This window comes from Hippocampus bargibanti, linkage group LG07 (genome assembly GCF_051943395.1).
Source record: "Hippocampus bargibanti isolate YZ-2025 linkage group LG07, ASM5194339v1, whole genome shotgun sequence".
Classification (NCBI taxonomy): Eukaryota; Metazoa; Chordata; class Actinopteri; order Syngnathiformes; family Syngnathidae; genus Hippocampus; species Hippocampus bargibanti.
The window spans coordinates 10,269,598-10,384,149 of NC_142740.1; the positions used below are offsets into that span (position 1 = coordinate 10,269,598).

Consider the following 114,552-nt stretch of genomic DNA (forward strand, 5'->3'; position numbering starts at 1 on the left):
GCTTTCTCGGTCAAAGGCCTTCCCTCTGTGACATGACGTTGGGTATCGTCATCAACTCGAAAACATGATTTCCTGAATATTCAAGCGCGAGTCTTAAAATGTAAAATATAGCTACATGCTGTGGAATCTTGTAAAATGCGGTCAGTCGAAGTCATTTGAAGTGATTTTACAAATTATGGACACAACTTGTCCGGAGGTGTTGGTTGTCCTTTAAAGGAAATTTGTGGGGGAGAAAAGCACAAACAATGAACTGGTTACCAGTTGGTTGTAGGGTAAATGTAGAGGCGTACAGTCGTTCACATCATTTTCACTCCGTCACTGAGTTGAAACAGACCCCATGGTGTCCACGCACATGTCAGACGACTATGCATAATAGATTCAATGAACATTCTTTATTGTCTTTAGGTGTAAAATCATGAATAAATTGTTGTTTAAGACTTTGCAGTCCAACACATGTAGAAACGTAAAGGAGGTGAAATATGTTTGTGTGTTAAAGATGCATTTAGAGTGCACTTCTGACGACTGAGCCTTTTTTTCCGTTGTGCCTAAAAATACCAGTGAATTACTAGACGGCTTTGGATAGTTGAGTCAAATCATTGGCTCCACAAAAAGTATTTTCACCTTCCCAATGACCACATAAATCAGAGTTTGAGTCTTAACAAGAAATTATGCTGCTTTTTTATACTCTGTTTAAAATATGACAGTAATGTATGTCAGCTGCCATTGTGATTGTTCCAGGATTCTCCTTTTTTTTCTGCACTTTGAATGTATCCATGATTATCATAACAGTTTTTTTTGTGTGTGTGAATGAATGTGATTTTTGCAATCATGTTTTTTTTATCCCCGCGTTCTTATTTAATTGTATGATAAAAATTGAAGTCATATTTCTTGGTTATCATAATGGTTGTAGTGGCAATGATCCATGGCTGTCAAGACAAAAGCTCTTGAATCAAATGTAAATGGAAATAAATAAATAAACATAAGCATACAGAACTACCAACAAAATAAAAACAATAAACATGTGAAATAGGTTATCCATTCAAGGGGATATAATCACAAAAAGCATGAGTGGGATGGTGGAGTGGCTGCCCACCAGTGAAATTCCACAACCAAATAAATTTTGTGAGCTGCCTTTTTCCAAAAATGTGTCTCTGAGTAATCAACTCTGAATTTTGCTCGACTGTGAAGTAACAAAGCTAATTTACATCAACAGTATCAGATTTATTGGCCAACTATGCAAAAAAAATAATCACAAAGATGTTTATATTTACATGAGGGAGACAGAATGAAAAGTCGGGTGCATCACTGTAAAGTCAAAGGCCAAAAGGTCAAAGTCAGCTTTATTGTCAAATATGCTAAAATGCATGACATACAGCACATATGAAATTACTGTCCTCTTGGACCAAGCGTGCAGGGCACTTATAATGACTTTGACAAACATAATAAACACGAAAATGGCAATTTGCCAGGAGAGAGCGGAGCCGCTGCGCGTTCACTCACCGCCATCTTGGGAAAAAAACAAAATATAGTAAAGTCTCGTTATATCGATATCGGATATATCGATAGTCCCGGTTATATCGATACTATTTCTATGCACGCACAGAGAAAATTACATGCAAACAGGGTCGGATATATCGATAGTCCTGGTTATATCGATATTTTTTCGGACTCCCTTGAATATCGATATAACGAGACTTTACTGTAACAAATATGAAAACACACAAGAGCGGCCCGGTAGTCGAGTGGTTAGCACACCGGCTTCACAGTGCAGAGGTCGCCGGTTTGCGTCCCGGTCCGGCCAAACTGCGAGGCAGCTTGCATTTTTCTATCCATTAAATTGTTGTGCACTCCAAAGCCTCTTTTATTGTCATGCTCTCGTAACTTGTCACCATCCCTATCAGGAGCCAGATATAACCAACTTTTCATTGTGACATCAGTTTCCTGGTCTGTGGCCCAAGACCAGTTTGATATCCTAACTTGAGTTAAAAGGGTGGGTTGAGCCATGCTTTTGGGTCATCATAGCTCAGTTGTAGACTGGCCGTTTCCCAACCAAGAGGTTGGTGTTCCATGGCCATTGGAATGCGTCTGTGTAAATCAAAAAAGTACAGATGACGGCTGAAGAAACCTTCTCATCGATGGCCATTGGAACCATGTTGAAATATCCTTGCTCCTTATGATGTGACATCAATTGGTGAAGTGCTTTGAGCGTCAGTGATAGAAAACCACGATAAGCTTGTTAAGTGCTTCTTGTTCGCATTTAATCTGCATACTGTAGAAGTCTATATAGTTTGAAACATTTTTCTTAGTATAAAACTATTTTGTAAGTAGAACCCTATTTTAAAACAATATTTGAAACCTTAACCCATGTTCAAAACCCCATTTAGAAACCGTAAGCAGAGTTTAAAAAACATATTTCGGAATGCTATTTCTAGTTTAAGTGTTTAACTGGAAACACTGTAGGTATGGCGGATTGGCATTTTCCCAAGTTGATGCCGCCTGCTCACATCTACAATTAGGGGGATGTCGTGTGACCGGCCTGCCACCTATACTTGTCATCCGAGTGATAATGGTTTTAATAAAGACAATAAGACAGACATATGCAAAACCGTGTCCACTGCAGTGCCAGTGTTTTTGTCATTGGCACTGAAATTGCAGTTTTAGGACAACATAAACATTGGATTGGATTGGATTGGATTTGCCTTTATTAGTCTCGCAGTGGAGAAATTTACATTTTACAGCAGCAAAGTTATGAAAGAAATGAAAGTAGAAAAGCAAAACATAGGAGCTGCTGGAAAGGCAGCCACTCTCGGGGCGCCGTCTTGAAGTCAAAAGAACAAAAAAAACTAAATAACAAATACCATGACAACACAAAGACACAGAGAGACATTCATTCTTAAGCACTTTCTGTACCCTCTTTGTTACATGAAGCAGTTCTAGATGAAAGAGGAGAGGATCAAAGCGTCTCTTCACCAGTGGATCAGGGACATCATGGTGGAATGTGCACGTCGACTACAAGCTAAATGTTGAAAGCAAACCCGCAGCTGTAGCATCCATTGACGAAAAGAGATCGTCTCACATCTCCTGATTCACATTCAATGCAGTTTTAGAAACCTTCGACTCGCTTCCTTCTTTTTTTGCGATCATGCTAGCTATCTAGTTAGCTATCTAGGTATTTAGCTGACTACCGAGCTACAACTTTATTTGCTATCTATTTACTATCTATTAGCTATCTAGCTGGCTCATTAGCTATCAAGCTAGCTATTTATTAGCTATATAGCTAGCTATCTATTAGCTGTGAAGCTGGAGAAATAGCTATTAGCAAGATATTAGCCAGCTATCTAGATTTCTATCTATTGGCTGGCTATCTATCAGCTGTCGGGCTGCCTAGCTGGCTATCTAGCAGCTATCTATTGGCTGTCTAGCTGGCTATCTAGCTATCCAGCTGGCAATCTATTGGCTGTCTATTTGCTATCTAGCTGGCTAGATGGCTATCTATTGGCTAACTATTAGCTATCTACCTAGATATCTTTTAGCTATCTACCTATCTAGCTGGCTATCTATTAGCTAGCTAGATATATTTCTGTCGATTTAAGTTACTTCCCGGTTGTGTGACCGCTGGATCGCGTGGCTGCCGCTGCTCACCCACGAAAATAACTTGTCCTGTGACTGTAAAGTGACCTTGAGAGTTTTGAAAGGCACTTATAAATGAAATGGATTATTATTATTAATTATTATTATTATTATTATTATCATTATTATTATTATTATTTCCAGCAGCTCATGTATTTTGCTTTTCTACTTTCATTCCTTTCATCACTTTGCTGCTGTGAAATGTAAATTTCTCCACTGCGAGACTAATCAAGGCGAATCCAATCCATTTATAATAACATCATATAAATTATAATAATTAAATTGCTACAACTCGAGTATTATATCCCATTAGATTGTGCAGGTGTACTTCAAGTCGTTGTTTGAGTGCCCGCCAATAGCTTTTGAAGGCATCCTTCATATTTCGGCACAATGTAGTGTGAGTATTTGTGTGAGTCAAGCCTTTATCAGTCAATGGGTATGCTTCTGAAACACAAAATGAGTCACACAGTGAGCTATTGTTATGGAAAGAAAAGTGGTCCAGAGCACAAGGCTCTGCAAGGACTGGCACAGGTTGGCAGCACGCTCCTTATTAGATGCACGCGCGCGCACGCACGCACGTACACGCGCACGCATACACGCACACACACACACACACACCGCAAATATTTATTTTAAATTTGGTACCACTTTTGTATGTATGGGTTAAATGAGTGTTGATGTTGAGTGGGATGTGATCAACTCAATTGCATTCAATGCAAATTCATTCAACATTTATTTAACTTTTGACCAATTGTACATGCAAAATGCCACCTGAATTGTAGCACACACACACACACACACACACACACACACACACACACACACACACACACACACACACACACACACACACACACACACACACACACACACACACACACACACACACACACACACACACACACACACACACACGGTAGTATTGTCAGAAGTTCTTCTTTGGTGGATAAATCATCAAACACCATCCGGATGAAGACCATCAGCTGCGCCGTACTGCTACTGTCCACCGACTCGTCACACTGGATGCTAAACCACCTGCATCTCGCCAGATCCCGGTCGAGCTGGTCTGCCAAGTTCCCAGACATCGCCGAAACTCTTCTTACCATTGTAGTTGCGCCGAGTTGAACATCGGAGAGAGTGGAGAGTACATCGGTTCCATACTTCTCGTCTTTAAGTATAGTTTTAGCAATTAACATCATTGCTTCCTTGACAACCTCCCCGTCTGAAAAAGCTTTTTTTCTTTATCAAGAATTCCGTAGCTCTAAACGAGGCTTCTGTTGCTTTTTGGGAGTATTTAACCGGTCTCGTGAAAAAAGACTGCTGTTTGCGCAACGCTGCTTTTAACTCAAGGGATTTTTCCGCTCGTAGTGCGCTGCCCGGTGGGTAGTTAGCATGGTAGCTTTTGTGACACGTTGTGAAATGTCTCTCCACATTGTGCCGCTTTGCCGTAGCCACAGTTGCCCCGCAAATAATACACACGCAGGATCCTTTCACAGTGGTAAAAAAAAAACTCTACCTCCCAGTCATCGTGAAAATGATACGTTTTCTTTCTTTTTTCAGCCATTTTTGGGGTTAACTCCTCTTGTTCTCGCTGCCCCCGCTAGCTCTCCACAAACTCCGCGGTTTACGCATGCCCACATTACTGACCTTTCAACTATACTAGGTCAAAGTTGATTTATATTAAACACTTTTCAAGGCGTTTTTTTATATTGTTGCCTGTCGGTAGTCAAAGCGCGAAAGCGTATGGTTGGAGGAAAAAAAAAACAAAAAAACATGGTGTATTATTTATTACCGGTGTTCAGTGGCATTATTTGAGCTATTTTTAGAACAGGCCTGCGGGCGACTCATGTGGTCCTTAGGGGCGACCTGGTGCCCGCGGGCACCGCATTGGTGACCCCTGTGATAGAGGGTCATTATCAGTGTCTGAAATTTATGACAAAAAGTTACCGGACACCAGGGCAGACAACTCTAAAAAGATGCCTGCCCAGCCATAACGTTGCCTGCTCCATTTTTCACAACTTGAAACACAATAAGCAGACTAATCGAAAAAAAAAAAAATAATAACATTGTTGCAAAGTATTAAGGATTGATAATCAGAATATATAATAGAACAACACTTTAAAATTAAGTAATTGATGTACCTGCCACAAATGCTCCCTTGCTTAATTTATCGTAAATATCCCTTGCTGATGATTTTGCTTCAGTTGTCGTTTGTCCATACACTGTTCAGCATGTTGCACAATGCAATGTTTGCATTACGTCGCCTGCTACAAGCTACATGAACTCCTCTTTGCACGATGCTTTTCACGTCATAAATTTTGTTAGCTTCTTTTGAATCTTCCTTCTGGGGCTGAGGTTTTGGATTGATTCCTAACCACTTATCCATTTTCCTTGGGTTTTCTCTGTGTGTCTACTTTGGAAAATGATATGAAAATGCACCCGGAAGCAAGTTATTCGATACAGGCTTCTGATTGGCTGGCGAGTATGCCAATTGCTAAACGAACCGAAGTTCCGAAAATTTCCAAACTGAAATGTTTGATTTGAAAAATCGTTTGATTTTTTTTCCTTGAAAAAGTTGTACGCCCCAAGCGTCCGGACAAACGTTATTTCAGACACTGTCATTATTGGTTGATATGTTAGCCAAGTGTATGATAAATGAATGGATAGATGGGATGGTTGGACGTCAAGTTGTTCGATGATAGCCAAGTGAGTGATGAATAAATGACAACCAATAACATAAATAATAAGTTTGGAAGACGTTTGGATTCGGTTGAGTGATTCCCCGATTCTTTCATGCATCCTGTAAGGCCAAGTGTCAAAGTGAAGGCCCCGGGGCCAAACCAGGCCACACAAAATCATTTTATTCGGCCCGCGAAAGCAAATCAAGCATGTTATGTTCCGTGATGCTTGCTGAAGTTCGAACCAAAATTGCAATTTGTCATATGTAAACCATAATAACAATCATCATTCTTGACTTCAGGTTTGAAAACTACTTATTCATTAATTTGTTGTGCGTTCTGTATGTAATATGTGAAGGTGATGAAATATTCTAATGGCTTCCCCAAATTCAACATGGTCCTCAAGAGGAAACTGTAACTACAATATGGCCTGGGGCAACAAATGAGATTGACACCCCTGCTGTAAAGTGATAACATGATAATTTGCCCACTGGGTTAAACAGGTACAGATTCAATCGTAATCTCACTCAGCTATTGAACTCATGGTCAAGGGGTCCAAAGTGAAAGTACCACCACAGCAATGTACTCCGAAACATTTTAAAAGGAAAATGTTATACAGTGATACCTCGGCTTACGAACGACTTGGCTAACAAACTTTTCGGTTTACAAATGTTAAATTCACGATAATTTAATCTTGGCATACGAACTATTTTTCGGGATGCACACAGAGCGCCACAATGACTGATGTGTCGTTCGCGAACAAGCCCGTTCTCCTAACAAGCAAATGGTAGCCGACTTTTTTTGGTCCTCTATTCCGCGGCCCCAGTCTTTGGTTAAAGCCGCACGTGATTGGTCAAGAACGCAGCAGTGATGGGATGGGGGGTGTTACAGAAACACAGAGCTGCAAATAAAATAGATAGGCAGACGATACAGAGAGTGAGAAAATGGATAGAAAACAGTGAAATTTGAACTAGTTTAAACTTTATTGATAGTTCAAAGACAGAGTTACACTGCAAGGTTAAAATATCCCATCAATCTGGCTCCACAAATAACCCACATAAGCCATCTGTACACTTGATGTACAAAGCTATCAACCCAGCTAAACAGAACATATTTGATGAGGAACTAGGTTAAATTATCGCAGAGCAAGCATGGCAACTTCACTCGGATATCGTCAAGGGGCAACCTGGAAGTTGGTCATCCGTTGATGATTTCAAGGCGAGCCACGGATGGTTCGAGAACTTTAAGCGTCATACAGGGATTCACAGTGTCATCCGTCATGGTGAGGCAGCCAGTTCTGACGATAAAGCTGCCAAAACTTACAAGGAATCATTCCTCAAGATGGTGGAAGAAGAAGGGTACATTTCTCATGAAGTGTTTAATGCTGATCAAACCGGCTACTCCATTCCATCAAGCCATCAACAACCATCACAAAGGTAAATACAACTACTTTATTATACAGAACATTTTATTTCTTTAAATACAATACATTTATTATACATAAAATAAGGTATATTTTGTGTAGTTTTAAGGCTTAGAAAATTAGAAAATTATGTTTTATGGGGACTTGGGGATTATAATCATTTTAAAGGTTTCCTACGGGAAATTAATGTTTGGGATACACACTTTTCGCCTTCCACATTCTGTCTGGGAACCAATTAAGTTCGTAAAAGGTATCACTGTAATAATAATAATACTGTGGCGGGCACTAGGACCAGGCATCTCACCCAGCAGGTGCAGAGGAGGGGGCGGTTCATGTTACATATATTACACTGCTTTTGCTGTTCAGTTCAGATCCACTTGTTAGCCGTTGGAATAAACACGTCTCCACATTTAGTTGTGTGTGCTCATTCCTCAACGGCTACACTGGTGACCCCGACGATGGAAATGTTCATGGCAACGGACGAAGATGTATCTTCTACGGCCATGTCGCCACGACCGGCGCCCAAACTCGCAGCTGCCGCCTACGCCGCGAAGTTGCCCGAGTTCTGGCACAGCGACCCGGCTTCGTGGTTCCAGCATGTGGAAGCACTTTTCCACCTACGAGGCGTCACGACAGATGACTTCAAGATGGCGCCCCCCTGTGTGGCTGCCTCCACAGCAGCTCTTTCCCTTTCTTGTCTACTTTTTCACTTCTTTACTTTTCCGTTTTTGTTTTGCCTAATCTCGTTCCATAAACCTACGGAGAGGAGATGGGCATCTTTTCTTTTGCTCATCGCCGTTATTTTTTACTTTTTCATCGCTCCTGTGAACGGGGAATCCACGCGCACGCGGAATCCCATTGTTTACAGTCGAGACCAGCTACTAGCGTGGCGGGCTAATAGCGGACTAGCGGCCGCCGCACCAGACATCCCCGATGAATTGAAGAGGAGGAAACGAGGATGTCGGGCCGGGAAAGATCGCCGCAAAAGAACGAGGAAATACCGACACGTTCTCCCGTCCGTCATCATGGGGAACGTGAGATCGCTCCCAAATAAAATGGACGAGCTGGCGGCGCTAACGCGACATCAGAGGGAGTACCGGGAAGCCAGCTTGCTACTCGTCACGGAGACATGGCTTTCGGCAATCACTCCGGACGCCCACGCAGAGTTGGAGGGCTTCCAACTCGTACGAGCGGACAGAAATGAAGGCAGCGGTAAGCAGAAAGGAGGGGGGATTGCTGTATTTGTGAATGACAAATGGTGCAATCCTGGGCACATCACGGTGAAGGAAAAACTTTGCACTCGGGACATCGAGCTGCTAGCCGTTAGCCTCCGGCCGCATTACCTGCCACGGGAATTCTCACACGTCATAGCCGTGACGACGTACATTCCCCCTACGGCAAATGGCGGCGCTGCCTCCGATGCCCTCATATCTGTTGTAAACAAGCTGCAAACCCAGTCCCCCAACGCCTTGTTTATCATCTCAGGGGACTTCAATCACATTTCCCTGAAATTCTCCCTCCCAACATTCACACAGTATGTAACTTGTGCCACCAAAGACAATAACATATTGGACCTATTTTATTCAAACGCCAAGGATGCATACAAACCCTCCCCCCTCCCGGAAGAGCAGACCACAATATGGTTTATCTCCAGCCTGTGTACAAACCCTTTGTCCAGAGGCAACCAGCTGTGACCCGCACGATCAAAAGATGGTCCACAGAAGCTGAAGAAGCTCTGCGGGACTGTTTTGATTCAACCAGGTGGGAGCTCTTTACTGAGATTCATGGGGAAGACATTGACTCACTCACCAACACCATCACAGACTACATTAACTTTTGTGAACAAAACACCGTACCCACCAGGACTGTGCGGTGTTTTGCCAACAACAAACCATGGATTAATCCCGACATAAAAGTCCTCCTGAAGGAGAAGAAAAGGGCTTTTGTGTCGGGCAACAGAGAGGAACTGAAGGCCGTGCAGATCCAACTGAGGAGGAAGATCAGAGAGGGGAAGAAGGCCTACAGGATGAAAATGGAGGAGCAGCTGCAAGCCAGCAATGTCGCTGGTGTCTGGAAGGGCCTGAAAAACATCTCAGGCCACAAAAGCCCAGTGACATTGAACGAAAAAGACAAGGACTGGGCAGATGAACTCAACCGCTTTTTCAATCGGTTTGACAAGACGCCAGCCGCCCCCGGCCCACCGTCAACTTCACCTGTAGCTGCACCTGCACCAACTCTCACTGTGGCCTTACCCTCCCTGCCCCCTCTCACGACCAGCTTTCCACAACCAACATCTGCCCTCCCAACCGTTGCCACACCCTCAGCCGCCACTCTGCCTCCTGGTTCCTGCCTGTCTGTCACAACTGCGCAGGTGAGGAACCAACTGAGGAGGATGCAGGTGAGGAAGGCAGCAGGTCCGGATGACATCAGTTCCCGACTCCTCAAGACCTGCTCCGACCAGCTGTGTGACATTGTCCAGCACTTGTTCAACCTGAGCCTGAAGCTGGGCAGAGTTCCACAGCTGTGGAAAACGTCATGCCTGGTCCCAGTGCCCAAGATTGCCAACCCCAAAGAGCTCAACAGCTACAGACCGGTGGCGCTGACGTCTCACCTGATGAAGACGCTGGAGAGACTCGTCCTCGCCCACCTGCGACCGCTGGCAAGCTCATCGCTGGACCCGCTGCAGTTTGCCTACCAGCCCAGCATCGGTGTGGAGGATGCCATCATCTACCTCCTCCATACGGCGTTGCTGCACCTGGAGAATGCTGGGAGCACGGTGAGGATCACATTCTTCGATTTCTCCAGTGCCTTCAACACCATCCAGCCAAGTCTACTGGGGGACAAGCTGCAGCATGCCGGAGTCGACCATCACCTCACATCCTGGATTACAGACTACCTCACAAACAGGCCACAGTACGTGAGGGTAAAGAACTGTGAGTCGGACAGGCTTCTCTGCAGCACCGGAGCGCCGCAGGGAACAGTCCTGGCTCCATTCCTCTTCACCCTCTACACCTCGGACTTCAACGACAACACCCCAACCTGCCACCTTCAGAAGTTCTCTGACGACTCAGCTATTGTCGGCCTCATTACAGAGGGAGACGATAGGGAGTACAGGGGACTGACAAAGGACTTTGTGGACTGGTGCCAGCAGAATCACCTCCAGATCAACACCGGCAAAACCAAGGAGCTGGTGGTGGATTTCTGCAGGAAACAATCGTCACCTGCACCATTGAACATCCAGGGTTAGGACATTGAGAGGGTGACCTCCTACAAGTACCTGGGTGTTACTCTCAACAATAAACTGGACTGGACAACAAACACGGATGCCCTAATCAAAAAGGGACAGAGTCGCCTCTTCCTCCTCAGGAAACTGAGGTCTTTTGGAGTTCAGGGGTCACTCCTAAAGACTTTCTATGACTCGGTGGTGGCATCAGCCATCCACTATGGCATTGTCTGCTGGTCAGGCAGCATCACCACCCGGGACAGAAAAAGACTGGAGCGCTTTGTCAAGCGGGCCAGTTCTGTCGTGGGCTGCTCGCTGGACTCTCTAGAGGAGGTGGGCAACAGACGGACGCTAGCTAAACTAAAAGCTATGACGGACAGCCCCTCCCACCCCCTCCTGCCCATCCTGACAGCTCTGGGTAGCTCCTTTAGCCAGAGACTATTACACCCGCGCTGCAAGAAGGAGAGGTACCACCGCTCGTTCCTACCGACTGCTGTCAGGCTTCACAATTCCCAATGATCACATGTGAAAAAAAAACAAAAAAACTGGACACTTGTAAATATGGGTTGTTGCAATATATCTAAATGCATTTCTTGATTCTGCACTATGTACAGTCTTGTTTATAGAACGGTTTTTGCACATCTACATTTGCACAGTATACAGTTGACATTTTTATTTTGTTATGCTTAGAATATCTTGTTTTCTATCCTTTCACTCCCACCCCAACCCCATCCCTCTTCAATTGCTGCTGTGGACTGCAAATTTCCCCATTGCGGGACGAATAAAGGTATTCTGATTCTGATTCTGACCCAAAATATTACATGGTCGTGGCGTCCCTCGACCAACCGACAACGCATCGCATGTTGCAACTTCTGCGCGCGCCTCCACGATGCGGGAAGTACGACGCGCTCAAACAACTGCTGCTCCGGCGGTTCACGCTATCGGCCTCCGAGAGAGCAGACAGACTTCTTTCGCTTGCCGGACTCAGCGACGGAACAGCAGTGGATCTAATGGACAAAATGCTGTCGCTGTTAAATTAGGATGATGGCGGATTCCTTTTCCCCCACATTTTCCTTCGCCAGCTACCACCCGAAGTGCGCGCCGTGCTCGCTAACTCGACGTGCCTAGCCACCGGCGACTATCGTGGCTTGGCGGAAGAAGCAGTTCGAGCGCTTCTGGCGATACGGCGGTTAGCCGTGCAAATCGATCCGACCGTCGTGGCCGCAGTGGGATCGCAGAAGCGTCGCGGGAAAGCCACCTGCTATTTCCATCAGCGGTTTGGCGCCAAGGCTCGACGCTGCGCACCTCCCTGCTCCTACGAGACGACGGGAATCTTCAACGCCCGACACCCAGTAGCAGCCGTGGGCGCCAGCAATGAAAGCGAGCTGCTTTTCGTCACGGACTCCTCGTCAGGAAGACGTTTCCTTGTGGACAGCGGGGCACAAGTAAGCCTGCTGACGCCCACCGCTGCGGACAAGATGGCAGGTGGATGCGGGCCTGCCTTGTGCGCAGACGGACTGCGTAGTCGTTGGGGCAGGCTGGTTAAGCCCCCTGCAAAATTTTCACCTTGACCTTCCTTCTGAGTGTTCTGGGGGGGGGCTGTGTGGCAGGCACTAGGACCAGGCATCTCACCCAGCAGGTGCAGAGGAGGGGGCGGTTCATGTTACATATATTACACTGCTTTTGCTGTTCAGTTCAGCTCCACTTGTTAGCCGTTGGAATAAACACGTCTCCACATTTAGTCGTGTGTGCTCATTCCTCAACGGCTACAATACTTTAATTTCTAAGCGCCTTTCAAAATTCTCAAGGACACTTTACAGTCGCAGTATTTTTTGTGTGGGTGAGCAGCGGCAGCCATTCGCGCCAGCATTCACTCCACCCGGAAGTAACACAGCAGCAAAGTTATGAAAGGAAAAGTAAAGGAAAAAAAAGGAAACAAAAAAAACTAAATAACAAAGCCAAATGCGTAAAAAAAACCTCAACCAATCCCTAAGGGCAGGGGTCGGGAACCTTTTTGACTAAGAGAGCCATAAAAGTAAAATATTTAGAAATGTTTTTCAGCGAGAGCCACACGCACGCGCACATACAAACGCTCGCGTGCGCACATACAAACGCGAGGCGAAGTTACTGCTAGCTAGTCTGCACACGGCTCATAAGCTTCCACACTTGCTATCTGCAATCTACTTCTCGCAGAAGTATGTCGATGCTAACGTTAACATGGGGCTTGTTAAAATGTCACTGACATTCGACTGTTTCATCGATGGTATTGTTTCATTGCAAATTGGAATCAGACCATTTTCCCTCCTCTAATGCTCCGGTGCATTCACACTGAAGTGAACAAGTTGGGCTCATTTAAAGGGCCGTTTACCTATTTCAACATGACGGCCACTATCATCCAATCAACATGGCGCTTTCGGCCATTCTAGGTCAGTGTCATCCAATCAAAATTGCGCTTTCCGCCAACTGCAGCCCCAACGGGAAATGAACGACGAAAAAAACGACAATATGTATTATAATATGTAATATTTATCGGCGAGCCATATGCAATCATCAAAAGAGCCATATATGGCTCGTGAGCCATAGGTTCCCGACCCCTCCCTTAGGGCAATGTTATCTTTACTTAATACATTTTGCAGAAGGGATAAATGTGTCCGTATGAACAGCACAGGTAAAAAAGAGAATGGCACTTTTGCATCCAACTTACACTTTCAGATTCTTCAAAGCTGTCAGTTGAATTTGAGCACAAGGACAAAGTTACAGCCTCTGCAGTATCATCAGTGGTATACAATTACCCCGCCACAGTCTCAGGCAACAGTGTCACTTATTCATCATTGACCTGCCAGCTGGTGTTCAGTTCACTTGACTGAGGATTATGTTCACAGTGTTGAAGGTGCTGATATGTAAAACATTTTTATTTGCAATCAACAGATTACACAGGGTCTTAAGAGAGTGTGAGAGAGATTTGCTGTACAGAAAAGTAGTTTCATAATTAAGACATTACAAGATTAAAAAATACTAAAAGTTGCCAAAACGACGAAATAAATAATGCAATTTGTTGACCCACTGGCTGGCATTGGTCTATTGTCTACTGTTACTCATCAAATTGAACTGAGAAAAAATAAATACATTGGCAGTTCACATATTTAAAATTTTAAGGTGATTTTTTGTGAGGGGAGTACTATGATGCTGAAAACTAAATTGCAAATGAATTAGATAAAAAGGAAACGTTTTATATTTAAAAACACACTGAAAATGGTTTAAAAAAATACACTGAAAATTAGGGAGCAGGCCCCCTTTCGGCAGCACTGTCCCCCAGCCCTTACACACACGCACAACCACACACACGCACACCCCACTCACGCACACACTCACACACACACACACACACACACACACACACACACACACACACACACACACACACACACACACACACACACACACACACACACACACACACACACACACACACACACACACACACGCACGCACACACACGCACACACACACACACACCAAGATGCTGAGTAACATAAGCGCAGGGGTCTGTGTAAGCTCTCAGTCGTACAGGAGTGGTCCATCGATGAGAAGGTTTCTTCAGCCGTCATCTGTACAAAAGTGAAGGTTTCGGACGTTTCGCCTCCTATCCAAGAGGCTTCGTCAGCGAACTAAAGTCTGACTGGTCGTATCGGCCCCATTTATATATCCCTAATGTCCAGACATGGTGGCGCCGGACACAGCTATGATAGGTCCCCACACTCAGGTTGGGGGGGGGGCGGGGGACCCCTCCCTGTGGCCCCACTGATTGTTCCTACATTCCTGACTAACGACTGGCCTATTACCCCCACTGCCCCCGGTATCACCTCATCAGCATAACGACCCTCATCAGCATTGCGAAAGTTGCCTAACCTGTTTTGCCTAAGCAGGCTGTTGTATGAACGATCCAAATTGAACCTCACCCCACCAGACCGGTTTAATGAAGGATTTTGTTGTTTTATAAGAATCGCTTCTTTTACGCCCCTTTAAAACCATCTATGTTCTTTCGCTAAGATTTTAACCTCACTGTCGTCAAATGAGTGGTTGCTAGCTTTTAGGTGCAAATGTACTGCCGATTGAGGCCCACTAGTATTATCCCTGCGATGTTGATAAAGTCTTTTTTCTTTCTTCTTTCTTCTTTTTTCTCAAAAAATGATGAGGTGATACCGGGGGCAGTGGGGTTAATAGGCCAGTCGTTAGTCAGGAATGTAGGAACAATCAGTGGGGCCACAGGGAGGGGTCCCCCGCCCCCCCCCCCAACCTGAGAGTGGGGACCTATCATAGCTGTGTCCGGCGCCACCATGTCTGGACATTAGGGATATATAAATGGGGCCGATACGACCAGTCAGACTTTAGTTCGCTGACGAAGCCTCTTGGATAGGAGGCGAAACGTCCGAAACCTTCACTTTTGTACAGATGACGGCTGAAGAAACCTTCTCATAAGCGCAGGGGAGACTCGGACCATTCGTCCGGCAGCATCTAGGCCCTTTAGTTTGTCCGGAGCTGGTAATCTGCCAAGAAATATAACAGCAAAGCATTAACAGAGCTTTTGTCCCCATCATCACTCCTGCACATCCCTTAATTGGCAAAATCGCATTCTTAAACAAGATTTACACTCATACTAACTGGCATGTTCACTCACTAAATCACATATTCAATAATTATTATCCTGAAGCAAAGGTGGAAAGAAAAGCATTGGTGACAATGATTCATGAGAAGGCTAAATAAGTATGCCATTGAATGGAAATCATCCATTCATCCAAAACACAACCCATCAATCCATCCATTCAAAAAATCCATCCATCCATCCATCCATCCATCCATCCTTCCATTCATCGATTTTGTGATCCGCACAGAAGGGTTCGGATGTGCTAGAACCAATCCTAGTTGTCTTTGGGCAGTAGATGGGATACATCCTGAACTGTTTGCCAGACAATCACTGGGCACAAAGAGGCGAATAACCATCCACACTCACACCAAGGGATAATTCCATCAGCCTGTCATGCATGTTTTTGGAATATGGGAGGAAACCGGAGGACCCACAGAAAACCCATGCTGGCGCGGGTAGAAAATCCAAATTCTACACAGTTGGAAACAAAGCCGCCACCTCTGCAGTCTAAGGCTGCCGTAATGGAAACCATATATGGCTAAATAGTAGCTCCGTGTAGTAATGGGAATATGAGGCCTTATCAGAATCAGAATCAGAATCAGAATCATCTTTATTGCCAACTATGTAGGACACACAAGGAATTTGTTTCCGATAGAACACGCTGCACTAGTATCGTTGTCAAAAAAACTGCTAAGTGGCACTATACAGTTCCATTTTGGCTACTGTTGAAAGAGTTCAAAGAGTTAATGGCTTGGGGGAAGAAGCTGTTTAAATGTCTGCTGGATTTGGTGCGCATGGATCGAAGCAATGAGGCCTTCCACCCAAATGCTTCACTTTTGGCGATGCATCATCTGGCCTCACTTGCTCTACTGCCATCATGTTGAAAATAAATGTCATGACGGACAGTGATAAAAGGCAGGGAGTTGTGATGAGACTGACTGTGCGTGTGTTACTTGAAAGAATAATTGCTTTCCTTTCGACATTGACAAACAACCAAGGAACAAGACACACTTCTCATTCATTTTTGTTGAGGGAAAGGTGTTCTGTTGGTACCCAAGTTCTTTAGACCAAAGTTTATACTTCACCTTTTAAAATATCAGATATAGTATATATTAAAGGACAACCGACATCATCTTTTTGTTGCCTGACATAAGAAAAACGTTTTATAGTATCAAAAATACCCAAAACACGCAGGCTGATATTTTAGTCAAATGCAAAACACAGATAAAAATGACTTAGTGTCCAAAATCTGCAATTGAGCTGCGAATTGGGCATTTTCAGAAAGTCCTGCCCCCAGTTTGCGACGTCACGTCAAGACGTCTTGCATTGCTCGAGAATCAAAACAATAGCTTCAGATTCTGAGAATATGCTTACACATCCAGTTATGAATATGATTCAAATAGTTCTGAAGAGGAAAGTATAAATGTTTGCAATCGATTAAAGAATGTAATTTTGAGGGATCAAGACTGATGTGTAGTGTCACAGAAAATGCAGAAGATGGCACCAGAGCTCCGTTGGAAATTGGTTGATTTTTCACCTTGGAATTTTTGTCAGCGAATATCTAATAGTTGTCTCGGTGTAACATACAACAATTCACCATTGCGTTAATATTGTGTTTTCCTTCTAACTTCGCCATCAACACGGATCAACACGAAGTTTTCAGACCAAACAAAGTACTGCAAAATGCATTGAGGTGATGCAAGGTATGTCCTTTCAGGGGCATTCCTTCAGTGAGGACTCGTCACCAACCCAAAACCAAGACTTCCGGAATATTCAGCGCAAGTCTTAAAATGTAAAATATAGCTCCCGTATTTTTCGGATTATAAATCGCAGTTTTTTTTCATAGTTTGGTTGGGGGTGCGACTTACAAATGGGAGCGATTTATATATGCTTTTTTTTATTATTGTATATCATTTCACATGTTATTTTCACATTAAACCGCAAGAGCGCGCTCTAGGCCTGTGCTGGTATTGTGGTGTTGAAACATCTGTGAGCCGTCAAAATCTGTGAGCGCAGAGACAGTAGCCTACACATTTCTATAACAGGTGTTACAGGGAAAACCGTGACCCGTCAGAATCTGTCGTCCCTGTGGTCGCGGTTTCTGGAGGGTCAGATTTTTCTGTAACACCTGTTATTTATAAACAATTGAGAAGGGCTGAATAAAAATGGCACCGAAAAGAAAGTCATATTCTGCAGCTTACAAGCTGCAGATAGTGAAATATGCAGCCGAAAACGGCAATCGAGCAGCTGAAAGAAAGTTTGTAGTGAGCGAAAAACTTGTAAAGGACTGGCGAAAAGCAGAGGTTACGCTTACTGAAATGAAGAAAACAAAAAAAAGCTAATCGCGGGCGAAAAGCTAGGTGGCCGCAGTTGGAGGAACGAGTTCACGCATGGGTGCTTGAACAACGTGCTGCTGGGAGAGGTTTGTCAACGGTGCAGTTGCGTCTCCACGCCCTAAGTCGTTGCCAAGGAGATGAATATAAACGGCTTTGCAGGAGGACCTTCTTGGTGTTACCGCTTCATGCAACGCAAACGCCTCTCTATCAGAAATCTCTATCACCAATAAATTTTCCCCAACAACGCAACTTATCCTCCAGTGCAACCTATATATGTTTTTTTCTTCTTAATTATGCATTTTTTGGCTGGTGCGACCTATAATCCAGAGCGACGTATAATCCAAAAAATACGGTATATGCGGTGGAATCTTTGTAAAATACGCTAAGTAGAAATCATTTGAAGCGATTTTACAAATTATGGACACAACTTGGCGTGAAGATGTGGCGTCACCATTGCGCACCGCGGCTTTGGTGTCTTTCAAGCCCTTGATCTCCTTGATATGTGTCTCAGCCTGACGCATATCACACGCTTGAAAATGGTATAAAAGTAGCCGCCGCGAACATCATACCAACCGACACACGTGGATCCCGCACTCCTAACATGTACGCATGCCTTCCTGCGGTGTGATTGGGTGCGCAAGTCCCTCCAGCCCCCTTACGATGGCTCGTATCCCACCTCTCCCGCGGTGAGAAGACGTTCCGGATTCAAATCAACGGCCGCGAGGATACAGTCTCCATCGACCGACTCAAACCGGCAGTCGTAGAGCACACGTTGCCGTGCTCCAGAACATCGACGTCCGCCACCCCACCAACAACGCCCCCCATGTCCAGTGATCGACCTTCTTCGTGCCTGGCCGAACGACCCAGAGCAGCAGACGTGTGCACTTCCCAGAACGGCTCACCTACTACCGGCTCTTCTGAGCGCGCCCAGCTCGTTTTTTTCCTGCGTCGCCTTCTCTGACTTCAGATCCAGGAGGGGATCCCTGTGGCGTCATCAGTGCGCATCACGGCTTTGATGTCTTTCAAGCCCTTGATCTCCTTGATGTGCGACTCAGCTTGACGCATATCACACGGTGGAAAATGGTATAAAAGTAGCCGTCGCGGGACAGAGAATCAGACTCATCTCGGACTCAGACCCATACAGACACACAGCTCGCAGAGACCTGCTCAGCATCGCACGGAGATTCACAGCACGACTTGCTCGACTCCACGCCACGATCAAGCTCTGCGTGTCACCTGCCTGGGAGATCTGACAACGAATCTACTTACAAATAAAGAGAAACATCAAACTCTTTAGAGACGTTGATTGTCCTTTAAACCAGTGATACACCTTGTTGTCACAGTAGTTTACATTACAGACACTACCCACCTTATGAACGAGACAGGTTTTGAGCGGTCGTTCGTAAGGTGAATTTGTTTTTAAGTTGTTTCGGTGCTATATTTTGTCTGGACTGTATTGTAATGTCTGGTGTTCGTGATTTGCATTTTGACGGCTACGTTAGTTGTATCAGATATAGTATATATTAAAGGACAACCGACATCACCTTTTTGTTGCCTGACATAAGAAAAACGTTTTATAGTATCAAAAATACCCAAAACACGCAGGCTGATATTTTAGTCAAATGCAAAACACAGATAAAAATGACTTAGTGTCCAAAATCTGCAATTGAGCTGCGAATTGGGCATTTTCAGAAAGTCCTGCCCCCAGTTTGCGACGTCACGTCAAGACGTCTTGCATTGCTCGAGAATCAAAACAATAGCTTCAGATTCTGAGAATATGCTTACACATCCAGTTATGAATATGATTCAAATAGTTCTGAAGAGGAAAGTATAAATGTTTGCAATCGATTAAAGAATGTAATTTTGAGGGATCAAGACTGATGTGTAGTGTCACAGAAAATGCAGAAGATGGCACCAGAGCTCCGTTGGAAATTGGTTGATTTTTCACCTTGGAATTTTTGTCAGCGAATATCTAATAGTTGTCTCGGTGTAACATACAACAATTCACCATTGCGTTAATATTGTGTTTTCCTTCTAACTTCGCCATCAACACGGATCAACACGAAGTTTTCAGACCAAACAAAGTACTGCAAAATGCATTGAGGTGATGCAAGGTATGTCCTTTCAGGGGCATTCCTTCAGTGAGGACTCGTCACCAACCCAAAACCAAGACTTCCGGAATATTCAGCGCAAGTCTTAAAATGTAAAATATAGCTCCCGTATTTTTCGGATTATAAATCGCAGTTTTTTTTCATAGTTTGGTTGGGGGTGCGACTTACAAATGGGAGCGATTTATATATGCTTTTTTTTATTATTGTATATCATTTCACATGTTATTTTCACATTAAACCGCAAGAGCGCGCTCTAGGCCTGTGCTGGTATTGTGGTGTTGAAACATCTGTGAGCCGTCAAAATCTGTGAGCGCAGAGACAGTAGCCTACACATTTCTATAACAGGTGTTACAGGGAAAACCGTGACCCGTCAGAATCTGTCGTCCCTGTGGTCACGGTTTCTGGAGGGTCAGATTTTTCTGTAACACCTGTTATTTATAAACAATTGAGAAGGGCTGAATAAAAATGGCACCGAAAAGAAAGTCATATTCTGCAGCTTACAAGCTGCAGATAGTGAAATATGCAGCCGAAAACGGCAATCGAGCAGCTGAAAGAAAGTTTGTAGTGAGCGAAAAACTTGTAAAGGACTGGCGAAAAGCAGAGGTTACGCTTACTGAAATGAAGAAAACAAAAAAAAGCTAATCGCGGGCGAAAAGCTAGGTGGCCGCAGTTGGAGGAACGAGTTCACGCATGGGTGCTTGAACAACGTGCTGCTGGGAGAGGTTTGTCAACGGTGCAGTTGCGTCTCCACGCCTAGGTCGTTGCCAAGAAGATGAATATAAACGGCTTTGCAGGAGGACCTTCTTGGTGTTACCGCTTCATGCAACGCAAACGCCTCTCTATCAGAAATCTCTATCACCAATAAATTTTCCCCAACAATGCAACTTATCCTCCAGTGCAACCTATATATGTTTTTTTCTTCTTAATTATGCATTTTTTGGCTGGTGCGACCTATAATCCAGAGCGACGTATAATCCAAAAAATACGGTATATGCGGTGGAATCTTTGTAAAATACGCTAAGTAGAAATCATTTGAAGCGATTTTACAAATTATGGACACAACTTGGCGTGAAGATGTGGCGTCACCATTGCGCACCGCGGCTTTGGTGTCTTTCAAGCCCTTGATCTCCTTGATATGTGTCTCAGCCTGACGCATATCACACGCTTGAAAATGGTATAAAAGTAGCCGCCGCGAACATCATACCAACCGACACACGTGGCTCCCGCACTCCTAACATGTACGCATGCCTTCCTGCGGTGTGATTGGGTGCGCAAGTCCCTCCAGCCCCCTTACGATGGCTCGTATCCCACCTCTCCCGCGGTGAGAAGACGTTCCGGATTCAAATCAACGGCCGCGAGGATACAGTCTCCATCGACCGACTCAAACCGGCAGTCGTCGAGCACACGTTGCCGTGCTCCAGAACATCGACGTCCGCCACCCCACCAACAACGCCCCCCATGTCCAGTGATCGACCTTCTTCGTGCCTGGCCGAACGACCCAGAGCAGCAGACGTGTGCACTTCCCAGAACGGCTCACCTACTACCGGCTCTTCTGAGCGCGCCCAGCTCGTTTTTTTCCTGCGTCGCCTTCTCTGACTTCAGATCCAGGAGGGGATCCCTGTGGCGTCATCAGTGCGCATCACGGCTTTGATGTCTTTCAAGCCCTTGATCTGCGTCTCAGCTTGACGCATATCACACGGTGGAAAATGGTATAAAAGTAGCCGTCGCGGGACAGAGAATCAGACTCATCTCGGACTCAGACCCATACAGACACACAGCTCGCAGAGACCTGCTCAGCATCGCACGGAGATTCACAGCACGACTTGCTCGACTCCACGCCACGATCAAGCTCTGCGTGTCACCTGCCTGGGAGATCTGACAACGAATCTACTTACAAATAAAGAGAAACATCAAACTCTTTAGAGACGTTGATTGTCCTTTAAACCAGTGATACACCTTGTTGTCACAGTAGTTTACATTACAGACACTACCCACCTTATGAACGAGACAGGTTTTGAGCGGTCGTTCGTAAGGTGAATTTGTTTTTAAGTTGTTTCGGTGCTATATTTTGTCTGGACTGTATTGTAATGTCTGGTGTTCGTGATTTGCATTTTGACGGCTACGTTAGTTGAAAGAGCGTGACGTCATAGACAGAAGGGAGTAGCCTCCAAAGAGGGAAGTCCGCTCTGGCAGCAGTCTGAGAGCAATGAGCATGGGCGTGAGTTGTGGGTGACAATAACTCCTGTATATATGCGACAACTGCTACGTTTTTGTTTATTAAAAGACCCGCTATAAAAGCGACTGTGTGCATCATTTGTCACGCTGAGGGGCATTACAGTATGTTTAGACGCTCTAACAGTCGTAAAATAAATTCACACCTGCTGTAGTATGACAACATATGTCCTTGGGTCTTCAGTAAGCCATTACTGCATAACATTACTTTTTGTTATGCATCGCATCCTCCTGGAACGTCAACTGGTAAGAGGGATTTCCTCTCCGCCCACATACTTTACGCAGCCAATCGTAAGCGAGGTCGGCAGATCGGGGCCTGAACTTGTTGGCAACACTTCAGCTGGGCACAATTCATCAAATTTGGATGTTCTGCCCGTGCCAGCATGGGTTTTCTTTTGATACTCCGGCAACACTTCAGCTGATTGGTCAGCCGTGGTGTCCGTCGCGTAAATATGCATCCCTTGAAACCCACAATGTGTCTGTATGCTTGCGTGCTCGTGAAGAACAGTACGCAGCCAGTCACAAGTGAGCTTGACCAGAAAAAGCCGCGCAACACAAAATCTAACTTACAGCATATCTGTCCAAACATTTTTCGACATACAGTACCTGCAAAAATCTTTGTATGGACCATTTATCATAATTTGAATCAGTGTCTGAAACTCATGACAAAAAGTTAGCGGACACCAGGGCAGACGACTCTGAAAAGTTGCCTGTTCCATTTTTCAGAAATTGAAACACAATAAGATAACTAATCGCAAAAAAAAAATGTTGCAAAGTATAAAGGATTTTTCTTGAATTAAGGAAGTACCTACCACAAATGATCTCTTGCTTAATTTATGGTAAATATCATTTGCTGAAGATTTTGCTCTAGTTGTCGTTTGTCGTCATGGAGCACAATGCAATGTTCGTGTTGCGTTGTCTGCTAAAAGCCATGTGGACTCCTCTTTCTAAGCACCTTTCAAAACTCTCAAGTACACTTTACAGTTACAGTATAATGGCACTGCAAATTGCCAAACGAACGTTCGTTTGGCAATTTGCATAATTGGCACGGCAGCCAATCAGAAACCTGTTTCGTGCTTCGGACTGTACCGTGACTGTAAAGTGTACTTGAGAGTTTTGAAAGGCGCTCAGAAAGATGAGTCCATGTGGCTTGTAGCGGTTTGATTGTAGCCTTTGCTTTATTGAATAAAACAAACGTTTGATTTGAAAAAAAAAACTTCTTCTTTCTTCAAGAAGTTGTCTGCCACCCGGGCCGAGACGTTTTGAAAGTGGTACGCCCCGGACCTCCGGGCAGACGTTATTTCAAACACTGCTTGAATGTTTGTAAGTTGGGGAGCGTCTGTATATTCGCACCGGTTATTGTAATGTGTAGAAGGAACATAAGTGTTTGGTGAGAACTACGTAAGACCAGACTGTTGTTTTTGCATTGTGCATCAGCCACTAATCACGGCACCAAAGAAAGCCAGTGGGAGTGATACATGTGTTGAAGAAAAGACGAAAATAGTGTGTGAAACTATAGAATTAAGAAAGATTTGATTGTAAAATATGAGTCAGGTGTGAATGTGTCTGTGTTGGTTAAGGAGCTTGTGAAATCGAAATTTAACATCAGCCGCATCCTAAAAAAAAGAATAACAATAGAAAGTCAGTGATGTGTGTGTAAAGGATCGTGTGTTCAGCAAAAAAATGGCCACAAATACTAGAAGTGGAGAAACTTTTGAGGATGGTAAGAAAAGTTGCCCTTGCGATTGGCTAGCAACTGGTCCAAAATGTCCCCCCGCCTATTGCCCAAATGTCTGTCTTCAGCTCGGATCATCACCAGAACCTCATCCTTTCACCACATCACCTCCAAGAGTTCCACTGGTTCTCGGTCAAATATAGAATCAACTTTAAAATTCTTCTTCATACATTTAATCCTCTTCCTCCCTCCGCGTAAACCAACCCCCCCCCCCGCCCGTCTCAGCACTATGGGTGACGTAGCCTTCAGCTGCCCAAACTTTGGAACTCACTTCCTCCCAACATTCATAACATCGATTCTCTTCCCACCTTCAAGTCCCATCTCAAAACGTACCTATTTAAAATACCATTTTCTGTTTAGCTCTCTCTCTTGTTCGCGTCCCGGTCCGGCCTCCCTGTGTGGAGTTTGTATGTTCTCCCTGGACCCGCGTGGGTTTTCTCCGGGTCCTCCGGTTTCCACCCACACTCCAAAAACATGCATGGCAGGCAGATTGACCACTCCAAATTGTCCCAAGGTGTGAGTGTGAGAGTGACTGTTGTATGTCTTTGTGTGCCCTGCGATTGGCTGGCAACCAATTCGGGGTGTCCCCCGCCTCGTGCCCGAAGACAGCTGAGATAGGCTCTAGCAATCTCCGCGACCCTAATGAGGAATAAGCGGTACGGAAAATGAGATGAGATTATTATTACCGTATTTTCACGACCAAACGGCGCACCGTGTGAAAAGGCGCAGTCTCAGTTATGTGTGCCATTTCTGTATTAAACACACACATTGGGCGCACCGGATGAAAGGACACAAGTTTTATATACCGGTACATATCCTCTATTGCTATACGTACGTCCACCTCACAACAACACACAGGCATACAAGTATGCATATTTTAAAAAACAGATCGGGAGCAAAACTGAGTTTGGTAGTGCTTTATTTATTAATTACAAAGGAATAACATTTTGTAATCATCACTCAATATGCGTCGGCATGGTAAAAAGGAGCACGTTACCGGTACCGACTTTTCCGAAAGCTCAAACCACCGTGCTAGCAGACACGTTAGCCCAAGCATCCACAATCCATTGGCAAACTGTGGCGTAACATCCAGCCCTTTTTGTTTGCCTTAAGAATGACGCCTGCTGGAAATGTCTCTTTAGGCAAAGTCTTTCTTTAAAAAAAAATCACAATCGCCGGGAGTTTCTCTCCGTTAGCATGGCAGCCTTTTCGCCAGCTTTCCAGAATAATTCGCCGGCCGTCGCTACAGTAGTCCCGGTCCGCATGGAAAAATCGCGCACAGTTTCATAAAACGCCAGCACCAAGACGGACCTCCTTGGAAATGTTCAATTTTCATTTCCTCCGCTAGCCTTACTGCTCTGAGTGGGACGGTGACAGTCGAAACGCTCCTTCCGCTCGCTCTTAGCTCGCCGATCGATTGCTTGAAGCTTTCCTCCAACTCCGGCCACCTTGCCTTATGTCCGCGTATTATGTCACGGCTGCTCCATTCCCACGTTCCTCGGCGTAGTTGATAGCCTTCAGTTTAAATAAACTGAGCTTCATAACCATGTCTCTTTGCCATTTTCAGGGTTGTTAAAACAGCAATGTTCTACATAAAGCACATACCTGTTCGTTTATACACAAACCACGCCCGCACACCCCCCTCGTTTTCTCTACACGTCCTCCTCATCGTGGTCTCTAACACGTCCGCACTACAGGGCGCACCGCACATTTTGATAAAAATCTGAGACGTTTATATGCGCCTTATGGTCGTGAAAATACTGTATTATTATTATTATTATTATGCAATGAACTGATCAGAGACAAAATTGTAATCGGACTATGGGACAAAGGATTGTCCGAACGCATGTCGTTGGATGCGGATCTGACCATTGAAAAGGCCATAAGTAAAAGCAGAGTGAGGAGGTGAAGAGGCAACAGTCTTATCTGCGAGGGGACACCAACTCAGAGGCAAGTGGCGCCGAATCTGTTGACAAAGTGTTCAAGAACAAATTAAAGACTGCTAAAAAATACACCTAACTATGCCAATAGCCTAAATAATAAGTCACACAGTACTCACTAAAGCAAGGAAAGGGGGCACATTCAGCGTGCCAGAAATGCAGCAGCTCTCCTTCCAATCCAAAATGTGATTGTCCGGCTCATGAGGCGAAATGTCATGCTTGTGGGCGAAAGGGACATGTTCAGTGTGTATGCTAGTTTAATTCTATGCAGAAAGTTACAGGGGGCGAAGAAGACGAAGGTGAGGAGGTAAAGAGTTTGATGTTTCTCTTTATTCGCAAGTTGGGTAGTTGTCAGATCTCACAGGCAAGTGAGACGCAGATGAAATTTGTCCAAGAGCTTGATCGTGGCGTGGAGTCGAGCAAGTTGTTTTATCGTGCTGTGATCCCCGTCCAACGGTGTGCGGGTCTCTGTGACTCTCTGTGGGTCTCTGTAATGCGTGAGTCTGTCTCTCTGTCGCCGCGAAGGGCGCTACTTATACAGCACTACCTTATCAGGCCATACGCTATTGCACGCGTGGGACTGTGTCAGGCTGACGCACTTGGAAGACTTGAAAAGTGCAGACTTGAAAGGGTGCAGACTTGAAAGGTGCACTTGAAAGGCGCCTTTGAAAGGTGCACTAGAAAGGCATACTCACGTGTGCCCCTACAGATGTGTTACTCCTTGGCAGTGTTGTGACAGACCGTGACCCACGGATGATCAAAATGAACATAAATCAGCGCAGTGTGATGTTCACAATTGATACTGCCACCGTTGTCACCGTTCTGCCACACAGTTTTCACGGGCACATATCGAAACAATCACCTTAAACTCAAAAAGGCAACAAAACGACTCCTGGGACCGGGGAGGAGCCCTCTTGAGGTTGTGGGCGTTGCCAGGCTGCAGCTGAGAAAAGGTGAAAAAGGAGGAGATGGATGTTTACATAGCACATCATGTGCATACTACCTTGCTGGGGAGATCTGTGAGCTGCAGGCTAGTGCTCGTTGCATGTGTAGGCAATGTCAGTATGAAGTCATGAAAGGAAAACTACCCAAAAATATGCACTGGACTTGGAAAGATGCGGCAGCTGTACAACATCAAGCTGAAACCAGGGTCTGAAACATTTTTCTTTAAAAACACCAAGGAGGATTTAATTGCCGTCAATGGACAAAGTCAAAAAAGAGCTATGCCGCATGTTACGATTCGGGGTGATAAAGACAATCGAGGAGCCAACAGAGTGGTGCGCCGGCATCGTGGTGGTGCCCAAGAAATCAGGTGCCGTATGTATCTGTGTCCATCTCACCAAACTCAATGAGTCAGTGCAGAGAAAAGTATATCCTGCCATCAGTGGAGGAAACAGTCGTTATGCTGGCCGGAGCCAGGGTTTTTAGTAAGCCGGCTGTAAAAATTGGGTTAGGCAAATAACCCTGACACCCAATTCAAGGAACCTAACAACATTTATCACTCCCTTTGGATTCTATTACTTCAATCCTGTTGTCTCATGGATGATGTGCTAGCAGAAGAAACATGATGTCTGCCTGCATTGCTACCTTGGAGAAAATCCAGGAGGCAGGCATCACTCTCAATGTGAAAAAGTGTGAACTGTCGAAGTCAGAGGTGACATTTCTAGGCCACGTGATCTCAGACAGTGGCATCAGGCCAGACCCAGCTAAACCTGAGGCAGTAAAGATAATGCTGGAGCCAAAGAGTCTAACATAGTTGAGAAGTTTTCTCTGAACACTGTACCAAGTGGGGAGGTTTGTGCCAGGACTGGCAGATCAAGAAGAGCCTCTCTGTGACCTCTTGTACAAAAAGAACTGCTGGGTGTAGGGCGTCAACCAGGCGCGAGCATTTCAAGATTTAAAAGACGCGCTGACATCCACACCAGTGCTGGCCATGTTTGATCCCAAAAAGGAAGAGCACACGTCATAGCTGTGACGGCGTACATTCCCCCAACGGCAAATGGCGGCGCAGCCTCTGATGCCCTCATGACTGTTTTAAACAGGCTGCAAACCCAGTCCCTCAACACCCTGTTAATCGTCTCTGGGGACTTTAACCATATCTGCCTGCATTCCTCCCTTCCAACATTCACACAATATGTGACCTGTGCTACCTGAGATAATAACATATTGGACTTATTTCATTCAAATGCTAAGGATGCGTACAAACCCTACCCGCTCCCCCCTCTCGGAAGAGCAGACCACAATATGGTGTATCTCCAGTCTGTGTACAAACCCCCCGTGCACAGGCAACCAGCTGTGACCCGCACTGTCAGAAGATGGGCCACAGAGGCTGAAGAGGCTTTGGGGGACTGCTTTGATTTAACCAGGTGGGAGCTCTTCACTGAGATCCATGGGGAGGACATTGATTCACTCACCGACACCATCACGGACTACATAAACTTTTGTAAAAGAAACACCGTACCCACCAGGACTGTGCAGTGTTTTTCCAACAAAAAAATGTGGATTAATCCTGACATACAGGCCCCCCTGAAGGAAAACAAAAGGGCTTTTGATGTATTCATTGAGCTTGGATGTTTCATCCTGGACAGTGGCTCTCACACTCACTAGTCCCTGGCCTCCTTCCTTACGGCTTGTGTACAGTCTCAGGGTGATGGACTTGGAATGGAACCCTCCATGCATGGTGAGAAGTTTCGGGTCTTAACATCCATGGTCTGAATCTCTTCCTTTGGTCACCTTATTATTCCTGCAGGGTATCTGATTACTGGTAGGGCATAGCTGTTTATTGCCCAGGTCTTGTTCTTGCGATTGAGCTGGCTTCTTAGGACTTGCGTCACCCGCTGGAAGTATTTGGTCGTAGCCGCTTTCCTTGTTGCTAGTTCGAGGTTTCCATTGGCCTGTGGTATACCGAGGTACTTGTTTTCAATGTCTGCTATTGTTCCTTCAGGGACTGGGACCCCATGAGTGTGGACTATCTTGCCCCTCTTAGTCACCATCCGACTACATTTCTCAAGCCCGAATGACATTCCAATGTTACTGCTGTAGATCCTGGTTGTGTGGATCAGGGAGTCCCTTTCACTCCCTTTGGCTCTTAGCATACAGCTTTATGTCATCCATGTAGAGGAGGTGACTGATTATAGCTCCATTTTTGAGGCGGCATCCATAGCCTGTCTTGGCGATTATTTGGCTGAGAGGGTTCAGTCCTATGCAGAACAGCGGTGGGGAGAGTGCATCACCTTGGTATATGGCATATTTGATGGACACTTGCGTTAGTGGCTTGCCATTGGCTTCAAGTGTGGTTTACCACATCCTCATCGAGTTTGCAATGAAGGGTCTCAGGGTCTTGTTGATCTCATTCAACTCCAAGCATTAAGTGACCCATGTGTGCGGCATCGAGTCATATGCTTTCTTGTAATCAATCCAGGCTGTGCACAGGTTGGTATGTCGGAACCTGCAGTCTTGTGCGACTGTTCTGTCAACCAGCAGCTGATGTTTGGCACCTCTAGTATCTATACCAATGCCTTTCTGTGCTTTGCGGAGAGAGAGGTTATTGGCTGATAGTTGGAAGGAACTGCACCCTTTGAGGAATCCTTCATGATCAGGATTGTTCGCCCTTCGGTTAGCCATCCTGGGTGATTACCATCCATCAGTATATACAGTAAAGTCTCGTTATATCTATATCGGATATATCGATAGTCCCGGTTATATCGATACTATTTCTATGCACGCACGGAGAAAATTACATGCAAACAGGGTCGGATATATCGATAGTCCCGGTTATATCGATATTTTTTCGGACTCCCTTGAATATCGATATAACGAGACTTTACTGTATATATATATATATATATATATATATATATATATATATATATATATATATATATATATATATATATATATATATATATATATACAGTAAAGTCTCATTATATCGATATCGGATATATCGATAGTCCCGGTTATATCGATACTATTTCTATGCACGCACGGAGAAAATTACATGCAAGCAGGGTCGGATATATCAATAGTCCCGGTTATATCGATATTTTTTCGGACTCCCTTGAATATCGATATAACGAGACTTTACTGTATATATATATATATATATATATATATATATATATATATATATATATATATATATATATATATATATATATATATATTGACCACGAAACAACTAGTAGCTCAGTGTTCCAATATCCACAAACGGCAATTGCTATCACAACTTGATATTGATGAGGTACAACACAAATTCCGAGGTGAAGGGCCCCAGGCTGCCACATCACAGGAAGAGGTTCAACCAGAGATTGGGAGGCAAGCCCCAGTGAATAATGAGATTGGGAAGCCAGCCCCAATAAATGAAATGCTGAGCGAGACAGCAAATGACCTGAGAGATAAGATCATGGCAAGAATGAAAACTGGGCAACGAAGGCACCGATTACAACGGCTATGTGAAGTACCACCTGAAAGTCTCATGGAAACTGTGAATGCAGCACTGAGAACGATCCCGACCGGAACGATCACGGAAACCAATGAGCTGATATACACCTCAGCATCAGTGATCCTAGACATGCTTGGCTACAAGAGCAACCATGAGAGCCACGAGATTCATTACCCACCATGGAAAAGACGGTTGGAGGCCAAGATCAAGGCGGCTCGGAAAGATGTGAGTCAATTGACGGAGACCCAGAGAGGTGTGAATAAAAGGCCAATACCCAAGAGGTACATGCAGATAACCATACCTGAAGCACTCGAAACTGCCAAACAAAGGCTCCAGGCCTTGGCCAGTCGCCTAAAGAGGTACACGAAAGAGAATGAGGCCAGAAGAATAAACAGGCTGTTCGCAACACAACCTGCGAAAGTGTACGCTCAGTGGCAGGGTTCTAACAGCAGAGCAGACCCTCCAAGGCTGGAAACTGAAAGATACTGGAAAGGCATATGGGAGAAGGAGGTCGCACATAACAGCAGTGCACAATGGCTGGTGACTCTGAAAGAGGAGCACAGCAACCTCCCTGAACAGAACCCAGTTACCATCACAGCGGCAGATATACAAGGAAGAGTCTCAGGTATGAAAAACTGGACGGCACCAGGCCCGGATATGGTCCACACCTACTGGCTAAAGAAACTCACAGCTCTCCACGAGCGCCTAGCAGCACAAATGAACCAGCTGCTGATGGATGGGACTCACCCAGGATGGCTAACCGAAGGGCGAACAATCCTGATCATGAAGGATTCCTCAAAGGGTGCAGTTCCTTCCAACTATCGGCCAATAACCTGTCACTCCACAACATGGAAGCTCATGTCAGGCATCATTGCGGCTAAGATAAGTGGACACATGGATCAATACATGAGCAAAGCACAGAAAGGCATTAGTAGAGATACTAGAGGTGCCAAACATCAGCTGCTGGTTGATAGAACAGTCGCTCAAGACTGCAGGTCCCGACATACCAACCTGTGCACAGCCTGGATTGATTACAAGAAAGCATATGACTCGATGCCACACACATGGATCAATGAATGCTTGGAGTTGTATAAGGTCAACAGGACCCTGAGAGCCTTCGTTGCAAACTCGATGAGGATGTGGAAAACCACACTTGAAGCCAATGGCAAGCCACTAACGCAAGTGTCCATCAAATGTGGCATATACCAAGGTGATGCACTCTCCCCACTGCTGTTCTGCATAGGACTGAACCCCCTCAGCAAGATAATCGCCAAGACAGGCTATGGATACCGCCTCAGAAATGGAGCTACGATCAGTCACCTCCTCTACATGGATGACATCAAGCTGTATGCTAAGAGCGAAAGGGACATAGACTCCCTGATCCACACAACCAGGATCTACAGCAGTGATATCGGAATGTCATTCGGGCTGGAGAAATGTAGTCGGATGGTGACTAAGAGGGGCAAGGTAGTCCACACTGAAGGGGTCTCACTCACTGAAGGAACAATAGCAGACATTGAAAACAGCTACAAGTACCTCGGTATACCACAGGCCAATGGCAACCTCGAATTAGCAACAAGGAAAGCGGCTACGACCAAATACCTCCAGCGGGTGAGGCAAGTCCTCAGAAGCCAGCTCAATGGCAAGAACAAGACCCGGGCAATAAACAGCTATGCCCTGCCAGTGATCAGATACCCTGCAGGAATAATAAGGTGGCCAAAGGAAGAGATTCAGACCACGGATGTTAAGACCCGAAAACTCCTCACCATGCACGGAGGGTTCCATCCCAAGTCCAGCACCCTGAGACTGTACACAAGCCGTAAGGAAGGAGGCCGGGGACTAGTGAGTGTGAGAGCCACTGTCCAGGATGAAACATCCAAGCTCCATGAATACATCAAAGAGAAGGCTCCAACGGATGATGTACTCAGAGAATGTCTCAGTCAATGGGGAACAGAGGATGAGGTGCTGGAAGAGGGACAATCATGGGAGGAAAAGCCCCTACACGGGATGTACCACCGAACCATAGCAGAAGTGGCTGATCTCAAGAAGTCCTATCAGTGGCTAGAGAGGGCTGGCCTAAAGGACAGCACAGAGGCACTCATCCTGGCTGCCCAAGAGCAGGCCCTGAACACCAGAGCCATAGAGGCAGGGATATACCGCACTAGACAAGACCCAAGATGCAGGTTGTGCAAAGAGGCACCTGATACAATCCAACAAATAACTGCAGGGTGTAAGATGCTGGCAGGGAAAGCCTACATGGAGCGCCATAACCAGGTGGCTGGCATAGTCTACCGAAACATCTGTGCGGAGTATGGACTGGAAACCCCAAGGTCAAAATGGGAAACACCTCCCAAGGTGGTGGAGAATGACCGAGAAAATGGTAATGGCCAACCAACCAGACATCGTGGTCATAGATAAAGGGGAAAAGAAAGCCGTTGTCGTGGATGTAGCGGTCCCGAGTGATGGAAACATCAGAAAGAAGGAACATGAGAAAATCGAGAAATACCAAGGGCTCAGAGAGGAGCTGGAGAGAGCCTGGAAGGTAAAGGTGACAGTCGTGCCTGTGGTGGTCGGAGCACTCGGGGCAGTGACCCCCAAACTCGACGAGTGGTTGCAACAGATCCCGGGAACAACATCGAATATCTCGGTCCAGAAAAGCGCAGTGCTGGGAACAGCACAGATACTGCGCGGAACCCTCAAGCTTCCTGGCCTCTGGAACAGGACCCGAGCTAAAATGGGGGACAGACACCACCCATGGCGGGTGAGACGCGGATTTTTTTTTTTATATACATACACACACACACACACACACACACACATATATATATATATATATATATATATATATATATATATATATATATATATATATATATATATATATATATATATATATATATATATATATATGTGTGTGAGTGTGAGAATGACTGTTCTTCGTCTTTGTGTGCCCTGCGATTGGCTGGCAACCTGGTGACTGGTGTCCCCGCCTCGTGCCCGAAGACAGCTGAGATAGGCTCCAGCACCCCCCGCGACCCTAATGAGGAATAAGCGGTACTGAAAATGGATGGATGTGTATATATATATATATATATATATATATATATATATACAGTAAAGTCTCGTTATATCGTTATTGATAATACTGCTTATTACGACACTATTTTCATTCCCCGTGCACATTTCTACGACATTTTTACGATAATCCGGTTACTACGGTGCTCTTTTTCATCTCCCGCCGGCCATTTTGCTATGTTTATACCGATACACGCCATCGGTCGCGCCATCGGTCTCCCAATGGTCGACTTGGTCACATGACTTGGTCACGTGACTTGGTCACGTGAGTTTGTTACGTGACCAGCTCCCATATAGCAGAGCCATTTCCATTTTCAGACGCTAGCTCGTGTGTAGCAGAAGAGATTGAAGTGTTTGTGATAAAAGGTAAAAATGGGAAGCAGAAGAAGATTGATGACTTTTTTAAATTGCATACATAATATAGTAAGATGTAAGTGTTGCAGTTTCCCTGTTGTGTTATGTACATGCCCACTGTACTGTATATGAATGCAATCGTTTTTTGCAACAATGTTTCTTGTTTTGTCTGCTGAAGCGTGATGATTTTGAAAATTATCATACATTCCATACTGTGCATTAAAGGACAACCAATGTCACTTTTTATTCAAATGCAAAACACCAATAAAAATGACTTCACGCCAAGATGTCTTGCATTGCTTGTGAATCCAAACAATGGCTTCAGATTCGGATAATATGCTTTCTTGTTACACATCCAGTTATGAATATGATTCAAATACACTGTAGAGGAAAGCACTGAAGAGGAAAGCATACATGTTTGCAATCGATTAAAGAATTATATGTGCGATTTTGAGGCAACATTCGGGGAACATCTCTCACCCAAAAAAAAAGAGGGACAAAATGGCGAGCTCATGGCCAGCTCCGTTTCTTATATGGCGCTTGGATGCCCTCTTTTGGCGGCTTTTGTTAATGCAGTTCGGTGCAGGACGGATATATCGACAGTACTGTTATATCAACATTATTTCTAACTCCTGAGAATATCGATATAATGCGACTTTACTGTATATACATATATAGAAGGTAAAATCCGACTTACGACCGGCGCGACTTACGACCACCCGTACTTACAGCCACGACCGCCGGACCCTATTTTTTTATTTATTCTACGCCTAGCACGGCAGTGAGGTTAAAATCTTCACGAAAGAAAATAATTGGTTTGAAAGGGGAGTAAAAGAAGCCATTTTTATAAAACTAAATTGCCATGGTGATGTGAGGTTCAATTTGGATTGTGATTACAACAGACTTCTTCGATCGTTACCACGTAGACTTGCTCATGCTGATGAGGTATACCAGAGTGAATGGGGCAATCAGGGCCAGTCATAGACCATTATCAGACAAAACAAAAGAAGTAATCATATTAGCTTCAGGAAGTTACCCTTAGAGCAGGGACCTATCAAAGCAACACCCCTGTCCATTAGGGATCTACAGTATATAGGGCCACAGCACACTTTTTAGTTCGCTGACTCTTCTTTTTCAGGACTTTGTTTTGGATTATCTCCTCTGTATTGTGTTGATACAATTTGCCAATTTTTGTCTTCCACCATGGCAGTTGTTAATTGTGGATGAAATATTTCGAGGTGAGTAAACATTTACACGGTTTTACAAAATTCACTGTCTTCACGGCCTTCCGAGGGTAAACAACAATGTGATCTGCTCTAAAGCGAAATGTCCAAGTCCTGTGCTTGAGAGCTACTACCCAGCCTATTTTTGGAGGTCTCTGTCTTTTAACACACCCGATTCAAATGATCAGTAGCGTTATGAGGCTGATCAGTATCGTTATGAGGTTTGTGCATGTTCTGATAATTTAAGTAAGTAACGCCACATTTACTGTGAATGACCCCATGAAAGTTGAGGGTATTAAGTAATTTTCAGGCATACACATGTTCAAACTCTGGTGTTGGGCACAGCTGGATTTACACAGACAGGAATGATGCAGCAAAGTGACAAATGAGGAACCACCATGTGAGAAACTGTGCTTGCTCAATATGACGGTGTGTATGTACCTCCACTTTGTGTGATGTAGCGCACCCATGGCAGGGCTTGGTAACCACTCTTCTCTATAATCTTTAGGTAACGCACCTAGGTAGCAAAAAACACACACACAGACACACGCACATGCACACGCACGCACATACACATACACACATACACTTAAATACAAATTGAAATAAAGAGAAAATATTTTTTTCCAAATATAGACCCACACCTGAATGCCAGACACAGTGAAATATGGTATCTCAAAATTAACAAGGATGGGTCTTTTGGCGTCCAACTCATCACTCTCCACACTGGGTAGACCAAAGTGTGCCCGCATCAGGTACTCCTTGCCACCCTTCAGCAACATGCACAGAAAAGAGAGGAGGTTCTTCATACATCTGCTGAACAATTATTAATCACACAACAGCATATCTGTCTTTGACGTTGATGTCAAGGAATGCAGAATGCACATCATGTGACATCTTATAAAGAGCACAATGACATATTCAATCAGCTTGACCAAAATTGTATATATGAATGCCCTTCATGACCCCAAAACACATTGTGAGGAAAAGATTTATATCTTCCATTCAGTGTTACATGATTTTAAATCAAAATGATATGTAGATGTTCGCTGAAGCCAGATCACTGTAGCATAAAACTATTCTCTGAAATTTCTCTAAAAATAGTTGGTAACTTCACTACAGTACAGGTTATCTCCGTGAGTTAAAATGAAGCCATATGCTGCAGAAATCCTGGAGAATGAACCTAGGCACTGTCATCTTGAATTCATGCCATCGGGGAACAAAAAGAAACTCCCTCATTCATTCAGGTGTCTGACCTCTATTTCTGGGCACCAAAACAAACTTGAACGAGTGATACAAGCAAAACACAACCACATAGTCTTGTCCAGTATGGATGAGTGTTTTGGCTTCATCGAAACACCCAGAAGGAAGGAGAAAATGCAACTACACATACCAACGGTGACTGCATGACTCTAAAGATAACACTCTGAGTGATGGTTTACCCTTGACAACCAAAATACAGCTTCAAAATGCATGCGATGTATTTTGAAAGATGAGAATGTTGCACACTAACAGGGAAAGATTTGATGTTCCACTGCACCACATTCTTCTCGGGCACCCACTTCGCACTGCCTGTGCTGGTCTTGAACTTCGGTGAGTCAGCATCACTGGGCACTGGCACCAAAATGGACACATTGTTGGCAGTTGACCGGCTCTTAAATTGACTACGAGCCTGCAATGTTAAACATATAGGAATTAAAATGCCACAAAACACATTTGCAGCAAAGCATGCAAAAAAAATCCAAACTCCATAGCCATTTTCTTTTTACAAAGATTTTTCTTGAAGGTTACAAAATGAGTGAACTCAATGGATAGAAACATCGGCAGTTTTGTGTTTATGCCTGTGCAACATTTGTCATTACCTTAACCTTGATCTCAACCCTGCTGTGGGAAAACTTTTCTATCACGCTCTCGATCCATATGAGTGGCTTTACCTGCCGGGACAGAAAGAGGGATATCGTCAGGGGGAGGGATGTGTGTGTGCATGTGTGTGTGTGCATGCGTGCGCGCTCCGTCTATCTATCTATCTATCTATCTATCTATCTATCTATCTATCTATCTATCTATCTATCTATCTATCTATCTATCTATCTATCTATCTATATATATATATATATATGAAACCGGAGGATCCGTAGAAAACCCACACGGGGCCGGGAAGAACATGCAAACTCCACACAGGGAGGCCGGTGCGGGACGCGAACCGTCGACCTCTGCACGTGTTAACCACTCGACAGCAGTCGCTCGCAGGGTGAAAATATGTGGGTAAACATTCAACTAAAGACCTTGAATTGTCAGAATTCAATGTTTATCGATGAAAAGGTTTCTTCAGCCGTCATCTGTATTTCTTTGAAGGTGTTGGACATTTCACTTCTCATCCAAGAGGCTTCGAGGCGTCAGCAAACTCAAATTTTTGCCGGTATATCTGGCCCTAGATCAGGGGTGGGCAAACTTTTTGACTCGCGGGCTGCATTGGGTTCTAAAATTTGACAGAGGGGCCGGGCCAGGAGCATTTGGAGGGAGTGTTTGGGCCGGAAATACTAAACCTAAAGCAATACGTCTGTGTAAGCTCTCAGTCGTACAGGAGTGGTCCATCGATGAGAAGGTTTCTTCAGCCGTCATCTGTACAAAAGTGAAGGTTTCGGACGTTTCGCCTCCTATCCAAGAGGCTTCGTCAGCGAACTAAAGTCTGACTGGTCGTATCGGCCCCATTTATATATCCCTAATGTCCAGACCTGGTGGCGCCGGACACAGCTATGATAGGTCCCTACTCTCAGGTTGGGGGGGGGCGCGGGACTGAAATGTAGGCCTGCCTGATTTGGGTATTTTACATTCCTGAAATGTAGGAACAATCAGTGGGGCCACAGGGGGGGGTCCCGCGCCCCCCCCAACCTGAGAGTAGGGACCTATCATAGCTGTGTCCGGCGCCACCAGGTCTGGACATTAGGGATATATAAATGGGGCCGATACGACCAGTCAGACTTTAGTTCGCTGACGAAGCCTCTTGGATAGGAGGCGAAACGTCCGAAACCTTCACTTTTGTACAGATGACGGCTGAAGAAACCTTCTCATCGATAAACCTAAAGCAGTAAAGGACAACCGACGCCTCCGGACAAGTTATGTCCATAATTTATAAAATCACTTCAAATGACTGACTGAGCGTATTTTACAAAGATTCCACAGCATATAGCTATAGTTTATGTTTTAAGACTTGCGCTGAATATTCATGAAGTCTTGTTTGCGAGTTGATGACGACCCCCATGTGACGTCACGTTTGGACCGCCCCTGACCGAGAAAGCGACACATCAGTCAGACTTTAGTTCGCTGACGAAGCCTCTTGGATAGGAGGCGAAACGTCCGAAACCTTCACTTTTGTACAGATGACGGCTGAAGAAACCTTCTCATCGATAAACCTAAAGCAGTAAAGGACAACCGACGCCTCCGGACAAGTTATGTCCATAATTTATAAAATCACTTCAAATGACTGACTGAGCGTATTTTACAAAGATTCCACAGCATATAGCTATAGTTTATGTTTTAAGACTTGCGCTGAATATTCATGAAGTCTTGTTTGCGAGTTGATGACGACCCCCATGTGACGTCACGTTTGGACCGCCCCTGACCGAGAAAGCGACACACAATGCATTTTGGGTACTTTGTTTGGTCTGAAAACTTCGTGTTGATCCGTGTTGATGGCGAAATTAGAAGGAAAACACATAAATAATGCCATGGTGAATCGTTTTGTGTTGCACCAAGACAACTATTTGATATTCGCTGACACAAATTCCCAGCTGACAAATCAGCCCATTTCTAACGGAGCTTGGGCGCAATCTTCTGCATTTTCTGGGTGCTACATTGCTGTCATTGACGGCTCAAATTGATATGGGAGGACTCCTTCAATCAATTGCAAACATTTATGCTTTCCTCTTCAGAACTATTTGAATCATATTCATAACTGGATGAGTAACAAGAAAACATCTTCTCCGAATCTGAAGCCATTGTTTTGATTCTCGAGCAAGGCAAGACGTCTTGGCGTGACGTCACGAACAAGGGGGTGGGACCTTCTGAAACTGGCCATTTCCGGATTCATTTTGAAGTCATTTTTATTGGTGTTTTTCATTTAACTAAAAATATCAGCCTGCCTGATTTGGGTATTTTAGATGCTATAAAACGTTTTTCTGATGTCAGTGGGAAACAAAAAAAATGGTCTCAAGGAATATGCCGTTTACATACTATTTCGTAGATACTTGGAGGAGGAAATGGAAATAGATTAAAATAACATATGCACTGTGATTTATCAAGATTGCGTCTGTTTTTAATAAGTTTTCATTGAAGGGGCAAAGTTAAAGAAATCAACATTTATTGAAAAATGGAATCACTTTCAACATTCAAAACATATTATTACACAATGAAATATTTAAGCTCAATAATACCTACTTGTGTTAAATTCCGGCAAATCATAAATGGTTTGTCCTGACCGCGCGCTCAACAAACTCTCCACTGACGCCCTCGCCTTCACGCGAAAAACAATACACGTGTACCGTCGCCGAGCACACAGACATAGGCTACCTGCAGTTGAAATTTGCATACTCGGCACGGCAGCCAATCAGAAGCCTGCTTCTTTCTTCCGGACTTTCGCAAGCGTTAAAAAGTCGTGCAATTGCATGTCATTTTCCAAAATAGATGCACAGAACCTCAGCCCAGAAGAAAGATTCAAAAGAAGCTAACAACATATGTGACGCTACAAAACGTAAATTTACATTAAACCGTGACTGTAAAGTGTACGTGAGACTTATGAAAGGGGCTTAGTGGCTCATAGGACGCAATGCAAACGTTGCATTGTGCACCACAATGACAATCGACTACTGCAGCAAAATCTACAGCCATGCACATTTACGGTAAATTAAGCAAGGTAGCATTTGTAGTAGGTACATTCTTGATTTAAAAAAACTTTATACTTTGTGACAATGTTTTTAATGTGATTTGTTGTCTCATTGTGCTTCAAGTTGTGAAAAATGGGGCAGGCAACTTTTCAGTTATCTGCCCTGTTGTCCGCTAACTTTTTGTCATGAGTTTCAGACACTGTTTTTACTATAATTTGGGCAAATTCGGCGGGCCGGATTAAAAAGCCTAACGGGCCGTATATGGCCCGCGGGCCGTAGTTTGCCCATGTCTGCCCTAGATATACATTAGTGCCATATATATCCCCAATGTCCAAAGGTGGAGGTGCCAGACATCTGCTTAGATAGGTTGCTGCTCTAAGGTTGGGGGGAGCAGTGGACTATTTCCTCAGGCTACACTGATTACTTGGTCTTGGTCTATGGTCTATGACTGACACTAATTGCTTCATTCACTCTGGTATCACCTCATCAGTGTGACGTCTGTGTAAGCTCTCAGTCGTACAGGAGTGGTCCATCGATGAAAAGGTTTCTTCAGCCGTCATCTGTACTTCTTTGAGGGTGTCGGACGTTTCGCCTCTTATCCAAGACACTTTGTCAGCAAACTAAAGTCTTATTGGTAGTTTAGGCCCTATATATATCCCTACTGTCCAGACATGGCGGTGCCGGACTCTGCTGTGATATGTCCTTGATCCCAGGTTGTGTGTGTGTGTGTGTGTGGGGGGGGGGGGGGGGGGGGTTAGAAGACTACCCCCTGCAGCTGCTCCACTGATAGTTCCTATCGTTCTGACTAACGACTGGCCTGATTGCCCCACTTTGACCGGTAACAACTCATCAGTATTCCTAATCCTATGTTGCCAAAGCAGGCTATCATATGAATGACCCAAATTGAACCTCACCCCACCAAACCGGTTTCATGAAGGATTTAGTTGTTTTATGAAAATCGCTTCTTTTTCTCCCCTTTTCAACCATCTATGTTCTTTCGCTAAGATTTTAACTTCATTGTGGTCAAATGAGTGGTTGTTAGCTTTTAGGTGCATATGTACTGCCAGTTGAGGCCCACTAGTATTATCCCTGCGATGTTGATAAAGTCTTTTTTTTGAGAATTTGTTTAGTCTCCCCAAAGTACTGCTTTTTACAATTTTCATTCTTACAATGTATTGCATAAACTACATAACTTTGTTTTTCATTTGGCAGCCTATCTTTTGGATGCACTAATTTTTGCCTTAACGTGTTATCTGTTTGAAATAAGTAGGAATTGTGTGTTGCCAAAGGACTCTGTAGTTTTTCAGAAACTCCTGCAATGTAAGGGACTGATGCGCTGACACATCGCAGAGAGACACCGATGATCTTCTCAGCTGTCCTCACAATGCGCTGCAGTGTCTTACGGCAGGACACGGTGCAGGCGCCGTATCACACGGTGATACAGCTGGTCAGGATGCTCTCGATGGTACCGCGGTAGAAGGAGGTCGTGATGGGGGTCGGGGCTCCAACTCTTTTGAGCATGCGGAGGAAGTATAAGCGCTGGTGGGATCTCTTGGCCAGTGATGCCGTATTGTGGCTCCAGGACAGGTCTTCGGATATGTGCACTCCCAGGAACTTGGTGCTGCTCACTCTCTCAACTGCAGCACCGTCGATGGTTAGTGGAGCATGCAGAAGGCGCACTATCCTGAAGTCCACCACAATCTCCTTTGTCTTCTCAAGTCTTTTTTGAGAGCTTGTTTAGTCTCCCCAATGTATTGTTCTTTACAATTTTCATTCTTACAATGTATTGAATAAACTACATTACTTTGTTTTTCATTTGGCAGCCTATCTTTTGGATGCACTAATTTTTGCCTAAAGGTGTTTATCGGTTTGAAATAAGTAGGAATTTTGTGTTGCCAATGGACTCTTTGTAGTTTTTCAGAAACTCCTGCAATGTAAGGTACTGCTACTCCTCTCCTTTTTGTATCTTCAGAATTTTTGGTTTCATTCCCTATTCTTTCCTTCTGACATTTGGTAAAAGACCACTGAGGGGACCCACATTTGTGAGTGCTCTCCTGATATGTTTTGACTCATTTTCTCTACCTTCGGCGCTTGTTGGTATTAGGGTGGAGGGTTCTGAGAGCAGGGACCTCTCATGGCAGAGTGCGGCACCGCCATGTCTGGACAGTAGGGATATATATATATATATATATATATATATATATATATATATATATATATATATATATATATATATATATATATATATAGGGCCAAAACTACTAGTAAGACTTGGGTTGGATAAGAAGTGAAACGTCCAACATCTTTAAGGAAGTACAGATGACGGCTGAAGAAACCCTTTCATCGATGGCTCACCATTGTGTTGAGACGGTAAGACATGAGCTCGCTCTCGCCATCCGGGGGAATAAAAGAAATTGTGCGGTCATTCTGGAAGCGTGACAGACGGACACACTGATGAAACTTGACGTCCTCGAGCTCCACGGTTTTACTCCTGCCTCCTGAAAAGAGAACATGAACACACACACACACACGCACGCACGTACGCACACACACACACACACACACACACACACACACACACACACACACACACACACACACACACACACATACACACACGAGTGGTGTTGTTATTGGACTTCTGTGCTCGACACGGATTGTCTACAATGAACACCACCGGGCCTCAGTTCGATGATTGACTTTGTAGTTGTATCATCGCATTTGCGGCCGCATGTTTTGGACACTCGGGTGAAGAGAGGGGCAGAGCTGTCACCACCTGGTGATCAATGAGAAGGTTTCTTCAGCCGTCATCTGTACAAAAGTGAAGGTTTTGGACGTTTCGCCTCCTATCCAAGAGGCTTCGTCAGCGAACTAAAGTCTGACTGGTCGTATCGGCCCCATTTATATATCCCTAATGTCCAGACCTGGTGGCGCCGGACACAGCTATGATAGGTCCCTACTCTCAGGTTGGGGGGGCGCGGGACCCCCCCTGTGGCCCCACTGATTGTTCCTACATTCCTGACTAACGATTGGCCTATTACCCCCACTCCCCCCGGTATCACCTCATCAGCATAACGACCCTCATCAGCATTGCGAAAGTTGCCTAACCTGTTTTGCCTGAGCAGGCTATTGTATGAACGATCCAAATTGAACCTCACACCACCAGACCGGTTTAATGAAGGATTTTGTTGTTTTATAAGAATCGCCTCTTTTACCCCCCTTTCAAACCATCTATGTTCTTTCGCTAAGATTTTAACCTCATTGTCGTCAAATGAGTGGTTGCTAGCTTTTAGGTGCAAATGTACTGCCGATTGAGGCCCACTAGTATTGTCCCTGCGATGTTGATAAAGTCTTTTTTTGAGAATTTGTTGAGTCTCCCCAATGTACTGCTCTTTACAATTTTCATTCTTACAATGTATGGAAATTAGTGCATCTTTTGGATGCACTAATTTTTGCCTTAACGTGTTTATCGGTTTGAAATAAGTAGGAATTTTATGTTGCCAAAGGACTCTTTGTAATTTTTCAGAAACTCCTGCAATGTACGGTACTGCTACTCCTCTCCTTTTAGAATCTTGAGAATTATTGGTTTCGTTCGCTATTCTTTCTTTCTGACATTTGTTGAATGACCACTGAGGGTACCCACAGTTAGTGAGTGCTCTCCTGATATGTTTTGACTCCTTTTCTCTACCTTCAGTGCTAGTTGGTATTAGTTTAGCCCTATGCTGGAGGGTTCTGATAACTCCTAGTTTATGTTGTAAAGGGTGGTTAGAGTCAAAAAGTAAGTATTGGTCAGTGTGCGTAGCCTTCCTAAAGACTTCTGTTTTTAGCGCTCTGTCCTCTTTTATAATTACTTTACAATCCAAGAAGGCTAGTTGGTTCTCTTGAATGTCCTCACGAGTAAATTTAATGTTGAAGTCTACAGAGTTGAGATGATCTGTGAAGGATTGAATTTCTTGTTTCTTAATTATGACAAAAGTATCGTCCACATATCTAAACCAGTGTCTAGGTTTTGTCCCTGGGAAGGATGTGAGGGCCTGTTTCTCCATTTCTTCCATGTAAAGATTAGCCACTATGGGTGAAACTGGTGAGCCCATAGCACAACCATGAATTTGTTTATAATTTTTTTCCCGAAATTGAAAATACGTAGTATTAAGGCAGATTTCTAATAATTGGCAGATGTGATCCGGTTTAAGTTTGGTTCATTCATGCAGAGAAACATCCGCCAGCAGCCTCGTCCTCACCACTGAGACTGCTGCTGGGGTTGGGACAGATGTAAAGAGAGAAGTCACATCGTATGATGCCAAAGTTTCCTCAGGTTCCAATATGAGGTCTTTGATCCTCTCTACAAACCCTGTGGTGTTCTCTACGTGGTATTCTGTGTTACCAACCAACGGAGCTAAAATAGTTTTTAAATATTTGGCTACATTGTATGTAGAGGAGTCAATGCTACAAACAATGGGTCGGAGGGGGAACCCTTCTTTATGTATTTTTGGCAGGCCATAGATACATGGCGTGGCCTCTCCCGGGTATAATCTAAAATACATCTGTTTGTCTATATGTTTTCCTTTCTCTAGCTTTTGGAGACAGTCAATTATTTCTTTCTTGTATCTATTGGAAGGGTCCCTTTTTAGTTGCTCATACGTGTTAGAATCACTGATTAACCTATTTATTTTGTCTTCATAATCCAATGTGTTGAGCAGCACTGTGCATCTGCCCTTGTCTGCTGGCAAAATAGTAATATTTTTGTCTTTTTGTCGAGTAGTTAACGCCTTTCTCTCTTCTAATGTTATGTTGGACGGAGGAAGTTTGGCACTACTGAGAAGAGCTGATATTTTAATGCGTAGATCATCTGCCTCTGCATACGAAAGTTTGTTATTTTTAATAGCCGATTCAGTAGCTGTGATATAATCTATTGTAGGTATAGTTTTAGGAGTCACTGAGAAATTTAAACCTTTGGTAAGTACCGCCTTTTCTGTCTCTGAGAGATCTCTGTCTGACAAATTTTTGATCCAATTCTCCCTTGCAAACTGTTCATACCTAATTTTACGCGTGTTTACCAGTAGCTGAGATTGTTTCAGTAAAAGTAATTTTTGGAATTTACCCTTTTGTCTCTCTTTGGTTTTGCTGTGGTGCCTCATATAACCGGATTTAGTAAATTCACACACTTCCTGATAGATTTTGTGGGTAAGATTAGTTTGTAATCGCTGATAATAAGTTTCTATTTCTGACTGTTTGTTTTTTATCTCTATGTTAAGTCTCCTAATTCGCAAATTTAGAATTTTCCTAGTATAATTTTGTTGCATTTTATCGGCTAAGTATCCGGGTTCCAGGGGTGCTTGCTTCAAGCATTTAGGAATTAACCGGCTCTGTCTACATCTAAGATTGAATCTGAGGTGGTTCTTTAAATCAGCTAATTTAAAGGTGGCCTATTCTAAGTTACGTACCAGCAGAAGGATGTCTCTCCCAAAGTTGGCAGCAATACGTCTGAAGGCTACGCACACTGACCAATACTTACTTTTTGACTCTAACCACCCTTTACAACATAAACTAGGAGTTATCAGAACCCTCCAGCATAGGGCTAAACTAATACCAACTAGCACTGAAGGTAGAGAAAAGGAGTCAAAACATATCAGGAGAGCACTCACTAACTGTGGGTACCCTCAGTGGTCATTCAACAAATGTCAGAAAGAAAGAATAGCGAACGAAACCAATAATTCTCAAGATTCTAAAAGGAGAGGAGTAGCAGTACCGTACATTGCAGGAGTTTCTGAAAAATTACAAAGAGTCCTTTGGCAACATAAAATTCCTACTTATTTCAAACCGATAAACACGTTAAGGCAAAAATTAGTGCATCCAAAAGATAGGCTACCAAACGAAAAACAAAGTAATGTAGTTTATTCCATACATTGTAAGAATGAAAATTGTAAAGAGCAGTACATTGGGGAGACTCAACAAATTCTCAAAAAAAGACTTTATCAACATCGCAGGGACAATACTAGTGGGCCTCAATCGGCAGTACATTTGCACCTAAAAGCTAGCAACCACTCATTTGACGACAATGAGGTTAAAATCTTAGCGAAAGAACATAGATGGTTTGAAAGGGGGGTAAAAGAGGCGATTCTTATAAAACAACAAAATCCTTCATTAAACCGGTCTGGTGGTGTGAGGTTCAATTTGGATCGTTCATACAATAGCCTGCTCAGGCAAAACAGGTTAGGCAACTTTCGCAATGCTGATGAGGGTCGTTATGCTGATGAGGTGATACCGGGGGGAGTGGGGGTAATAGGCCAATCGTTAGTCAGGAATGTAGGAACAATGAGTGGGGCCACAGGGTGGGGTCCCGCGCCCCCCCAACCTGAGAGTAGGGACCTATCATAGCTGTGTCCGGCGCCACCAGGTCTGGACATTAGGGATATATAAATGGGGCCGATACGACCAGTCAGACTTTAGTTCGCTGACGAAGCCTCTTGGATAGGAGGCGAAACGTCCGAAACCTTCACTTTTGTACAGATGACGGCTGAAGAAACCTTCTCATCGATGGACCACTCCTGTACGACTGAGAGCTTACACAGACACCTGGTGATCAGTTGACAGCTGTGTACAGTGAGGATGGGGCACTGCTGACCTCGACTCGGGACATTGTAAGCTACTTGGAAGACCTCCTCAAGTCCACCAACACGCCTTCCTTGGAGGAAGCAGAGTCTGGGGACTCTGAGATGGGCTCTCCGATCTCTGTGGTTAAGTTACCGATGTGGTAAAAAAAGCTCCTCAGTGGCACGGCCATAGGGCCGTTTTGTCCCTATATGACCGATGTCAGAGTCTGGTTCGTATTGCCGGCAGTAAGTCTGAATCATTTCCAATGAGGGTTGGGCTCCGCCAAGGCTGCCCTTTGTCACCGATTTTGTTCATAACCTTTATGAACAGAATTTCTAGGTGCAGTCGAAGCGTTGAAAGGTTCCGTTTTGGTGACCTCAGTATACCATCTCTGCTTTTGAAGATGATGTGTACTGTTGGGGCTTTCAAGCAGGGCTCTCCAACTCTCAATGGAGCATTTCGCAGCCGAATGTGAAGCGTTTGGGATAAGAATCAGCATATCCAAATCTGAGACATTGGTTCTCAGACGGAAAATGGTGGAGTTCCCTGTCTGGGTCAGAGAGGAGATCATGACCCAAATGGAGGATTTAAGTATCTGGGAGTCTTGTTCACGAATGAGGGTTGGAAGGAGCGAGAGGTGGACAGGTGGATCGATGTGGCATCTGCTGTGATGCGGACTTTGTACTGATCTGTCATGGTGAAGAAGAAGCTGAGCCAAAAAGCGAAGCTCTCAATTTACCGGTAGATCTACGTTTCAACCATCACCCATGGTCACGAGCTATGGGTCGTGACCAAAGGTACGATATCCCGGATACAAGCGGCCGAAATGAGCTTTCGCCGTAGGGTGTCCGGGTTCTCCCTTACAGATAAGGTGAGAAGCTTGTTCATCCGTGAAGGGCTCAGAGTTGAGCCACTTCTCCTCCACATAGAGAGGAGCCAGATCAAGTGACTGGGGCATCTGATTAGGATTCTGTATTCTAAGGACATTTGATTGCTAGCGGTTGAGGTGAATTATACTCCATATCTGCATGTGCTGACATTTATCAATTAAAATATATTGAATCAAAGACATTAGGATGAAATTGTTGGGTAATTATGATTATCATTATTATTATTAGTAGTAGTAGTAGTAGTAGTGGTAGTACTAGTAGTAGTAGTAGTAGTAGTAGTAGTAGTAGTAGTAGTAGTAGAAGTAGTAGTCATAGTTGTAGTCGTAGTCGTAGTAGTAGTACTAGAAGTAGTATTGTTGTTGTTATTAACATTTATCTAGAACAGAAACAACTGTGAACAACAGGAACTGGCAGCCATCAGGCCGCGTTCGTTCCCTGGCTACACTCAGAATGGTTCTTCATCAAAAACCAAAACAGTTTGACTCCTAGGTACTATAAGTGCAAATATTTCAACAAGGAATTTAATGACTCGGCTTCAAGTCTTTGCACATGTTATCCAGAAGGGGGCGTTGTTAAATGATGGAAATTGTGAATAGGCTCTGCAACACACCTCAAATGGAAAACAAATTTGCATCAATATTCTGCTTGTTATTTTGTTAATGTTTCTGTTTGATCGTTTTTCCCACTTATTTTTACATTCATTTATTTTGAAACATTTACTCTCTTACAAAAGATAATCAAGGAGGCATTTCATTGTGGTGATCTAGTCCTTTAACTTTTTTTGCATGGGATAATACCACACCTACATAAGATTGTGAAAGGCCAGAATTCCAGAACTACTCCGGCGTACCTAAAGTAATTCCAATATCCGGCGACATTTACACACCGTCTCCTGGGATCGGCAGATGTACCCCACTACACCATCCAATAAGTACAGCAGTGGTTACCAACCTTTTTTATGTCACAGAGCAGTTGAGACATGTACATGCTATTCGCGGTCTGCCAACCAATTTCCCCATTACTTTTAAATTGCCACTTTTAGAGCAATGGTACTGAAAACAAATATAATTATAGTCACTTATCATTTGATGAACAAAGATTTTTTTCCATGCATGTGTTATTCTACTATACAACAAATGTAGAATATAATAAAACTGTGCAGTGAACTAAAAATACAAAAAATAATCAAAAATAATAAATATGGCTTATAATGGCAAAATAATCATTTTAAAGTTATGATCAGACATACGGCTTCATTGTTACTTGTGACAAAATATGATTGTGATTGATGCTTAAAGGACAACCGACACCTCCGGTCGGACAAGTTGTGTCCATAATTTGTAAAATCACTTCCAATGACTTTTACTGAGCGCATTTTACAAAGATTCCACCGCATATGTAATGATATGAGCAAATCGTATTTGCATGTTCTACGAGTGATGCCTGGCTTTAGATCAAAGGAGCATGCGCTGCTGCAAGTCAGTCTGATGAGAGCCTACGAGAGCCACACATGTCAATTGCCTTCTCCCTCCAACCAACACAGCCGTCCTAATAAAGAACCTCAACTCTATCCAGAAGTTGTATCATTTACCGAACCCACTTACACAAAGCAACATAGCATATACCTATATTTTATGTTTTAAGACTCACGCTGAATATTCAGCAAGTCTTGTTTTCGAGTTGATGACGATGCCTCACGTCAGGAACGCCCCTGACCGAGAAAGCGACATACAGTGCATTTTGGGTACTTTGTTTGGTCTGAAAACATCGTGTTGATCCGTGTTGATAGTGAAATAAGAAGGAAAAACACATAAATAACGCGATGGTGAATCGTTATGTGTCGCACCAACACCACCAATTGCGGTAACACCATAAAAGTGGACACAAATTCTCAGCAAACAAATCAGCCTATTTCCAACAGAGCTCGTACGCCATCTTGTGCATTTTCTGGGAGCTACATTGGAGTCCAGACGACTCGAATTGATACGGAAGGACTTCTTTAATCGATTGCAAACATTTATGCTTTCCTCTTCAGAACTATGTGCCTCTCTCACCCCTCACACCACTGCTATCCTCATACACAGTCTCGTCACCTCCCGTATCGATTAATTCACTTCTTTTTGGGGTCAATCAAAAACTTCTCCATAAACTCCAACTAGTCCAAAATTCCTCAGCCCGGATCATCACTAAAACCCCCTCCTTTCACCACATCACCCCTGTCCTCCAACAGCTCCACTGGCTCCCTGTTAAACCCCATATTGAATTCAAGATGTTTACATTTAAAGCCATCCATAACCTTGCCCCCCTATCTGTCTGACCTAATTCAAATCTCCGTTCCCTCTCGGGCCCTCAGATCCTCTTCCTCCCTCCACCTCTATGCCCATCTCACAACGATGGGGTGCAGAGCTTTCAGCCGCTCCGCTCCCAAACTCTGGAACTCACTTCCACCCAACATCCGTAACATTGACTCCTTTCCTACTTTCAAATCTCACCTGAAAACCCACCAGTTTAAACTTTCCTTCATGGTCTAGTTTAATCTGCTGTTTTATTGTTTATTGTTTTATTCATGATTTTACTGTTTTGTGTATTGTCTTTGTTGTAAAGTGTCCTTGGGTGTTCAGAAAGGCGCTTGTAAATTAAACGTATTATTATTAGTATTATTTGAATCATATTCATAACTGGATGAGTAACAAGAAAGCATCTTCTCCGAATCAGATCTCTCTGAAGTCATTGTTTTGTGTCTTGAGTATCCTGGCGTGACGTCACGAACAAGGGGGCGGGACCTTCTGACACTCGCCATTTCCAAGGTCATTTGGAAGCAGTTTTGGGACACTTACAGTCATTTTTATTGGTGTTTTGCATTTGACTAAAAATATCAGCCTGCGCGTTTTGGGTATTTTAGATGCTCTAAAACGTTTTTCTGATTTCAGTTAGGAAACAAAAAAAATGGTGTCGGTTGTCCTTTAAATCCATTGGCTACCTGCTTGTCATTACCGTCATAACTGCTTGTGTTTACATGGGCAGGCTGTTTAAACTCTGCTGGTATTTTTATACTTTCCAGTTGATAATATGAGTGCTGCTTGTTCAAATGATTGTTGTATTGAAGTGTCTCTGATGACATAACACTCACAATAGCTTCCTCCCCGACGTCGCTCTAGATCAGGGGTCACCAACGCGGTGCCCGCGGGCACCAGGTCGCCCCTAAGGACCACATGAGTCGCCCGCAGGCCTGTTCTAAAAATAGCTCAAATAATGCCAGTGGGCTAGCAGACCCAGAACATCTTAGATCAAGATCAAAATGATTAGTCAAAGCACCGGATCGTGTATGGCAGGGGTGATCCCCAAAAAGGTGATTCTCTTTGGTTAGGTTATGTGGACATTATTTCCCCTTATGTATATGTTCCATCCAAAATTTCAAGTCCGACTCCCCCAGATATGAATAAATAATACACCATGTTTTTTTGTTTTTTTTCCTCCAACCATACGCTTTCGCGCTTTGACTACCGACAGGCAACAATATAAAAAACGCCTTGAAAAGTGTTTAATATAAATCAACTTTGACCTAGTATAGTTGAAAGGTCAGTAATGTGGGCATGCGTAAACCGCGGAGTTTGTGGAGAGCTAGCGGGGGCAGCGAGAACGAGAGGAGTTAACCCCAAAAATGGCTGAAAAAAGAAAGAAAACGTATCATTTTCACGATGACTGGGAGGTAGAGTTTTTTTTTACCACTTTGAAAGGATCCTGCGTGTGTATTATTTGCGGGGCGACTGTGGCGACGGCAAAGCGGCACAATGTGGAGAGACATTTCACAACGTGTCACAAAAGCTACCATGCTAACTACCCACCGGGCAGCGCACTACGAGCGGAAAAATCCCGTGAGTTAAAAGCAGCGTTGCGCAAACAGCAGTCTTTTTTCACGAGACCGGTTAAAAACTCCCAAAAAGCAACAGAAGTCTCGTTTAGAGCTACGGAATTCTTGGTAAAGAAAAAGAAAGCCGGGGAGGTTGTCAAGGAAGCAATGATGTTAATTGCTAAAACTATACTTAAAGACGAGAAGTATGGAACCGATGTACTCTCCACTCTCTCCGATGTTCAACTCGGCGCAACTACAATGGTAAGAAGAGTTTCGGCGATGTCTGGAAACTTGGCAGACCAGCTCGACCGGGATCTGGCGAGATGCAGGTGGTTTAGCATCCAGTGTGACGAGTCGGTGGACAGTAGCAGTACGGCGCAGCTGATGGTCTTCATCCGGATGGTGTTTGATGATTTCTCCACCAAAGAAGAACTTCTGACAATACTACCCCTGAAGACAACTACGAGGGGAGTTGACATCTATAACGCGGTCAAGGAGTTTTTGGTGGAGAAAAAGGTGCCGCTGGAAAAGCTAGTATCAATGACTACAGATGGGGCTCCTGCTATGGTCGGCCGACACACAGGATTCATCGCTCTCTGTAAAGGTGACTCAAACTTCCCAAACTTTCTGCATTATTCACCAGCAATCCTTGTGTGCAAAAGTGATCGGCTTTGAGCACGTAATGACTCCCATCGTAAAGATCATTAACAGCATCCGCTCCAAAGCTAAACAGCACAGAACATTCAAGGAACTTTTGGAGGAGCTGTCAGCTGAATATTGTGACCTGCTACTACACACAGAAATACGATGGCTCAGCAGGGGACGGATTTTGCTTCGTTTTTTGTCACTTTTGGTTGAAATCAGAGTTCATGCAGTCCAGAGGTGAGGACACCTCGCTGCTGGAGGACACTGAGTGGACACTTGATCTTGCATTTTTGACAGACATTACTGGGAAACTGAACAGTTTGAACTGTGAGCTGCAAGGCAAAGGTAAAACCATTACTGATATGATTAGTGCTTTAAATGCATTTAAAGCTAAGATAAACATTTTCTCTCTGCACTTACACAGAAAAAAGGCGCTGCACTTTCCCTCTGTGCAGATGATGCTGAAAGACAATGCTTCTGCATCTGAGGCCTTCGACAAAGTTGCAGAAAAGTACTCTCAGGTCATAAACAGAGTTGGGCAAGAGTTTGAGAACAGGTTTTGTGACCTCGATCAGCTTGAGCCATGTGTGTCGTTCATTTCTAATCCTTTCATGAACGTGGACATATCATGTATTGCTGAACAGTTAAGTGCAATGTTCAGCCTGGATGCTGAACAGCTAGATATGGAAATTGTAACACTGCAAAATGACCTCCCCCTCTAAGCCCATCAGACTGCACCAACTTTTTGGTGCTTTATTGACACAGAAAAGTACAGTGGTGTATGCACAGCAGCTATGAAGGTTGCAAGCCTGTTTGGTTCAACTTATCTTTGTGAATCAGCCTTTTCTGACATGAATTTCATCAAGAACAAACACAGAACACGGCTCACTGATGCCCATCTACAAGACTCACTCAGAGTTGCAGTGTCAAGTTACACACCAGAGTACAACACACTGGTGAAAAGCATGCAATGCCAGGCTTCCCACTAACTGACAAAGAAACAGATAACAGATTTGGTGTCCAGTTCAAAGTGTGATATAAATTATTTTAAAATCTGACTGTTAATTTTTTACTTCTTGTATTTATGTATTTCATTGATTCATAGAAACACTGGATATGATGTTTTCATCCAAAGTGCTATGGACTTTGCATGCCAGGGGCGTCCTTCCCAAAGTAGTGCATGATTTGTCAAAAAATGTAAGTGGTTAGTTAAAATGAGACTTTTTCTTTTCCTACAAAAGTGATCATTTGAAAAAGTTTCGCTTAAAGAAAATATAAAATAAAGTGTTGCATATTGATTTTAATCTCTTTATATATTTATTGTGAGAAATCATTTAACATGATCAGTTTCTTCACATAGAGAAATATCACTAATTATTAATAATAACATAGATTTGAAGGTAAATTGAGCAAATTGGCTATTTCTGGCAATTTATTTAAGTATGCATCAAACTGGTAGCCCTTCGCATTAATAATTCCCAAGAAGTAGCTCTTGGTTTGAAAAAGGTTGGTGACCCCTGCTCTAGATATACAAGGGGAGGAATTGAATTTCTCTTGTTGAAGTATCTTCATATTCAAAAGTCTTGCCCATCAGTTGCGGATATGGTGAATTGTGTATTTATTTCCATTTGCAAACCAATGTTAGAAGGTGTACTCTAATTAGCGACAATTGCACACATTTTTGCCACATCCGATTAAGTAAATTTCACTCACATCTCACTGCACTGTCTTTGTGAGAACCCTTCCCAAATGGGCTATAGCGGCTCCCCTCTCCCGGCAAATTGCCGTTTTCATGTTTATTATGTTTGTTAAAGTCATTATACGTGCCTTGCATGCTGGGTCAGAGAGGACAGTAATTTCATCTGTGCTCTATGTCATGCATATTAGCATATTTGACAATAAAGCTGACTTTGACTTGACTTTGACTTTGATAGCCCGATACTGGTCCGTGGACTCATGGTTTGGGACCACTGACCTCAAGCCAAGACAAGCTACTGAAGATTTTGGTTGACAACCATTGAGTACTACTGCCCTAATACATCAGTCTACATATCAAAATTCTATAAAATAGTGATACGTATGCATTATTACTTACTGCCTGTAATTTCAAACAGCACTTTATCATTGAGGCCCAGTCTGAGTTCAGGCATCCCTGAAAGGATCACTTTAAGCTTAATGCAGCCCACTATTTCACTTCGCAGGACATTGCCAGTGGCGTTCACCTGTACGAAAAACAGATTAGGAATTATACATTAGTTAAAAAAATAACAATAAAAAAGTAAAACACAATAATCAAAAATATTTAAGAGATAATCACCCGATTACTGCACACCAAATAAATTCTTAAAAAATAAAACAATGTTTGTCTGGTCCTTTCTGTTCTCTGATTGTTTAATATGCATGGTTTTGGAATATCCGAACACCATTAATTCAAATCCAAAGCACAAGAACTGTGAGGCAGGCAGGCTAGCGATATGTGAACCATGCTGCAGACATCGATGGATGGATAGAAAAATATATGGACAGATGGAGGGAGGGATTGATATACGGACAAAAGGCCATGTGAAACACTAGCTGTTTTTGAACAGGTAAAGGAACTACCTCACATACAGTACATAAATGAATAGCTACAGTAACTAGCTATCAACTGGACCTAGATAATTTGATATTTCAGAAATGTAACTTATTTGACCTCTCCATGAGTCGTCACCTGACCGTGGTGGAGGGGTTTGTGTGTCCCAATGATCCTAGGAGCTAGGTTGTCTGGGGCTTTACGTCCCTGGTAGGGTCACCCATGGCAAACAGGTCCTGGGTGAGGGACCAGACAAAGTATGACTCAGAAGACCCCGTATGAAGAGAAAGAAAAATGGATCTGGTTTTCCCTTGCCCGGACGCGGGGCCCCTCTCTGGAGCCAGGCCTGGAGATGGGGCTCGTTGGCGAGCGCCTGGTGGCCGGGCCTACACCCATAGGGCCCGGTCGGGCTCAGCCCGAAAAGGAAATGTGGGTCCCCCTTCTGAAGGGCTCACCACCCATGGGAGGGGCCAGAGGGGTCGGGTGCATTGTGAGCTGGGCAGCAGCCAAAGGTGGGGATCCTGGCGATCCGACCCTCGACTGCAGAAGCAGCAAGTGGAATGTCACCTCTCTTACAAGGAAGGAGCCTGAGCTGGTGCATGAGGTCGAAAAGTTCAGACTAGACACAGCCTGGGTTCCGGTACCAGCCCTCTCGAAAGGGGCGGCTCTCTTCCACTCCGGAGTTGCCCACGGTGAGAGGCGTAGAGCAGGTGTCGGCATACATATTGCCCCCCGACTCGCCGCCTGTACGTTGGGATTCACCCCGCTAGACGAAAGGGTTGCTTCCCTCCGCCTTCGGGTGGGGGGACGGGTTCTGACTGTTGTCTGTGCATATGCACCAAAGAGCAGTTCAGTGTACCCATCCTTTTTGGAGACCTTAGGGGGTGTGCTGGAGAGCGCTTCCCCTGGGGACTCCCTTGGGGACTCCCTTGATCTGCTGGGTGATTTCAATGCTCATGTGGGCAATGACAGTGAGACTTGGAGGGGCGTGATTGGGAGGAACGGCCCCCCTGATCAGAACAGGAGTGGTGTTTTGTTATTGGACTTCTGTGCTCGACACGGATTGTCTATAACAAACACTTTATTGAAACATAAGGGTGTCCATATGTGCACGTGGCACCAGGACACCCTTGGTCGCAGTTCGCTGATTGACTTTATAGTTGTACCATCGGATTTGCGGCCTCATGTTTTGGACACTCGAGTGAAGAGCGGGGCGGAGCTGTAAACTGATCACCACCTGGTGGTGAATAGGCTCCGTTGGTGGGGGAAGATGCTAGTCCGACCTGGAAGACCCAAACGTGTTGTGAGGGTTTGTTGGGAACGTCTGGCTGAATCCCCTGTCAGAAGGAGTTTCAACTCCCACCTCCGGCAGAACTATACACATGTCCCGGGGGAGGTGGGGGACATTGAGTCCGAATGGACCGTGTTCCGTACCTCCCTTGCTGAGGCGGCAAATCAGAGTTGTGGCCGGAAGGTGGTTGGTGCCTGTCGTGGCGTCAACCCCTGTACTCGCTGGTGGACACCAGTAGTAAGGGATGCCGTAAAGCTGAAGAAGGAGTCCTATCGGGCCTATATAGCCTGTGGGAATCCTGAGACAGCTGACAGGTATCAATTAGCCAAGCGGAATGCAGCCTCAGCGGTCGCCGAGGCAAAAACACGGGCATGGGAAGAGTTTGGTGAGGCCATGGAAGCCGACTTCCGGACCGCTTCGAGGAAATTCTGGTCCACCATCCGGCGTCTCAGGAGGGGAAAGCAGTCCACCACTAACACTGTGTACAGTGAGAGTGGGGCGCTGCTGACCTCGACTCGAGACGTCGTGAACCGGTGGGCAGAGTACTTCGAAGATCTCCTCAACTCCACCAACACGCCTTCCTTGGAGAAAGCAGTGTCTGGGGACTCCGAGGTGGGCTCTCCAATCCTTGTGACTGAAGTCACCGAGGTGGTTAAAAGCTCCTCGGTGGCAAGGCCCCGGGGGTGGATGAGATCCGACCGGAGTAACTAAAGGCTCTGGATGTTGTGGGGCTGTCCTGGCTGAGACGCCTCTGCAACATTGCGTGGTCCTCAGTTGAGGAGGAACAGTGTGGTTTTCGTCCCGGCCGTGGAACAGTGGACCAGCTCTACAGCCTTATTAGCAGGGTCCTCGAGGGTGCATGGGAATTCGCCCAACCAGTGTACATGTGCTTTGTGGATTTGGAGAAAGCGTTTGACCGTGTCCCTCGTGCAGTTCTGTGGGGGGTGCTTCGGGAATATGGGGTACAGGAGCGCCTGATACAGGCCGTTCGGTCCCTATACGACCGGTGTCAGAGTCTGGCTCGCATTGCCGGCAATAAGTCGAATCGTTTCCAGTGAGGGTTGGGCTCCGCCAAGGCTGCCCTTTGTCACTGATTCTGTTCATAACCTTTATAGACAGGATTTCTAGGCGCAGCCGAAGCGTTGAAGGTTTCCGTTTTGGTGGCCTCAGTATAGCATCTCTGCTTTTTTCAGATGATGTGGTACTGTTGGGGCACAGATTTTGCCTCAAGTGGAGGAGTTTAAGTATCTGGGTGTCTTGTTCACGAATCAGGGTATAAGGGAGCGAGAGGTCGACAGGCGGAGCGGTGCGGCGTCTGCTGTGATGCGAACTTTGTACCGATCTGTCGTGGGGAAGAAGGAGCTGAGCCACAAAGCAAAGCTCTCAATCTACCGGTCGATCTACGTCCCAACCCTAATCTATGGTCATGAGCTATGGATTGTGTCCGAAAAAACGAGATCCCGGATGCAAGCGGCCGAAATGAGCTTTCTCCGTCGGGTGTCCGGGCTCTCCCTTAGAGATAAGGTGAGAAGCTCGGTCATCCGGGAGGGGCTCAAAGTCGAGCCGCTTCTCCTCCACAAGAGGAGCCAGATGAGGTGGCTCGGGCATCTGATTAGGATGCCCCCGGGACGCCTCCCTCGTGAGGTGTTCCGAGCATGCCCCACTGGCAGGAGACCCTGGGGACGACCCAGAACACGCTGGAGAGACTATGTCTCCCAGCTAGCATGGGAACGCCTTGGGATCCGCCAGGACGAGCTAGAAGAAGTGGCTGGGGAGAGGGAAGTCTGGGCTTCCCTACTGAAGCTGCTGCCCCCGCGACCCGACCCAGGATTAAGCGACAGAAGATGGATGGATGGATGGTAACTTATTTGACTAATTCTGTGCTCAATTTACGTTTAAGTTTGTGTCTGTGTAAGCTCTCAGTCGTACAGGAGTGGTACATCTATGAGAAGGTTTCTTTAGCCGTCATCTGTACAAATTTGAAGGTTTCGGACGTTTCGCCTCCTATCCAAGAGGCTTCGTCAGCGAACTACAGTCTGACTGGTTGTATCGGCCCTATTTATATATCCCTAATGTCCAGACATGGCGGCGCCGGACACAGCTATGATAGGTCCCTACTCTCAGGTTGGGAGGAGCAGATGACCACTCCCTGTGGCCCCACTGATTGTTCCTACATTCCTGACTAACGACTGGCCTATTTGCCCCACTCCCACCGGTATCACCTCATCAGCATTACGAATGTTGCCTAACCTGTTTTGCCTAAGCAGGCTATTGTATGAACGATCCAAATTGAACCTCACCCCACCAGACCGGTTTAATGAAGGATTTTGTTGTTTTATAAGAATCGCTTCTTTTACCCCCCTTTCAAACCATCTATGTTCTTTCGCTAAGATTTTAACCTCATTGTCGTCAAATGAGTGGTTGCTTTTAGGTGCAAATGTAATGCCGATTGAGGCCCACTTGTATCATCCCTACGATGTTGATAGTCTTTTTTTGAGAATTTGTTGAGTCTCCCCAATGTACTGCTCGTTACAATTTTCATTCTTACAATGTATTGAATAAACTACATTACTTTGTTTTTCATTTGGTAGCCTATCTTTTGGATGCACTAATTTTTGCCTGAACGTGTTTATCGGTTTGAAATAAGTAGGAATTTTGTGTTGCCAAAGGACTGTATTTTTTCAGAAACTCCTGCAATGTAAGGTACTGCTACTCCTCTCCTTTTTGTATCTTGAGAATTTGTGGTTTCATTCCCTATTCTTTCCTTCTGACATTTGTTGAATGACCACTGAGGGTACCCACAGTTAGTGAGTGCTCTCCTGATATGTTTTGACTCCTTTTCTCTACCTTCAATGCTAGTTGGTATTAGTTTAGCCCTATGCTGGAGGGTTCTGATAACTCCTAGTTTGTGTTGTAAAGGGTGGTTAGAGTCAAAAAGTAAGTATTGGTCAGTGTGCGTAGCCTTCCTAAAGACTTCTGTTTTTAGCGCTCTGTCCTCTTTTATAATTACTTTACAATCCAAGAAGGCTAGTAGGTTCTCTTTAATGTTCTCACGAGTAAATTTAATGTTGATGTCTACAGAGTTGAGGTGATCTGTGAAGGATTGAATTTCTTGTTTTTTAATTATGACAAAAGTATCGTCCACATATCTAAACCAGTGTCTAGGTTTTGTCCCCGGGAAGGGCCTGTTTCTCCAACTCGTCCATGTACAGATTAGCCACTATGGGTGAAACTGGTGAGCCCATAGCACAACCATGAATTTGTTTATAAAATTTCTCCCGAAATTGAAAATACGTAGTATTAAGGAAGATTTCTAATAATTGGGAGATGTGAGTTTGTGGTACACTCGTTCTTGTATAATAATAATAATAATAATAATAATAATAATAATAATAATAATAATAATAATAATAATAATAATACATTCCATTTATAAGCGCCTTTCAAAACTCTCAAGGACACTTTACAGTCACAGGATCTTTTTTCCGCGGGTGAGCAGCGGTAGCTACACGCGCCAGCGTTCACTCAACATTTGTTGTTATGCTACTCCTGTATTATATAAGCAGAAGGCTTCCAGAGAATTTTCACATTTTACTTCTCCCAACATAGGACTAAACTTTTACTTTTACAATTTTTTTCATTCCAAAGAACATTTTCAAAACATGTAAAAAATATGTCCTCACCAAAAGATTTACTGACTCAATGACATCCATAAAGACCTCATTCTTCCGATACTTGATGCCTTCTGACCTCCATGACACAGCATTGGTGACAGTAGCAGGAGGTCGAACAGCCCCAATCTCGAGTTTATGACCATCTTGGGTAATGTACCTAAAAGAAACAAAAGAAAGTCTATGATGCTGGTTTGTAAGCAGTCGGTTATCCAGCACCAAAAAATGTCACAACAAAGTAATCTCTTCTTGGGGACCAACGGTATTTCTTTTCGAGAGCCTTGGCTTACGAACTTAATTGGTTCCCAGACAGAGTGTGTAAGGCGAAAAGTGTGTATCCCAAAAATTAATTTTGCATAGGAAGCCATTAAAATGAGAATAATCCGTTCCCAGGTCTCCATAAAATATAATTTTCAACTAAATAAGCCTTACACCTACACACAACATACCTTAAATGTGCTATTGTATTGTAATGAAAGAAATACACTGCACTGTATAATAAAGTCAGTTTATTTACATTTGTGATGGTGTTACATTCGTTGATGGCTCTTAATTGACACCTTCCCGACTTGTAATGTCTTACAAAACTGAGGCATCACATAGCCACAGTCTTTTCTGGATGGAACTGTTCAATAAAAGCCTGATCATCACATATTCTTCCATGCTGCTTTCAAGGATCGAAGGGTAACATCATGCCAAGCCTTTTGTATCAGCTGAACACAATGATACTGTCACGTTCCGAGCGTGACAGGGATACCTGACTCGTCGGAACGTTAATAAAAGGGGTTGGATCCCTAAGCAGGCGGCAGAGACGTAGGTGCTGGCAGAGATTTTATTACACCAAAAGGCGCGAGTCAGATGATTCCACGGACCCGGAATGACGCGACAAAAGAAGGCGGGTGGGGGCGATCCATCCAGCCTATCAAGCTAGGCAACATAAAATGGCACACGGGGGTGCAAAAACCCGCGATCCCGGAAAGCAACAAACTTACGCGATCACGGCTAACAGTCACCTCGGGCGAACCAAACTCTTGTGCTGGCAAGTCCAAGACACTGGCGTGGCGCGAGGCGTCGTAATCACGTCACTGGTGAGGTGACAGCGACTCGTTGAAATGTCCCAGTATCGGTGATTAGGGGATTGACATCAGCTGGCGGAGGTCGGGAGCGGCGGCCCCAGCTGTCAACTCGCACGTGACAAGTTCGGTGTCATTAGTCATGTGAAAGCATCGAGTAAGTAACGCCTTTGTGTAAAGCTTTGTTGCGAAGGATCGTAGCAATTGTGGACTTAGCATATCAGTACCGGGCTCTTTATTTGTAGAATGGTAGTAGAAAGTTATCATCAGGGAAGTGACACAGAGATGTCTCGCAGAGATTGATCGTGGCGTGGAGTCGAGCAAGTCGTACTGTGAAACTCCGTCCGATGCTGAGCAGGTCTCTGGGAGTTGTATGTGTGTATGAGTCTGATATGATTCTGATCTTCTGTCCTGCGTCGGCTGCGCCTTTATATCATTTCCAAGCGTGGGAAATGTGTCAGGCTGAGATTCACATGAAAGCCGTGGTGCGCACCTGTGACGTCACAAACGCACACCTCGTTCGTGTTTCTCAATGATCTTTTTCTTCTCGACTGTAATTTTGCTTTGTGTCTTCTTCGGCTCCCATAACAGCAAAAGTATCGTTGAAGACGATCGACGTGTGCACTCATAGAAAGGGGGTGTGGAAAGGAAGGCCGACTGGGGCGCTGTTAGGTCGTGTGCTTTGATGTTCTTCCGCCGAAGATTAGTCCGCCAGCCGTGATGGGGGTGTGTATCGCAAAAAGTAGTGCTTAATTCAAGGTTTAATTTTCATAAATGTAACGTTCGTAAACCGAAAATTTCATAAGGCAAGGTGTTCGTAAACCGAGGCCCCACTGTAATTAAATGCAGTGCAGTGATGAGTATCAACTATAGTTGCATTTGTTTGTTGCATCTATGCATGCATTTGTCCCCTCTCTCTCTCGGCAAATTGACGTTTTCATGTTTGTTAAAGTCATTATAAGTGTCTTGCACGCTGGGTCCGTGAGGACAGTAATTTCATCTGTGCTGTATATCATTCATATTAGCATTACTATAACTATTACTATTACTATTACTATTACTATTACTATTATTATAGTATAATGCTATTATTAGCATTATACTAGGGCGTCCCTGGTCTCCTTCCAGACTCGGTGGGCCCGTCTGAGGTGATGTTCAAGAGACGGGACCTCCACCTGGCCCTCCTGGGTGGGTAAACAAGGGCGGCTGATAGCCACAGGCGGACATGAATAGGGACCGACCTGTGGCTGCGGAGACCAGGGAGTTGTGGGCGTACTCTACCCAGGGTAGGTGTAGGGTCCACGACGCCGGGTTGTGGAGGCACACGCACCGGAGGGCCGCCTCCAGGTCCTGGTTCTTCCTCTCCGTCTGTCCGTTGGTCTGTTGGGATGGGATCCAGACGACAGGCTCGCCGAACCCCCTAGGGACCGACAGAAACGCCTCCATACCTTGGACACGAACTGCGGTCCCCGGTCCGACACGATGTTTGTCGGAATCCCGTGGAGACGGACGACGTGGTTAACCAGGAGTTGAGCCGTCTCGATGGCAGACGGGAACCTGGTTAACGGGACGAAGTGGGCCGACTTGGACAATCGGTCCACTACGGTAAGGACGACCGTCTTGCCACGGTAGGGGGGGAGGCCTGTCACGAAGTCGACGGAGATGTGGGACCAGGGTCTGGACGGTACCGGTAGGGCTGGAGGAGTCCTGCCGGGGGCTGCTGGGAGGCTTTCACAAAAAGGGTGATGTCCCTCCTGAACCCCGGCCACCAGAACCGTTGAGCGATGAGTTGGATCGTCCTGTTGACCCCCGGGTGACAGGCTATCTTGGAGGTGTGCCCCCAGGTGAGCACCTCAGAGCACAGAGGGGGAGGGGACGAACAGGCGATCCGTGGGACAGCCCCTGGGGATGGGGGTCGTCCCCTGGGCTTGCTGAACTTTCCTCTCAACCTCCCACCTCAGGGCACCCAGGATACGCTGGGCCGGCAGCATGTTGGTGGTGGTCTCCTCCCTTTCTGCCGGCTCATGGATGCGGGATAGGGCATTGGGCTTGGTGTTCTGTGACCCTGGGCAATAGGTGAGAGGAAGAGTAACCATTGGGCCTGTCGTGAGTTTAGTCTCTTGGCAGACCGGATGGCCGCCAGGTTTTTATGGTCCGTGTAAACGGTGAAGGGGTGTTTCGCTCCCTCAAGCCAGTGTCTCCATTCCTGCATAGCCAGGACGACCGCCAGCATTTCCCGGTTGCCGACGTCATAGTTAGCCTCGGCGGGGCTGAGCCGGTGGGAGAAGAAGGCGCATGGGCGTAGCTTCTGGTCAGTGGGAGAGCGCTGGGACAGGACGGCCCCTACTCCGGACTCGGATGCGTCAACCTCGACCGTGAACGGGAGGTCCGGGTTGGGATGACGCAGAACAGGGGGATTGGTGATGGCTAGACGGAGGCGGTTGAATGCCCCCTCAGCGTCGGGCGTCCACCTGAAGGGAATTTTGGTGGACGTGAGGTTAGTGAGGGGGAGTGCCTTCTGACTATACCCGCGAATGAAGCGGCGGTAGAAGTTGGCAAACCCCAAAAACCGCTGGAGCTGCTTACGCGTCTTCGGGATCGGTCATTCAACCACCGCTTTAGTTTTGGCGGGGTCGGCCCTGAGCTGCCCCTGCTCCACGACGAACCCTAGAAAAGACAGAGAGCGGACATGGAACTCGCACTTCTCTGCCTTCACGTAGAGCTGGTTTTGCAGGAGCTGCGCCAGGACCCGTCGGACGTGTTGCCGGTGCTCTTCTGCAGAATGAGAAAAAATGAGAATGTCATCTAGGTAAACGAAAACAAAGACATTGAGGAAGTCCCTGAGCATGTCATTGATCAGATTTTGAAAAACGGCGGGCGCGTTCGTGAGTCCGAACGGCATCAGCAGATACTCAAAATGCCCTAATGGCGTCTTGAAAGCTGTCTTCCATTCATCCCCCTCACGGATACGGACCAGATGGTAAGCGCTACGGAGGTCCAATTTTGAAAAAAATGGTAGCTGACTGGAGGGGCGCGAAGGCTGAGTCCATGAGGGGTAGAGGGTATTTATTGCGGATGGTGATGTTGTTCAGACTCCGGTAGTCGACACACGGGCGCAGGGATCCGTCCTTCTTATCAATAAAAAAGAACCCTGCGCCCAGCGGGGAACGTGACGGGCGAATGAGTCCCGCCGCTAGGGAGGAGTCTATATAGGTGCTCAGGGCTTCCCGTTCAGGTTGTAAAATATGAAAAAGTCTGGAGTCCGGTAATGGAGCCCCTGGCTGCAGTTCAATCGCACAGTCATACGGTCTGTGGGGCGGCAGTGATTGGGCGTTGTCCTTGCTGAACACCTCCCGCAGGTCATGGTAACACTGCGGCACACCCTTGAGGCAGATGGCCTCAGGCGGGCCACCGCGGGAGGGATCTCGCCCTGCCGTAGCCGACCGCAGGCAGTTGGCTTTGCAGTAGGGGCTCCAGCCCTGAATGGTGGGGCCCTCCCAGGAAAAGGACGGGTCGTGGGTATTGAGCCAGGGGAGACCCAATACCAACGGCGTGTTCCGGGAGGGCATAACTAAGAATTGGCGGTGCTCGACGTGATTGCCCGCCACCCTGAGTTTAAGCGGGGCCGTGAGGTGGGTGACTCGGGCTAACAGTCGACCGTCCAGATGGACGATCTCCTTGGGGGGAAGGAGATCGATGAGTTGGCAGCCCAACGAGTCAGCCGGCTGGGGGTCGATGATGCACCCGTCGGCCCCCGAGTCAACTAGAGCCCGCACGGTTTGGGAGCTGGAGGGGCCAATTAGTTCGCTGTCCAGGTCCAACCGCGTAACCGGGGTCGTGGACTTGGCCTCCATAGGTCGCCGCTTGGCCGGGGACTTACAGGGTCCGGAGGTCCTCCGGTGCGACGAACCCCGGGGTTGGTGCGGTCGTTCCCCCCACCGATCAGCAAGGGGTTGGGGGATCCCTCCAGGCGCCGCACGCGCTCGCTGCCGGGTGTGGTCGTCCTAGGCCGGCTCCGGAAATCCTCGGGCCGTAGCTCGCTCTGCTCCTTCTGCCGCTCCCGAAGACGGTGATCCAGGCCGATAACTATCTTGACCAGGTCGTCGAAGGTGGTGCCAGCGCCGCGGGTAGCCAACTCGTCCTTGAGATCGGCGTTCAAGCCGCGACGAAACACCCCCCTCAACGCTCGGTCGCCATAGCCGCTACCAGCGGCCTGATCCGGAAAGCGACGGAGTATTCCGCGGCCGAACGAGCCCCTTGGACGCAGTCGAGGATTCTCCCTTCCGCTTCGACCTCCGTCACCGGATGATGAAACACCCAGCGTAGCTCGGCCACGAAGTCCTGGTACGAGGCGCACAGCTCCGGTCGGGACTCCCGGATGGCCAGCACCCAGGTCTCGGCTTCTCCCGTGAGCAGGCTGGTGATGATGGCTACCTTAGCCTCCTCGCTCACATAGGCGTATGGTTGTTGCTCAAACATGAGCGTGCAGGAACGCCCGGTTTCGCCTGCGTAGCGCGAGGGGTGAGGTAGCTGAAGATCGCGCCTACCCACGGGCGGGGAGGAAGGGGCTGTGAGGGTGGTGATGCATGTCTCCATCTCCTTAAGCCGTTGAGCCAACGAGGAAGTAACATGGCGGACTTCCTCGATCGCTTGGGCCAGCTGGCTCGAACGCTCCGCCTCTTGGACAAGGGCGGCGAGGTACCTGTCTTCGCCGGCGGGATCCATGGGTGGTCGGAGTATTATATCACGTCGCTCGAGGCAAAAAGGCAGGACTCGAGTGACCGGGGGGGGAAGGCGAGTAGGTAGGATCCGAAATACACGGCGAGACAGGTATTGAGGAGCAAGAGTCTTTACTGAGACATGCGATCAAAAAATAACAAACGGGATGGCGAGAGAAGACAAAATAATGGCAGACCTGACGGCAAGGTAATGGCGTGGGTAACTTCCAGAATACTCCGCCGGAGACGGTAGTGTGCGATCAGCAAATATAGTCAGAAGGCACAATCAAAGGAATGACAAACAGCTGTGGGAACCCAGGTGAGTGATGATGGGAGGGGCCGTCTCCAGGGAGCAGCGGAGGAGTTGACAGGAGGGGCGGGGCGCGCCCAGGACGGCGACGAGATGTGACAACATCAGACACATACATGCACTGGAAGCTGTGCAAAAGATTGTTAAAAATAATCACAATAAATTGTTTGAATAAATTAATACAATTTAAAGTATCTAAAATTACAATTTAAGATGTAAATCTGGTCAATGCTTCTGATAGTGAGTTGAGAGCCCCGATGGCCCATAACTGACTGCATAATTCAGATGAAATGCCTCCAAATATATTCTATAAAGATTGAACCACACCAATTCAAACCTTAATGCATCTCATTCCAATTTTGCCACGTCCTCCTCCAACTCTTGCTCTCCGTTACATGAATCACGCCATCATTTACTGGAAGTTGTTTTTCTAAAAAATAATTTCTGTATCTTTTGGTTCAGTTCGTCCAACATGAATTTACTGCTGGATTGACACCAATAAAACTTTGAACTTCTGAAAGATCAAAGGCACACAGTAAACACACCAGTTTAGGGAAGTGTTTTTCTTTCCTTTGTTCCCAAATGTTGTTTAGAAATGCTAATGAAGAACTCTGCAATGGGAATCGGTAGTCTATTGCCAGATAAACACACCAAACTGTCTTTACACACAGTGTGTCGGTGCATGAATAGGTCAGGAACTTTCAGGTGTACAGCAGACAAAGACTGTTTGTGTTGATATGTCTGTATGCACAATAGAAGCATTAGGGGGCTTAGTGTGAATAAATTAACCGCCCCTACTTGCTAACTCCAGACCCATATAATGTAATTTAGGAATTAACTATTTTTTTTCTGATGACATAAGAGAAATCCTTGGTTTCTTACGCGGCATTGAATGTTTATGTATTGCTAAAACTCAATATTCTCTGCATCTTGGAATTTGAGTGAAAACAACAAAACCCCTGGCACTGGAGTGGACACATTTTTGCATGTCTGGCAGTGAATGCGTTAAAAACAAACAAAAAAACCCTAAATGTTTTTTTACATACAAATGACTATTGTTAGAAATACTGAAAAAAAAATGCAAGCCATACAGCGATATGGTGCAGAAGTAATTGACGACATTCGGAAATACCTGAGTGGTTCTCAAATCCAGGGCTGCCCATTTGATACCAGGCCACACAGATTGAATAACTTATATTCTTCTTCTTCTTTTCCTTTCGGGGATTCCCTTCAAGGGGTCGCTACAGCGAATCAGTGTCCTCCATCTTCAGAGGTTTGATTGACATGTTTGTTTTGGCCAGGCTTTTACGTCGGATGCCCTTCCTGACACAACCCTCTGTATTTATCCGAGCTTGGGACCGGCACAAGAAGAAACTTATGTCCCCTTGTGGCAACAGAACAAGAAACTCGCTCAATAAAAGGTTCCCAAACAGCAACAATACCCCCATAAAATTTTACTCAGAAAAAATAAAAGAGAGTACATTTCTTCCCAAACTTGCTGTCAGTACAAATTAGCACCTCATTCTCCCGATATCTAGCGACGTGGCATTTTTCAGCTGTCAACAGAAGATTGCATCAGAATTACCCCAAATTACTGTCCAGTACTTGGTCTTATATCGCTAGTTTGTTCCTAAATATCCATAAAAATAGTTTCTGATGTTTGTATTCTGATGTATACATTCTTTATCGATTACAGGTTGAGTGAACGCTGGCACGTGTGGCTGCCGCTGCCTACCGACAGAAAAACTTGTCCTGTGACTGTAAATTTACATTACTTAAGTTTTATTCATTTTGGAATATAAAAGATGTTCCTTTTTGAATAAATTGCACTTGTCTACAGTACAACACCATCTGATGCATGTCAAGAAGTGCTTCTCTGTCCCATGGTGGCTTTGCACAAGAACAATGGTTATTAACCTGGTCTTCAATCGAACCCTAGGAGTTCGATGACTTGGTTTCATGAATTCAACGGAGCCTCTGCCATGGAGGGTAAACGCTTGAGAGTCTCATTCTCATCTCATCTCATCTCATTTTCCGTACCGCTTATTCCTCATTAGGGTCGCGGGGGTTGCTGGAGCCTATCTCAGCTGTCTTCGGGCACGATGCGGGGGACACCCTGAATTGGTTGCCAGCCAATCGCAGGGCACACAAAGACATACAACAGTCACTCTCACACTCACACCTATGGACAATTTGGAGTGGTCAATCTGCCTGCCATGCATGTTTTTGGAGTGTGGGAGGAAACCGGAGGACCCGGAGAAAACCCACGCGGGTCCGGGGAGAACATGCAAACTCCACACAGGGAAGCCGGACCGGGACGCGAACCGGCGACCTCTGCACTGTGAAGCCGGTGTGCTAACCACTCGACTACCGGGCCGCCCCCGCTTGAGAGTCAACATGTTAATTAGTTATGACATGTCCGCTTGGCCAACACTAACTAGCTGCAGTTGATCACGTGGCATTGCTTGGCCAATCAATGCTGTGGGAAATGTAGTTCGCCTCGTAGTCAATGTGTGACTGTCAAAAATGTGACTAGCACTCCAGTGTGATCCATTTGTTTCTTTTCTTCTTTTTTAAGCATTTTATGGCTGGTGTGACATACTTTGAAGTGATTTATAATCCGGATAATACGATAATTTGAAATATGTACAACAAAGAAGATTAAATACAGTTCAAACATACAGGATTTTACCAACATTAAATAGTCCGACATCTGGTGGCAGTGTATCATGACAGGTAGAGTGATCACATGATTCGCGATGAGTAACAAAGAGTGAGTTGGCTGTCACCAGACAAAATATAGGGACTACTATTATAGATCCACATATGGTGTGGGAGGATATACAGACATAGCCACGGTCTCCTTTGTTGTTTCTTATTTCCTTGTTCTATAAAATAAAAACATTGAGGACATTTGGCCAACCCATGGTGTCCTAGTCAATAACAGCCATTGCGCTAGCCGCCAATTTAGAGTGAAACTACAACACATTTTGAAAACAAGTGTACGTTTTGCAAGTATGAAAGTAATACTACTACTAAGTAAGAAAACTGCACGGATTTGGAGTAGTCATTGCCAACCGTGCGTGTATAAAGAAGCCCCAGGTCGGGGGTCGGCAACCCTCGCCTCTGAAGCCGCGTGTGGCTCCTTAGCATCGCGCTCGTGGCTCTCAGACGCTTTTTCAAAAATGTTTGAAAAAAAAAAAGATGTTGAAGGGAAATACTGTATATATTTTTTTGTTTTAATTTGGTTTCTGTAGGAGGATAAACATGACATAGGCATTCTTAAAAATGTTCAATGCTGTAAAAAGTTAACGAATAAATATTAAGTTTCAAACATTCCTTCCAACGAGGATTTGCATCATACACTGCCATACACTTTTCTATTATCAGGACGGGATTGGAAACCGCAAAAGAATTGGAAGGGCGAGAGAAACATTTGTGTATGATACACCTAAGCTACGAAAGTTAATGCGCAACAAACAGGCATCCCTTGACCTACTCGTTTTAGCGGCCGTTATGGCTGTTGCTCATTAAGGCATGTGTGTATGTGGAAAAAGGGTCGATCGCGGGAGGTTGATTGATCAAAAAGGTTGGCTACAGGGTGCATGCAGCGGAAAAAAATAATCATGAGGCTCATTGTTCATATAAGGGCAACTTAGTTATTTTGATTCTAGACTAAAATAGCTAACAGACACATACGGCATGTGTTTGGATTAATTGGAAGGATTATTTATGGCTGTGACTTGGAGTGAAACCGCGAGACATTTTCAAAACGTGTGGATTGCACGCAAGGAATCAGTAAATGCAAACTGTGCGCCACATTGCCACAGTGATGATCATGTGATTTGTCGCTTTGGCCTTTCGACTTAAGTCCCAACCTAGTTTATATCTGAATTTGTCATTCGCCTTACAGCATGTTAAACATATTCAAATATCCACTGATACAACAGTGTAAGTAGACAACACAATTCCAAGGTTGAAGAAACCGCTTGAAATTGCCTGGACAATGTTTAGGATGGTGGTAGCGGGGTGTACTATGAATAGAGAGTGAAACACGTTGCTGGTACCATAGGCTGGCTGTGGTGAAAATACTAATTCTAAAGTCGGACAGAACTGCCTCTCTAAGCAAGGGGAAACAGAAACAACACTGTTAACAGGATAAACACAGCATGATGGGTGGCACAGTCACTGGCTGTCTGGCTCAGTTCATTTCAGTCATTCGATAAAAGGTCCATTATTTGTAGTAGCTAAAGTCATTAGTTATGCATTACATCACACAATGAGGAATAATGAATGAAGAATAATCAACAGGGTATTTTAATTCCTCAGGATATTGGACATTTCAAATAATGTGTCTTATTTAACTTTTACCTTATATTGAAGCAGCACTTTGTAAAATGCAACTTTTTCTGTGATTTGTGTATTATACAGTAAAATTACTGACATGAACTCTGATCTGTAGTTCTCATAATTACTACTTCACCTATAGATGTAATTGTTCACATTGCCGCTTGAAACATTTTCGGTCATCACAGAGTCCACATTAAATGTAATCATCAGATCGGTTTGGTAGAATTTCAGTCCACGTGACCAGACAAGAACATGATTTTCTAGTACATTGCGTGAGATTACACTATTAATGCTTGCAAATGCTCCAAATTTATCAGTGTGGGATTGTAAAAAAGTTCCTCTGATCATGCACTAGTGCGGGTGTGAGTTTTAATGGCCTGGGTGGTACATGACACGTGGGTGGAAAATATTGCAAAAGCACTCCTACTCTGACTCCGCACATAGGCAGAAGTCCATCTGATATCCATCTTTGTGAAACGTTTCTGAATCAATTGATTGTATAACTATTCAACTCTGGAAAGAATGGAAGATCTGGTTAACACATCTGCCTCACAGTGCTTGCTGGTTGGTTGTCCTGTGTGCCCTGCGATTGGCTGGTAACCAGTTCAGGAATATCCAAGTCCAGTTGTGTACTTTTCTATGTTAGCGGACATAAAATTTAACTCGTGCTGAGTGCTAGTACAAATGTTGATGCGTTATACATGTATATGTCTGATCACTTGCATTACAAGAGACATTTAAAGGACAACCGACGCCTCCGGACAAGTTGTGTCCATAATTTGTAAAATGGCTTCAAATGACTTCTACTGAGCGTATTTTACAAAGATTCCACCGCATATACAGTAAAGTCTCGTTATATCGATATCGGATATATCGATAGTCCCGGTTATATCGATACTATTTCTATGCACGCACGGGGAAAATTACATGCACACAGGGTCGGATATATCGATAGTCCCGGTTATATCGATATTTTTTCGGACTCCCTTGAATATCGATATAACGAGACTTTACTGTAGCTATATTTTACATTTAAAAACGTGCACTGAATATTCACGTACGGCCCGTTAGGCTTTTTAAGTTTTAAGTTTAAGTTTAAGTTTTAAGTTGGTGACGAGTCTGTACGTGACGTCACTAAAGGACCGCCCCTGACCGTAAAAAAGACGCATTGTAGCGGTCCTTCCATCACGTCAATTTATTTTGCTGTATTTGTTTGGTCTGCGGACGTCGTGTTGCACACAAAAGCCGCCAGAAGGCCAGAAGAGGGCGTCCAAGCGGCATATAAGGAATTTATCAGCCTGTGGAATTTATCGCCATTTTGTTCCTCTTTTTTTCTGTAAGAGATTTCCCCCCAATGTTGCCTCAAAATGGCACAAATAAATTCTTTAATCGATTGCAAACATGTATGCTTTCCTCTCCAGAACTATTTGAATCATATTGATTACTGGATGTGTAACAAGAAAGCATATTCTCCAAATCTGAAGCCATTGTTTTGATTCACTAGCAATGCAAGACGTCTTGGCGTGACGTCACGAACTGGGGGCGGGACTTTCTGAAAATGCCCAATTTGCAGCTCAATTTTTTGCAGATTTTGGACACTTTGTCATTTTTATTGGTCACTCTGACGAAGGCAGAAGTCGACGCCGAAACATGTCAGGTATTTGGACACCGACAGTACACTGTCTGTAAGATAGGAATCTGTTTTAAATTACATTTTTATTGGTGTTTTGCATTTGAATAAAAATATCATACCACGTGTTTTGGGTATTTTAGATGCTATAAAACGTTTTTCTGTTGTCAGTTAAAACAAAAAAAGTGACGTCGGTAGTCCTTCAACAGAGAAGTGAAAAACATAAACATGCATGATTGTTTTGAATAGATTCCGCCTTTGCGGTTCAAAGGAATATGATCATAAACAGGAACATAGTCTCAAACAGAAAAAACATTCCATAGATGCACTTGTTTGATTTTTTTTTTCTTCAATTAAAATGAACAAACTTTTTAGCCGACTGTGTCATATGTTGTACTGAAATGCAGACAGGCAGCACAAACAAAGGCAGGATCCAAATAAAGCACCCAGTCCTTTCACCCCACCCCGCCTAAGATTACTAATAAAACAACAACAAAGGCAAACAACAACAAAAGAACACACCCGAGATAGCAGCATTCATAAAACAATAAGCACCAAAACGCTGAATAGTATTAGGGGAGCTAAATTGAATCACGAAAACAACTCAGGAGATGACAAGCAAATCAAGTGATATTATTTTCTTACATGAAAAAGTAGCTTGATCTTATAAATAGCTGAAAATACAAGAGCGCAGACAGTGAAGATTTTGTCACATGTAACTTCAGAATACATATTTCTACTCGTCTCATTGTGGAAGCTACCATGATTAAAATGTTGGTTCTTACTCTTGTAAAATCTTGCTGTCAGTTGTTTGTGGGAATCCAAAATCCATGACTTCATCCATCAGCTCATACACTGTCACGAAGTTGTCACGAATACTCTCCTCCTCCAGCTCCTTGAAGTATTCCTGAAACACCTACACCGACATAAAAGAAGTCTGTTTACTTAAAAAAATGTAAAAGTAATTGTACACGTTTCTATTTCATCATGTCATGCAAAAAATTAAGACATGCATATCTCCTGTTTTGCTATTAACATAACATAATACATAATCCGTATTACACTTCCGGATATCTGAAAAGGGTTAACATAAATGTTACTCAACTTCGATTGCTCTTTGTTGTTATTCACTATCAAAATGGTTTATGTAGTTTTCAAGCATCCAATGTATATGCTTCACAAACATTGAAATTATGACTATAAAATAATAACGACATTTCTCGCAGAATTCGCTCTGGCGTAATCATGGTCTCGTGCTTTCCATTTCATATTGATGAGTGATGTATCCTTGGTAACACAAACATTCTACATATTCTCATGATCCATACTATCCATCCATTCAGCCATTTTTAACCTCATGCGGATCGCGGTCAATCTGGACCCAACTATCTGCGCAGAAGCAAGGGGACACCCTAAAGTGATTGTCAGCCAATCAAGTTCTAATTATCCTTAAAGGACAACCGACACAATTTTTTTGTTTCCTAACTGACATAGGAAAAACATTTTATAGCATCTAAAATACCCAAAACACGCAGGCTGATATCTTTCATCAAATGCAAATCACCAATGAAAATGAGTTAAAATGTCCCAAAACTACTTCAAAATGAAATCGGAGATGGCGAGTTTCAGAAGGTCCCTTGTTCGTGACGTCACGCCAGGACGTCTTGCCTTGCTCTAGAACAGACATGGGCAAACTACGGCCCACGGGCCACATACGGCCCGTTAGGCTTTTTAATCCGGCCCGCCGAATTTGCCCAAATTATCGTAAAAACAGTGTCTGAAACTCATGACAAAAAGTTAGCGGACAACAGGGCAGATAACTGAAAAGTTGCCTGCCCCATTTTTCACAACTTGAAGCACAATGAGTCAACAAATCACATTAAAAAACATTGTCACAAAGTATACAGTTTTTTTTAAATCAAGAATGTAACTACTACAAATGCTACCTTGCTTAATTTACGGTAAATGTGCATGGCTGTAGATTTTGCTGCAGTAGTCGATTGTCATTGTGGTGCACAATGCAACGTTTGCATTGCATCCTATGAGCCACTAAGCCCCTTTCATAAGTCTCACGTACACTTTACAGTCACGGTTTAATGTAAATTTACGTTTTGTAGCGTCACATATGTTGTTAGCTTCTTTTGAATCTTTCTTCTGGGCTGAGGTTCTGTGCATCTATTTGGGAAAATGACATGCAATTGCACGACTTTATAACGCTTGCGAAAGTCCGGAAGAAAGAAGCAGGCTTCTGATTGGCTGCCGTGCCGAGTATGCAAATTTCAACTGCAGGTAGCCTATGTCTGTGTGCTCGGCGACGGTACACGTGTATTGTTTTTTGCGTAGGTATTATTGAGCTTAAATATTTTGTTGTTAATAATATGTTTTGAATGTTGAAAGTGATTCCATTTTTCAATAAATGTTGATTTCTTTAACTTTGCCCCTTCAATGAAAACTTATTAAAAACAGACGCAATCTTGATAAATCACAGTGCATATGTTATTTTAATCTATTTCCATTGCCTCCTCCAAGTATCTACGAAATAGTATGTAAACGCCATATTCCTTGAGACCATTTTTTTTTTGTTTCCCACTGACATCAGAAAAACGTTTTATAGCATCTAAAATACCCAAATCAGGCAGGCTGATGTTTTTAGTTAAATGAAAAACACCAATAAAAATGACTTCAAAATGAATCCGGAAATGGCCAGTTTCAGAAGGTCCCACCCCCTTGTTCGTGACGTCACGCCAAGACGTCTTGCCTTGCTCGAGAATCAAAACAATGGCTTCAGATTCGGAGAAGATGTTTTCTTGTTACTCATCCAGTTATGAATATGATTCAAATAGTTCTGAAGAGGAAAGCATAAATGTTTGCAATTGATTGAAGGAGTCCTCCCATATCAACTCGAGCCGTCAATGACAGCAATGTAGCACCCAGAAAATGCAGAAGATTGCGCCCAAGCTCCGTTAGAAATGGGCTGATTTGTCAGCTGGGAATTTGTGTCAGCGAATATCAAATAGTTGTCTTGGTGCAACACACAACGATTCACCATGGCGTTATTTATGTGTTTTCCTTCTAATTTCGCCATCAACACGGATCAACACGAAGTTTTCAGACCAAACAAAGTACCCAAAATGCATTGTGTGTCGCTTTCACGGTCAGGGGCGGTCCAAACGTGACGTTACATGGGGGTCGTCATCAACTCGAAAACAAGACTTCATGAATATTCAGCGCAAGTCTTAAAACGTAAACTATAGCTATATGCTGTGGAATCTTTGTAAAATACGCTCAGTCAAAGTCATTTGAAGTAATTTTATAAATTATGGACATAACTTGTCCGGAGGCGTCGGTTGTCCTTTACTGCTTTAGGTTTAGTATTTCCGGCCCAAACACTCCCTCCAAATGCTCCTGGCCCGGCCCCTCTGTCAAATTTTAGAACCCAATGCGGCCCGCGAGTCAAAATGTTTGCCCACCCCTGCTCTAGAATCAAAACAATGGCTTCAGATTTGGAGAAGATGCTTTCTTGTTACTCATCCAGTTATGAATATGATTCAAATAGTTCTGAAGAGGAAAGCATAAATGTTTGCAATCGATTAGAGAAGTCTTTCCGTATCAATTTGAGCCGTCAGGACTCCATTGTAGCGTTCCAGAAAATGTACAAGATGGCGCCCAAGCTACGTTGAAAGTGGGCTGATTTGTCTGCTGGGAATTTGTGTCAACTAGTCTCAAATAGTAGTCTTGGTGCAACACACAATGATTCACCATCATATTTTTTATGTTTTCCTTCTAATTTCGCCATCAACACGGATCAACACAAAGTTTTCAGACCAAACAAAGTACCCAAAATGCATTGTGTGTCGCTTTCTCGGTCAGGGGCGGTCCAAACGTGACGTCACGTCAGGAATCGTCACTAACTCGAAAACAAGACTTCCCGAATATTCAGCGTGAGTCTTAAAATGTAAAAAATACAGTAAAGTCTCGTTATATCGATATCGGTTATATCGATAATACCGCCTATTACGATACTATTTTCATTTCCCTTGCACATTTCTAGTCTTTTTATGTATAATTAGTACCGTTTAGTACGATACCCGGTTATTACAATAATCCGGTTATTACGGTGCTCCTTTTCATCCCCGCCGGCCATTTTTGTTGTTTATATCGATATATCCGTCGCGCCATTGGTCAACTTGGTCACGTGTCTTGTTACGTGAGCCGCCATCGGTCGCGCCATTGGTCGACTTGGTCACATGAGCCGCCATCGGTCGCGCTATTGGTCGACTTGGCCGTGTGACTTTGTCACGTGTCACGCCATCGGTCGCGCCATTGGTCAACTTGGTCACGTGTCTTGGTTACGTGTCACGCCATCAGTCGCGCCATTGGTCGACTTGGTCAGGTGACTTGGTTACGTGCCCAGCACCCGTGTAGCAGAGCCATTTTCATTTTCAGACGCTGGCTCGTGTGTAGTAGACGAGATTGAAGTGTTTGTGTTAAAAGGTAAAAATGGGAAGCAGAAGAAGATTGATGACTTTTTTAAATTGTATACATAATACAGTAAGATGTAAGCGTTGCAGTTTCCCTGTTGTGTTATGTACATGCCCACTGTACTGTATATGAATGCAATCGTTTTTTGCAACAATGTTTCTTGTTTTGTCTGCTGAAGCGCGATGATTTTGAATTTTTAACATTCCATACTGTGTATTAAAGGACAGCCGATGTCACTTTTTATTCAAATGCAAATAAAAATGACTTCACGCCAAGACGTCTTGCATTGCTTGTGAATCCAAACAATGGCTTCAGATTCGGATAATATGCTTTCTTGTTACACATCCAGTTATGAATATGTTTCAAATACACTGTAGTTCTGAAGATTAAAGCATACATGTTTACAATCATTAAAGAATTATATGTGCCATTTTGAGGCAACATTGGGGGAACATCTCTCACCCAAAAAAAACGGGGCTAATGGCCAGCTCCGTTTCTTATATGGCGCTTGGCTGCCCTCTTTTGGCGGCTTTTGTTTAATGCAGTTCGGCGCAGGATCGGATATATCGATAGTCCCGGTTATATCGATATTTTTTCGGACTCCCTTGAATATCGATATAACGAGACTTTACTGTAGAAATATGAGGTGGATTCTTTGTAAAATACGCTCCGTATAAGTCATTTGAAGTGATTTTACAAATTATGGACACAACTTGTCTGGAGGCGTTGGCTGTTCCTTAATAAAATCATCATCAAAGATTTACAAGTTAAAAATGTAAGCATATAGTTTTCAGCTATACTGAGAGCAAACCCTGGAAAAACCCTGAACTGGTTTACCCCCAAACGCATGGCACACAAAAACGAACAAACATCCGCACTCACACCTCCTAGAGACAATTTGGAGTGTTCAATCAGCCTGCCATGCATCTTTTTGGAATATGGGAGGAAACCGGAGTACCCATAGAAAACCCATGCAGGCCAGGGGAGAACATGTTAACTCCACACATGAAGGTCGGGATGTGGAATTGAACCTAGTATCTCAACACTGTGAAGTTCACGTGCTAACCACCCTGAACAATATGCAATTTACTAAATTAAAAAACACACATTTGAAGTACCATTTACTGCAGAAACTATATTTTGATAAAGTTGATGTATTCAGGGGAGATTTCTTGAAACATTTATGAATGCATTGCATTTTTTTCTTCTCCAAAGTGGTCATGAAATTCATATCTTAAAGCATTCAAAGAAAGCCCACTCTACTTTAATAATTTATTTTGTTGTAATAATTTATGTATTTTTGTATTTTGTTTTGATGCGAACAAACACAAAGCTACTGGATGGATTGTTATTTATTCGATGGAACATCAACCAAAATATTAGACAGTTGCACTGAAGAGCATGAGTCTAACTGAGATGAGCTCTATGACAAATTGTCGCAAGAGGCCGCATTAACATAAAAGTATGATATTAAGACAAAAAGATACACACCTGGACAATTTTATAAAGGAAGGAATACAGCATAGCAGCATTGGCATTCTTTTTGGTCATGGCCACAACTGGAAAAAAAACTGTTAAGAAAAAGTTGCTCTAGTCGAGAAAAATGCAGAATGGATGCAGAATGTGATGGTGTGGATGGCTGAATGGATTTGACACATAAAGCAAATGAGAACATTGAAGTACACTGGCTCAGTGGTCTGTTTGGGAATATAACTTATATGTACAACCAAAATTCTATTATTCATTCATTCATCTTCCGAAACACTTATTCCGGAGCGTATCTGGAGCCTATCCCAGCTGTCTTTGGGCAGTAAGGCGGGGACACCTGAATCAGTTGCCAACCAATTGCATAGCACATACAAAGAACCATCAACACTCACACTCACATCTATGGTCAATTTGGAATGTTGAGAGGGAACATGCAAACTCCAAACAGGATGGCGGGAGCAAGGATTGAACCCATGACCTCTGCAGGGTGAAGTCTACATGTGAACCACATGACTACCAGGCCACCCCAAAACAATTTTTTTTTAGGAATAATATGGAACACTGATTTGACTGATGAAAAACATGCATCTTGCAGTGCATAACACAGAATTGTGCTGTGATGTTAATTTTTTGCAGTTCCTGAAATACTTACAGGTAACATGAGAGTTACAACCGTCACAATTTACGACCACCCGCACTTATGACCACGACACCCATTTTTTTTTGTACGCCTGGCACCGCAACGCGAAAGCAGCCGGCCGGCAACGCATACTATAATTTTGGCTAGCCAGCATGTCACACACTCACACAGCAATCTACTGCATGACGAAACTCAATACAGTAGTAGCACAGTGCAGATACTGTATCGGCAACATCGCCTGTAGTACTGTACGATGATTTTTTTCGGCGTCCGCCTGAGTCCGAGCGTGTGTGTCGGGCGACCTCTTCTGGCCGTGAGCAGGGTGTGTGATTTTTCAACAGCTGTATTCTTCACGTATTAGATTTTTCGTAAACCCACTATATAAATTCGAAATATAAAATATAGATCGATAATGTGAAATATAAAATGATAAAAACGACACTACAAGGTAAGTATAACATTTATAAATGAACTGTACAGTAAACGGTTTTGTATACATTACAGGTAGTTATACAGTAATAAAAATCAATAATATGAGATATAAAATGATAAAAATGACACTAAAAGTTATAAAATTATTTAATGAACTTTAAACAGTTTGGTATGTAATAGTATTCAATAGAAAATTTTGCTTAAAAACAACAGATTGACATTGTATACTATCCTGTCGTGTAAACATCACGTCAGCCATTTTGAATTGATTTCGTCTTTCGTCAACCGTTTGACTTACGACCGTTTTGTCGGAACCCGGTCGGAACTCGGATGTTACCTGTATATGGTGACACTAAAATGAGGCCCAAATGCTGTATAGAGGCATTTTGAATAGTATCAGCCCACACGCCCCACCCCTCAAAAAAATTGAGACATTGCAAAAACACAAAGCACACTTGGATACAGTAAAGGTTGTTATGTTTGATCCAAAGAAAGTGTGAGGAGCCGTGGGTGATGAGTGGAGTCATCTCAGCCTCTTCCTCCCGCTTAATTAGGAATGGCATGAAGTGGTCAATCTCATTCATATCCATGTTTCCCATGTAGTTACGGCAGATCAAGACCTGGATGCATCACAGGAAAAAAAAATACAGAGGCAAAGGTCACTGTCAGAGAAGCATAATGGTGAAATGAAATATTTATAGCTTCTGGTTGAGGTAACCATAACAAATGTTTACAAATGTAACCAAAACAATTTATGACAATTGTATTGCTCCCACTCTTAGCATTTATTCTGTACTAGACATGACCAATACATCACATGCAATGCTTAATCTATCCGCCATCAATCATACAGTAAGCATCGTCCCCAAACTCAGAAATTAAATTAATATTGTGCTACAAAAGTGTACATTCACTACTGTACAACCAAGCAAATTGATTTATAAGACTACAAAATATTCATATAGTAAAGTCTCGTTATATCGATATCGGATATATCGATAGTCCCGGTTATATCGATACTATTTCTATGCACGCACGGGGAAAATTACATGCAAACAGGGTCGGATATATCGATAGTCCCGGTTATATCAATATTTTTTCGGACTCCCTTGAATATCGATATAACGAGACTTTACTGTATTTAGTCTTTCAAAATCCATCATGTTCGAATAGATGTGTGTTTGTGGCTATCTCACACTAAATCTTATAAAGATGAAGACGTAGCAGGTCTACAAGAGATTTCCAGTAAATTGAGCATTATAGGGTGGATAATCCTATCAATAGTGAGGGGAAAACTGTTGGTTTTGTGTAGGGTGTGTATATCTATATCTACATCTATATCTACATCTATATTGATATCTACATCTATATCGATATCGATATCTACATCTACATCTACAACTACATGGACATTTACATTTACATTTACATTTACATCTACATCTATATCTATATCTATAGAAAGAAAATAGATGGTTTGAAAGGGAAGTAAAAGACGCTATTTTTTATAAAACCCTTCACTAAATCGCCATGGTGGTGTGAGGTTTAATTTGCATCGTGCCTCCCATACACCCCTGAGATCGTTATCACTTAGGCTTAATTATGCTGATGAGGTGTTACCAGTGCAAATGGGGCAATCAGGCAAGTCGTTGACCATGATCAGTCAGGACAATAGATGTAATCAGTGTAGCCTCAGGGAATAGTCCTCTGCTCCCACCAACCTTAGCACAGGGACCTATCATAGCAGAGGTCTGGCACCGCCACACCTGGACAGTCAGGGATATATATATAGGGCCAGAGCTACTAGCAAAATTTTAATTCGCTGACGAAACCTCTTGGATAAGAAGCGAAACGTCCGACACCTTCAAAGAAGTACAGATGACGGATGAAGAAACCTTTTCATCGATGTCTCAAACTTGGGTCTGTAACTGAACAGTGACTTGAAACTTGATCGACAAATTGGTGCTGGCTAAAGTAAAACCTCTCCTCTCCTTTGAGCAGTAATTCATGCCTTTTTCACATATTAATTACTGCAATGCACTTTATTTTGGAGTCAGTAAATCCTCCATGAAGCATCTCCACCTAGTTGGGAATGCTGCTGCTCGCCTCTTAACTGGTACTCGTAAGAGGGAGCACATAATGTAACTCCTACTTTGGCATCCCTTCACTAACTCCTTTTACATGTTAGTTCTTTTCAAGATCATATTACATTTGTATTACATATTACATTGTATTTGTTTTCAAATATTTAAATGGCCTCGCTCCACCTTACCTCTCCAAGCTCATCCACCCCTATACATCTTCCCAGCGCTTCAGGTTTGCTAACCAGCCATTATTAGATGTGCCAAAAAACTAAACGGAGGCTCAGAGGGGATCAAGCCTTTTCCATTGCTGGTCCCACTCTCTGAAATGACCTGCCACTGAACATTCTGCAACCGCCTTGCTGCCCATCTTTACAACCTGCCTCAAAACTCACTTGTACTCTTTGAATTTGACTCAGCATGATTCAGACTTGATCTTAGTCTGACTCCATTGTGCTTTCTACTATCTTTGTGACTACCTTTTTGCTTGTATATGATAGTTGTCCATGGACAGCACTTTGTATGCAGTGTCTCTGTTTGAAAGTGCTCTATAAATACAGTTTAGTTGAGTTGAGTAATTTCAGCATGAGTCTAGCTGTGGACAATGTTGAGAATTTATTGGTTATTTCCTCTGGTGATTTTCTGTTTGGCGCATTATGTTTGCTTTTCTGGGTGTCATTGAAATTATCATTGCTTACGTTTTTCGGGGAGGTCTCTCTCGAGCACAAGGCACAGAGACGAAGAAGGATGTGCCTGTAGTCACTTGAGTGAAAAAAAATGTGAATTATATGTTTTTAAAAAGAACCAACATGACAGCTCTTTTTGTTCCGGAGCTGCAACACTTTTCCAAGACAGGCCAGTCCCCTACATTGTCCTTCGGCATGTTGCTACTTTTGGGGCTGGACTCATGGATTTACTGGCAGAATGATAGATTAAGTGGTGAAATTTACAGACGGAATCAATGATGGAAGAACCGTTCAATAACATTATGGATCTGATCAATTTGAATTATTGCAGTTTGCTGTGACTTAAAAAATGATGGACTGATAATGAGTCACGGTGGCCCAGACCGCTGCAGATGATGGACTGGCAAATTTTAGTAAATCTAAAGACTAGGCACCTATGCCATCATTACATATTAAATTACGTATATTAAAATGTTTCGAGCAGTTCTGGGGGTAAAACACATCTTAAATTACTACCAAGCAAATGTGAATGAATGTCAATTAAAATGTCAAATAAAAATGGGGGTCGGGTGGGGGGTGGGAGGATCAAATACAGTAATCCCTAATCAGGCTTGAGAGTTCACCCGACAATCATAATTAAGTAATGTTATCTTCATCAAGGTATGCTTTTTTTACACAGCCCTTTTGTACCATTTGATCTTGGTGGTTTCCCTCACTAAGTCGTGTATGAATTCTGGCGGTCACAGTCCACCCAACGAAAAATGTCAAATAACATTGGATCCGAGACAAATGAATTTGAAACTCGGAATAGAAGCGTGTATAATGTGCTTTATATGCGTTAATAAAAAACTGCCATTGAGAATGATCAAGCAACAATTGTTTTTGCATAATTTGGAAAGGGACACCGGACAAAGGGTGTATAATATAAAGTTTAAATGAATGTACAAGACCAACTCGTCTGACCATTTTTTTGGTAAAACCAGTTCGACTGGTTCTTTTCTTCTTGACACGTCAGTTTTAAATATAAACCGAAACTTGACATAATTTTGTAATTCATGAAATATGCAGAGCTTAACATTTTTTTTTTTTTTTTTTTTGGTGACATTTTTTGAGCAGGTGTTTAGATCTTCAAAACTTACCTTTCCTTTCAGGTCTAGGATAAATAACGCCGACGCTGACATCTTCGTTGGGCTGTAAAATCCTTCAATGCACGAGCCAGTCCTATGAGTGCCGAAATAGTAGCAAGTGTGTCACTTGTGAGCAAACATTTTTTCTCCCATAATCTTCTTCTTCTCTTCCGGCGTCTACTTCTTTTGATAGCGTTTGCTTTCGCCTTCACTTGCGGCGCTTCCTGACAGAGTGTCAAGCTCTCTGTTGTAATACAGCACTTCCGGTATATTAATGCAAAAGTCCCGTGCTGCAAAAATAGCCCTCGTTTTCAAGCGAACAATCAGACGTGACCCAATTTGGCAGCACATAGATCACCACTAATATAAATGTATGTAATTTTACCCTGAAATGTCACCTCAACGATTGATCAATTTTAAATTGTTAGCAGTCAAATGATCAAGCAAGCAAAGAAAGAAAGAAAGAAAGAAAGAAAGAAAGAAAGAAAGAAAGAAAGAAAGAAAGAAAGAAAGAAAGAAAGAAAGAAAGAAAGAAAGAAAGAAAGAAAGAAAGAAAGAAAGAAAGAAAGAAAGAAAGAAAGAAAGAAAGAAAGAAAGAAAGAAAGAAAGAAAGAAAGAAGCCGGTCAAAGTAAAAATTCGAGAAAGTGGAAATGAATGAAACTTTGTTTGCTCTTTTTTGTGTGCATGATATCAAACTTGACCCCACGTTGCAGATGTCAAATGAGCAACAGGAACAATAACAACAGCAACAACAAAAAATAGTTAAAGGACAACCGACGTCTCCGGACAAGTTGTGTCCATAATTTGTAAAATGGCTTCAAATGACTTCTACTGAGCATATTTTAATAAGATTCCACCGCATATAGCTATATTTTCCGTTTTAAGACTCGCTCTGAATATTCAGGAAGTCTTGTTTTTGAGTTGGTGATGAGTCCGTACGTGACGTCACGAAAGGACCGCCCCCTGACCGAAAAAAGACACATTGTAGGAGTCCTTCCATCACGGCAATGTATTTTGCTGTACATGTTTGGTCTGAGAACCGTGTTGGACCCAAAAGCTGCCAGAAGAGGGCATCCACGCGCCATATAAGGAATTTATCAGCCCGTGGAAACGGAGGTGGCCACTGAAGGTCGCCATTTTGTGCCTCTTTTTTTTGGGGTGAAAGATTACATCTCCCTTTCTTAATTTAAAGGACAACTGACAACTTCAGACAAGTTGTGTCCATAATTTGTAAAATCACTTCAAATGACTTCTACTTAGCGCATTTTACAAAGATTCCACCGCATATAGCTATATTTTACGTTTTAAGAGCCGTGCTGAATATTCAGGAAGTCTTGTTTTCGAATTGATGACGATGCCTGAAGTGACGTCACATTTGGAATGCCCCTGAACGAGAAAGTGAAACAAAATGCATTTTGGGTACTTTGTTTGGTCTGAAAACATCATGTTGATCCGTGTTGATTGTGAAATTAGAAGGAAAACTGTCATGATCTGGTTTGCGACCAACGGGTGGCGCTGTCGGCCCCGCCTGCACCTGCACAGGTGCTGGTCGTCCTGATCAGTGGCGGACTGCCACGTTCGGATTGGCGAACCACGGGCAGCGCTCTCAGCCCTGCCTGCTGCCTCACAGGTGCTGGTCGTTCCCAATCAGTGATTATTCGTGGTCGGGTCATTGTTTTTTGTATGGGTTGTGCATGTTGTATGCAATGTGCATGCATGCTTTGTACGCAATTGTATGCATTGTATGCTGTGCATGTGTGTGTTTAGCCTTGGCGGACTTTTACTATTGGTTTTCTTTTGATACTTTGTATTTTTCTGTCCATATGATTTTTAACATTTTAGATTTTGTTCCTGTTGACTTTATTTTAATACAATTTTTCAAACACAACCTACTGCTCCCTCCCGCCTGCTTTTTGGGATCCACATCTGCCATCACCACCTCGCAAAACGTGACAAAAACAACATAAATGACGCAATGGTGAATCGTTGTGTTTCGTCTTCAATTACGTTAACACGCATAAAGAGTGGGTAAATTTACACAAATTCCCAGCGGACAAATTAGCTATTTCCAATGGAGCTTATGCGCCATCTTGTGCATTTTCTGGGCGCTACATTGAAGTCCAGACGGCTCGAATTGATACAGAAGGACTTCTTTCATCGATTGCAAACATTTATGCTTTCCTCTTCAGAACAATTTGAATCATATTCATAACTGCATAAGCATATTCTATGAATCTGAACTCTCTAAAGCCATTGCTTTGATTCTGGAGCAAGGCAGTGTGTGACCAATGGTAACGTCACAAACAAAGGTGCGGGACTTTCTGAATACCTTCAATTCCGTGCTCATTTTGTGGCAGTTTTGGGACACTAAGTCATTTTTATTGGTGTTTTGCATTTGACTAACAATATCAGCCTGCGTGTTTTGGGTATTATAGATACCATAAAACGTTTTTTCTGATGTCAGTTAGGAAACAAAAAAATGATGTCGGATGTCCTTTAATTATTTACTTGTAATGAATTTAATTATGGCAGTAATTAGCAAATTTAAACTTGAATAAAGTCTTTCCAAATTTTCCAACAATAAATGAAACATTCACATGAAACATTCACATCATCTTTTCACCATATAATCACTTAGAAAAACATGTGAAATGGTTTCAATCAGTCTCTCGGGTGGTTTCACTGTCCTTGATGATTTTCGGATAGCATGTCCTGGAAGTAGAGGTCTTACAATCGTCTCTGTTCCAACAATCTATTTTGTTGACTTGCTATGGCTGGTTCTTTGAGATCTCAGTGGTTTCTTCTTAAAACAGCACCTCCCTCTGTCTGAACGTTGTATGACCTTGGTTGGACCTGACACAGAACAGTCCCGTTCTGTTGAAGGTAGTCGTATGAGAGTCTACGAGAGGCACACATGTCAATTGCCTTATCCCTCCGACCAAGACGGCAGTCCTAATAAAAAACCTCAACTCGATCCAGAAGTTGTATCATTTACTGAACCCGCTTACACAAAGCAACACATCTTCCTTCTCTGAAAACGTTGAATAAACGAAGCATGTTCCTCTGGGTGTGTATTTAAAATTCTATTTTATAGGCCTCACACTCGAATGATAGTTATCGTCATTCTGTTGTAAAAAGAAAAGTGCAATAAACCACTTGGTAATTTCAGAAAGCTTTAAGTACAGTAATAACTACCTTGTTGGTCATTACAGTATGCAAAAACTAAAAAAGTGGACATGAGGGGTCGAGGGGTTCACTTGGACATGGGTTTCAATTGAAGTTGCATGGATTTTGTTCAGCAAATTAGGTCAAACATCACTCGATTTCTAACTAATGGGGAATTCACTTTCATCCAGTTCTTCCTCTGTGTCCTCCATATCATCCATGTTCTCTGCTGCTCTTTCAGCTCGCATTCTTTCACATGTTGGGATGTAGTTGTCCTCAATGAAGCCATCGTCCTCCTCAGCACTCACAGCATGATGACGGTGCATTTCACATTCCCCATGTATGACATAGTCCACCTCCTGACCTAGACACCATCATGAAAATGTTGTTAGTTCTTATATAGACAATGAAGATGGACTGATGTACTGTTCGTGTTGGAGTGCACAGTGTATATGTATGATTGAAGACTTTTTCTGAAAGGCTTTTTATAAGCTCATACGGGGACTAATAATGCCGTGGCCAAAATTGGCGGTTTGTACCATTGGAATGATGATTGTCTTTTTTTCTAGATATTCATTTCTCCTTTACCCACACGAGTGTCACATGTCAGCTGAAGTCTATCTGAGCTGACAGTGTGACTTTCAATGGGAGGTATAGTACAACCTAAACTTGTCCAGCTAATCTTAGCATATTATTTAATGTTGCAGATGGTGACATGGATATTTGTTTGTTTGTTTGTTTGTTGGTTGGTAAATTCTCTCATCTCATTTTCCGTACCGCTTATTCCTCATTAGGGTCGCGGGGGTTGCTGGAGCCTATCTCAGCGGTCTTCGGGCATGAGGCGGGGGACTCCCTGAATTGGTTGCCAGCCAATCGCAGGGCAAAGAAAGACATACAACAGTCACTCTCACACTCACACCTAGGGACAATTTGGAGTGGTCAATCTGCCTGCCATGCATGTTTTTGGAGTGTGGGAGGAAACCGGAGGACCCGGAGAAAACCCACGCGGGTCTGGGGAGAACATGCAAACTCCACCCAGGGAGGCCGGACCGGGACAGGAACCGGCGACCTCTGCACTGTGAAGCCGGTGTGCTAACCACTCGACTACCGGGCCGCCTGGTTGGTAAATTATCACATGGTAATATATATGGTAATATAAATAACTTAAGCCGGTCTGCGTACTTCCACCTACGCAATATCAATCGTCTTCGCCCATCTCTCACTCCTCACAACACTGCTATCTTCGTTCATAGTCTTGTCACCTCCCGGATTGACTATTGCAATTCACTTCTCTTTCATGTCCCTCAGAAACTCCTCAACAAACTTCAACTTGTCCAGAATTCTTCAGCCCGGATCATCACTAGAACCTCATCCTCTCACACATCACCCCATCCTCCAAAGCTCCACTGTATCCTGGTCAAATATAGAATCAACGTTAACATTCTTCTTCATACATTTAAAGCTATCCATAACCTTGCCCCCATACCTATCTGACTTTTTCAAATTTCTATTTCTTCTCGTTCCCTCAGATCCTCTTCCTCCCTCTGCCTCTGTGTGCCCCCTCCCTCCTGCCCGTCTCGATGCTCGAAGCATATATACTATATATATATATATATATATATATATATATATATATATATATATATATATATATATATATATATATATATATATATATATATATATATATATATATATAGCTTATTTTTTTGTTTTTTTTTGTTTCACTAACAAAAGACTAACAATTTTGAAACATGAAGTGAAGTGGGATGAGGACCAACCTGACTGCTGACACTGGCTGAGTGTCTCTGTTTCCCTCAACCGAGTGTGCCTATAACTTCCCAGATAGCGCCGAAAAACTTGACACTTAGCCAAGAGGGCCATCAGAATGAAAAGGGAGACGGCAATGGTCAGGACGGCTACCAAGAACTCCCACCTTTGAGAGATGGTCTTTCTTGTGTCTGAGAAAGAAGAATCACACCCTTTCCATCAATTACAGCAGAAAGAAGGAAACAGTTTTGTTTTCCAATAATCATAAATAAAAATTGCTTTCTACATTTACGAGATTTCCCTTACCGTTTGGTGTCCCTGTGGGTAATGTGCTTATATTTGCCAATGCCTCCATCTGTTTTTTTTTGTTTTTGCTTGAGAAGTGTCCTTTCCTCTGTGACTCAATTTGCAGTTTCTTGAGTAAGACTTGCAGTGTTTTATCTTGGATTATATACGGTTATCCCATGTTTCCTAGTATTTCATTCAGCCAGTTTCCATCATGAAGTCCAGCTGACAGTAGCAGTTATGGATATGTTGCTCTAATTGTCGGTTTTAACAGGTCGTACTTGCTTCCCTGAGATGCTGCATCTTCTCTGTTGACTGGCAATTGTGTTGTAGCCACAGAATTCCACTAGAGGGCACGGTTGAATGTCAGAAGACCCTTCGGTGTCATCGTGGAAAACACAAAAGGAGTAGATGATCCTTATGTTATTATGATTGAGAGAGAAAACATACAGTAAATTGACATAAACCTGTATTATCCTCTTCATTGCTTATATTTACAATGACACTCTGTAAAGAAATCGTTTTTTAATAACTGAATAATTTGTCAGTTTATAAATATTTTATTGTTCAGTCATGCAAAGACAATAATTATTCTAAATATCTCACATGTAACCGTGTCATCATGAAATGGAGTCTATGGATTTCTGGAATCCAGAAATGAAATGATCTTGCTCTGTCAAGGGCTCTCTGAAGAAAAGAACCATGACAGAACTGTGTTGCAAAGAGGAAGGCTCTTGTACTCTGTGACCCTCCTGCTAAAGTCTTTCTGACACTAAATACTGTGAAGAGATTTATTTTTGTGGGATATGGGATTCCAACAACACGGTAGATCAGAATGGTAAGAACTGTGTTGTTAATGTTACAGTCATTTTAATAGTGTCAAAACAGCGTAAAATACACTACCATTCCCTATCCATAGGCTACTCAAAACTGATAGACATTAAAGGACAACCGACCCCTCTGGACAAGTTTTGTCCATATTTTGTAAAATCACTTGAAATGACTTTTACTGAGCATATTATTTATAAAGATTCCACCGCATGTAGCTATATTTTACGTTTGAAGACTCGCGCTGAATATTCAGGAAGTCTTGTTTTCGAGTTGGTGACGATTCCAGACGTGACGTCACTTCTGGAATGCCCTGACCGAGAAAGCGACACACAATGCATTTTGGGTACTTTGTTTTGTCTGAAAACATTGTGTTGATCCGTGTTGATGGCGAAATTAGAAGGAAAACACATACATAATGTGATGGTGAATTGTTGTGTGTTGCACCAAGACTATTATTTGATACTAGTTGACACAAATTCCCAGCAGACAAATCAGCCCATTTCCAACAGAGCTTGGGTGCCATCTTGTGCATTTTCTGGGACGCTACATTGGAGTCCTGACTGCTCGAATTGATCTGGAAGGACTTCTTTAATCAATTGCAAACATTTATGGTTTCCTCTTCAGAACTATTTGAATCATATTCATCACTGGATGATCGATGAAAAGGTTTCTTCAGCCGTCATCTGTACTTCTTTGAAGGTGTCGGACGTTTCGCTTCTTATCCAAGAAACTTCGTCAGTAAACTAAAGTCTTACTGGTAGTTTAGGCTCTAAGTAAGACTTTAGTTTGCTGATGAAATTTCTTGGATAAGAAGCGAAACGTCCGACACCTTCAAAGAAGTACAGATGATGGCTGAAGAAACCTTTTCATCGATGCACCACTCCTGTACGACTGAGAGCTTACACAGACGTATAACTGGATGAGTAACAAGAAAGCATCTTCTCCGAATATGAAGCCATTGTTTTGATTCTCGAGCAAGGCAAGATGTCCTGGCGTGACATCACGAACAAGGGGCCGGGACCTTCTGAAAGGGAAACTTTCTGAGGTCATTTTGAAGTAGTTTTGGGACACTTTAACTCAATTTTATTGGTGTTTTACATTTGACTAAAAATATCGGCCTGCGTGTTTTGGGTATTTTAGATGCTATAAAACGTTTTTTTTATGCCAGTTAGGAAACAAAAAAATGGTGTCTGTTGTCCTTTAAGTGTAAGGTTTAGACCCTGTCAAAGAAGTAACAAACTCTCATTAAAGATGATTGAGGAGCACCTAATAATTTTTAACAAAAGAAAGAAAATTAATCTCAGAATAAGCAGTGCTTCTCCATACTGTATGTCCTAGGTGTCCACTTTGTTACACAGAAAGCTGTCCCAAACCCACATCACTGTTATTCTCTCTTCAAAGTCCAAAAAATAAGTACAGTATTATGGGCATAGTTGTTTGCGAGATTTGGATTTATTGTTCTATTCCAGCAATATGGCTTCATGCCAAAAAAAGAGTACGACAGGCGCAGGGTTTGCTTTAGACAATGGTGATAGAGAAGTACAGAGAAGGTCAGAAGGAATTGCATTGTGTCTTTGTAGATCTGGAGAAAGCGTATGACAGGGTGCCCAGAGAAGAGCTGTGACATTGCACGAGGAAGTCTGGAGTGACGGAAAAGTATGTCAGAGCGGTGCAAGAGATGTATCATGACTGTAAGACAGTTGTAAGGTGTGCTGTCGGTGTGACTGAGGAATTCAAGGTGGAGGTGGGACTCCACCAGGGGTCAGCTCTGAGCCCCTTCTTGTTTGCTATGGTGATGGACAGGCTGACAGACGATGTTAGACAAGAATCTCCTTGTACCATGATGTTTGCAGATGACATTGTGATCTGTAGCGAGAACAGGGAACGGGTGGTGGAGAAACTAGAGATGTGGAGATATGCCCTGGAAAGGAGAGGAATGAAGATCAGTCGCAGCAAGACGGAATACATGTGTGTGAATGAGAGGGATCCAAGTGCAAGAGTGATGCTACAGGGGGAAGAGATAAAGAAGGTGGAGGATTTTAAGTACTTGGGGTCAACTGTCCAGAGCAATGGAGAATGTGGAAAATGGGTGAAGAAGTGTGTCCAGGCAGGCTGGAGCGGCTGGAGAAAAATGTCAGGTGTGATGTGTGATCGAAGGGTTTCAGCTAGGAATAATATATTAGAGCGGTGCAAGACATGTATCATGACTGTAAGACAGTTGTGAGGTGTGCTGGAGGTATGACGGAGGATTTCAAGGTGAAGTTGGGACTCCACCAGGGGTCAGCTCTCAGCCCCTTCTTATTTGCTATGGTGATGGACAGGCTGACAGACGATGTTAGACAAAAATCTCCTTGGACCATGATGTTTGCAGATGACATCGTGATCTGTGGCGAGAACGAGGAACAGGTGGCGGAGAAACTAGAGAGGTGGAGATATGCCCTCGAAAGGAGAGGAATGAAGATCAGTCACAGCAAGTATATAATTTAATTTAAAGCAGATTCTTTACTTACAGACAGTGTATTATAGGTGTTCAAATACCTGACAAGTTTTGGCGTATACTTCCGCCTTCGTCAGAGTGTCACGGATGTTGTTGTGAAGCGCCATTTTCAGCTGGTGTTGCTATGAGGGCGTGACCTACCTGTCAGATCTGACAGGCAAGCCACGACCCCCGCTGTCCGCTCGTCCCTCCAGGATACCCCCCCAATTAGTAGAGAGCATGTAACCTCCCTCATCCCTGTTGATGGTCCTTGGTCCAACTGTCCAGAGCAATGGAGAGTGTGGAAAACAGGTGAAGAAGCGTGTCCAGGCAGTCTGGAGAAACATGTCAGGTGTGATGTGTGATCGAAGGGTTTCAGCTAGGAATAAAGGAAAAGTGTATAAAACGGTGGTGAGACCAGCCATGATGTTTGGACTGGAGACAGTGCCACTGAAGAAAAGACAGGAAGCAAAGCTGGAGGTAGCAGAGCTGAAGATGTTGAGGTTTTCTTTGGGAGTGACCAGATTGGATATGATCAGGAATGAGTACATTAGAGGGACAACTCATATTAGAGGCTTTGGAGAGAAAGTCAGAGAGGCCAGACTGATATGGTTTGGAGGAGAGAGAGTGACTATATCGGGACAAGGATGCTGAGCCTTGAACTGCCAGGCAGGAGAACGGGAGGAAGACCGAAGAGGAGGTTTATGGATGTGGTCCAAGAGGACATGAAGGTAGCTGGTGTGGGAGAGGAGGATGCAGAAAACCGGGTTAGATGGAGGACATTGATTCGCTGTGGCGACCCCTGAAGGGAAAAGGCGAAAGGAAAAGAAGAAGAAGACTAGTGCAGTGTGTTCTACCGGATACAAATTCCTTGTGTGTTCTAAATACCTGGCAACAAAGATGATTCTGATTCTGATCAGATTCTAATTATGAAAATGCATGTGGTTGGATTTAAAGTTGAGCAGAAGATGAGTTTATCAGACCACCTCACCAACTGACATGATTGATGAAGGCGGATTCATTGACGGAAGTGAAGTGACAATAAGTCTCATCTGCCAGAGCGATCCTTGAAAACACCACCCAGTATACTCAGCATTATAACCAAATACAATAATGGTTTAGTGTTAGTTCAGTTTAAGTACCTGCCTGGTTACCTTTAATTTTGCGTCGAGGAGTGCATGATTCAGTATTCTTCAGTGTATAAACAATAAAAGTAGAATGCCAGCATGTCAAATCAACATGATGGCAAAAAGGCAACGTTTGTGATTGTTTAAAGGACAACCGACGTCTCCGGACAAGTTGTGTCCATAATTTGTAAAATGGATTCAAATGACTTCTACTGAGCGTATTGTACAAAGATTCCAGCCCATATAGCTATATTTTACGTTTTAAGACTCGAGCTGAATATTCAGGAAGTCTTGTTTTTTTTTGTTGGTGACGAGTCTGTGCGTGACATCACTGAAGGAGTGCCCCTGACTGAAAAAAAGACACATTGTAGCAGTCCTTTCATCACGTCAATGTATTTTGCTGTACTCGTTTGGTCTGAAAACCTCGTGTTGCACCAAGCCGCCAGAAGAGGGCGACCAAGCTCCATGGAAGGAATTTATCAGCTTGTGGAAACGGGCTGAATAATTCCTCACAGGAGCTTGGACGCCATTTTCTGCCTCTTTTTGGGTGATACATTTCCCCCCAATGTTGCCTCAAAATGGCACGGAATAAATTATTTAATTGATTGCAAACATGTATGCTTTCCTCTTCAGAACTATTTGAATCATATTTATAACTGGATGTGAAACAAGAAAGCATATTATCTGAATCTGAAGCCATTGTTTTTATTCTCCAGCAATGCAAGACATCTTGATGTGACGTCACAAACTGGGGGCGGGACTTTCTGAAAATGCCCAATTCGCAGCTCAATTATTTGCAGATTTTGGACACTTTAAGTCATTTTCATTGGTGTTTTGCATTTGAATAAAAATATCATACTGCGTGTTTTGGGTATTTTAGATGCTATAAAACGTTTTTCTGATGTCAGTTAGGAAAAAAGGGACGTCGGTTGTCCTTTAACAATTTGCTTGATTCAATAGTGTCACAAAATATATATTACTATACATTAAGAAAATTATAGGGAGCAGACTTTGAACATATGCAATGAAAAATCATCACACTAAATAAACCAACCTGGCATAGATTCATCTATGGTAAATAGCTCATGAAACAACAGAAAACAACAATGAGCAATCAAGGCAACACACAAATTTCAGAGGCTTTCAATACCTGATCACCAGTAACTCCACGACGAACTTTGTACATTTTATGTGCCGTATGTAGGGTCACAGCTTTCACATTCACAACGTGTCTATTGTAAAACTGCAACGTAGAGTGCAAAGGTTGAAGGAGGCGTTCACTGCAGCTACTTCCCTGAAGGGTTGTTAATGAACAACTTGGGAACTAAAGTGTGGTCCCTCCCACCTGGTGTTTATGGTCCTTGAATGTAGTGGGCGCTGTTGGGTTGAATGATATTAAGGTTTGTGGACACCTCGTTATACCACTTTCACAAAATAGTAATTCAGTCGATGAAAAAAAAATATTGCACTGCCTCCCCTGCCTTGTGATTGCGTGACCACACGCCCAAGTTGTATGCCACTTATTCCAGAAAGTCAAAATGGTTAATTTCCAGCTTCCTACAAACCAGAACAGTGTAAGTGCTATTGAAATTAAATGGACAGATTCTCTGCCCTCCTTTTTATTATCCCACAAATTGCAACTGCAAGGAATCTTTGGAATCCAACTGAGTTTCGTTCCTTCAGTGTAGACGCAACCCAAATTTGTGATCACAATCTCCCTTGTAGTTCATTCCAAGGGTATTTGTCGGTGTTGAGGTCATACCATCACATCAAATTTATCAAACCTTGGTTTATGCATTGGAACACAAAAGGGCCCTCCCCATCCTTTCCAGTGTGAGGCATTTCAGAGTGTCTAAGATGTACAGTTGAAAACACTGACTTTTTGAGAGGTATGCGCATTCACTTCTGTACATATTGGGTATCGTTTTATAGCATCTGAAATACCCAAAACATGCAGGCTGATATTTTTAGTCAAATAAAACGAGTTAAAGTGTCCCAAAACAACTTCAAAATGACCCCTGAAATGGCGAGTTTCAGAAGGTCCCTCCCCCTTGTTCGTGACGTCACGCCAGGACGTCTTTGTCTTGCTCTAGAATCAAAACAATGGCTTCAGATTCGGAGAAGATTACTCATCCAGTTATGAATATGATTCAAATAGTTCTGAAGAGGAAAGCACAAATGTTTGCAATTGATTAAAGAAGTCCTTTTGTTTCAATTCAAGCCATCAGGACTCCAATGTGGCGTCCCAGAAAATGCACAAGATGGTGCACAAGCTCTGTTGGAAATGGGCTGATTTGTATGCTGGGAATGTGTGTCAACTAGAATCAAATAGTAGTCTTGGTGTAACACACAACGATTCACCATCGCGTTACTTATGTGTATTCTTTCTAATTTCGCCATCAACACGGATCAACATGTCCTCCCTTATCAATTCGAGCCATCAATGACAGCAATGTAGCACCCAAAAAATGCAGAAGATGGCGCCCAAGCTCCGTTGGAAATGGGCTGATTTGTCAGCTGGGAATTTGTGTCAGCGAATACTAAATAGTTGTCTTGGTGCAACACACAACGATTCACCATCGCGTTACTTATGTGTATTCTTTCTAATTTCGCCATCAACACGGATCAACATGTCCTCCCTTATCAATTCGAGCCATCAATGACAGCAATGTAGCACCCAAAAAATGCAGAAGATGGCGCCCAAGCTCCGTTGGAAATGGGCTGATTTGTCAGCTGGGAATTTGTGTCAGCGAATACTAAATACAGTAAAGTCTCGTTATATCGATATCCAAGGGAGTCCGAAAAAATATCGATATAACCGGGACTATCGATATATCCGACCCTGTTTGCATGTAATTTTCTCCGTGCGTGCATAGAAATAGTATCGATATAACCGGGACTATCGATATATCCGATATCGATATAACGAGACTTTACTGTAGTTGTCTTGGTGCAACACACGATTCACCATCGCGTTATTTATGTGTTTTCCTTCTAATTTCGCCATCAACACGGATCTACACGAAGTTTTCAGACCAAACAAAGTACCCAAAATGCATTGTGTGTCACTTTCTCGGTCAGGGGCGTTCCAGACGTGACGTCACGACAGGCATTGTCATCAACTCGAAAACAAGACTTCCTGAATATTCAGCGCGAGTTTTAAAACGTAAAATATAGCTATATGCCCGGGACTCTATGTAAAATATGCTCAGTAGAAGTTTTCATAATCATTTTTAAGTGAGGGAAGAGAAAACATATAAGGTATCCTTTTGTGCAGCTAGACGTTTTGTTGGACAACGTTTTGGGCAGAATAGAGAGTAGGCGGCTCTGAAAAAGGAAAAAATAGGTGACCCTGAAAACAATAGAGCCACTTCCTGAACACTGGTTGATGCTCATTATATCTGCTTCCCTCCCTAAGTCACTCTTCCCTTTTCATTCTGAATGTTCCCGCATACAGTCGCTCATGGAGTCGTGGTACATTTGCCTGACTTGTGTGTGGCAGGCATGGAAGTGGTTCTTGCTCAATGGCGGTGTGCGCCAACTAACCGAAATTCCAACATTTCCAAACCGAAAGAAGATTTCAAAATCTGAATAATTTATTCTGATTCCAAAATCGTTTGCTTTATTGGATAAAGCAAACGTTTGATTTGAAAAAAAAACCCTTTTTTTTTTCTTTTTTTTCTTCTTAAAGACGTTGTCGGCCACCCGGGCGCAGACGTTTTGTAAGTTGTACGCCCGACGTAAAAGTTACACGCCCCGGGCGTCCGGCAGACATTTTTCAGACACTGGTTATACCTTTGCTCACAGGGAAAAGATGAGCACAAAACATTGCTCATTTGCAGGCACTGTCCTCATCAATGTGAGGGCAGTGTGTGTCAATTGTTATACTGTTTTGTTGACTGCAGTGTTCCTACTTGTTAATGGCTCTTTGGTACTTTTTTGGGTACTTTGTATGTTGTTTTTTCCATTTTCTGTTCTTTCCATTGCTGTTTGTACTTGACTCATTTAACATACTATATACACAAGTTGAGTTTTATGTTTTCTTATTTTCTACTTGTGTTTATTCTGAATGTGAATAAAAAATTCAGTAGTTTCTTTCATTTTCATTAGTCAGTTCTCTGATGCTTCTCATAAACTTTGCGTCACCTCATCCAACACAGAGAAAGTCACCTTCTGGTTCAACTCATCATGCTATGCCATCTTGGAATTGGTGGCTCTTTCTAAAACTGTGCTCCCAAAATCTAAACCCGAGTCGTGGTTTAATGACATAACTTGCACAGCTAGGCAGGGGTGTCGTAAAATCGAACGCGAGTAGAAAAAAGACAAATTGCAGATCTCATCAAATCTGGAAAGACTGCTGGTGTAACGAGCAAAGTTGTGAAAGGAAGGGTAAAGAAACGAAAGAAGTAGAAAATGTTAAAGGGAGAAGAAATAAAAAAAGGTGGAGGATTTTAAGTATTTGGGTCCAACTGTGGAGAGCAATGGAGCGTGTGGAAAAGAGGTGAAGAAGCGTGTCCAGGCAGGCTGGAACGGCTGGAGAAAAATGTCAGGTGTGATAGAAGGGTTTCAGCTAGGATGAAAGTAAAAGTGTATCGAACAGTGGTTCAGACCAGCCATGATGGGTGGACTGGAGACAGTGCCACTGATGAAAAGACAGGAAGCAGAGCTGGAGGTAGCAGAGCTGAAGACGTTGAGGTTTTCTTCGGGAGTGACCACGTTGGATAGGATCAGGATTGGGTATATCAGAGGGACAACTCATATTAGAGGCTTTGGAGAGAAAGTCAGAGAGGCCATGACTGAGATGATATGGACATGTGTCCAGAGAAGAGAGACTGACCATATCGGAAGAAGGATGCTGAGCCTTGAACACCCAGGCAGGAGACTGAAAGGAACACATAAGTGGAGGTTTATGAATGTTGTCAAAGAGGACATGAAGGTAGCTGGTGTGAGAGAAGAGGATGCACAAAAACGGGTTAGATGGAGGATACTGATTCACTGTGGCGACCCCTGAAAGGGAAAGCCGAAAAGATAAGAAGTTTAGTTTCCCCAGGAAATTAGGAGTGAAACATCCGACACATTCAAAGAAGTACAGATGACGGCTGAAGAAACCTTTTCATCGAGGGACCATGCCTGTACGATTGAGAGCTTACACAGACCTAACCTATCCAATCTCATCCAGCCATACACACATCATTTTCAGAAACTCTTAATAAACAGCAGATTACAAATCAAAAGTGTGTGGCAGCATTATTCTCAAAACATCATAGTTATTTATCATGTTAGCTTTACTAAAAAAAAAAGTAATTTCCCAGTTTTTAATTTCCTGCAGCCAGCAGCCACACGGTAGAGACCATACTCACTTTCAGGATCTTTTCCAGCAGGCGCTGAGGTTATGTACTATCTGGCTGGATACCTAGCTAGCTATCTCGCGGGTTACCGAGCTGGCTACCTAGCTAGCTAGCTATTTGCTATAGATTAACTATCTAACTAGCTATCTAACTTTCTATGTATTTCTTTTCCGGGTTGAGTGAACGCTGGCGTATGTGGCTGCCGCTGCTTACCCACAGAAAAACTGATCCTTTGACTGTAAAGAGACTGAGAGTTTTGAAAGGCACTCATAAATGAAATGTATTATTATTATTATTATTATTATTATTATTATTATTATTATTATTATTATTATTATTATTATTATTATTTCCATAATTTTGCTACCAATGTATGTTTGCTATTGCTTCTTTCAAATGTTTGGCTGAAGTCTGAAGTTGTGGTCGTCTCTGTAAGGAAAATAGGACAGCTTTGGAAGAATGGAGGAAATGACAACATGTGTCGCACTGTACAGAACAATAGAGAGGCAGACTTGAGGGAGGGCCATAAAACAAACAACTCATGTTAACCATTATATATCACCACTAAAGACCATCTTTATTCATCCAAGTTTCACTCATGTCTTCTTTCAGGTTCGAAAGTGATTTGTATACAATTGAGTGAAAATGTACGAGGTGACAGATTCACATTGTATTTATTTATTTTTTTTTCATTTTGCAAGTCCATATGTGGTCTCCATCAGAAAGTGTGATTACATGAGCAGGGCAATTTCACACATGCTTCAAATCTGAACATTTGTGGAAGGAAATAATTACAAATGTTTCAAATGTTTAAACATGTTTTCAATTCATCACATTGTAAATGATCCTGTTTTAAAAATTGGCAACATATTTACATTGATTAAGAAGAAGATTCCAATAATTACAATAATACACTTAATTTGCAAGCACCTTTCAAAGCACCCAATTATACTTTACAATAAAAAGAACAATGGAACAATTAACACCAGAACAATAAAACCATAAATAAAATTACAATACCTTTCACCACAGCAACTACAATTAAATAAAACCTCATGTTCATGTGCTTCTTTTCACGAAAACTAATTAAAGACACGTCCCTCTTCTTACTGCCAGACGACTGTGGTATAGACTGTAAGCCGTCTGTGTAAGCTCTCAGTCGTACAGGAGTGGTCCATCGATGAGAAGGTTTCTTCAGCCGTCATCTGTACAAAAGTGAAGGTTTCGGACGTTTCGCCTCCTATCCAAGAGGCTTCGTCAGCGAACTAAAGTCTGACTGGTCGTATCGGCCCCATTTATATGTCCCTAATGTCCAGACATGGTGGCGCCGGACACAGCTATGATAGGTCCCTACTCTCAGGTTGGGGGGGCAGAGGACCCCTCCCTGAGGCCCCACTGATTGTTCCTACATTCCTGACTAACGACTGGCCTATTACCCCCACTCCCACCGGTATCACCTCATCAGCATAACGACCCTCATCAGCATTACGAAAGTTGCCTAACCTGTTTTGCCTAAGCAGGCTATTGTATGAACGATCCAAATTGAACCTCACCCCACCAGACCGGTTTAATGAAGGATTTTGTTGTTTTATAAGAAAAAAATTAGGAATGAACAGTTTGCAAGGGAGAATTGGATCAAAAATTTGTCAGACAGAGATCTTTCAGAGACAGAAAAGGCGGTACTTACCAAAGGTTTAAATTTCTCAGTGACTCCTAAAACTATACCTACAATAGATTACATCACAGCTACTGAATCGGCTATTAAAAATAACAAACTTTCGTATGCAGAGGCAGATGATCTACGCATTAAAATATCAGCTCTTCTCAGTAGTGCCAAACTTCCTCCGTCCAACATAACATTAGAAGAGAGAAAGGCGTTAACTACTCTACAAAAAGACAAAAATATTACTATTTTGCCAGAAGACAAGGGAAGATGCACAGTGCTTCTGAACACATTGGATTATGAAGACAAAATAAATAGGTTAATCAGTGATTCTAACACGTATGAGCAACTAAAAAGGGACCCTTCCAATAGATACAAGAAAGAAATGATTGACTGTCTCCAAAAGTTAGAGAAAGGAAAACATATAGACAAACAGATGTATTTTAGATTATAACCGGGAGAGGCCACGCCATGTATCTATGGCCTGCCAAAAATACATAAAGAAGGGTTCCCCCATTGTTTGTAGCATTGACTCCTCTACATACAATGTAGCCAAATATTTAAAAACTACTTTAGCTCCGTTGGTTGGTAACACAGAATATCACGTAGAGAACACCACAGGGTTTGTAGAGAGGATCAAAGACCTCATATTGGAACCTGAGGAAACTTTGGCATCATACGATGTGACTTCTCTCTTTACATCTGTCCCAACCCCAGCAGCAGTCTCAGTGGTGAGGACGAGGCTGCTGGCGGATGTTTCTCTGCATGAATGAACCAAACTTAAACCGGATCACATCTGCCAATTATTAGAAATCTGCCTTAATACTACGTATTTTCAATTTCGGGAAAACATTTATAAACAAATTCATGGTTGTGCTATGGGCTCACCAGTTTCACCCATAGTGGCTAATCTTTACATGGAAGAAATGGAGAAACAGGCCCTCACATCCTTCCCAGGGACAAAACCTAGACACTGGTTTAGATATGTGGACGATACTTTTGTCATAATTAAGAAACAAGAAATTCAATAGAGAAAAGGAGTCAAAACATATCAGGAGAGCACTCACTAACTGTGGATACACTCAGTGGTCATTCAACAAATGTCAGAAAGTAAGAATAGGGAATTAAACCAATAATTCTCAAGATACAAAAAGGAGAGGAGTAGCAGTACCGCACATTGCAGGAGTTTCTGAAAAATTACAAAGAGTCCTTTGGCAACATAAAATTCCTACTTATTTCAATCCGATAAACACATTAAGGCAAAAATTAGTGCATCCAAAAGATAGGCTACCAAATGAAAAACAAAATAATGTAGTTTATTCCATACATTGTAAGAATGAAAATTGTAAAGAGCAGTACATTGGGGAGACTCAACAAATTCTCAAAAAAAAGACTTTATCAACATCGCAGGGATAATATAAGTGGACCTCAATCGGCAGTACATTTGCACCTAAAAGCTAGCAACCACTCATTTGATGACAATGAGGTTAAAATCTTAGCGAAAGAACATAGGTGGTTTGAAAGGGGGGCAAAAGAAGCGATTCTTATAAAACAACAAAATCCTTCATTAAACCGGTCTGGTGGGGTGAGGTTCAATTTGGATCGTTCATACAATAGCCTGCTTAGGCAAAACAGGTTAGGCAACTTTCGTAATGCTGATGAGGGTCGTTATGCTGATGAGGTGATACCGGTGGGAGTGGGGGGTAATAGGCCAGTCGTTAGTCAGGAATGTAGGAACAATCAGTGGGGCCACAGGGAGGGGTCCTCTGCCCCCCCAACCTGAGAGTAGGGACCTATCATAGCTGTGTCCGGCGCCACCATGTCTGGACATTAGGGACATATAAATGGGGCCGATACGACCAGTCAGACTTTAGTTCGCTGACGAAGCCTCTTGGATAGGAGGCGAAACGTCCCAAACCTTCACTTTTGTACAGATGACGGCTGAAGAAATCTTCTCATCTATAGACTGTAAGGATATAGACTGGAGGAAGTGGATCAGATAATGTATCCATGCATGAATGTATCTAAAACGTTTTGTGTACTTCTGCATGGTGGTTTACCTCCTGATTCTGGCCCTGACCTTTTGGTTGGAACTTGCATGTTCTCCCCATGCCTGTGTGGGTGTTCTCTGGGTAATCTGGTTTCCTCTTACTTTCTAAAACATGAGATGTAGACTCATTGGATGCTAAATTGTCCATAGATGTGACCGTGAGTATGAATGGTTGTTCGTCTTTGTATGTCCTGGCTGACTAGGTCAGGGTGTATCATTCCTCCTACCTGAAGACCATGGACATAGGCTGCAGCATGACGTCAACGTCCTGAGGAAAAAGTGGTTTAAAAAAATAAAATAGTTACCTATGCGTAACTGTGTCTATTTTAACATGACAGAAAACAAAAAAGGAAATATTGATTAATTTACAATAAAATATACTTAATTAAATTGTTTGTTCATCTCTCTCAACCTTTGTTTTCACCCCTGTGAAATAATTTTCCACTTCGGTGTTTCCGAGTGACACCCGGAATTTTGTATTTGCATCACTGCTGCACTGATGTATTTTGTTGTGCTTATAGCACAACATATCTTATAGCAGTGTACATTTTGTGGAGCGTTCACAGGTGTAAGGCTGCTTACTAAAGAGATGCATGTTAACTCTGGTGCAGCACGGCAGTTTCTGTGGCGAAGTAACACGAATGTAATAATCCTGAAACAAAACATGCTGATGCGTAAAGTATACTTCCTTCTCCCCGCCTTGTTTGTGACATCGTAAAATAGCAGTTTATATTTCTCCAGATAAATCAATGTTGTGGTCTATCAGATATAATAAATGGGTGAGAGAGAGAGAGAGAGAGAGAGAGAGAGAGAGAGAGAGAGAGAGAGAGAGAGAGAGAGAGAGAGAGAGAGAGAGAGAGAGAGAGAGAGAGAGAGAGAGAGAGAGTCTACTTCTGTAATGTAGTAAGTTAACCCCTGTAGAGTTCACACATCCCACTTTACTGTATATCAGTGCTGCACCGCCAACTAGCATTTACTCCGGAGTAAAACATTAAACCACTTGCTGAGCAGGGTCACATTTGCTCTAGTTTAAGTTGCTTTCAGAGGTGAAACCAGAATAGCCTTGTACATGTGAAGGCTCGATGGGGGCAGCCATACCGGAATAAAAGTAGCTGTGTGAACACCCCTTTTGTTCACTCCACTTCATATGCTGTATCGTGTTCTGTGCTGTGTGTGTGGATATAATCAGTAAAAAGAAACCCAACAACTTAAAGTGAATAAAGATGACAAAATCTGCCAATGATGTTGCCACTGCCAACTACTGCAGTGAATATGCAATTGCATTCTTTTTCATATAAAGAGTGGGGCATGTTCCTTTGGGTCGCAAACGCCCATTACAGTGATACCTCGGTTTACGAACCCCTTGGCTTACGAACTTTTCGGTTTACGAACGTTACATTGATGAAAATGTTTCCTTGGCATATGAACTTTACCTAGGCATACGAACCTTTTTCATACACGGAGCTGCCTCAATGAGTGATGTGTCGTTCACGAACGAGCCCGTTCTTCTAACAACAAAATGGCAGTCGACTGTTTTGTCCTCTATTCCCCGCCCCCAGTCTTTGGTTAAAGCCACGTGATTGGTCAAGAATGCAGCAGTGAGGGGGGGGGGGGTTAAACATTAAAGAGACAGGAAGACGACAGTGAGAGAGTTTCAACTTTGATAGTTCAAAGGCAGAGTGTAGACTTCAAGGTTAGAATATCCATCAATCAGGCTCCACAAACAACGCGCACAAGCCATCTGTACACTTGATGCAAAAAGCTATCAACCCAGCTAAACAAAACACAATTGATGAGGAACTAGATAAAATTATCACAGAGAAAGTACCTACAAGGGATAATCCCTCAAGATGCTGAAAGAAGAAGGTTATGTTCCTCATCAAGTGTTTAATGCTGATGAAACCGGTCACTCCATTCCATCAAGCCATCAACAACCATCACAAATGTAAATAAAACGACTTTATTATAAAGTACAGTTTAGTTCTTTCATTATGATACTATAACACATTAATTATACATAAAATAAGGTATATTTCGTGTAGTTTTGAGGCTTAGAAAATTAGAAAGTAGAAAATTATGTTTTATGGGGACCTTATGGGATATTATTTTTTGGGATACACACTTTTCGCCTTACACACTCTGTCTGGGAACCAATTAAGTTCGTAAGCCAAGGTATCACATTTGAGAACGCAATGTAGTGTCTTCAATTAATCTAACACACACCCTCTTGGAATATGGGTGGAAATTGCAATTCCCATAAAAGACCCAAAAAATCCATAAGTAACAGCCTCGGGTGATAGTAAAACCCTGAAGCAGATTTGCTAACTATTAAACCTCTGTGCCAACAAATACAAAAAGTTCCAGAATGTCAAATAGAATGGCACCCAAACTCGCTTTAGGGTTGAACATGGTAAACCATCAGAGCCATCCCTTTCTTGTCCACAAAGGTTTATTCTTGGGTCCTTCTCCCCCAATGATTTTTGGCAAGCCATATTTTTTTCTTTTTTTCTGACAATGTAAATACAAAAAAAGGAGGAATGAAGTCATGTCAAAACCTTTCTGACTAGTGCATGGATACTCTGTATTACTCATGATAATAAGGACTCGGTGGCCTGCAGAGCTGCACAGTTATGCCTGCAAGGAGGCCACAACAAAATACTATTTCACACAGGAGCTGAGTACCACCACCCTGAACATCGATAAATGTCATTACCGCCACAGGCCTTTCCTGCATGGAGGTTGACTCTTGCCCCTGCGTTGCATCCACTTCCTTAACACACATATCAGCCTGGAGCAGCAGTCCCTCTTCCTGAGTCTGGTTTAAGTTCCCTGGACACTGCAAACAAGCCACAAACCACTCATCTCTCTCTCTCTCTCTCTCTCTCTCTCTCTCTCTCTCTCTCTCTCTCTCTCTCTCTCTCTCTCTCTCTCTCTCTCTCTCTCTCTCTCTCTCTCTCTCTCTCTCTCTCTCTGTCTGTCTGTCTGTCTGTCTGTCTGTCTGTCTCTCTCTCTCTCTCTCTCTCTCTCTCTCTCTCTCTCTCTCTCTCTCTCTCTCTCTCTCTCTCTCTCTCTCTCTCTCTCTCTCTCTCTATATATATATATATATATATATATATATATATATATATATATATATATATATATATATATATATATATATATATCGCTCAATCTCCCACTCTCTCTCTCTCTCTCTCTCTCTCTCTCTCTCTCTCTCTCTCTCTCTCTCTCTCTCTCTCTCTCTCTCTCTCTCTCTCTCTCTCTCTCTCTCTCTCTCTCTCTCTCTCTCTCTCTCTCTCTCTCTCTCTCTCTCTCTCTTCTCTCTCTCTCTCTCTCTCTCTCTCTCTCTCTCTCTCTCTCTCTCTCTCTCTCTCTCTCTCTCTCCTCTCTCGCTCTCTCTCACTCAAACTCGCTCAATCTCTCTCTCTCTCTCTCTCTCTCTCTCTCTCTCTCTCTCTCTCTCTCTCTCTCTCTCTCTCTCTCTCTCTCTCTCTCTCTCTCTCTCTCTCTCTCTCTCTCTCTCTCTCCCCCCTCTCTCTTTCTTACCACCGTACACACTGTCAGAGATATGACAGTCAGACACTGTGGACAAAGACTATGGACAAGAAAGATTGTCCGTACTGCCTGCAGGGGACGCAACCATTCATGACAGACGTCTGAATTATGCAGCCCTCTGCCAAGATATTTATTTCGAGTAAATGCAAATGTTAGTGATACATTAGTAAAACATAGATTTCTTGCAACACCGCTGGAACGTTCTGAGCCCCAACAGTTGCGAGCAATAAAATATTGTGTTTTCCATGAACGGATACATTTGTCACCTAGCTAATGACCTCTTCCTGTGAAGGAGTTTGAAGTCCTAAATTACTTCTGTGATAAGGAGTTTCCCAAGTCCTAAAATCTGTGCCAGCCAGATCTCCTAGATGAAGCTGACTTGCTGTGTCTGTTGACCTGATTGACCCCAGGTTGTCTGTGCTTCAATTGTGTCATCAGTCTCACATGTTGACTAAGCATATAACAGCATGAAACTTTTAAATATGATAACTTCTTATTCTGTCTAATCTCTATCACACACACATGATTTTCTTTTTTCAGGATACTGTATGGATTTCAGCAAATGCACCCAGTCTTTATATTTCTCTTGAGACATTTCAGTTGTATTTGATGCACATAACAATGTCTAAATTCAGTTTCATACACATCATTTGTTTTTCCCACACTCATCCCCAGTTCTTTTGCCTGCCTTTCCTGACAGTCTGCTGACTGTCTGAAAATGTGTTATTCGCATGATCCCCATGGAGGGGTCCGCACTGTTATCATTGTCTGCTTTGGAGTCTTTCCTCAACACCAGTAATGAACTGTGTCTGCATACATGACAGCAACCTGTGAAGTTGGAAGAGGTGTAAAATTAACATCCGTCAACATCATGTCATAGTGGATGGTTTGTTTGGTGTCAGAACAAAAGGGCAGCCTACTTTGCATCTGCTGATGGACCTGAATCAGGGTGATCAGGGTGATTCAGATTCAGATTCCAGAATCCATATTCACGCATGGCGACACACTGTCAGATTGAGGTTGAAGAACTTCCCTGGGGAATGGAAAATTGGAGAATTTGCTTTAAAAAATGCATAAAGCACATGCAAAGAATTCAGATATATCAACACAAACCATAACGAAACAGTAATGTGCAAAGTGCTGCCGCATTTCCGCATTTTACAGTGGAAAACAAAACAACGTGATTGTAAATGTCACAGTGTCACTATGATCGACACTTTGTTTGATCTGTATTTGCAGAACCACCTGTGGCTAAAGCCAACAGTAATCCACATAATGTATATGTTTATAATTGCATGATTGCAGGGGTTTGGTGTAATGGAAGGCAAATCTGCCATTTTCCCGAGGAAGGATCATTGGCGGAGGAAATACATCATTCAAAGATTACATTGTTACAGTGTAATACATATTGCACCCTTTACCCCACTCCGTGTCACAAAGCTAAGGTAATAAAAAATGAGTACCTCTCAGTATGACTTTGAAATGCAAGCGTAACAATAGACTCTTACTTAAAGTCAATCAAACAAGGTTATTATTTTTACTCCACTTAAAAAGAAAATAATTGCTGCAAATCAGAGTTTCTCAAAGCCTGATAGAAGTAATGTCTTGATCAGGGATGGGCAAACTACAGCGCGCGGGCCATATACGGCCCGTTAGGGTTTTTAATCCGGCCCGCCGAACTTGTCTAAATTATAGTAAAAACAGTGCCTGAAACTCGTAACAAAAAGTTTAAAAGTATTACGTTTTTTAGATTAATTAAGGCTGTACCTAGCATAAATGTTACCTTGCTTAATTTACGGTAAATGTCCAAGGCTGCAGATTGCGCTGCAGTAGTCATTTGTCACCATGGTGCACAATGCAATGTTTGCATTGGTGTTACAAGCCACTAAGCCCCTTTTATAACTCTCACGTACACTTTACAGTCACGGTTTGATATAAATTTACGTTTTTTAGCGTCACACATGATGTTAGCTTCTTTTGAATCTTTCTACTGGGCTGAGGTTCTGTGCATCTATTTTGGAAAATGATATGCAAATGCACAACCTTATAACGCTTGCGAATGTCCGGAAGAAAGAAGCAGACTTCTGATTGGCTGCCGTGCTGAGTATGCAAATTTCAACTGCAGGTAGCCTATGTCTGTGTGCTTGGCGACGGTACACGACACGTGTACTGTTTGCGCGTGAAGGCGAGGGCGTCCGTGGCGAGTTTGTAGAGCGCGCGGTCAGGACAATCCATCCATGATTTAGCGGAGTTTAAGGTATTATTGAGCTTGAATATTTCGTTGTGGAATATGTCTTGAATGTTTAAAGTGATTCAATTTTTCAATAAGTGTTGATTTCTTAACTTTGCACCTTCGATTGAAACGTATTAAAAACAGACGCAATCTTGATAAATCACAGTGCATATGTTATTTTAATCTATTTCCGTTTCCTCCTCCCAGTATCTGCGAAATAGTCTGTAAATGCCATATCTTGCATATTCCTTGAGACAAATTTATTAATTAATCAGGGATATGTTTCACATTTCAAAGACAGTTAATAAATTGGGTTGTAGTGTTCTTACTGTGCTATGAGGTTTGTACACACTACGTTTAAAGGACAACCGGCACCGTTTTTTTTTTTCCTGTCTGACATCAGAAAAACGTTTTATAGCATCTAAAATACCCAAAACACGCAGGCTGATATTTTTAGTCAAATGAAAAACACCAATAAAAATGACTTCAAAATGAAATGGCCAGTTTCAGAAGGTCACACCCCCTTGTTTGTGACGTCACGCCAAGATGTCTTGCCTTGCTCGAGAATCAAAACAATGGCTTCAGATTCGGAGAAGATGTTTTCTTGTTACTCATCCAGTTATGAATATGATTCAAATAGTTCTGAAGAGGAAAGCATAAATGTTTGCAATTGATTCAAGGAGTCCTCCCATGTCAATTCGAGCCGTCAATGACAGCAATGTAGCACCCAGAAAATGCAGAAGATGGCGCCCAAGTTCCGTTAGAAATGGGCTGATTTGTCTGCTGGGAATTTGTGTCAACTCGTATCAAATAGTAGTCTTGGTGCAACACACAACGATTCTCCATCCCATTATGTGTTTTCCTTCTAATTTTGTTTTAATTCTAAGTTTTCAGACCAAACAAAGTACCGCAATGCATTGTGTGTCGCTTTCTCGGTCAGGGGCGGTCCAAACGTGACGTCACATGAGGATCGTCATCAACTCGAAAACAAGACTTCATGAATATTCAGTGCGAGTCTTTAAACGTAAACTATAGCTATATGCTGTGGAATCTTTGTAAAATATGCCCAGTCGAAGTCATTTGAAGTGATTTTATAAATTATGGACATAACTTATTCGGAGGCGTCGGTTGTCCTTTAGTTCTTTAGGTTTAGTATTTCCGGCCCAAACACTCCCTCCAAATGCTCCTGGCCCAGCCCATCTGTCAAATTTTAGAACCCATTGCGGCCCGCGAGTCAAAAAGTTTGCCCACTCCTGGTCTAGATGTATGTGGACTTAATATATTTATCTGACACAAATCTTGGTATAAAATTCAGACTTTTAAGATATTTTCTCCCCTCCCGCTTTTTATGTTCAAAACCTAAACCAGGCTGCTGATTTATTTAAAGGGAAATGTTCCTCCAATATTGTGTCTGAGTCTTAACTTTTGATGTGAAAAATGCTTTCAAAACAAGGGACTTGTAAAGGATCAGTGGCTGTTTGTCTTTTGGGGAAATCTGATTAGAGTACATGTTTGAATGCATTAATAAATGCATAGGCGGAGACCAAAAAACATCAGGCGATCCATTCAGACTGTTGTGAGTGACAACCTTGCCTTGAGGTGCTTCAGGCCCTTCAGGATCAGTGCGTGTGGAGCCATGCCAGTACACCATACAATGAAGGGAAGTGGATATTTTAATCCAAACTTTCACAGGGACCTTGTGCCTTGGTTGTCAGTCTCCCTCCAAGGCACTTAAACCTGCAACCAAATCCATTATTTCTCCTCCTTCAGCCATTGTGGGTTGACAAAACCTCTATTAAATGAACACAAGAATATATTTGTTTATGCAGCTCACTACAGATGAAGTGTGCTAGCTAGGGTCGGTATGCTCTTGTTACTAGTGGCTAGTGATGAGAGCAGTTTTCACAAATTATGATTGGATAGCCATTAGCCGTTTACCAGCGCCACTGGGTAGGCCTTTGCATCTCCAACTCAAAATCTTATTGGTTAAAGCAGGGGCCGGGAACCGATGGCTCGCAAGCCATATATAGTTCTTTTTATGATTGCATCTGGCTCGCAGATGAAACTAAATATGTATTCTTGCTTTTCGCTGCTCATTTTTCGCTGTTAGGGCTGCAGTTGGCTGAATGGCTGCAGTTGGCTGAAAGTGCAATTTTGATTGAATGATACTAACCTAGCGGTTGGCTGAATGCGCGATTTTAATTGGATGATACTGACCTAGTTGCCGTTGATGCTGAAACAGGTAAACGCCCCCTTTTGAATAAACCCGACATAAAAAAAAAAGGTGACAAATATTGTATATTTCAGGTTGAATGGACCGAAGGATTCACCTTTGTGAAGAAAACAAGTTCTCCTGTGATTCTAATATGATATGAAACAATACCATCGATGAAACAGTCCAATGTCAGTGGCACTTTGACAAGCCCCATGCTACTTTAGCATCAATATACTTCTGCAAGAGACAGCAGAAAGCAAGCGTGCAAGCTAATGAGCAGTATGCAGGCAAGCTAACAGTAACTTCGCGGATGGACCCGGCGAATTGACTGTCCTTTAAATACGAAAATACACACGCAGCACAAATGGGAAACTTCCCCAAACCTCTCCAGCTTGGTGTGTCCCCTACGATCTGCCAGTGGATCGGACGGACACAACAGGTCAGACTGGGAAAAATATCATCCTCAACACAAACAACGAGCACTGGAGCCTCGCAGTGATGCGTCCTCTCTCCATTGCTCTTATCTCTCTACACGAACGACTGCACCTCAACGCACGCAGCTGTCAAATTCATAAAGTTCGCAGACGACACAGGCCTAGACGTCATAGGTCTCATCAAAGACGGCGACGAGTCTGCGTACCGACAAGAAGTGGAGCAGCTGGAGCTGTGGTGCAGCCGTCAGAACCTAGAGCTGAACACGCTCAAGACAGTAGAGGTAATCGTGGACTTGAGGAAACATCCATCACCACAGCTGCCCCTCACACTATCCAACTGCCTCGTGTCAACCGTTGAGACCTTCAAGTTCCTGGGAATCACAGTCGCCAAGGACATGAAGTGGGAGGTCAACACAACTCTATCCTGAGAAAGGCCCAACTGTCACGTTTTTGTGAGGTGGTGATGGCGGGTGCGGATCCCAAAAAGCAGGCAGAAGTGAGCAGGAGGTTGTTTGACAAATTGTATTAAAATAAAGTCAGCAGGAACAAAATGTAAAACATCAAAATCATCTGAATGGAAAAAATACGAAGTAGCAAAAGAAGACCAAAAGTAAAAGTCAGCCAAGGTTAAACAAACACATACACAATGCATGCAGCAAACAAGCAGCAAACAAGCAGCAAACAATGAACCGACACCGGATGGTCGTGCCGGGTGTCCTTTTAAGTGTCAGTGATTATAACGACCAGCACCTGCGAGGCTGTCGGCAGGGCTGACGTTGCTACCCGTTGGTCACCAATCTGATCGGGACGACCAGCACCTGTGCAGGTGCAGGCGGGGCTGACAGCGCCCCCCGTTGGTTGCCAACCAGATCATGACACCAACTGAGAATGTACTTCCTGAGGCTGCTAAAGAAGCATGGCCTGCAACAGGAGGTGCTGCAACATTTCTACACGGCTGTCATCGAATCCATCCTGTGTTCTTCCATCATTCCACCGTTTGGTTTGGGGCTGCCACAAAAATGGACAAAATCCGACTTCAACCGACATGTAGGACAGCGGAAAAAATCATTGGCACCGCCCTACCCACTCTCGAGGACTTGCACACTGCAAGAATCCAAACTAGGGCGTGGAAAATTCTACTGGATCCTGCGCACCCTGCCCACCACCTTTTCCACCTACTCCCCTCAGGCAGGTGCTACCGATCCATGCGCAACAAATCCAGCAGACATTTAAACAGCTTCTTCCCTCAAGCCATTAACTCTTCGAACAGTAGCCCAAATGGAACTGTATAGTGCCTCTTTGCAATGTTCTGATGATGATACTAGTGCAGCGTGTTCTACCGGAAAAAAATTCTGCATATGAGCATATGACTCGATGCCACACACATGGATCACTGAATGCTTGGAGTTGTATAAGGTCAACAGGAGCCTGAGAGCCTTCGTTGCAAACTCGATGAGGATGTGGAAAACCACACTTGAAGCCAATGGCAAGCCACTAACGCAAGTGTCCATCAAATGTGGCATATATCAAGGTGATGCACTCTCCCCACTGCTGTTCTGCATAGGACTGAACCCCCTCAGCCAGATAATCACCAAGACAGGCTATGGATACCGCCTCAGAAATGGAGCTACGATCAGTCACCTCCTCTACATGGATGACATAAAGCTGTATGCGAAGAGCGAAAGGGACATTGACTCCCTGATCCACACAACCAGGATCTACAGCAGTGACATCGGAATGTCATTCGGGCTGGAGAAATGTAGTCGGATCGTGACTAAGAGGGGCAAGTTAGTCCACACTGAAAGGGTCTCACTCCCTGAAGGAACAATAGCAGACATTGAAAACAGCTACAAGTACCTCGGTATACCACAGGCCAATGGCAACCTCGAACAAGCAACAAGGAAAGCGGCTACGACCGAATACCTCCAGCGGGTGAGGCAAGTCCTCAGAAGCCAGCTCAATGGCAAGAACAAGACCCGGGCAATAAACAGCTATGCCTTGCCAGTAATCAGATACCCTGCAGGAATAATAAGGTGGCCAAAGGAAGAGATTCAGACCACGGATGTTAAGACCCGAAAACTTCTCACCATGCACGGAGGGTTCCATCCCAAGTCCAGCACCCTGAGACTGTACACAAGCCGTAAGGAAGGAGGCCGGGGACTAGTGAGTGTGAGAGCCACTGTCCAGGATGAAACATCCAAGCTCCATGAATACATCAAAGAGAAGGCTCCAACGGATGATGTACTCAGAGAATGTCTTAGACAATGGGGAACAGAGGATGAGGTGATGGAAGAGGGACAATCATGGGAGGAAAAGCCCCTACACGGGATGTACCACCGAACCATAGCAGAAGTGGCTGATCTCAATAAGTCCTATCAGTGGCTAGCGAGGGCTGGCCTAAAGGACAGCACAGAGGCACTCATCCTGGCTGCCCAAGAGCAGGCCCTGAAAACCAGAGCCATAGAGGCAGGGATATACCACACCAGACAAGACCCAAGGTGTAGGTTGTGCAAAGAGGCACCTGAGACAATCCAACACATAACTGCAGGGTGTAAGATGCTGGCAGGGAAAGCCTACATGGAGCACCATAACCAGGTGGCTGGCATAGTCTACCGAAACATCTTTGCGGGGTATGGCCTGGAAACCCCAAGGTCAAAATGGGAAACACCTCCCAAGGTAGTAGAGAATGACCGAGCAAAGATCCTGTGGGACTTCCACATACAGACTGACAAGATGGTAATGGCCAACCAATCAGATATCGTGGTCATAGATAAAGGGGAAAAGAAAGCCGTTGTCGTGGATGTAGCGGTCCCGAGTGATGGAAACATCAGAAAGAAGGAACATGAGAAAATGGAGAAATACCAAGGGCTCAGAGAGGAGCTGGAGAGAGCCTGGAAGGTAAAGGTGACAGTCGTGCCTGTGGTGGTCGGAGCACTCGGGGCAGTGACCCCCACACTCGACGAGTGGTTGCAACAGATCCCGGGAACAACATCGAATATCTCGGTCCAGAAAAGCGCAGTGCTGGGAACAGCACGGATACTGCGCAGAACCCTCAAGCTTCCTGGCCTCTGGTAGAGGACCCGAGCTAAAAAATGGGGGACAGACACCACCCATGGTGGGTGAGACGCGGATTTATATATATATATATGTGTATGTATAATAGATATTTCTCTATTTATCTATTTATCGCGCTCTCTCTTTGTCTGTCTCTCTCTACTCTCGCTGACCCTAGTTGCACTTAAACAAAAAAAAAAAACTACAGTGAGACCTCAACTTACGAACTTAATTGGTTCCCAGACAGAGTGTGTAAGGCGAAAAGTGTGCATCTCAAAAACAATTCCCCATAGGAAACCATTAAAATGGGAATAATCCGTTCCCGGGTTTCCATAAAATATACTTTTCAACTAAATAAGCCTAAAAACTACACACAACATACCTCATTCTATGTATAAAAAAATGTGCTATTGTATTGTAATGAAAGAAATACACTGCATTGTATCATGAAGTCACTTTATTTACATTTGTGATGGTCATTTATGGCTTGATGGAATGGCATTGGAGGTCAAAGGGAATTGCTGTTTGGAAAGAGAGGCGCATTACATGAGGACTGTAATTAAAGAAATAAACTGTGCTGTAAAAGAAAGTTTTATTTACCTTTTTGATGGTCGTTGATGGCTTATGGAAGGAGAGTCACCTTCCATATCGACTGTTGGTAACTTAACCTGTGGTGCTGTTCGGTCATGTGCTTCCACCGAAGATCACTCCGCCAGCTGTGGTGGGTGTGTATTATGAAAATCGTGCTTATTATAAGGTTTAATTTTCATAAATTTGAGGTTTGTAAGACGAAAAGTTTGTAAGATAAGGTGTTTGTAAGTTGAGGTCTCACTGTATATGAATGATGGTGCGGTTCAAACAAAAGGTTCTATCCTCTTAGTTGTCTATCAAATTCAGATGTAAACATCTAGGGAAGGACTGAAATGTCCTTGCATTTGGCTAGTTACCAATATAGGGTTGACCGAGCCTCTTGCACAGTGACAACTGAGAGGCACCAGCTTGCCTGCAGCCTTTGTGAGGGTAAGTGCTTCAGAGAACGGATGACTGGATGGAAAAGGCTGAAACGCTGATCAATTGTCTCGTGTTTACCATATAGTGTCACACAGAAAGTATACAGCAAAAATAAATTACTCGTTGTCTGCTACAAAAAGAAACTGCACACCCTTCGAGCAATTGAAACTCTTCAATTTTTGGCATATTTAAATATAAATGCTTCATACATATGGACATAACTAGGGTATGAACATACATCTGCTTTGCAATGGTTCTGAACAAACAACAACATAGTTGCTTTGAGTGCATTGTAGTTTGTTGTAAAAATCTGCTGTACTGACTCACACTGTATCTTAATCGCCCAAAATTCATGTTTCACAAGTGGAAACTGAGTCTCATGGTAGTCATGAAACCAGAGGTTGAAGCATCTGTGCTGACAAAGCTATTTCTTTCTTCCCTTTTGTCTTCCTATACCCTCCCTCCACCAGCATGCAAGAATATCACATTACATCTTATGCTCTTCTGAACATTTTAACTGTGATCACTTGGCTTAGAAAATACTTTTTGGGCATTTAATCGATAAATTACACTACATATTTGCACTTTGCAGCTTTTCCAAACATGTACAGTATATATTCAAGATTTATATATATATATATATATATATATATATATATATATATATATATATATATATATATATATATATATATATATACAGTGATACCTCGGTTCTCGACCATATTACGTTCCAGAACCCTGTTAAAAAAGCGATTTGTTCGAACACGAAACCATTTTTAATAATGTAATAATGTAATAATAATGTAAATCGTTTTAATCCGTTCAAACACCCTGAATGTTTACATTTTTAGTACAGTATTTTATAC

General features: G+C 43.5%; 2 protein-coding genes across 4 annotated transcripts; both read right to left on the reverse strand.

Moving 5' to 3' along the window:
* Nucleotides 1-15,374: 15,374 nt before the first annotated feature.
* ap1m3 (adaptor related protein complex 1 subunit mu 3) lies at nt 15,375-82,913 on the reverse strand. Of its 2 annotated transcripts, XM_089001839.1 has the most exons (13): nt 82,478-82,913; nt 81,351-81,414; nt 79,035-79,191; nt 77,503-77,570; nt 72,315-72,445; nt 59,461-59,608; nt 54,010-54,136; nt 42,288-42,430; nt 36,912-36,983; nt 36,563-36,721; nt 35,694-35,819; nt 35,491-35,566; nt 15,375-15,501 (listed from the first exon to the last, which is right to left on the reverse strand). In XM_089001839.1, exons 3-13 carry the CDS (start codon nt 79,168-79,170, stop codon nt 15,479-15,481), a joined length of 1,209 nt encoding a protein of 402 aa, XP_088857965.1. In that variant the 5' UTR covers nt 79,171-79,191; nt 81,351-81,414; nt 82,478-82,913; the 3' UTR covers nt 15,375-15,478. The 2 variants fall into 2 exon arrangements, with proteins under 2 accessions (XP_088857965.1, XP_088857964.1); XM_089001838.1 differs by lacking the exon at nt 81,351-81,414 and having other exon boundaries at nt 82,478-82,907.
* Nucleotides 82,914-84,850: 1,937 nt separating this feature from the next.
* lg07h1orf210 (linkage group 07 C1orf210 homolog) lies at nt 84,851-101,433 on the reverse strand. 2 transcript variants are annotated; one of them, XM_089001557.1, is made up of 4 exons: nt 101,409-101,433; nt 87,708-88,062; nt 87,413-87,592; nt 84,851-85,995 (listed from the first exon to the last, which is right to left on the reverse strand). In XM_089001557.1, exons 2-4 carry the CDS (start codon nt 87,754-87,756, stop codon nt 85,793-85,795), a joined length of 432 nt encoding a protein of 143 aa, XP_088857683.1. In that variant the 5' UTR covers nt 87,757-88,062; nt 101,409-101,433; the 3' UTR covers nt 84,851-85,792. The 2 variants fall into 2 exon arrangements, with proteins under 2 accessions (XP_088857683.1, XP_088857682.1); XM_089001556.1 differs by lacking the exon at nt 101,409-101,433 and adding an exon at nt 93,271-93,411.
* Nucleotides 101,434-114,552: the final 13,119 nt, after the last annotated feature.

Excerpts from the sequence above, each read along its gene's own strand:
- ap1m3 (XM_089001838.1), bottom strand. The coding sequence starts at position 82,519 with ATGTCAGCGTCGGCGTTATTTATCCTAGACCTGAAAGGAAAG. Across the intron at positions 79,192-82,477 it reads TCCTAGACCTGAAAGGAAAG|GTCTTGATCTGCCGTAACTA; the intron begins GTAAGTTTTGAA and ends TGATGCATCCAG. Across the intron at positions 35,820-36,562 it reads GGAACATCAAATCTTTCCCT|GGTGGCAAGGAGTACCTGAT; the intron begins GTTAGTGTGCAA and ends ATGTTGCTGAAG.
- lg07h1orf210 (XM_089001557.1), bottom strand. The coding sequence starts at position 87,756 with ATGGAGGCATTGGCAAATATAAGCACATTACCCACAGGGACACCAAAC. Across the intron at positions 87,593-87,707 it reads ACCCACAGGGACACCAAACG|ACACAAGAAAGACCATCTCT; the intron begins GTAAGGGAAATC and ends CTTCTTTCTCAG. Across the intron at positions 85,996-87,412 it reads CAGCCAGTGTCAGCAGTCAG|GTCAGGAGGTGGACTATGTC; the intron begins GTTGGTCCTCAT and ends GATGGTGTCTAG.